General features: G+C 39.5%; 3 protein-coding genes across 5 annotated transcripts; all 3 read left to right on the top strand.

Moving 5' to 3' along the window:
* The first annotated feature begins 53,038 nt into the window (after positions 1 to 53,038).
* neto1l (neuropilin (NRP) and tolloid (TLL)-like 1, like) lies at positions 53,039 to 115,822 on the top strand. 2 transcript variants are annotated; one of them, XM_054623238.1, is made up of 11 exons: positions 53,039 to 53,085; positions 53,966 to 54,022; positions 54,124 to 54,258; positions 54,616 to 54,864; positions 95,077 to 95,118; positions 95,405 to 95,532; positions 102,514 to 102,596; positions 103,625 to 103,770; positions 108,868 to 108,981; positions 112,974 to 113,601; positions 115,576 to 115,822. In XM_054623238.1, exons 1-11 carry the CDS (start codon positions 53,058 to 53,060, stop codon positions 115,661 to 115,663), a joined length of 1,698 nt encoding a protein of 565 aa, XP_054479213.1. In that variant the 5' UTR covers positions 53,039 to 53,057; the 3' UTR covers positions 115,664 to 115,822. The 2 variants fall into 2 exon arrangements, with proteins under 2 accessions (XP_054479213.1, XP_054479214.1); XM_054623239.1 differs by lacking the exon at positions 115,576 to 115,822 and adding an exon at positions 114,524 to 114,584.
* A 3,222-nt stretch (positions 115,823 to 119,044) lies between these two features.
* Positions 119,045 to 122,195, top strand: timm21 (translocase of inner mitochondrial membrane 21). The gene is made up of 6 exons (XM_054623210.1): positions 119,045 to 119,552; positions 120,743 to 120,805; positions 120,907 to 121,004; positions 121,250 to 121,323; positions 121,489 to 121,594; positions 121,801 to 122,195. The coding sequence occupies exons 1-6, from the start codon at positions 119,267 to 119,269 to the stop codon at positions 121,891 to 121,893; spliced, it is 720 nt and encodes a 239-aa protein (XP_054479185.1). The 5' UTR covers positions 119,045 to 119,266; the 3' UTR covers positions 121,894 to 122,195.
* Positions 122,196 to 123,024: 829 nt separating this feature from the next.
* On the top strand, positions 123,025 to 132,448 carry si:dkey-118j18.2 (uncharacterized). 2 transcript variants are annotated; one of them, XM_054622963.1, is made up of 5 exons: positions 123,025 to 123,385; positions 123,618 to 123,720; positions 123,823 to 123,982; positions 127,912 to 128,044; positions 130,261 to 132,448. In XM_054622963.1, the coding sequence occupies exons 2-5, from the start codon at positions 123,701 to 123,703 to the stop codon at positions 130,476 to 130,478; spliced, it is 531 nt and encodes a 176-aa protein (XP_054478938.1). In that variant the 5' UTR covers positions 123,025 to 123,385; positions 123,618 to 123,700; the 3' UTR covers positions 130,479 to 132,448. The 2 variants fall into 2 exon arrangements, with proteins under 2 accessions (XP_054478938.1, XP_054478936.1); XM_054622961.1 differs by having other exon boundaries at positions 123,823 to 124,000.
* Positions 132,449 to 144,179: the final 11,731 nt, after the last annotated feature.

Here is a 144,179-nt window from a genome sequence, read left to right as displayed (position 1 = left end):
ATACTTTGAACATTTAACAGGCCTTGTGCTCTCCAACTCCACCCATGTCAGGGCTGTTGAATCACTCGCTGTATGGATGAAAGCCATATAGCAGAACAAGGAATTGCTTACTTGACCAATCGAAAGCCCTGACATATTACGTGAAATTGGCCATTACTTGGACTGGATGATGTGTACCATGTATGACTGGTTACAATGTGCTTCAACACATTTCCATCACAGTGACCTTCATTGAACTGGTTGCTGTCACATCGGCTATTGCAAACTGCCAATCCTTCATTCTTCATTTTATTAGAAAAACCACGAGAAACCACGAGTCAAGGGTATTGTGGATCAGTTAATGGACTTGCAAGAACATAAAGCCACTTATTCAAAGGTTTGAGTCTGAGTAATGGCTAAATAAAGACTATGGATATGGAGGGGGGGGGGCAAGGACTAGAAACCTTGACTGAAAGTACTTTTCTGTCTATGGTGTGACAGAAAGTATGAACTTAATTCTCTTAAAGTGATTTTTCTATGAAGAATTATTATTGGAAATACAAAAATCTATTCATACAAGCATGCTAATGAAAATGAGTTTGAATAGTTTAATAAAGGCAGTTCTCCAGTAGATGGCTCTCTTTGGTAAACAATGGGAGAATGCTTAAACAGCACATGAGGTTTACATTTTCTCCATGTTTTCAGTCAGTACAAACATAATTGATGAGAAACATGGCAATGTTTTGTTTTTCTTATCAGCACAGCATTACTGTCTTTTCAGTGGATCATTTCTGCACTAGAAAAAGGTTTTATACTCTTTTTTTCTGTTTTTCTTCTTTTTCCTGCTCTTTTGCAAAGTAATTGCAGGCTTGTATGTTGATCACAGATTTAATGACTTTAACAATGATTAAGGAAGAAGCCACAGCCAAAGCACCGAATGGGTAATTTTTGTGACATTAAGCTTCATTAAACTCATCTTTCTTAGTTTCCTCACAGGCTAATCTTGGAAGAAAATTGCTTCCATTTTTAGCCTTTAATTCTCTCCCCAGTGAGTGACCAGCTGCGTCCGCAAATTATTCAGCCTTGGAAGCCAATGACACAGTCCTTATTTCGTCCTCTCATTGGGGGAAAACAGTCAACTAATGAAATTCACCAGGGGGATGCTTGATTATATGTGTGTATGTGGTTTTATGCGAACAATCAAAACGAATGCTTGCTCTTGTTTTCATTTACAATGACCTTCTAAACTTAAAAAAATATTAGAGCTCAATTTACATCTCCCGAAAGACCGGGAGATAATCACAGCCTTGCACCACACTGACGCATGCAAAGCCTTCACAATTCCTTCACAATTCCTAACCCCTAATGTTCCAGATATGTCACCCCATTGGGTGAGTCATTTAGGCCAAGAAGTTAATTATGCTTGTAATGATCTGAAAAACATCAACCGCAATAACCCTAAACACCTATCTCAAAAACCATATTAGAAACTGCATAATTCAGGAAAATGTGTTTTGCTGATGCCACAAAATAACACATGGTCAGGCATTTACATTGCTGTAAGTTAACCCTGCTACAACACCACTGACCAGCAGTAACCCTCCTCTCTCTCATTTACCTTTACTTCCTCCACTTTTTTGGTCCTGGTAGGGAAGTGGAACTGGATAGAGGGGAGAGCTGTGAGGGGTGACAGTATAATAATAGGCTCATGGTGCCCAGTAAGATCCCCGGTTTATTCTCCCCTTTTAATGATGCATCACGGCCAGACGGCCATGGAAAAATCCATTTATATCAAAGCTGCAGCTCGTCCTGCTGCTCCAAGAGCTCAATGAGAAATATATCTGGGGTGCCATTCCTGCTGCATCCAGTTTTGCCTCAGTCTGCCACAACAAATGTAATATTCCTGCATATCACTGAAGTCCACGTAGTTATCATCACCTGTAGTTCTTCTATTATAGATGTTTATTATTACGTGAGCTTTACTTGAGTATTTCACATTTTCTAATAAATATTGTGCATTTTACTAACTGCATTTATCCAACAGCTTTAGTTACTTACATAATCAGATTATATATATATACACAACCTACAATCCACAGCTAAAATATTATACATTTTAAAGATTAGATTACCCAGGAATATATAAAGTAGCTTCACCTCGATTAGCTACAAATGTTGCTGAAATGGTAATGTATCCAGAATATAAATCCAATAATGTCATAGATAATAATAAACTACTCCAGAATGTGTTATTCTGGATTATACACCATTAATTTACTTTAAGAACATAATAATATTTCTCTGCTTAAAGTCACCCTCCACTTAAAAAAGTGTAAATCGTGTATTTCTACACTGTTCTTTTCACACCGTGGTATTACTTACTTTATCTTACAAAAGGGATCTGGCATGTTAAAGAAAATTGGTGGCTAAATTGCTAAACTTAAAGTGAATTGACCCTGTGATATCTGCTCCCACGGGTCCCCATGTCCTTTACTCATCCGTACATTATCTCTAATTTTGGATAACTGGACGGTGAACGTTTTTTGTGTCATAAAAGAAATGAACGCCACTATTTCTTTCTCGCCCCCTAACGCAGGTTACTCTGTGTGTGCGCCAGAGAGCGAGAGGGGTGCAATGAGTCAGCACATTATGCAGTACAATGTAAGAGCGGTTTCCATAATTTCACATGGATCTCTAGTTTGCATTAGCCTTACAGTATCATCCTGTGGCTGTTTGGTCTAAGAGCAGATTTGGAAGGCAGGTACAGTTGAAACTGCTCTCTGATCCTGCTGCAGTTGAATGTGGGTTCAAAAAGGGTTGCCTGGTTATCTAAGCACCAACCTCTATTTTCTGGGCCAAATTTGAAAGGAGCTGTATTTAACATTCTGAACAATAATATAGCAGCAAACAACTATAAAGTTATAGTGGAGTGATGTTTACCTGCCACCATTCAGTTCCCCCTCAGGTAAACACTGGTCCAATATTTACTTTGAAGCTCTGTTTTCACGTTTACGTCTACAATTGTTGTTAATAGACTCAGGACCTGCCGCTAGTCTTCTGAAGGGACAGGGCAGCTGTTTGTGCTAAGCTAAGCTAACCATCCAAAGATGTTGGGAAAAACGGAAGTGTTTAAATGACAAGTTGGGGTTTTAATGGCAGTAATGTGTGTGACTAGGCTGGCTGTAGCCTCTTATTTACTTAACAGACATCAGATTGGTATCCACCCTTCTCATCTAACTCTAGTCCACAAAGTGAGGCTAAGTTTTTCCCAAAAAGTTTGAACTATTTATATTCATCAACGTGTTATTCAACTACCTTGCTGTTATTGCAAACATTATGTATCCATGACATGATTGTGGCATTAAGCAAAAATAAACATGTTGTCTTTCTCACTAAAGCAAATGTCAAATTCAGCTCATTTTGTTGGATGCAAAAATCAGACAGGCTTCACAGAAAACAGCCTGGCTGTGCTTGTATACAGAGTTCCTGGAACAATTGGTTTTCAGGCAAAGGTCTTCGCCTGAGGCTACCTCTATTGATCTGAACCACTATTATGAAGGAAAGATGGAGCGAGAGAGATAGAGAAAGAGAGTGAGAGAGAGAGAGAGAGAGAAAAAAAAAAAAAACAACAAGAAAGAGGAACACAGAGACAGAATTTTGAGATACACAAAGAAAGCCTCCCTCATTATGTGCGAACTGGGCCACTGATGTTGTCATGGGTATTAACACAAAAACACCTTCAGTTGTGTGTTTTGATGGCAAATCTAGTGTTGTGGTGTGTCAGTGCACTGTATATTTCTCCTGTAAACTCTCACTACAAGGCTATGAGTTACTGAAAACCCAGTGGTTAGTTGTGTCTGTCATAGCAGTGTGTTGTTTAGACTTTTAATACTGAGAGACTCCCAGTCATCACTAGAGTCTGACTAGTTACTGTGAAGTGCCACAAGGAGTTCTTCATTGCCGGCTTACAGCTCTGACTGAAATGAAAAATTAAACAGAGACTGTTAATGGTCATAAGAGGTCACTGCTGAAGATCTGTGTGGCTGTAGTGCTGCTTGGGAAACCAGAAATGCAGTGTCTGTCACTTTAAGTGTCACATTGGAAAACTTCATTGAAACAAACATGTAAACACATAAGCTGTATGTCTGTTTTATGTCTACTGTCTACGTGCATGCAACAATTCACATAAGCGGACAATAGATTTGCTTCTCCTGCTTTTGCTGTTACACACACATTTAAAGGAGTCAGCTTTCTAGTAGGATATGATTGCCTTTAATCACATCTCTGTTGTTGGGCCACCTGAGTGTGACATCCATTAAAGATGATGGCAGTCACTGTGGCTGGGATAACATTTCCACATACTTGCACCTGTCGCAAAAGCAAATTAAGACGGATATGTGGGCAGTCTGCCACACTGATACTTGTGCCCCTCCTCGGAAACCTGCCAAATCACCCGAATGTCTCTGACTGATAACATTGGGATTCAGTTTACTGTACCAGGCTTCAGGCCTTCATCACTGCTCATTGTACAGTATAAAAAACTGTATAGCAGGTATATGGTATGCACCATAATATTGCTTTTGGTACTCTATGTATTTTATTTTAATGAGCATCTGTTCTCATGTTTTATGTTGCTGCCAGGATGTGGCTTTATGAAGCATATTAAATTGATGAGATTTACCTCTGCTTACTATGGCAATGACCTTTGGCCCTTGAGTATTTTTCACTGTCCATTTGCTGTTGCCACGAGAACGCTGGGGAAATGTGAACCACACATGCTGTTCTGTTACATAAAAACACCATGGAATAAAATGTTGTACATTATGTTCACCATTTGAGGCCATGCTAGCAGAGGTGTGGAAATGTCTCCGTTATAGGATGCATCGGGATGCAGAGATGAATGATTCTGCATTGATGCAGTAACAGAACAAATAGTGACTTTAGTTTCATTTCAGCTCAGTGCGGGTCTTTACTGCATTTTGCTGTCATGTACTGTCCTTTGTGCTTATTTCTTTCCTCTCCTCTGATCTCTGTGTAACAAAGCAGTCAGTAAACGTGTTGCTCTTGCTACCAATATTAGTTGTTTGCTTCAACGATGTTTGGCAAGACGAAAGGGCATGCAGGCGGATATTCAATTCTGGTGTTGTAAACCGGATCGGGACATTCAGTGACTTAAAGCAAGTACGAGGAGAAGAGCTAATAGTAAGGAAAAGTCCACTAGTCGCTAGGGTAATTCTTGCATCAAGCATGTTAGCATGCAGACATTTGCGTTGAACTCAAAGCAGAGACCAGAAGGATCCAAACCAGTAGTGCAAAATGTGAGGAAGCAAAGTCAGCAGTATTTCAGTGTGTAGTAAGTATCTAACATGGTCACCAGATTAAATCAGTCCTAACACGCACTCCACCAAAGTGGCATGAATGTGAGAGGTCAAGTGTGTTGCACCTCGTTTCATTAAGCTGTCATCTTAATCAAATGCTATGCCTACTCACTCACACCCTCCGTGATTGAATGTGTCAAATCTGCATGGGATTGATGGACGCTATATTCCCGCAGCAACAATTGACGAGGTGCTGTGTGAAATGATGACCAACGCATCTAACTAATGAGCACAGTTAGTAGAAGTTGAGCTGATAGCTTTTTGTTTGTCTCTCTTACTTTGTGCGGTGTGTGGCGAGAGATCTCCATTTCCAGGCATGGTGATGATGATTGATACTATCGGGTCCCAACTTTTCCGCTGGAGTCTCCACACTTCATGATCACTCACCTCTGGTATTAGTAAGATGAATGATCTTCCCTTGTCTAGAGCCAGAGAGGTAATTTTCTCTTGAAAGCAATAGTAGGGGAAAAAAACTATGATACGGAGGAAACACAGCTTAATGGTGATTCCTGGAAATGGTAGGGATCATTTTTCATGTTTGCTTTAAACATCCCCTACTGCTCATGAAGCGGTGTGGAGACTTTGTGATTAAAGATAAAGCCTTATCTGAATGCAGAGTAATTCGTTAGCATTACAGGGGGAAAAAATAGATTGGCCTTAAAGTAATCTATTTTACATAGTATATCTCATGGTCTGTAATTTACATTTGTGGCTACTGAAAGTGATACACTAGTGAGAAAGAGGAAGAAATGGCAAGTGGCCACAAGAAGGCACTGAAGCACCTCGTGACTCACCCTTTTCTATTTTACAGAGAAGACTTTCTTGTAACTTCTGTTCTAGTGCTTCTTTTTTTATTGACAGTGTATCCGCTGTGTATTTTCTGAGTAAAATAATACAAAGAAAAAATTATTCACCTTAATCCAATAATTTATAGTTATTAAAGTAATTTCTGAGGATTGCACAGGTCATACTGTAACACACCTCTCCTCTGGCAGATATGCAGACAATCCATTTTTCTAGGTATATGAAAGTTTGCCTGATAATCGGTTTTATTGTGTTCCCTCAAAGCTTCTTTTGAGCGATCTTCCTGTCACGCTAAATGAAACAACCCTGATATCGAACCAGCGCTTCAGATGAGTGCTCAAACAGAAGTCCATACTTTCGATTTTTGTTATTTGCAAATAAATGTAAACTTGGTGTGTTTTCATTCCATCATCTGGCGAAAGCTTTTTTGTATTTCATATAGCAGACATCAAGTGAAGAGTCAGGCTGTTGCTCTGACATTGCTTGTGTTAAAATGCACATTTGGGGAATAACACTGGTATCACTGGTTGTTTTAATCAGTCAATAACACCTTACACAATGAATTTGTCAAATTCTGCCTGCACAAACTCCAAGAAGGCAGAACAAGGAATTAATTAAGACACCAATAATTCATATGGGAATGCAACCATGCTGTGGAGTATAAGGAGCTTGTCTTATAGTTTTCTGTCTATAGTCAGACCACATCTGTGTACGGAAATTATGCCACATTAAAAACGCAATAGTATACTGTAAACTGTAAACTCTTCTTTTGTTTGCTCATTCAAAACATGTTCAAATGGGTGGAGCTTAAAGTGCAGTAGGGGGGGAACTGTTAAAATAGACCCGCCCAAGGAATAAGAACTGCTCTAGGTGACTGTATTTCATGTCTGTTGTCCAGATGCGATGGCATAAATCGTTTCTATCAGTGCTCTCGTGACTCCTCCCCCCTCCCCCCGTGGCCTTGCTGTACTGGCTCCCACACCCTCACGTCATCACTTTTGTTGCTGTTCTCACAACCTTGTGGGCAAGAGCACACGCTGCATCTCATCAGAGAATATTACCTAACACTCGGAGGACAACATTCATCAACGTCATGGGGCTTTTGCCAACAGTGCATTTCTTTCTGTGGGTGCCCCAAGTCCATTTCAGTGTTTCCAGCAGCACCGCAGGGTACCTTGCTGTGACCTGTGCCACTTCAGCAGTGCACACTCAGTGTCTCTTTCAAGGTTCTTCAGTCTTAGGTTTTGCTGATATGAACTGTATTGTATATCTCAAATTTCATCCGTCCTGCTACCAGTTCTGCCTGGCTAATGTTGTCACCCTGTGTAGCCACATTGTGGGAGTTTAATTAATGCACTTAATTATTATTTCAGATTGGACTGAAATAATGAATGATAATTGTTCATTTTCTTTGCTGTATTTAATGATTGTTAGTGGAAGTTAATCTCAAGCAAGTCTTATAAACCAAGTTCATGTTAAAGGCAAACTATACAGGAATTGTTGCTTACTAAACGCATCAAATGTTTCGCATAGTTTCACTCAACTGTTCCAATGTGTGCCCTCCGAATCTGGCCTAGCCTCTGAGAGACCGGACTAGAAACCATCTTGGACCCGTTCAACTTTAAATTGAGCAAAATTCAATACTTAAATTATGAAATCATCTCAAAAATATACTGTCAGCATTACTGAGCTTTGGGACTGATGTAATAATAATTAGGAAATAGAGTGCCTTTTGTTGTCTTGTTGGCTGTTTCCTGAATGTGGTGCAGCTGTTCAACTGATGGACCGCTAGACCTGCCTATCAGCATATAAATAAAGCAAGATAGTTATGACCACAATCCAAAATCCATAAAAGCCCATAGCCCCAGATCCTAAAATCTATGAAGTGAATTAGTCCCTTAGGACACGTTGTCAACCATTTGCTCAGCAAAATATGTTTGAAACACTCAGAGGTCCTTCTTACAAACAGACTAGGGTGGAGATATCTCCTCCTTCCAGATGGACAATCTGCATCAAACACACCTTGTTTGTGTTTGCAATATACACACTTTAGACTTGCAATAGACACCAAAATTGCCTAAATGCATTTTAGGCATTAAACTCATGAGCAGATGCCCTGTAACATCCCCATCATGTTAAGCAGCAAGTGCATTTACTTTACGCAGATTGCATCACCACAAAATCAGTACATAGGAAGTCTGGCATAAGCACAGCTCTGGGGGCTTTACGTTATTTAGAGCCTCTTAAGAACAGCAGTTGTTCGAAAACACCCTCGGGAATTTACAGTGATTCCACTATCTGACAGAGTCACGCAAGAGCTACAGCCAACACACAAATGCAGGGAAAATCACATTAGCTACTAGAAAGCCTTTTGATTTAAGAAGTAAAAACACGTAAGCCCTATCGAGGAGGACGACATGCATGCGCTAAATCTCGGCATTTGATTTATTGTTTGAAATTTACCGAGTAAGCTTTGTCCTTGGCATTTTGAACACTGTAGGTGTAAATCTTGAATCTAAGTGTTTTTAAACAAAAGGGAAAGAAAGTGTTGGGACTATGATAAAGGGAGGGAGCTTAAGTATGACTAAGATATCCAAGAAAGCCTCACGGCCTATGCAAATGAGTTACATGGGGATCTTTTTGAAAGCACATGAAAGATACAGATGGGAGATTGTAAAATATATCGTCTATTTAAAAAAGGTTGTATGCATTTCCATACAAAAATCACAAGAATAAGCAAAGCAGCTAATAAAATAATTATCATGTGGATTTGAATTTCTTCTGTTCATCTTATTTACGATATTATTTTTACACTTAATTAACATGACATATGACTAAGAGTGCTTTATAGTGAACCACCATGTTGTTTTCCCTCTTCAAGTCATCTCCCCATCTGTCCTTTAGCACTTTGCCCTTTCCTCTGTCTGATCAGTACAAGAGAAGGTTGATGTGGATCCCGGTGTATGCACAAAGGTAGACCAAAGCCAATTTCAGATGTGTCAGTGGAGCTGATGCTACCAGCGGCCTCTGACGGGTTGAGGGAACAGCCTCAGCCCTCATCTCCAAAACCAGCTCTGCTTACTGAGCGGAAACCGTTCGTCATATATGCCTGAGTCGCTCTGTCAAGCCCTGTCAGAATTATTTATTATTATTACTTTGTTTTATTATTATTATGCAATAGCTTACCCATCCTTCTCTGTGATTTAATTAATCATCAACTAAGCACTGACAAAAAGTTAGATTTCATCTATTTTATGATGTCATATCTGACCCGGTCACAGCTTTTTTTCTGTCCTGGCCCCTCAGTGGTGGAATGAACTCCCCACTGACGTCAGGACAGCAGAGTCGCTGCCCATCTTTAGGCTGAAAACTCACCTCTTCAAGAAGTACTACCCTGAGCCTTCCTCGTAGCACTTATTGTATTCGTATTAGTTTGTTGCACTTATTGTATTCGTATTAATTTGCTTCTGCACTATAGTTTTGCTCTGGTTTATGCTTTTAGATGCTTGTTTAAGAAAGGAGATGCACTTATGACTTCTGGTGACTAGTAGTTCTCTTGAATACCTATGTTGAATACACTTATTTTAAGTCGCTTTGGATAAAAGCGTCTGCTAAATGACTGTAATGTAATGTAATGTAATATCTGTATCTTTCAATAGTGTTTTTTTATTTATATTATCTTTATTATGCCACTGCGGCTTGAACAAATTTCTTCAAACTTCGCTCAAAAGTCCATTTGGACTCAAGGATGAACAGATTCGAATTTAGCGGCCATTGTAATCTCATAAAACACATTTCTGTCCATAACTTAAGAATTCATATACTAATTATGAAATTTCACACAAATGACTACAAATCAAATAATAAAAAGATGATATTTTGGACACATATGGATGTAAACTGCAACTTAAGTGTTTGGCAGAGGCATACAAATGCAATGTGAGTAATTATTATTTTTCTGTTAGGTAAATTAAATTCCCAGCCCAATCCATAATTTTTTCGTACTGTCAATAATGTAAATGAGCCAGAGACCGAAAGGCTAGGAGGCGGGATGAAAGGTAATTCTGTTGTGCTTGCTCTATGTGCCAATGGATGCAGACCAATATTTTGGGCTTCATGCCCCACAAAGCAACTGATGAATGAAACGGGCCCCGCCACCAACACTGTATCAGATTCTCTTTATACATCCATGGAGGTATGTGTACATAGTGTCTGCTCCCGGATTTTCAAACTGGACCAACATAGGGACTCATTCGGAAGATTTCTCTTATATTGTGATAAGAGCTCACCAAAAGGTGTTTCTAATACATTAGAGGAGAGAAATAAGCCATGCAGTTTCTGCATATGCCTGCATTTTTAGATTGGCAACGGTTAGTTTAAGTGTTTCTTAAGTTTCCAGAGGCATTGGGTCGCCATTTGCATTGGTTTATGGACTGATTATTTACTTCACTCCTAAAATAATTATGTACTCAGTCTTGAACCTTTTCTCTTTTCCGTTATCCAATTTCAGTTTTTTTCCTCATGAATCATCTTGCAGTAGGTTTCATTTTATATAGCTTTTTGTATTTTGTCCCTTTCTTATATGGATGACAACTGATTCATGAGCTTCAACTCATCTACCAAAGCTTAACACTATTTTGTATCCTGCTTTCCCTCCTTATCTAATTTCTGCAGTCTGGGATCATTAAGATAAAATTTGTCAATGTAATTGGAGCCTGACAGCATCCCCCAAACGCCAGGCTCAGTTTGTACTATCTGTATTGAAGTTGTTCCCCTGGCTTGAAGAAGAGGGTTAGTCAGACAAGCACAAAGTAAACTTTAAAGCGTGCAGTAATGTATGCGGGCCCCTCCGTATTTGATGCTGCTCTGTTGCATTAAGATCCATCCCTCAATGCCCATATTTAATGTGTCGAGTCGGAGCTTTTCTGTGGCAGAGGGTTGCTGTTACGCATGGAGGGTGTCACCAGGGAGCTGCGAATACACAGTCGCACTACAGAAAGCATTCTATGTTGTCCCCCGAGGAGCTCATTCAGCGTATTCCTGAATAATTACCTCAAAGTGATTAAAGAAATCAATGGAGTACTGTCACTGCCGAGGGCACTTCCCAAAGCCTCGGATAATCGCAGTATACATACCTATCCAGCAATCCTGCATAAGATTTTTTCAACACGCAACAACATGCTTAACACCTATGAAACAACATCTACAAATCACCCACTTATTTGTACTCCTTCAACCTCTTGCCCTAAGGACTTATTATTACTGATTATTGGAAGTGTAAGACTGGGAGTGTTTGCAGCTTTCTATGAAACCCTGGAGACGAGTGTCAGGATGCATCCCTCCGATACGCCAAAGGCATTTTTTTTATGAGATTTAGTATTGGAGATAATGACTGAGAGCGGGGAGTCGACTTAATCATCCATCCTGAGGCCCAGTTGGCAAAAACTGCTTGTGTTCCTTCCTGGTGATTTTCTCAGGAGCACATCAGACAGCACAAACCAAATAGAGCTGATGGTTCTTTAATTCTTTATGCTGTTGACTATAATCTGAAGTAAATCAAGGAGCAAAGGGTGAGTTTGATAGAATATGTACAAAATATGACTGGGCCTATACTTTTAGTGGTATCTGCATGCAAAGAAAATGCGTAGTAGGATTCAGACACTCAACAAAAATGTTGTCTTCAAAGCTGTGCTAAGGGCCTGCATGTACCGCGCAGTTAGGGCTGAAAGACAGGCCAGGAGAGTAGGCATTCAGTCGTGTATGTGTGCACAAGCGTGAGTGTGCATCTCTGTGTCTGTCCACGACTAATCTCGCATAATGCTGGACCCATCAGCCTAATATATTTTTTGCTCATTTACTGTATATGCTCAAGTGGTTGCAGAGATTCACACTTTTTGAAACATATTCTGTTGACAACATCATTTATTTACTGTTATACCGTCATTGACTGCTGACTCCTCACTCATCGAAGCTGTGCTCAATCCTGTATACATCTAACCTTGCTGAAAGTACAGTCATTTCATTGTCTAGTTTCATTCACAAATCACATAAGGGTTCCAAGTATGTATGTCACAACCATTCAAAACACTGAAGTTTTTACCAACGTTACAGATCAATCAAAGTGAATTGTGGTTGGAGATGAACAGTAACAGAGGAAAGATCTAAAGAAGAGGCAGGGAGAACATTCAGGATTTCACCTCAGAGCTTGTTGATCCTCACCCTCCCATCCCCCCTTCAACCCAACAGGCTACTAACAATATCATATAAAACTGAAGATGACATAGCCCACTGGTAGCTGAAGCATTTAACAGGGTTTTTTAGTGTGCCATTGCATTGAAATTGAAGCAGTCATTTGTGACATGTAGGCATCATTTGCTAAGGTTTTCCACATTGCTGTCCCATTATTCTGTAACAACCCATCTGAGAAAACCTATTTGTTTTGTAGATATGACTAAATTTGTACCCACGATAATGTGACAGGATAACCATTCATAAATAAAAGGTCTCACCTCGAGCACTGACTCTGTCACTAATGCTGCAATGTGTTTGATATACGATAATGACTCGTTGATTGTCTTGGGCCTGTCAAGGACTCCTCACTTCATGCTTAGAGCAGAGGTCGAAAACCATAATTGGAATTTAGGAAGCTGACAGGCTTGCTGTAATACGCTCACCTTGATCAGAAAAACCTACGACATGCAGGGAAGGAGGTTGGGGGATTACAAAGAAGGTCATTGACTAAAATTCAATACCAATCCGTTATTGTTCATTTCCTTTACGCTGTTACTATTTTATATTTTGAAAGAATAAGATCTAAGATAATATTAGATTTTTTTTTTCTATGCCTTAGTAGTTTTTTATAAAGTGTTATTTCTGTTGCTGTGATTGTTGTTGGAGAGTCCCAGGCCTTTAAAATTGTATATGTTGTGGCAGTAGCCATTATTTGCATTTACATTCAGTAATTACCTGTACATAGTTGTTGCCATGGTAATCTATGGAGTCCGCAATTCCCGGACTGGTTTCAGATTTCCTTTACATGTCCAGGGGATTCACATCAAATGATGCGTTTGCACGTAATCCAATATTGCTCATTGAAATTGTACTAATTATATAATAGATATTGGCCTCACTGTCCATTCTCCTAACAGTTGCTCATATTTAACTGCTAACGTTAACCAAACATTTCTGAGGGCTGTTGCTACACATTAACAGTGTTAAATTAAAAAACATGGGTTGGCATTATTGTGAAGCATACTTAGAAATATAATGTATTTGTCAACAACTGCGATACTTCAAAAATATGGTGATTTTCTCTGTTTGTTTATTTTTTTAACAGGGGATTAGTATCTGAGTCATGGAAGAAGGAGCAGCTACAGAAAGCGTCAGATGAAGAGTTTGATACGATGGACTGCAAACCTCCAACTCCTTAGCAAGGTAACAAACTTTACCGTACCCAGATGTTGTGTGGAAACCTTTTTGCACAGTGTCAGATTGCGATTGCCAAATCAAGCACGACAGAAATCCCAGGAAATCTTTTAAAATGTGTGGCTGCACAAATGGGATCCTGGCACAGAAATAATGGTGACTGAGTTAGCTAAGCAATTGAATTGCAGCTGAGGGTTTTCTGAGTGCAGAAGCCAGGTGTTAGCCTGGATATTATTGAAAACTGAAAGTGACAACGAATGATGCCTCTGATGGCGGCAATGTTGATGACAACAAATGGAAAGCTCCAACCTCCAGAGAAAGCAATCACATCCAAACAGTCTAGTATTGTGCACAGGTGGCTGAAACAAGAGAAACGTAACAGCTGTTTAACTAAATTGATGGCACAATGTCAAGCAGAGATTATCTCAAAACAAAAGAACTTCAAAGTTCATTCTGCAGAACAACAGCACGACTAAACAGGCAACTTTTCAACCTGTTTTGTCTCTAAATGATATCCAATGAGAGAACAGAAGATCTTAGGACTGACACTAGAGTTATATTCTTGTGCTTTGTTGCTGTCCGTTAGTCAAATGCAGTAGTTTATCTCTCTGTTTTTTCATTGAATTACATTTATAGCAAAAAAAAAAAAAATCAGTTTGTAACAGTTGGACCTTATTTAGATGATACATTTGTGCTTAAATCATCTCTTGGTCCCCCACTTTCCTTGTTGATGCTTCATCATTTGTTCTCTTCTGTCATCTTTTGCGTAAATGCACAGGGTAAAAGCCGTCATAGACTTGACAAACAGCCACTGATATTGCGAAAGCTCACTTTGTCATTTTACATGACACCTTACAAATGCTGGTTGTGTTAACCTGCTGCTGCTACTACAAAGGTATATTATTCCAAACTGTTAATTGTATGCATACAAGTATTTCACTTTGAAATGTGGAACACATTGTGCCTCAGCGTTCCTTCAAAGTTAACCTATTAACAAGATATAGTGTTAGTCTATTTCTTCCGTGTTTGGGGAGTATTATGAGTGAGCTTTGCTGAAGGGGAGGCTATTACTATTACTCTCCCTCCATCCTGTGCGGGCCTGCAGAGCAGGATTGCATGATAAAGGGCTTTAACCTTCATAAAGAACATCAGTCAAGTGCATTTGTTTTGCCTCTAATGATTTATGCATGTCATAATAACTCTAATTCTGACAGCAACAGGAAAATGGCCCAAAAAGAGAGAATAGGTAAAATACCACCTTAACTGCATGTATTGCATGGTAAAAAAACATTGTAGCAATTTAAATTTAAACTTTCGTCGAATTTCAGAAAAAAAGACAACTGGTGTGAAACTGGAATTCAGTCAAGAGAGGGTAGGCTTTATCACCTCACACTGGGAAAGAATTCAGAGAAGATAAGCGGCAAAAGACACTGATTAAATATCCTTAATAATGTGAAACAGAAAAAAGCCAATTTAATTAAAATATATGTTAAACACTGTGCAGTGACAGTATTGTCACTCTGAGTACCAGCATGTCAGTCAGGATCATTTCTGCCCCACGAAGCGCTATACTGTAGCACCAAATATCCTTTTGGACATTATTTTTGTTGAAGATCAGGTTTTGCAGCAGTTGCTTTCTGGCAGTGTGTCCTATATCTGTCCTTAATCTCCCTCGAGGAATAGAGAGAAAATGTCCCACCATGGGTAAATAAGAAGCACGAACGTATTCAGATTTTTACAATTCCATTAAACCCCAACAGGGAACAGAAGAGATCACAATTATCTGGGCTTTATTTATCAAGCTACTGGATTAAGAACACAATTTTATTTACTGAAATAATCTTTCTTTGTTTATCTACTTTTTGTATAATCCTCAGACAAGAGCAAACCAAAGGTCTGGTATGAACATGTACCAGTTTCATTTCACTGTTGGTTTGTGATAGTGTAAAGTGGCTATAATCAATATTTTCATAGTAAAGAAGAATGACATGTTAACATGCAAAGGTGTTGCTAGTAGTGACAGTTTTCAGCAACAAGAAAAAGCAAAAAAACAGTTGGTGGAGACCAAAAAAGATCTAAAAAGAGATTGTATATTTCACATACATCCTTCAGATGTCAGAAACACAGCCTCAAGAGAAGGTTTATGTGGCCCCGTTGTGTACAGTGCATGTGGAACAGTACATTTGTTGTAATTGCATTAAATATGACATATTGCTAAATGGAAAGTCTACCTCTTCACCTCTTCATTCAGAGAGGCACTGATTTTGAAAAAGGCTAATAAGTATGTGTTGATTGGAAATAATTGGCATATAAATACTTAATTTGGCATATAAATACACAAAATAAGTGACGAATAATCACAGTTGAGCAGATTACACCTGACTACAGTAATACAAAGTCTCTAGGTGCATACGCTGCTGCAATACTGTGAGCATGTGAAGTAAACTCATGTGACAGCATATCTATGTACTCCGGTATCTGTTTGTTTTTGTGAGACAATAAAAACAAATGTTTTTTAGCAACACCTCTCTGACAGCTGCAGGTTGGCAAAAGTGTGAGAATTACTGAAATGCAAATCACTACAGAGTCTGAATATGTCAGCTTTCTCAGGAGGATGCAGTCTTGCGAGACAGTCAAGATATTCAGAAGGCAGAGATAGAGAAGAAGACTTTAAGTTCAATGCAGCGCATGCTCAGCAAATTCCTGACACTAGAACTGCTGGCAAACTGAACTTACAATTTGCAATGGCCAAATGTAACCTAACCGAGGTTATTTGCATCAAAAGAGGTGTGCTGTTGCTTGACTGACTGATTATCTTTAACGCCTGAGTAAGCTGTATGGCTGCCCACTGCAGGCCTAAACATTTTCCCAGCACCCCGGGGGCTTTCTTTGAACCTTAGATCGCTGACGGTGAAATTGAACTGTTTGAAACATTAACACGATTAGATGTTTTTTCTTCTTCAAAAAGAAAGCAAACATAACCCCCCTGTTTATTCTCCTCTTCTGGTTGCTCAACGATAAAGTAAGATTGATATTGATCGTTTGATTATTTAATAATGTCACCTCGCTGGTTTGACATGGTTAATGCAGACTGTGCAGTTCACATGCCTTGCATCATTGATGAAGCAAGTAGTAAAAAAAAAAGGAGGCTACAAATGTTAAGATATATACTGTACATTTTATTTCAATATAGCCTGTATGCATAGTGATCTAAACAGTTGATGCTTGATACGATAATTGGATATATTTTATATTGATACATTCTGTTCATGACAGTTTGATTTGATTTTGATGTAGATAAGCAGTTTTCCCAAAGATACACACAGTAATTGTAAGATTTGTTATTCATTAATCTGATTTTTATGAATTGTAATTGGTATTACAGGACATGCCTGGACAGGACTAGTTGGTTAGCATGCTCATTTTAGTAGATATCTATGCAACACATGACATAGAATTCTTTGTCATAACGTCAACACTGTTACTTCTTCACATTCTGTTGATAATGTATATTTTTGGAATTTTTGGCCTGAGCCTAAACATTGCAAAATAAATGAATCATACATTTATGAATGGTATAACAAACTGGTAGACATGTCAGATGTAAAAATCAGTCAGTCTTTGTTTAAGTCACATTTACAAACTTGGAGGTCAAACATGAGTTGTTGTTTTCTTTTCTTTTTTAAATATATGCTATTTTTTGGCTTTTAAAAAAGTATGTATAGAAGAGACTGGTGGACCAAATCCAAAAACCCTCCGGCAGGCGATTTGACAAAAGGCCATTAGGGGTCTACTCATGGGCAATGAATGACCAACTGAATAAGACAAGTGTTCATCATTATTTTATAATTAGCTCACACATGGGAACATTTCTTATGAGTTACGTGCTCTACTTGTGTCCCCTAAAGTTAAAACATGTTGTGATACTAATTTGCTTCTGACATTCTCTAAAAGTGTGTATAAAATGTACTACGTACTGTTGTGCTTTCAGAGAGGGCTTTGGTCTAAAATGCCCTTTCTTTCCGATATGACTGGATTCCAGCTAATTTGGTGGCATAACATATGAACTAACTGTTGGTTAGCATTCATTAATTGAAGCTCCGTTGTCGGTTTATTAATTACATAAACTCATAGTGAATTTCCTTAAACAGCAATTCACGATACAATTCATTACCTAATTCATGAGGCATGCAGTAGTTACCCATTAAATAAGGATGTGTTGGTTTTACCAAATGTACTGAAAAATTATACAATGACAGAATACTTTTACTTACTTAGCCTTTTCATGGTTCGATCAAGTTGACTCTCCAGCTGTGAAAATGCTTCTGTGCTAAAAAAAATAATGAACACATACTTTAAAATGAGTTCAACATTTGTTCAGATGCATCATGTTTATTTTATTTCAGACTTTATTTGTCACAGACTAAAGATTTCTGATGAGTCACTGGTGTTTTCTGGCTTTAGTCTCTGGCATCTCTTCTGCTTCTAAAATCTAAACAGGTTTTATTCAGCACTCACTGAAGCAAAGACTGAATAAATCCGGTCACCATTTTAAAAAACCTATTAAATTGTAATTTGTATCACTGTGGCGCAGAGCATAGAATCTTTCCTTTTTATTTTTCTATTAAAGTGTAATGTATAATAGTGTCATTAGGCTAAATGCTTTACATATAGCATATATAGCATTTAGCCTAATGACACTCCTGCATAAACATTTTGATCCGTTGGTAATATTTACTACATTACCATTACAATGCACGTAAAGAGGCTCCACATGCACCCTTCCCTTGACTTTAAATCCACTGATCTCTCTCTCATGACCTCCCCTGTTGCATTTTGTGGATTCAATTTTAACTGACAAGCTCAACTGTTTTGCATGCAGGGTGGAAACATTAAAGACTCAGTTAATCCTCTCTGATTCCCTGCTGCTGTCACTCACACAGTCTGACTAAAAGCCACAAAATGTTCCCTGAATCAAACAACAGAGCATCACACCTTTGATGTGGCGTGTCATTTTAGACTTAAACACGGTAATTCCTAGTCATTTGAAAGGATTTCTTTTGTTTCTGTGGTAATTACCTGAAGAAGAGAGAGAGAAAAAGCCTGATTAATGTACTGTAGAATCTGAGGAGATACTGTCTCAACCTTACTATTCCAGGTTTTGAGGGACTAATTTGCAGTTCATATTTTTACACACTGTACAGCCTATATTTTTATTTACATTTACATTTCCAAGTTCCAATTCATTATTGTGTCGGCCATTAATCTGATGAGTAATCATTTCAAATCACCATTCAGCAAAAACCTCCAAATTAATCCTGCTGGCAGCAGTCTGTTGAAGCTCACGAGCATATCATGTTCCATTCGTTGCCAAATAAAGTTCTCCAATAAAAAGATAACAAGCCTGTGTGCATGTCAATTCCCCGATGTGATTTTGGATGAAGTATGTATGCTCAACAGGAACTCTACACAGCCTACTTCCAGTTATGCTCAAAAAAATTACGTTTAAATTCACAGTTGCAGTAAAATCTACACAATTAGGACGATTAAATGCTTTGCTCCACTTATCATAACTCGATTAAACAAATGGAGATGAAGCTGTGACCATAAAATAGCTTTCTGGCAACATTGTTCATTGTAAAGTGGATCTGATTTACTGTGAGGAAATAAAAATGTTTCACTAAACACTTAATGCAGAGCAATTAAACACCATATTCATGCTTCTTTTTGCCAGTAGTCTGCGTTTTATGTGTCCACGTGCCTGTGCTATGCTGCCTTAGTTAATGCAAACAGAATTCCCACACAAATGGTAGAAACTGAACTTGAACCTGAAATGTAAAATGTTTTAGGAGTTTTACTTGAACCTCCCCCTTAAGATCAGTGAAATCTGTTCAGAATGCAAAATACCACTTTTGAAAATCACTGGAATATAAAAATTCTGCACCAGATACACTACTGTATACACTGGCTGAAGTACTTACGATTTTAGTTATGTCTTCTTTTTTTCATTTTTTTTCTATCTACCAAGTGATGTTATCATTTATTTATTAGTCCATAACCTGACTGCGGTGTACAAATTCATGTCAAAGTCATACATTTAACGATCTGTCAGATGAAAACGCTGAACCAATGCAGCCTTCACTTGTTTACAAATTGCGAGCTTGATGTGCAAATGAATCAAAGAGAGAGACGGCGTCAAAGTCATGTACATTGTGCTGCATCATACAGTATATCTTTTAAACTTGATTATTCAGCATTCGATTAGAAAAGAACAGACGGTAGAAAAGCTAAGCGTCTTTATTTTAGTGTTAAGCATAACAGATGTTTTCAAATCCCACCAGGCTGAATGAACATTTCAGTGACATATTTATTACATTTGTACATGGCATTTACGTTTTTCCAAGAGTTAGAGTAGGGTTAGGGTTAGGGTGACACAACATGTCTGTAGTAATGAACCTGCAGCCCGTTAGCTTAGCTAAACATAAAGACTGGAAACAGTGGAAAACGGTTAGCCAACAACCCTAACACTAAGACCGCCATGGGTGGCCAACTAAAACCAGTTGTAAGAGTGCAATGATTTTCAAGCTACAAGGTTAATTCATTTATTATTCCTCAACACAGGGTTGTATAATGACATGCTCTCATTATGCTACTCACAACAACAGTCACAATCAACCCAGGACACATCACTCAGTCCTGAAACCCCCCCACCATCAGACCCCCAATGCATTAAGCACGTCTAATGTTCCATTTACATTCATTAATCTCTTTTTCTTGTCCATAGTGAAGGTAAGCCTATGACTTACGATGCAGCTCTACATTGCGTAGTAGAGAAAAGGTCATAGCATATCTAAACTAAATTATATTCTTATTCTTATTAGTAGTAGTAGTAGTAGTAGTAGTAGTAGTAGTAGTAGTAGGAGTATTATTATTCACAGTGATCTTTAAAGGGTTAAAAACAGAACAGGTTATATAACTAAAGCATGTCAGTTTACATGTTAGCAGCTCTAGTATGTTGAATTAAGTACTAAATGAAAAAATAACATTAGCTGTAAGCTTTTGTAATAATCTCCCTTGATTATTAACAATTGACATATCTATCAGGGGCAGCTCCTGTCCTTACCTTTAACTCTCTCTCAACACACACACACACACACACACACACACACACACACACACACACACACACACACACACACACACACACACACACACACACACACACACACACACACACACACACACTTAAGCATTACAACCTGTCAAGCTATTCCTTTAAGTCAGTAAAAATAGACCTGTTATGGGTAGTTATTAGTATTTTCCTCATTGTGATGTCCTATACAGTAACCCCTACAAAGTGAGTTTATAGGAACCATTAATCACTGGTTTTAAAACCTTCCTAAAAATGATTTACTAAACCCATTGACTGAAATATGTAAACCTTAAAACCTTAAAGTTTTCCAGAGGTTCTCTCCTCTTTTTGACTCTGTAGCGATTTTACTCTTCCCTTTAGAAGAAAATATATCACATTATTTTCGCCTATATCAGAACTACTGTCGTTGTAGATCACAATCACCTTACATAACCCTCCAGTTGGCCTACCTGTCAAAGACTTGTGCCATCGATATGAATAAAAGGACTAATAAAATATTTCACAACTTCTCAAACCACATCAGTGATGGAAAGCGATGGGTGATTCACAGTGACATCCAAACCATAAGCAATAAAGCGCAGGCTCAGTGATTGCTCCTGGCATTTGTTTTGTTAAGGTCAGATCTGTAATGCTATCACCGTACTTAACTGCAATACCTATTTGGTGAAAGGCCATTCTTTATTAGGCAAATGACGTGTACAGCACTGTGGACAGGAAATATCATTCATTACTCAGGAGATGGACCATCTCTGCTCTCTGTGCTCTATCTCACTTTTGCAAGCAGTCTCAGCCCTGAGGGTATCCTCCTGAACCGGAGTCAAAGCACCTACAAATCTAAGCTTGTGGGATATATTTTATCTTTACTCGTACAGTATTTATTAACAATTTATAACTTGTGTATTTACAGGTAATAATAAATTGTCCACACATAACGTAGTTGTACAAATTGCCTACAAGCGGGTGTAAAACTGTTTATTGAAAGGGTCAAAACACATACAGATATTACAAGTTTTCACTGACTAGAATTCTGCCAAAACTTTCAGCCGCACCTCATGGTCTTCAATCATTTATTATCTATTTGATGCATCACAGCAGGCCTGGAGCTACAGTTGATAACAGACACATACATTACACAAACATTATGACTTACATATATTTTAAAGTCTGTATACCAAGATGTACTATATTTAATGTTGAATATTTATTAGAGAAATCATACCTGAGGAGAAACTGCTCGGAACTAAAAATACAGATGCACTTTCGAATTTCTTCCACACAATATTTAATACATTAAAACCAAACGTCAACCACATCACATAAATCTAATATCCTATTTATATTATTTTGTATTCAATCACTAAGAATATAAAGACTCAATTTCCAATTTATCAAAATATATGTCATTGGGTGTGATGAGCACTTGTCGACTGTGAGCATGGAGGTAAAGCAGGATGTTGTTGGAATAAAGTAAAATAACATGTAGTTGCCATTTCTGTCCATTTCCTATCTCATTATCTCTCCACACTTCTCCATAAAGCCCTTACTTCTTCCAAAATCCTGCAAAGTTTGGAATAACTCTTCTAAATGCCTAAATGTATACTCTACTAAGCATGCATCATCTTCATTGACCTTTAAGGACAAATCCCTCTGCATCTCCAATGCCTAGAAGTGGTTCAATAGTCCCTCTGAGAGTGTGTCTCTTGATGCACAAAATCAATAACCAGGTTCCACACAACATTCGTCTTGGTGTTTACGTTTGCCTAATCAGCAATAGAAAAAATCACTGACGCTGTTCAACTCTCCCAGGTTCCACTCAGTAATAATGCTGTTTTCCAATGCTAATCTGCTATCTCATGTGCTCTGGCATTTTCTACTGCAGAGTGTCTGTTAATTGGCCTTGGTGTCCTGATGTTTGCTTATTAAAGGTATAGCTTTGGTCCTCTGTCTCTTCTTCTTTTCATTAAGTCTCACAGACCCTCTAGTACACTCCATAATAAGCATATTCACACAGCACAAATATGAGCATTTTAGGCAAACATCACATCACGTTTTCTTTATTTATTTAAGGCACGGACACTGGGATCCCTGGAATTTCTTAAGAATAATTACTGGTCTCATATTTATCTTTGTGCAGTCAATTCACATTTTTGTATATTTACACATATGCAGTGTCTGACACTCTTTTCCTTCACACTGTAGTGAACAAGCCATGTATTTGGTAATATATTTGTGTAATGTATGGAATATGTAAGGTTTAGCCATCAAAATCTAATTTGCATAGCACAGGAAAAATAATCATGTTCTCAATTTTCTCCAGCGGCATGCCTCCATGAAAAGTGGCTACACATTGTATTTTAAAGGGGATTGTCAGAGCCTCACAACAGCCGAAATTGAACAAGGAAGAAAACATGATTGGAAGCATCAATGCTGCAGACAGAAAAACGAAAAAAATGAGAATGATAGTGCAGAACTGTCTATGCACCCAAGGATGAAAAAAAAAAAACTGAAAAATAATTTGATCTGACAGACTTGCACTGACACTGACATATCTGCAAATATGACTCACATTTGTACTTGCTTTACCAGCAAAGATTTACTACATTATTGATTCCATGTGCTCATCCCAGGTAGAAAACATCATATCTACAGTATCTCTATCTTCCAATTTTAAGCCTTGGTACCATGTCAGCACAAGTAGCCACTATATTTCAGTTTTCAATCATTTAAGTAACAGCTGGACCAATGAATGACTGCTGTGGTTACGGAGCCACACATGATCGATGCCTCCTGCTCTGTTCCCGTCGCAGAGGCTGAGCAAAGGGAATAACCAGACCGATGCCCTCTCAAAGACGTTTCCCTTTGTCTTGAACACCTCCTAATCCTATAAACATTCAGACCCTTTCAGAAATGACAGCCACACACACACACACACAAACACACACACACTGGAAAGAAAATACAGCACATTCACAAACATATACCCCTGTTCCCCGCCGCATCAGAGCTGTGAGTCAGCTATTGGGAACGTGGCAACTAAGGCAAGCACTTGAAATGCAGGCATCTGCTTTGTGGCTTATCTCCACTGCTCAACTGTGCAGAGCAATTGCTGCTTGGCTGGCCGCCGTAAAAAGCTTTCTCCTTTCTTTTTCCCCTCCTCCTTCTCATTTTGCTTTTTTTTCTGGTTGCCTATGGCTTCACTGCTCTTAATTGCTATTTTGGAAAGCCACTATTAGAATCATTTCCAATTATGTCAATAATTGCAATCAAATGGATGATTTAACCCTAATGTGGAAGATGGTCCAGTGCCATTCCAAATTATGTTAGAGTTGGGACTGAGCTACTGATAGTAAATTGAGGATGGGAGGCATGTAGGGAGGAAAACAAGAAAAACGTCCTTATCTGTAGTACGACAACAGAACCAGCCAATACCGCCATGGAAATAAAAAAACTAGAGCAAATATGCATAAACCTCATTTTGTGATCGTCTCCATGGGATAATATTGAAACAAAATGGGTAAGCTTTTCATGTGTTTACAAATATTAAGTGGAGTTTTAAGTCTTGACCCACTATGTGTTTTCGTACAAACACATTCATATGGTGTTTATGAATTTAACACTTTTTCTCAGGTAGGTTTAAGGGGCACTGACAAGATATTATTATGAAGTTTACACTGTTCTTCTTTTGTAGGCAAGTTAGCTTCTAGTACTGTCTGACATTTGAAATATGCAGAGATTCTGGTTCAACCACAGGTCAGACTGTGTCATCATAAAATATAACATTGCTACAAATCATACAGGATTTTTTTAAAGGGGGTCATGGAGCAGGCATGTTTTTTTATTTATTTTAGAGCCAGAGTTAACTTATTGAACCTTTAAGTCGTAGTCAGTGCTAGCCGTTTCCAGTGGCTGCTCCAAAATAAAAGCTGCCAGTCGAATGCTTTTTGAGGCTGCTATCATTGAGATAAAAGGATGCTTGAATCATAACATCTCCTTTACTGTAAAACCCTTTATACTTAAGTAGGACAATGTTAATCCAGCTTGGTAAGGGCTGACTCCGCCACTGCCAATAAAAACTTTTACTTTGAGAGATTACTGAATGTACATAAATCAAATGGCAATTATAGAAAACATATAATGTAAAAAAAAATGTTTAATGTCGTGAAAATCGAAGGCATTATTCAATGGCCTAGTTAACAGTAAATGTATTATGAAATCCAAATCAGTAAAGCAAACGAAAAGTGAGATTTGGTTTGACACTTAATATTCAGGTTTTTAATATTAAGAATCATTCATAATTGTGAAGGAAGTACTCCACCTGTAGTCTGAATCTGGCTGGCTCTCCACCATAGATTATAACCAATACATCACTAGTTCTTTTATCCCATTATGCATGGAGCAGATCTGAAATGTCACTGGGAGTGTAAGGCATGATCGAGCTCAGGCAGTGGCTCAAAATGAGATTTAAAAATATTAAAGTGAAGACAAAAAGTTGTAGGTTTCCCATCCATGGATGAGAAATGCTAAACTCCCAGCATTTATTAAAATCTTAACCAGTTTTGTATAATGCATTCAATCGGCGTATTATTAAAAGGGCACAAGAATTCAACACATGTGAGGACACTGCAGGGCTTCTGCCATGTATAGTGTTTGATCTATCATATAGTATAGGCTTACATCTATCTTATCAAAACCATTATAAATCAATGTAATCAGGCCGCATTGACTAAGAAATAAAGCACATGAAATCCGGATGGAACCAAAATCCAGTAATTGTTCTGCCTATTACTGCAATTGACAGAATGAAAGGAAACTATAATGTTCATGATCACCCATTGGCATGAGGAACAAAAGGTGATGTAGGGAAACCGCAGGGAAGTGATCAAGAGGTGGAGATATCTGTAAGCTCATAGCAAAGTCACAATTTAGCACGAATTACACAAGTTTTTGGGTTGTTGAATAATCTTTGCTTCAATTATTCACCCTGAAGGTGTGTATGATTTCAAAGTATAATTGAATAATGCAGATTATTATATTTAAATACTTCACTTCAGGATTATTTTGTTGCCACTTTCTCATCTATATTTCCAACCTGCCTACAACTTTTTCCAGTTAACCTCAAAGTGGATTCATTTATTTCTGCCTGTGTAAAGTTTTCTGTATAACCTTTGAATACCTGTCTCTTTTTTTATTCCCAAGCCAGTGTAACAAGGAGAAACCAGCAGACAAATGATAAGGACTATTTCAGTCAGTTATTCCCAGTTCACAGCCACCCTATTACTTTTTACGAGGGCTTCTGACACCTTTTCTGATGCCCACATCTATCACTTAAGTTTTCTTATGCTCTCCAGCAATAATCAGGTTGCTTGCAATGTCTATATTTAGTTCATTCAATGTCGTGTAAGGTCGGGAGGATGTATCCGTAGTGCATTATGTGGAAGGTTTTAAAGCTAGGGGTTGATGTAGCTCTAAAAACACTGTCAAACATGTTGTCAAAAACATTTATAGGTTCATAATACACTTCAAATGGTTCTTCCAGTGCCATCTCTATCAAATGTAATTAAAGCCCTCTTCCTCTACACTGCCTGCTCTCTTTATCTCATTCTGTCTCTCTTGTATGATGTCAGTTATACTTTAAGCAATTTTCCGAGTCGTCTCTGATTGCTCATTCTGGCCTCATTATGTATGTTTAATGAACAAATAGATTAACAGACACCATTAACTTCTCATACAAACCTAAATGTAGCTCTTATAATTGAAATGAGGCCAAATTACGCTATCTGAGGGCAGCAACAAAGCCATCTCCAACATACCCTCCCCTTCGTGCTGCTTCAAGAGCACTAGAACAACAGTGTTTTTACTGACTGTCAGATTTAACAGTTGGTCTGGGAAGAGAAGTAACATTGAGTACCTCTCTGGAGTCGCAGAGTGCCTTGGGTCTAGTTTAGTGGCTGACTGATAAATTGTTTGGTGAGTTGTGGTCAATATAACTGATGCTGTCATACTTAATGGATCACTGACAATGTTTCACATGACATTTCTTTTTTTTTCTTAAATAACAGGTTCTTTTAAATGCAAGATAGCAACCACAGCTATGTACTTTTGGAAGATGAATAAGACAATAAGCTCAGGCTCTTACTGCATATCAATCCACCTGCGTGACATCCATCCAGTTTCGACAATGGGGGCATGATATATGAGTGTGGCCCAACAGCGTGTGTGATTGATAATTGCTGTACTGTGGCTGCCTGCCTTGCCATCTCGTGTGTGGCCTGCCAATTCATCAGGCATCAGAAGCAGATTGGGCCGATGACTAATGTCTGCATCTGTCTGTGACAAACCTCAGCTACACGCTTTCTGCTGCAGCCAGACAGCCCGCCACTTGCAAATCTGGCTTATTAGTGGGGTGCCAGTCCAACTCTTGAACCTGGCATCAAATAATAATATTCAAGAGAAAGAAATTGTTTCAAAAGCAAAAGTCGTCCAGAGTCTGAAAGTTTCGGTTACTCTGTTTGCTATTTTTAGTCATATAGAGCAATTTCAAACAAAAACTGAATTCCTAAACATTTAATGTTTCCATTGCCATAAATGAGCAGGTGCTGCCAGCCTCTCTACACACCATCCCTTGTGTTAATGAGGCAAAGATACGCTCACTCCCTCTGTTCCTTGCTGATTGACTTCCTATTTCCATCCCTCGTTCTCAGATAGGGTCGTTATTAAGCAAATGAGTTGCTGCTCCAGTGGGCTTTACCATCAGATAGCCGTGACTGAAGGTCAATGACAGTATTGTTGAACAGGAAATAGGGGGCCACACCAAGCATGAGGCCCTGCTATGTACATGTGACCTTTGACCTGCCGTCACCTGTCTCCCGCTCTGGGTCCTGACTCCCTTGGGTGCACAATCTGTGAGAGCCGGCTGCACCAGATGCACCAGATTAATCAAGGCAAGTCAAGGTGTCCTTAATTTACTTTTCCATTCCACTGCATACATGGATAGTTTATTACAGTAGACGGGCTGGTTGTCATGCAATACATTAGCCAGCAGTCACGGATAATGCACCCAGGAAGCAAAGGAGAGGAAGACTTGAGGTTGTTTCAAATTGAACATTTTGCCAGACATGTAATTTACTACACAATGTCACACTACACAGCAGGTGAAAACATACCAGGATTTTACTATTTCCTAGTATGATAGCATCAATAGTTTTGTGTATATATGCTTTGCAATATGGTAATCAAGTGGTTGCAAAAGTCTGTAGTGACAGAGCGGCATGACATCAGAGCTGCACTTGAATTATCTTTAATGCAGTTTAAATTAATTACTTTGTCTGATTGATTACAATTACTACTTAACAAGTCCTCTCTGTTATTAAAGCCATTTGAATCTGCTCTATAATAAGGTTTCCTGCCCCACCCCTCCCCCCACACACACAAACACACCTCACGTCAGAGCGAAACCAAGCAGCAGCTAAGGAGCTTCTCTTTTTGACAAATCCAAAATCCGCACCAAAAATCTTTTGCCTTAGGTTAATTGCCACGTTTGAAAAGTCGACCTCCTTTGCCAGTCTTGAATGAATCCTTTCTTTGTCTCCTGTGTGCCAAAAATAAATAGCTAGAATCCTAAGGGCTGGTAGTGCCAACAGACATTGTGCTTGGCTCAGTGCCTGGTTTCAAGAGAGGATTTTTTTCGTTTGCAGCAGGCTTTCCTACCTCAACATGGGGATATAGCTGGATTTTCCTGTATTACACCAGAAAATCACCCTTTTCATTTGAATTCTGGCTATTTTTTGTCTTCAGTTGAGACATATGACAGCTATTCTCAGATGAGCAGCAGGATATACAATATAATCAATTAAGTATCTTAGCAGTTGCAAGGAAATACCATTAAAGAAGGTTACAATGTTGTAACCATAGTTCTATAAGCACAGGCTAAGCCCTCTACTGGACTCTATGGGTAAAACTCTACTTCAATAAGAGTGTTGCCAGCCAGTAAGGATGTGCCTGCACGAATATGTATGAACCCCACACTATGTAAAAGAGCACATGTTGCTGCTCAACATCCTACACCCTCTTCCGCTAGCAAGGTAGGAATCTCTGGGGCCCCCTTGATAGACGGCTCTGCCTGTGTTTATAAAACTAAGGTTACAAAATCATATCCTTCCTTCTAACTCACACAGGATCTCGACTGGACTCTATGGGTACAGTGGATGGAGCGCGATGAATGCACGCCTTGCCGTATCATAACATCGACCGAACCACACTCCTGATCTACCAAAGGTTAGTTGCCGCAGCCCAACAACTTTCCTACAGCCTAGGCCGCCACAGAGTAGAATAGTGGACTGAAAAAACTGTCATGCCAAAATGACAAATGGTAAATTATTAACTACTTTTTTAGCATCTTGGCTACGAGTTTGCAAATATTTTCCTATACAATTGTGCTCTCACTGTGGTCAGCACCTCTCCAATGCTGGTGTGCGTTCCCCCTCTCTCTCATTTTGGGGGAGAGTTTAACCCATAGAGTCCAGTAAAGGCGGAGCCTGTGTGAGTTCAAACAGCAAAAACATATATGAAATAACTACTTCAGGAGATTCACATGACTGCCTAGGTCGCAAACAGACATATAGTCCCCCTTTTATTAATGTGTGAATATGCGAACTACAAGACAATCTTTATATTACAAATACCAATATACTTTTGCTAAAATTACAGAGTTACCATAACAAAAGGAGTCACTATCTAAAGGAGATATACACTATCAACTGAATGAAGTAGAGTTTTCGGGAAGTATTGTTATGTTGTTATATATTCTGATGCAGTAATCATTTTTCCTCACATCATATTGTCAGACAATTATCTTGATAACCCTAGAACACTTTGAATGACATTTGTAGCCAGATCAGCGGCATGGATCTGTGGGAGCGTTGGTCTTTTTAGTGGCAGATAGGACCATATCTCAGCAATTATTCTATGGGTTACCATGAAATTTCATTCAAACATTTCTGGTTCCCGGAGGATGGATTTTAATTACTTTGGTGACCTCTTGACTTTTCATTTAAATACATGGTAAGGTCAAAGATTTAATTTTGTTACTTTTGTTTGTGTTGTGCTAATGTTTACTGATTCGTATTATTTATTTAATGTTAGCATACTCAAATAATAAACTACGGTGAAGAACCTGTTCAAAATGATACTGTTTAACATCAGCATGTTAGCTTTGTCATTATGAACATGTTAGCATGCACAGGTCAGCATTCACATAGTGCCTATGTACAGCTGTCAACTATTTTATTTTTAATTTCAAAGCTGCTCGTAGCAACTGCGGATGGTAATAATAGTGATTTAAGAAAGGCAAACCTTAACGGCAGGACTTTTGACAGGATGAGTGCTACACACCCATCCACCATCCCGACCTCCATAACTCAAATTTCTGCCTTGCTACATGAAGACCACACTTTCTGCTTTGGCACAGGACATAAAACAGGGGATGTGTTCCTTAGGATACTGGGTTCAACATTTTTTCCAAGTTTGAGTTAGCAGAACTTAAACACTTGTACCTGGATTTGAGTTTAACTACAACCAGAACATTTTAGAGATTTTATTGCATAATCAGACTTGAGTGTGAATCTCTCATGATATGAAAGAGTTACAACAAACATAATAGAAACACTTTCTGCCTGAGAAAGAAAAGTAAAAGCAGGTAAACAAACCTCAACATGTGTGTTTAACAAAGAGCGTGATTCTTTGCTCTGCAGGCCAGGGAAGGTCAGTGTGGGAGCGACACTGTCCAGATGCTGACTGTGCCGCTGACACTAAGGCCCCAGAAATGGCATCTATGTCAAACTTGCAGTTATTCAAATAGAAGAGGTCAAAGGAATCTTTTTTTTCTTCCATTTAGCTAGCTCTGACCCTGAGCACAGCTATTACCCAATGAATCCCAGCCATTAAAATAAAATGTTGGGGTTTTTGCCCTGCAGTGGGAGGAGGAAAAAATGGAAGAACATCTTACGATGGGCCTTGAAAGTCGATTGTATTGAGTATTGATACACTGATTGCCAGGAGAAGATGAGCAGAGAGTCCTCATTTCCAAATCCTTAAATATTAGTTTTTCCAGTTCAATGGGAGCTTTTTTCTTATTTTTTACATTTCATTGCTGTTTACTTCTTCAGATCATTGCTTTTATCAGGCCCGGAGAGCAGAGTGTGCTAGCCACATTATTAATTACTTGCTCGCTGGATAATTACAACAGATTAATAGGTAAATAAAAACAATTTACAGTGTGATGAAGTGCCTATTTACATGGCACAACCAATAAAGCAGCTAATAAACAAAATAAGCAAAACATTCATTAATTTATCAGTCAATTAATTATGCATTATTCTGTCACTCTGCACTGAATACATTTCCGTTTTCTGAATGGATTTGTAAAATGCTCAACTGGCAGCTGCTTATTCAAAGATGTCCTTATTTAATAAATTAGAAATGTCCCAAACTGTTCTCTTTAGCATTAGGAGTTTTATAGGAATGACAGAAGATTTGAATGCACTAAAAAGGACTCATCACTTCTACAAACACTTACCAACAGGTTGGTCTCATGACTGAATAATCAAGTCACTTTTCATGAAAGACATCATCCCAATTTTGCTAGGACAGACTTGCAAAAGTCTGAATCGAAAACTGCTAACTACTAACGTAACCGGCCCCTACTGCTTGCATGAGCAGCGTGTGAATGCTAGGGCGCTATCACACATGTAGAGTCCCCAAAGACAGCAATGCATATGCTCTGCTGCTACAATCAGCCGAATTCTTAGAGTTTGCTTTTCATAATGGCCATTTCATTTCATTATGAATGTCATTTATATTGATTTTGGACAGAAAAGAGTTAAAGGAACAGTATGTAACATTTAGGGGGACTAATTTGCAAAAATGGAATATAACATGCGGAACTATGTTTTCATTACTGTATAATGATCTGAAACTAATAATTGTTATGTTTTATTTAGCTTAGAGAAAGCCATTTTTATCTACGTAGAGAGCGAGTCCACCATGGTGCATCACGATTTGTTTCTTCAAAAGCCCAGAACAGACAGTGGCTCCTGCGATTGCGGACTGCGGTTTTGCATTACCTAAAGGTAGTGATGGCTTCTGAAACGTATAAAACAAGCCTCGGTGCTATATCATTAAATATTATGTAATATAGTGTTGATAAGATCCGACGTTACTGGTACTTTTTAGAAGTACTTTGCTCAAGTTAACAACCAAGCCACCCAGTTTTCTTACCGTAGAACAGTTTGCTGGATAAGACAGGAAAACTCCTGGAACAAAAAAAACATTTGTTTTATCCTTTAAACACCAGAGCCCTTTGAAAGTTTTTCCTCAAGCAAAATGTACACGAGTTAAGCCAAGGCAATCCTCTAGCTTCAACCCCCAACAATATGGGTAAGCATAATATAGGTCTGAGTTTGGAACAGTCCCAGCTGTTCAAAGACACTGACAAACGACCAATTTTATCATTAAGTTTTGGGAACTAATTGCCTCATTCATGAATAGAATCATACTGCCAAGTCAGTCTTTGTAAATTAAATAAAAGATGCAGCTGTTAGAGAAATGAATCTATAGACTCTGAAAATGACTGCTTTGATTGAACTTTGCCGATTGATTCTTACACCATAGTACTTTATTTTATTTCACCCGTTTGACTAATTCAATTCCATTCACCTTTACAATTAGAACTTAAATATTTAGGAAGCTACCTCAGTTAACTTCCAAACCTTGCCACTCAGACCTCTTTCATTGCCCATTTGATTAGCGGTCATTTGTTCATGGGCCTGATAAAGTTTAATAGAGAGTGTCGGCAGACAGCTGAGTCTGCGATTCAGAAGTGAGCCTCTTGTGAAAGGATAACCCTGGGGTAATGATCAAGTCACAAAATATAGCTCTCTTCTTCTTTCTTACTTTTTCCCTTTTCCAGCTGAAGGAAGCTCGCCAGCACATCATCAGTTGGCCAAGAGGTTCAACAATTTCATCTCCCAGTAAGGAATAGGAGCGAGCAATTAAACACATAACTAAGAGAGAGAGATGCCCAAAACCAAAAGGGAGCCGACCAGCCTTTTTGTTTTTGTCATCGCACTGGGTTCACAGCAAGGTTGAGTATTAAATATCCAAAACAGCAGAGTTGTTGTGTTGAGGAACAAACGTCCAGCCCATCATCAGGATACAAAACAGCCTGCAAACATCATAATGATTTATGTATAAATTCCCATGACAGTATGTTTATTGCTTTTGGAGTTGACCTATTTATTACGCCCACTGTGGGCAATAAATTATGTATCTTATTATTTACGCTGGCTCCGAAGGACAACTGGCACCTGTTGTAACCCACCATGAGGCATTGTTCCCAATGAATAATTAATGCTTTACAATTAAGTGGGATCAAGCAAACTAGCTTGGCTTCTCCAGATGTCTGTGATATTTGGGTTTGCATGCTTAGTACATATTTATAATCATCAAATATAGTGCTCTGGGATAAGACCTCACATGCAAACGTCCCACTTTGATCCATGACCAGATTTCCAGTTTAAAGTGAACATTTTTCCTGTATCTAATTTGAAACTCTACAACTGAATTTCTTATGTCAAAAACAATTTATTTTACAACTTGCAAGACTAATCAATTAACTTGTCTTTTGTGATTCTTTTACAGGTATTGTGAACCAAATCTGTTTCAGCATTTACAACCCCCATCACCTACACCGACTCAGACCAGTGTGGCAGTCTAAGATAGGATTTTTTAAAGACTTAAGAATAAAGGTGAATTGACAAAGAAAATTGGGCTCAGTGCACACTGAGGACAGGTATAGCTCCAATTCGGCCTACTTCTGCAGACCTTTGTTGTATGTCTCTGTCATGCTTGACTTTGAGCTGCAACAAAGCAAAGACAGTGGCCCTTGGGACACATGTACAGTATCATGAGGGTCACAGCGGACCAAGGGGAATCCAGCATTTCTTTATGGATGGGCAAGGACGGACTGGGAGGTCACTCTCACCACTCCCATCATCACTTTATCTTTTGCTCTATCCATTACCGGTGGCAGTGATGCTGCAATAAATTATGTTTTAGGGAACATTGGAAACAAGCTAACACAACGTTGACATATTTTCAACTAATAAGTTGATATGATTTTTTGTTAACTTGTTAACAGAAAGTTGCCTATTTACATATTCAGCAGATATGGTGCAAAATTACCATTCATTTGGACTTATTTTTTTTTTTTAATTATTTTTGTCCACCTGATGAACGTAAGTCGAATAGTCATTCTCTTTTTTACTCCGTTTTTGGTCTCATCCAACTCCTCAGTGAAATATCTGGCTCTTAAGCTACCAAATGTTATTAACACTGACTGAATGTGTTTTTTTGTTGGGCAGGCACTTTTGCTGAAAACACCAGCCATCACTTTGGATGAAAGAAACCCTATGATACAATGAGAGTGAACTAAATCAGTAAGGTTAGGGACTGGAAAACCAAACCAAATTATTTTCTCTACTCTCCATCTTTCATCTTTTTTTCCCCTATGTATGCATCTGTGGGCAACATACTGTCCAACAATGCCTACAGTACTGCACATTTTAATATTAACATATTACCAGCTCTTGCACGACACCCAAATAGACACAGTCCCTTTACTTTCACACTAAGTTTAACCCAGTAAACTCAGGAAACATATTCAGGAGATTGCAAAAAAAAAGTATGGCAATTTCATGGTTATGTGTTTTATGTGAAGCCATATTTAATTAGAAATCATTTGAGTGTGAACAATATCAACAACAAGCTCATTATAGGCTTGCAAATTACATTTAACAAAACAAAAATACTTATTTGCTTAATGATTCCAGGGTCATTTTTTGATATGGCAAAATTAGAAAAACAATCATCATTAGTTTTTACGCTTTCACACACACATTATTTTTAGCAACCCAAAAACAACACGTGTGCCAGGAGACAAAGGATTAGTAGGAAAGTAAGAGGGGATTCTGAAGTTTGGAGTGTAGTCGTGAGCATATTGTAGCTAGAAGCTGTTAGTGAGTTGAGTGATGAGTTCTATTAGTTAACCAATTACAAGAACATCTGAATGAACAGCATAAAGATATAGAAAGCTATTCATCATTTAGAACTACAACAACTCTGTAGGTAATAATGGAAATACCCATTCATCTTATAACTCACTGAGGAATGGAAATGTGTGTCCAGCCCATTACAGCCTGCAGTCACTGCTCTGCTGTCTATGATGTTAAAGTGGATCTAACAAGGATGGTGGTCACATGCTTGATTGAGTTGGTAAACATTATTATCTTGATAGAGAATAGTGGATTGGGATTCTTTATTAATTATTAGCATCATCCATCTCTCGAGCTTCTGTGAAACCTATTCGTCCTATTGATTTTGCATTAGACATTATATTAAAATGCTTCCACATTGTTTTATTTGATTTATTTTTTGTTCACATTTCATACTTTCTGTAGATGAGTTTATCCTTCAAGGTAAATTGATGACTCACCGGGAAAAGCTTTACATCCACACTCTGATTGAGTTTCACTGCTGGACCTTTTTATTTGTGTGCGTGTGTGTGTGTGTGTGTGTGTGTGTGTTTTGTGTAATGTGGAGAAAGAAGCTGAAAGAGGAATGACAGGTGAAGGGTATATACCCTTTTAGCCCACATTTATGACTTGTGTTTAGCAGCTTAATCATCAGCTATGAGTCAGGCATCATAATGACTTCAGACCTGCAAACCGACATTGCACAGAGGTATTTGTGTTTGTAAGCTCGTTACTAAAAGGGCCGCACTGACTGTCTCAGTTATCCAAGACTGCCAGTCCAAACGGCTCATTGAAAAACACAATCTAAGCAAACAAAAACACATCATATTATTACAACAGTCTGACAAATGCCACTGTCTTACAATACCATTAGCATGTCACTCAATTAGACAGTTGAGACACAGCAAATGAACAGAATCACGTCAGGTTACATGGGTTGCATTTGAAAAGAACAAATTATATGATAGATCAAACTTGAACTTAATTTTTTTTTTTTTTTAATTAGGTGACAGCCCTGAATAATATTTGAAACAAAGTGAAGTGTGTACATTACCTTACTGTAGTTCACTCATTAACTTTACAAGTAATACCGCAATAGTAAATACAGTGCCTTTATAGGCAGGTTATACAAAAGCCAAAGCATTTTGTTAAGGACATACTGTTAAAACGCAAAGACACACATGGACATTATTGTGCAAATGTGTTCTTTATTAATGAATCTTTCCAATTGATATATTAGATCGCTAAAAATAACTTCTCTCTGTATAACCAGTAGGTATGTTTTAACCTTCAAATCACTCTATCTTTATATTAACAAAATATTTGTTTGACATGTATTTCCTGGTCCAGGCAGCCACTGGTTTCCATTCCTTTTAGTTAAGTATGAAAATGAACTAGCTTACACTTGGCACTGAGCTGAGCCATAGCAACACATTACAGTATGCACAGAATATGTATTATCAAGGCAATGTTATCTAATCATTATGTGGTGGCAACATTCATTTGCAAAGTCTACTGATGATTGCTGGTGCATGTATTTGATTGTCAGTTGTCATTGCATCCATTTAGGTTGTAAAATACAACTGGATGACTTAGAATGAGCAAACAAGGACTTGGTGAGGAGGAACATATGTATTTAATCTTTCCTTAAATGGAGCTGTTTGGAAGCCAACTGTCATTAAAATGACATTAAATGATACTTTCTTATTGTACTATTTCCTTGTAAGTTTCCTTGTAACAAATAATTTCTCTATCTCAACAGATAGAACTGCAATTGTGAAATTTGTAAAAAAAAAAAAAAAAAAACCTGATATAGTTATACCTATTATACAATGATCATGTATGCACACAGAGAGATGCCACTGCACAATAAATGAATGCTGTAAAATCCTAAATAACTGTCTTAGCCATTTAGCTGTTGTACTGATTGCCACTACTTGGTGGTGTGTGTCAGTTTATATTTAATAAGTCCAAGTGGCCAGTATGTGTGTGCATGCACGTGTTATATGTGCCGATAGGCTTGTAAATTACAAGTGGCCCCCAATAATTTGAGTTTGATTGTGTGGCTGTTTCACTCAACACAGAGGTCTGCAGAGGCAATAAATATTGGAAAGAAATGTGGATGGGGACTCTCAAACATGAATGCCTGAAAGAGCGAGTACTCAACAGCTCAATTTTAGGCATTACATATGCCTTTTTTTTTATCTGTGGTCTGCTAAAGCCAAGCACCTTTTAAATGGAAGCTGGTATACCACCTTGTTATTTGACACGTGTCAAGTCAAAAGTGGAGCCTCTTCATTTCCTCTCCATTCTGTTGAGTGCAGCGGCAGACAGAAAGACAGCTCAGAGGGACGCACCTCTGTCATTACTTTACACACCGATTGCACTTTGTGATTGCGGTGCAGCTGTCATATCTCTGCTTCATTTACACAGTCCTCTATCTTGCTTTAAATATGAGCTATCATAAAACTTTCCTTACCTTTGTTCTTTTTTTCTTTTAATCCTATTACAGTATAATGAGGTATAACAATAAAAGGTGAAGGGCTAAAGAAAGAGCCTCTGACTTCTGATTTTGGTAGCTACTCAACCCCAGTGCTCTGCTGGTAATATGTGCAACCTTCTGGACATTGACATTGGCTTATTGGCTGCAAGTGACAGCAGAGTGCTGTTTTTTGGGGGGTTTTCAAGGCTGCCGGGTCTGGAGATGCAGGATGCTGTTTAATATGCATAGACTCTCTAATTACAGCCCTCTTACTCTAATGATGTGGCCTTGAGACCGGCATGCAAAGGAATGGGCTCAAATATGCATGCATGCATGCACACACACATTGTACACTTTACACACACATTCTGTCTCTTTCACTCACACGCACGAGTCACTACAACACAAAACACCCTGGCTGGATAAGTTTGAATCAATCTGAGGAACCCCTGGAGCAAATTACCGTGTTAGTTGGATTTGGAGATGTTGGTGTGTGGGTTGCCACAGCACATATGCCATAACAGATAAAATATAACAGTATCCCATAAACAAGAATGAGAGAAATAAGCATTTGATGGCATAAACAGTCTACTTTGTGTGCACCTGTAGAGGCGGCAGCATAACACAATAGATATCCATACGGAGGAGGCATATTTGTGGCCATGAACATGCCCAGAGAAAATTGTAGTTTCAATTGGCCGATCAAATGGTTAATTTGAGTTTTCGGTACATGAGGTTCTCATTCTATTACTCCTCCAAAGCTGGCACCAGGACATGGACCTGGGAGGCTGCCTAGCACACTGTCAGTCACCGATTGTCAGTGAGCAATCTGAAGTCTCCCTTCCTGCCTCCCTAATAAACCATCTATTACACCACTGTCTGCAGCTCTCCAGGAAAACACTGCCATATGTGCATCACTCACTTCCTGCACATACACAATTACTTATCCGTCTCTCTCTCGCCAACGTATTTTCATTCACACACAAGCCTGAGCAAAAAAGGCTACACTACACCCTCCGTACTTTTGTTTCTGTTGCTGTCTCTCACACACACACATGCAGAAATAAACAGACACAGACTCTTTCTAGCACTCAAAAGGCATTGTGGGAGCTTGCTGTGGTGTAGACATTAAACACATGGAAGCAAAGTATCCTGTTTGAGCCAGGGCAAACTGACACAACTCGGCAGCTATACTCTTTGATGAATACCCAGCTCAGAAACTAAAGTTCAGCAAATAAATACTTTATATTCACGGGAGGTGATTGCATTGTGAATCTGTGAAATACAAAGCGAATAAATAATTCACACAAGTCAGAGACATATTCCACAATTTGCACGACGCCTCTGCATTTCCATGAATTGTGCTCGATTAGTACAGTACAGAAAAAAGCTTTCTCATTTATTTATTTTTTAACAGTCTTGTACGAGGTGCATTGGCAATTCACTTGAGAGGGTTCAGGCTGAAATTGGAAGCAAGGCATCCAAATTGTTCCTCAGCCCTCAGCAGGGCTTCTGCTGCTACACGGCAGAAATTCCACAGCTCTGTGTCGCACGGTGGCTAGCAGAGGGGGAGATTACAGCATTGTGTATGCTTTCTGAAGCCGTATCTTCGCCCTGCTCAGCGGGTGGTTTTCACACCCACAAAATGGATCAATTATCCAGTCACAGACACCCATCCACACCACTCTCACACAATTAACTCGGCCTGACACATGACAAGAGGGACTGGATGATTTGGGAACAGCTTCCTCAGTTGTAAAATCGATCTAAACGCATACCCTACCCTCTCAACCTTCTCCAAAAATAACAAATCTGTCTTTTTATTTCTGTTTTACTCCAGCTCCTCTTCAAGCACAACAGAGCCCATCTGGGGTTGCCTTATGTTGTACAAGTAGAGGCAACGCTCCCTTAACTCTGGCATATGTAGGGATGTGACTACCAAACGGTTTGGACTTAATTAGACGAGAGTAAAGCTCCACGACTGAGGTGCACAGTTGTTTGCACAGTCTCCAGCATTCACCCGATCAGCAAAGTCATATTTATAACAAACCGATATGCTCCGAATACGTACGCCCAACGTGGTTCTTCTCATGGGGTTGACCGAGAATACGACGCTGCTTTAATTGCTGTTTTGTGAGGACACAGTGAGGCAAATGGGGAGAGATATTATCATAATGTTTGACTAAACTTGTCCTAGTTGTCCTAAATTAAACTGTAATCACATGAGGTTTACTTCCTTCAACACACAGAGAAAGAAATGCGAGGCACTGCTTTTATCTTAACAAGCAATAAGTTTCAGAGTAACAAGAGTGGTATTCAGTGTGGGTCGAATCATATCAAACTCAAACAGACATCCACATAAACTGATCAATGTTGGGTAATCATTACCTAGTTATATGTTACAGTAATGTGATTACTTACACCAAATAAATGACAGCTCATAGATGCGTACCTTGTCTCGTGGTAAAGTCTGCCCCTGTTTTTTTTTATGTTAACCAGACTGTATTTCACTGGTGTTTCTAACTGTAAATAGCCTAAACTTGGGTGTGTGACAGAACTTTGTCATGGCAGGTGTATTCTCAGGACTCAATGAAGCACTATGTTGAGGCTGAAGTTGTTTGTGTGTATGAGCGGCTCTTGAGAAAGCTTCAAGCGTCAATACCACAGGTCAAGCATTCAGCCAGTTCTGAACAGGCATGTTATTGAACAGACACTGCACTAGTCAACTTCAAAGATGATATGTCAGTGTTGTTTTTCACAACTCTTTTCCTCTGACCCAGAGTTTCCAAAAAGATCAGTTAGTGCAGGTTTATAGCCCAGCCTGGAATAATGCTTCTGACATTTCTTTGGAGTAACCTTACTATTATATGTATTGAATATCAGTAGATCTCCTGGTTTCAAGAAGTCTAAGAGGTTCAAACTTTTAACTCAGTAATTACGTCACAATTAATCACTGTCACACTCTTTACGTTACTTTGACAGTTCGGGGATTAGCTTGTTTGTCTCGTTTTCTATTTACACATGTGTAGAATACAGATTATGTGACACCTTTGATGAGGCTGGGTTTGGTAACAAAAGTAAGACAATATACCTAATTTTGATGTTGAGTAATGTGTAATGAGTATTTGATTCTATCCTTCATGTTACACAAACTAATCGGCGCACACACTCAAAGGTCTGATGAATCATTGTATTTTTCAACCCTGATTTCGCAGGTTAAGTTAAAGAGCATGCAGTCATCAGTCGTGCAGCCCAAAGTGAACTTGTATGTGTTTGTGGTGAAAGAAGCAAGAGGTGTTGGAGGAGAAGGATAGAAAGGATAAAAATAATTTGGTGAAGGACAAAGCTGGCTCAGAACTCTAGCAACCTCAACTAGGTAACCTCGTCACACTTTGTGGTGATCATCATGCCACAGAAAAACGCTTTGCAACATTCAATATGATCCTCACATGAAATCATAAATAACATAGTCATATTGTGGCAATTACTTTGAGAATAACTTTTCCGAACAACTCACATTACCATTAGCATATGCTCAGCCAGACATTTTATTTCCTCCCTGGATTTTTTTTATTGCTCCAGCAGATGTTCTAGTGGCTATCATCAAAGAGATTTATGCAAGCTGATTACAGCCAAAGAGTCTCCAGAACTGAATAAACATATTCAAGCCGGAAATGGACCCAGGCTCCTTCTGTAGCAAGGTCTACTCTCCTTTGGTATGTAGTTTAACCTATAAGCCAAACGTCACTGGCTTGGTCTGGCTTGGGCTGACAGGTAGAAAGTAAAAATCTCAGGAATCAGCCATAAAATCATAAATTCACAAGTGCTACAAAAGTGGCTGCACATGAAGACTTGCTTCCCCACTCATCATGCATTTCCTTTTCTACTCTTTTAGTAGACGTGTTACAGCTCCTCCAGACATGTCTTATTATGTCATCTCCAGTGTGTTATTGTCAAATTGTTAAAAAGATTCTACCAGATCACCCAATTCAGAATTTCTATAATGTGTCAAATAAAATCGACCACAAAAATAATCAACTTTACTGCATTCTGTTAGATTACCAGACTTTACAGGGCTTCTCAAGTAGGCTGCTCAGAGAGTGTTTCCTTTCTGTGTATAACTCACTGCATGCTCCACCAACTAAGATGTCAGAAATCTAGATGTAGCCCTATACCTGCACTGTCAATCTCTAATATAACATCTAAAACTCGTAGTAAAAATTGGTAGTTGTACGATGTCTAGTATTTGCTTACCTTGTGCTTGAGGCTTAATTCCATTTAGGGCCCAAAAAGTTGCTGGACGAATGCTGGCACCATTTATCATCTGCGCTAAGACTTTATTTTTACTTTTGTAAGTAAGAGTATATACTGACCTTCTAATAATCTTTCATGCATACCTCATTATTTTAAATCTAACCATTTATGGACTGGCAAAAAAAAAAGCTTTTGTAAAATCAGCCTTAACAGGGCAACATAGTCAGAATATTCTGTTTGGTCATGGTGGTATATTGTGTGTGCATTCCCCTCTGTTTTTGTGTGTATATGTGTGTGTGTGTGTGTGTGTGTGTGTGTGTGTGTGTGTGTGTGTGTGTGTGTGTGTGTGTGTGTGTGTGTGTGTGTGTGTGTGTGTGTGTGTGTGTGTGTGTGTGTGTGTGTGTGTGTGTGTGTGTGTGTGTGTGGGTGTGTGTGACTATTGTGTCCCGGTGTGCTTGCTGCCGTTGCTGGAGTCAGGGACTGTGAACAACAAGACCAAAGGTGGCAGCTGACAATGTTATGTGCTTGTTTCCCAAACCACACCTCTGAAGGCGATGAATTAACCAGTAAAAATGTTGCTTGTCTATGCCTAAACATTTAATAAAAAAATTCTGACTGCATGCCTCCAAATAATCATACCAGGAGCGCAGAGTCCCCAACAGCCTGCGCGGGCCATGTGGCCTGACCTATCTATCAGCGCTCAACTACTGGAAACATTCAGTCTTTTGTGATATCAATTCGTCAACTGAGGTCCACCAAGGCTGCTGCTGCTGCTGTCTCCTGGGTTCTGAGCTGTCGATATGAAGGACAAACAGCCTTCAGACAGGAGAAACAGCAACAGTCAGCCCAAATCAGCAATTAACAAATAACCTTTTACATTAAGTCGTTGCCACCTCATTGGCACTGGGGCATTGGCCGCCTCTGAAACCAAAAAGTAAATATATTCGAATGTATTGCTCTCATGAGTATGAAATGTACTGTTACTTGAAGCACTCGGGCATTGGGTTAATTAATTCTATTTGGAAAATCGAAGGATAATTAATTTTTTCTCACATCTATAATGTTAAAGCCTTACTATGTTAATTAACTTTCAATGAAATGATTTGAATATAATAGACTTAAGCTTGTTTTTAGGGGAGGAAAGCATTTTTGTTAGTTTATCATAGAGTTTTGCTACCATTTTTAGAATGTGTAATAGTGTGTTATATTTTCCTTCTTGTATTAAAAACATAACTACAAATGTTTTCCACTTAACTGCTCGGATGTTCATTAGTTGTCTGATGTGTGGGTTTTAAACGTTTTGTTCTAACATCAGTGTAGCCCTCTGAGCACTTAATGTCTTCTATTAGCAAGCAAAACTGGTATCTGTTACTGACACAGCACTATCCCCCTCCAGTCCGAGGTGGTCCAGCTGCTTTCATGATGAGCTTTCGTTGAACGCTGAAAAGATTGATTTAAACACAAGAATTATGTGTCTCGCAGCCCAATTAAAATCATTGATTTCCAGAGGGCGGCTCAAAGGGATTTCTTTCCTCATTGATTGTTTGTCCATTCCAATTTGTTGATTATTTCAATTGATTTGGGGCTTTGTTGTGCGATGACACCTAACAAAGGTAGGTGCAATTTTCAACATTAGACTTAATAAATCTTCACAGGAAAAAGCTAAATCTTGGATTTTCCTACGAGACCAAAGTTTATAAGTCAAGCACCTTATCATTAGCTAACAACATTTGAACAAATACTCTCCCCCTCACTCCCCAGACCTGCCATCCTCAAACCATCCACTGGTTTCCCTTTCTTGCCAGTTCTGTCTTACCTGACATAACCCTATCCCACCTTCACACCTGATCTTCCTTTTACTCATCAGACCTGCAGTATATAACAGGCCCTTTTCCACCCACTGCTTGCAGTGGTGCTCACAGTTTGTCAAAGTTGTGATCCTGCCTGTCCTTTCTGGCTGCTGTTATCCATTGCTTGTTACAGGAAACCTGACTTGTGAAATGTGTTGCCTGCCTGTTTGAATCTCTACCAGATCTTTTGACATTTGGAGTCCCTTGCCTGCTTGTCAGATTTGCTTGCATGTTTGGATTGCCAACCGATTTTGACCCTTGCCAACCTCAGGATTCCTTAACCTGCCAGTAAGCCTATTTTTCCCTTTATTAAATCACTGAACCGATGTCTGTCTGCCTGCTTTTTCTGCGTCTGGGTCATATCCTACATTGCCTGAGTCGTGAAAAATGCAGTCTTTGATTTAACATTTCTTTTAACCGTGTTCCTGGGCTAACTAGTGTTGCCCTGCTCTTTTATGTCCATGTCCTATACATGCTTTATCAGCTTGTATTTATCCTGTAGCTTTATCCTCTCTATTTTACCTTGATATGCTGTCAAGTGCACATTTAGTTCTCATTTTAAAACAAGACAGCTGGACAAAGAGTTTTGAAACATCTTATGGAGCTAACCATAATTAGCCAGTTAGCTACAATTAAATATACTAGGGGCAATTGTTATTTCAGTTGTCTTAATTGATGGTTGCTGGCTAGAATTGAGAAACCTGGCTCTGTCTACCTCGTCCTGAAATCATAGACCCTGTGTTTGACAGATTGTCATGGTAAAATGCATATGTATTTATTCCTAACTGCACACACATGCACTAGCTGGACTGAGTATGCGTGTGTGAAGCTCCTACTACTCCCTGTGGACTGCTGTTGACTAAGCCTCTGTTAATTTCACTAACCACCTTGGCCATCTTCTCTACAGTCATCATTAATCATCTCCCTCTTCTCCTTAGTTTTTCGCTTATCTCCTCTAGTCTACCCTTCCCCCACATCCTCTCCTTTATTTTCCTCCTCTACACTGTCTTTTCTCCTCTCTTCTGCTGCCTAGTGCTCCAGCATTTGTGTCAGAGCTGCAGTGATGAGATAACACCAACAGGCCTAATGGCAAGAATGCAATAGAGTTGACAACGAGCCTAGTACATGCAAATTATACAGATAATGTACTGCTACACTACATTCATATTGAACAAACAGATACAGCACAGAAAATGTTAAAAAAAGAATCAGTTAATTCAGATGAGAGATCACAGGGAGATCATTCTTACCAGCCTCTCATCAAGTGTACATTGCCTGAGATTAGGGCAATATGGCAAGAGCTGCCTCTGAGATTAATTATTGAAATGCCATATTGCAACATTTGTGCAGACCGACTCATTCATGAATCCATGTGGTACCGTGTCCTTTTTTCATCTTAATTAGATGAATAAACGCATTTATTCATCTTTGCTGTTCATATTGATATAAGAATAAATAAACACCTCTTCTAAATGCCACATTAATGTTAACATACAAGCAAAATAGCCGTCACAAAAGTACCTTTTGTGATTTCAGATTTGGCTGTCGTTCTTTGGCTCAGTGGGTGTGCTTTGTGTCACTTGGTTAGCCTTTTCCTAATTAACTGCTCACTAAGCAGCGCCTCTAACACGTTCTTCTAGTTCAGATCTTTGATCAAGCAGACAGAGTAGCTAATAGAACACTCAAATAAAATGTTAAAACTGTTAGTTTAAATGTTATGTATTTAACTCTTCTCTCTTTTACTCTCGTGGATGTGTATATTTGATAGATGCATTATTGTGATGTCCATCCTGTGATCTTTGACTGCTGCCACTAGGGACACGGGCTAACTAATTTGACTGTAGGCTTACTTTCATAAATAGCTATACGGTTTCCTTGTTACTGTAGGCCTACTAGGTCATTTTTACAACATATTTGGTCTGACTATTTTCCATCATGGGCCAACTGATGTCTTCATCTTCTTTCACCGAATTTAATCAGGGGAGAAATCACAGTTGCCTCAAAACTCATGTTTGAATGTCATTTTTAAGAGACAAGTTTGGTGTTAGACAAAAGCTAGTTGGACACTTTCTTTAATAATAAAACTGCAGTGCCAAGAATTTTTTGATTCCTCTCATTCTTGTGTCTGTTGTAATTCATGTTGTACGAACGCTTTGGAACCTTAGCTGAGAAATAGCATTTCTGCCAGTATTGGATTATTTTTGAAAGAAAGCTGTTTTTACTAATGCAGGAAACACAAAATATTAACATAACATCAACAACAGTGATAGCTAGATGTTTTTTTTAACTCAGTGCCTTCTACTGTTTGGGTGCAGATAGTCTTCTCTACAAAATAAAACTTGTGAGATCAAACTTCAAAGTGAAACTTTCCTCATTCACTTAGACAAAATCTTTCCTTCCATTATAGACATTAGCTGCTGCCCTGTGCCCTAGAAAACTGAATTTGTCACACACCAATGACTTGACTTCCCATATCAATGAATAGGTTAGGACTTTTTTACATCACACAGCTTCTAACCCAGCAGTGCCTGTAAGGAAGATGGAGAAAGCTCTTGTTGGAAAGTCAAGTTGTGTTACGTAACTGAAAATGTTCAGAGTGTAGTTTGTATGTTACAGTGCTGAAATAAATGAACCCCACTAAATTGTATTCTTCACAACCAAAACCACCTATATAATCCTAACTTACTCCCCCTGAAGTGAATATACTCTTCACTTTGACATTTTCAAGAGCAACATCCTTGACTGCAGTTCAACAGAATGAAATGTACCATGAAAAAAACTGAGGTGCCTGACCCTACATGTGGAAACGGAGCAGGATGTTTAAGGGTGAGAGGATTTTCACAGCCGGGCTGTCTTCAAACAAAGCAGCCAATATAAAAGGTCATTCTCACCACTACACAGAGCCCACCTGGCATTTCAGCAGAAACAATCTCTATCCATGCCAGTGTTCATGGGGCTCCTTGACCACAGGATAAATTACATTTTTACACTTCCACAGAACAGGGAGAGAGTGTGAATTAAAGAAAAAGAAAAAAATCATATTTTTTGAACAGGATGAACAACATTAATTGGGCAAATGTTCCACTAAAAATTACCCAAACATTTTTGAAACAAAAGAACTGATTTCACACAAATGTAAAACAAAGATGATGACCAGATTTTGTCAGCTGAAATGACGATACCTCGTAGATTTGATTAGCTGTGGCTCGCTAAACTAATGCTAATGCTTAAATTCTACTGGCTGGTTAAAAACTCTGTCTCAAAATAAATAATAAAATGATAAAAGACTGAGGCTTAAGCTAATACGTCCCAGGTAAAATCAGCATTCTCACCCGGTAATGATCATTATTACTTGACACTTTGGCAATATTGTCAATGTATTCAATACTGAATGGGATATAATTGAATTGAGTTGAATTGATGACCTTTCCAGAGCTGTACAACACTGTAATGAGGAAATACAAGACAGTAATCGCTGACCAGTTGCTTGTTATTGTAACGCTCTTCAAGTTGGGATTTCTGGTTAAACGTCACACAAATTGGCCATTTAAAAAGAGGGTTTTAGTTTCCGCGAAATTTTTTTGACAAGCAAAGACAAATACTACCACCTAATTTACAAACTACCCAAAACAGACGGATCCAGTATGAATACTTTAGCAATTAACCGAAACAAACAAATATAGTCTAAAGAAGTAAAAAACAAAATCTCATTATAAATCCCAATCCCCCCAGTTGGTACAATCCAAATTGCCACTTCCTGTATTTAAGATCTGTTCTTTAGCAGGCCATCTTTTGCCCTGGCCTGAAAAGATGACCCTCCAGCAGTAGCAACCAGCATCGGCACCCTCAGTACTGGTGACGCAAAGTTAAAGACTTTTGGCAAAGTCATCTCAAGACAATATTATTTGTGACTGTAGAAAACTTACCTTAAAGTGGGCACTCTGAGCATTATTCAGGAAACAAAGATGTGTGTCATTATGTATCTTTTTGCTGATGTTATTCTGTTCGCTAATCTATGTCGAATGTACATTAGTTCAAAAGATCACAAGCTCAATGAGGAAAAGAAAATAACGCTTCAGTTGGTACCATGCTTTATTGGATGCTGTAGACAAACAATCAATGTGGGCTGTGATTCCAGCTTCACTCGCTCAACCTCTACCCAAAAGAATCTGTGTTTTGGTTGCTGTATGACATTGTCGACTCTAACTCCTCCATCAGGGGTGTTATGGCCCACAGAGTGTCACTCCACAGGGTCTGTGGCACCCCAACCAAGTGGCCAATGAGGTCAAATGAAGAATTACACGGTCAGTTTAACCCAGGGGCTTTGGACTACATACCCAGAACAGATTGCAGAGGGTGTGTTAGCTCAAAACCAGGACACCTGTGAAGCAGCAAGTCACTGTTTTCCGTATTATGGACAGGAGGACAAACTGAAAGACATGCAAAGGAAACACAAGGACAAAGGATCTGCTGAACAGTGCTAAACAAATGCCGTCTCATAAAGCTACTTGCCATACTATAACTAGAGCAGAAATTTGCAGACCAGGCGTGGCAATTCAGCAGACGTTTAGGTTCATAGACAGTGCAGCTGCCCCTCTTGGGCTGAGATTAATTGCTGGATGGATAAAGCCGCAGTGATTGACAGATGAGTTACAGCATTGAGGAGACATGAGAGAGATGAATGTGGAGCAGTTCAAAGTGAAATTAGCAGCAAGCACTTTGAATTCCTCAAAGGAGAGTATGCTAGAACCAAAATTTGAGTTTATGTTGCAAAATGTGATTTTAGTCATCAGCATTAGCAACACTTGGCAACTTATAGTTATCACAAATGTCCATGGTTGTACTGACTGTGCATTCAAACCAGAAATCCACACATTAACAAGTATGACATTGACAGTGTATATGTACATTGTATTGTGTGTTGTGTCCTTGGATTTTAAATTCTCTACTGAAGGTGATGTTGCCTGCATCTATAAGCACATTTGACCTTCTGGATGTTCTATAACATATATGGACTGTTGGAACTCGGTGAAGTCAGTGTATCTTAAAGAGAAGAGAGTAATTAAGCAACTATCGCACTTTTGTTCAAATGCACATTACAATAATGTATGATTATTTGCATATGTCTCCTTCATACATCTACAGCTTAGAGCTATTCTTTCTAAATATATATTTTTTAAGCAGAGGGGTCAAAAAAACAATATGTGACTATTTTCTGGGTGTCTTAGTCCTCTGAGATATAAATGTAATATATTTTGTTTATGTAACTGTTTAAGGCATTAACTTGGGCTTTAGGATTTTTTTTATGGGCATTTTTATTTATTTACTAACATTTTAAGAAAATGAATTGATTAGTTGATAAAAAATAATGTTAGCCACAACCCTACTATAATGTTATTCCACTATGTTGGGATTTATTTTCCAACATAAAAGTTGCACAACCGACAAATACATTACTTTTGTTTACTCTGAGAAGTTTTTTTTTTTTTTTAGTATAGCTCCCTTTAACCATGTGTCATTTTGCACAAAAGGAGTCTGGTGCATTTTTGAATTGGAGTGAGAGAGACAGCACAGGCTTATAATGGCATGCTGCATTGCAGACTAACAAAGGCACCACAACAAAAATGAAGCCACAGGTAGTTTATGGGCCATCATCTGATGGAATTATTTTCCCACTAGCTCCAGGTGCAGGGACGGGATAAAGGCCGTCTATCACCAGAGACCCAGACAGCTAATGCAGCATAAAGAGCAGCTCAAAATTTAACCGTGGTCGCTGCAACCTTTTCTTGTAACTGGGTCCTGCTTAATGAACTACAAGGCGCATTGAATGACAAATAAATGGTGTTTTTTTTAGGCCAACAAACTGCTCAATGCATCACTAATAAGGTTAATTTGAGTCCCACCGGGCAGGAGGCATTAGCCTAAGTGTTTATCCGCTTTAACGCTGTCCCCTGTTAGACGGAGGAAAAGAAACAGTATTGGCAGTGTCATTAGAATGACACAAAGTAGGAGGTGAATGCCCAATTTTCTCATCAGGTCTGAGCCAAATGAACAGCATGCAATCACAAAGTACTTGCTGTTTTGAATATGCTACAGGATAATATACTTGTTGTGACTACTTTTTGCACTTTTTAAGTGAAGCTCATGAGGCTTGATGTTTGGGAAAACAAGTCGGGAAATCTGTGGTAATTCAGTGAAGCCTGATAATGAGCAAATAAAACGGCAAACAGATTATTGCATGTGTAACGTTTTGACGTGTTTACCTGTCCATATAGTGGTGTGTGCCTCAAGTCAAATGTATGGTTCTCGGCCTGCATCGATGTCCCATTTCCCCAAACTGATTACAATTACAAATTCAGGTGAGCCCATAACAGCACAATGGATATCTCAAATGGCAGACTTTGAGGCTGCTGTTGAATTAATTATTTCTCTGAGATGCTTCCACTGCCTCGTTGACACTCAGGCAAACAGATGTTAAATTCACCAGGGCTACTGTTGCATACAGTGGGCCCGATAAGCCTCATTTGAATAATTCCCATATAGCTCTGCTGTTTTATCTTAAAGTCTACCCATCAGAAACGTGTGGTGTTGTGCTTATGGAATTGTGGGACACCACAGCACCACTGTTAATCAATAACAAGCTTTGGGCACTGTATTGTATTTTAGCGCAGATAATATTGAGGTCCCCTCAGACAGTGAGATCTATAATATGCTTTGCAGAGAAATTGACATTTTAAATTCTTTTCAGCCCTGTTGTGCTCATAGAATTTTTGAGAAAGCAATGTGAGCCGAGCTACACTGTGGGCTTCAAGCTTCATGGGAGTTGATTGTACAGTAGAAAGAAAGTGACTGGCTAAGCTTCAGTTCTGCTGTTGGGGGGGGGTCTAAATCCCAAGTCGCTTAAATCACTCTGTATAACAGATTAGCAGGAGCCTATTAATTGAAAAGAGTTCTGAGATTTCCCACTCCCACAAGTATTCTGGAAGTCACCATGGCCCCTCTAAAGTCTGCATTACCTGTAAAAACCAAGCAATTTAAGAGTAGTGATAATGGGCCAATCTTTGGGACAGGATGTAATTAAGAGGAGGACTTTAGAGACAATACTACATCTTTATCTAAGAAATCTCAAGAGGGTTTCGGGAAAAAAAACAGAGGAGGAGAGAGACAGAAAAGAGAGAAAGTCGTTGCAGGGGGGTGGTTCATTAACAGCAGCTCATCCAAATTGGTCCAGTGTATGCTAACCAGTACCATCAGCATACACATAGGGGACCGAGTCCAAGATTGCCTCTGCAGCAGGAGTATCTGAAGATGGATATTGTCTGCTGGGTGCCAAGACTATTTTGGGAACCTGAGCCCCTGACTTGTCCCTGGACACCCTCTGATCAGCTTTGTCATCAGGTGTGAGAGCGGCTACACAATACATACATCCTGATGCTCACACCTCAGGAAAGTAATGGGTCTTTGTCTCTTTTTCTTTGCGTTCTTCACTTTACCTCTCCATTTCTTGTAGAAATTGGAAACATGGAGAGGTAAGGAAAAATCCCAGCCGTGATAACCTTGAAGTGGGTGGTACTTTGGCTAATTTTAGGGTACAACCCAAATGCAACAAAGACATCATTTTGGGTTTTATCCAGAAACAAAGCTCTGACTGTCGATGAGCAAACAGCAGGATGAAATACGTGCTTTGAGGCTTCTACTTAAAGCTAACAATGCCGTATTCTTCCCCCACATAACTCTGCAGTCTTTTCCATGTTTGATCACGCTGATGGAACTCGCTCTCTGACATCTATGTGTTTGTGTTTGTTTATTCCTTTTCGTATCTCATGGCCTTTCTCTGCTTACCTCTCCATTTTCCATTGCGCGTCAGATCTCCACGAACTGAACTGAATTCTTCCAGCACACACTCGTACAAACACACGAGCACTCCGTTCTCTACTCTCTCTCTGGTGCTTGTGTGTGTGTGTGTGTGTGTGTGTGTGTGTGTGTGTGTGTGTGTGTGTGTGTGTGTGTGTGTGTGTGTGTGTGTGTGTGTGTGTGTGTGTGTGTGTCTCTGTGTGTGTGTCTGTGTGTGTGTGTGTGTGTGTGTGTGTGTGTGTGTGTGTGTGTGTGTGTGTGTGTGTGTGTGTGTGTGTGTGTGTGTGTGTGTGTGTGTGTGTGTGTGTGTGTGTGTGTGTGTGTGTGTGTGTGTGTGTCTGTGTCTGTGTGTCTGTGTGTGTGTGTGTGTGTGTGTGTGTGTGTGTGTGTGTGTGTGTGTCTCTGTGTCTGTGTGTGTGTGTGTGTGTGTGTGTGTGTGTGTGTCTCTGTGTGTGTGTGTGTGTGTGTGTGTCTGTGTGTGTGTGTGTGTGTGTGTGTGTGTGTGTGTGTGTGTGTGTGTGTGTGTGTGTGTGTGTGTGTGTGTGTGTCTCTCTGTGTGTGTGTGTGTGTGTGTGTGTGTGTGTGTGTGTGTGTGTCTCTCTGTGTGTGTGTGTGTGTGTGTGTGTGTGTGTGTGTGTGTGTGTGTGTGTGTGTGTGTGTGTGTGTGTCTGTGTCTGTGTGTGTGTGTGTGTGTGTGTGTCTGTGTGTGTGTGTGTGTGTGTGTGTGTGTGTGTGTGTGTGTGTGTGTGTGTGTGTGTGTGTGTCTCTGTGTGTGTGTCTGTGTGTGTGTCTGTGTGTGTGTGTGTGTGTGTGTGTGTGTGTCTGTGTGTGTGTGTGTGTGTGTGTGTCTGTCTGTGTGTGTGTGTGTGTGTGTGTGTGTGTGTGTGTGTGTGTGTGTGTGTGTGTGTGTGTGTGTGTGTGTGTGTGTGTGTGTGTCTGTGTGTGTGTCTCTGTGTGTGTGTGTGTGTGTGTGTGTGTGTGTGTGTGTGTGTGTCTGTGTGTGTGTGTGTGTCTCTGTGTGTGTGTGGATGAAGTCGTGTCCTGGAGAAGTTTCTAATGCGTGCTTCAGTCGTCGGTACTGTGGCGCATCGTCCGGCTGTGTGTGAATGAACGGAGGAGGAGATCATACATTAACTCCTGCTGGCTGCGGGGACTCTCCAGTTGACAGGAGCCAGGGCAGGAGGATGCACTCAGAACAACACTGACAGCTTTTGGGAGCAGAAGCCACAAATGAAACTCAAAAGAAAACCGACTTAAATACATATCTTTTCTTGCCTACCCGGTGTTTTCCTGAGGATCTTTACGCACCGCAAAGGAGCGAAGAAAACGCCGCAGAGATGAGTGTTGCGTGGTTTTACATCCTCCTGAAGGAGCCCGTCTCCTGATAAAGGGACCTAAGAGGACAAAACGCTGTCCCTGATATTTCCCCAAAGAAGATTGCAAAGGTGGAGCGTTAGAGAAGGGCTGATGACGGGACTATTAATCCTTTCAGTGCATCAAAAGCACCAAGGGGTATTAGAAACGCTTGGATGGAAATCGGGCGATTGTTTAGAACTGTTTTTGGTTTTATATGAAACTGGTGATTAGTTCATCTGCAAGGATACTTTTTTTTTTTATATCCACTGAAGATTTAATTGCTTTTATTTGTTTCACCGACAGATTGCATGATATGAGTGGTTTCCAGGAGTGAATTTTCAGAAACTCTCATCTCAATCTTTTTTTTTCTCTTCAAGTATTCCTAAATCTAAATGGAATTAGTTGAGTCTGAAGCCGGTTGTGAAAGGAACAGACATGGTACATGGGCACAGCTTCCATCACGGTAAGACATCCTGTTCATCAGCTGAAGCACACTTGGTTCACAGCTCTATTGCATGCTTGTGAACGAAAGAGAAGTGTGATGGTTTAACTCAGAACAGGAGCATGGTGTGAGAACATCAAACATAACTATGATGTAGTCACAGTGCAATCAGCAACCTGTAAACTCAGTGTTGAAGGTCACTCTATAAGTTGTTTGGGGGTTGGGGGGGCATTTTTCGTAAATTGTAAGACATGTTTTGGGTTTTTTAAACATTTTTTTATGTATAGTTATTTCTTTTTAAAATTGTATTCATATCTTTTATGTTTTTTTATGTTTTTCAGTAAATTCTGTTGTTTTTTTTGTTCATTTTTAAAGAACTGTTCTGTTGAGATGGATTATAATGGCTATTATAAATGCATTATAAGAGGTTATTGAAATTACCCTTCATAATTAAAAAATGTTTTTAGGGATAAGGTTTATTGCTTACAAAGACCACACATGAGTCATGCAGATTACCTGTTTAAACACATTTACTGTACAGGCCTATAGAGGTTAAGTTCTGAGCTAATTTGAGTCTATTAGCATTATAAAGGTTTCAACTTGTTTACACTACATGTATAAATCATCATAATTGACAAAATGCCAATAATGACCTGTTATTGCAATTATTTTAGGTATTGTGTGCTGTTTGGGGATGTGTTAAGGTTACAGTCAAGCCCAGGTTTATTTGGCATATTGCTGATATGCAGTACATGTAAACTTAAACCCAAAATGTGGACATTGCTGACTCAACCCTCCCTCAGCGGAAATCAAGCTGTGCACAAAACAAAGGAAATTACAGAGGAAACCCATATGCAAGTGTCACAGTCTTCACAATGTATTTGTCTTTCTGTTTTGACAGTTGTTGCAAGTCTTCTCATACTTGGGTTGTCTGGAGCAACAAGGAAGGATACATCAGGTAATCACCACAGCCGTGTGTTTTGACTCCCTAAAAATCCTCTCTTCAAAGCTTTAATCTTTCACTTTCTTTTCTTTTTTCTCTGCTGCATGTATCTTTAGTGAAGAACAACTCTGGAGTGAAGCCTGCAGGTCAATGTGGAACGTGGGTGAAAGAACCAGAAGGAGGGCTCTTCACTTCTCCAAATTACCCAAACAAATACCCCCCAGACACAGAGTGTGTTTACATCCTTGAAGGTAAATATCGCCTTTAAAAAATCTATTTGTTCTCTTAAGCTAAAGCATTCCTGGTTTTATCCCTAGAGAGTAATGCAATTTGTTGGTTTATTGGACAGGCTGGTATTTTTTTCAAATTAGAAAGGGGTATTTGATTGTTCAGAGCTGATAATCAGGTTAATAAAATCACCAAAGTGAATGTGGACGCCAATAACTATCTGGTGTTTTAGAGATAAATTGACTAACAGAGGGGATTTGAGGTATTGAGTGTGCGGGCGTGCTGGAAATGAAACAACTTGAACCTTCATCAATGAAAGCATGACTAATATTTCACTCCCTCCCGTGTGCTAGGTGGTAATTTTTGAAATTGTCTTCCAGCACCACCAAGGCAGTGTATTGATCTACACTTTGAGGAGAATTATTCCATCGAGTCCTCTTGGGAATGTAAATTTGACAACATCGAGGTTCGGGATGGACCCTTTGGCTTCTCCCCGATACTCGGACGGTACTGCGGTCAGCACAGCCCGCCTGATATCAGGAGTAGCGGCCGATATCTGTGGATAAAATTCGTAACCGATGGTGAACTGGAAGCGGTGGGATTTTCAGCAAGTTACAACTTCACTGCAGGTAAATGTTTTTGTTGCTGTTTTGCCTTACTGCTCTTGTCAACTCACTTCTTTCTTTGTGAGCACGTCCATGCTTTTTTTGGCCCCTAACAGCAAGGCTCCAAATGAATAACAAACATCTTCCAGGAAACTCGTCCTTGTGGGAGCCTCTTGCAGTTGTATTGATTCTCTGTCTGCACACGGTCAGTATTTCCATTGGCAATATACTGTCATTTGCTGGGACACTCGTGCGACTGGCAAGGCTGTTATTTCTTCTCTCTATATATCTGGCCTGATGTGAAGTAGCTCCGATTTGAATTCAGTTCAGCTGCACCACTCTACAGTTCACAGGGCTGGAAGAAGCAGAGAGAGCGTAGCAAGCTAATCAGAATTGTACAACACAATCGTGGCAGTTAAGTTTGTGTGAAAAACCTTTAGTTTTCTTAATTTGCTTCATCTTCGGTTGAGATCCCATTACTGAATAAGAGTGAGGGTAGATGACAAGGAATCAGGGCATATCCACGATTTAATATTCTTTCACCTACACTCGACTGGGATTAATAACACTGTCAACTTTTTAAGTGTGTTTGAGCGTTGAAAGGCACAGTGCCCGGAAGCACCAAAGGTATATGCCAATTTGGCTTCACATCCACTGCACCTTCATTGTAATTTTACCATCGGAGATTTGAGAGTTTGATTGTTTATATGATGAACATTTACGCAGTACGTCAACCTTTCATCTGAAAAACATGCTAGCGACAGGCTATTGAAGAGAAAGCAATGAGATGGAGAGGGACTACAGATTTATCTCTAAAGGCGTTGTGTGTAGGTGTGTGAAGCTCTTCATTGGAAATTTGTGAAGAAGTGCCGTCAATAGGAATGAAATATACTGAGGAATAAAGCAGAAATGCTGCTACTGTAGTAGAAGTTAAATTGCTTATGTAAAAACTACTCTAAGGTACAGCTGCTGTAGCTCCATCTGTTCAGTGTAAAAGCGACACAACGTTAAACTGCCAGTTACAATTTTTCTCATGCATTTCAGTGAGGTGTTGAAAAAAATATAAATCGGCACAAAAATCAAGTGCATGGATATGTTCTGTTTTACAGAGATTGTTGTCTGCTGAGTCATGAATCTTTGAACGTGCAGCTTAGTTCTACACATCAACTTTGATTTTAAGTTTTATTATTAAAGAAATGTATAACTTATTTGTAAGGCTAGTTGAGCAGCTAAACATTTAGCAGACAATAATATAATTGGATGGATAGTGTTTTAGCTCAACTATAGGCTACTTTAAAATAAATAGTTCAACATTTTTGGGAAATACGATTATTCACTCTTTTATCAGGAGTTAAATGAAAAGATTGAGTCACACTATAAGAAGTGGACGTAGTCTTTGCCTGATCACCCACTGGTTTATGGACTGTGGTTCTCAAGCCTCAAGTTCGGCATTTTGGAATTTGGCCGTCGCCATCTTGTGTTTTTGCCAAACCAGTGAACGGAAGTGACCAAATTTTGACTGCAGGCAAGTGACGTAGAGACGCTGTATACAACTCTGGTAGCGGTAGCAACCTTCCACTCACAAGGTAGCCACACCTCAAAGCATACTTTATGGTCGATTTTACTCTGAATGGGACCATACTTTACTAAATGAACATCATGCTGTATTGAAGAAGACTTGAACTAGTGGGACCATAAACTCATTTTCACAATGTGAACAGGTTCTAAATCAAGTGAGAAGTAGGGTCATTTTCTTATAGACTTCTCTATACAATCTGACATCCTTTTGCAACCAGAGGAGTCGCCCCCCGATGGCCAGTAGAGAGAATGCAAGTTTAAGGCACTTCGGTAATGGCTTTACTTTTCAGAACCAGAGATGGTCGCCTGGTCTGTACAGTAAAATTGAAGTTAGCTTAGCACAAAGACTGGAAACAGCTAATCTGCCTACCAGTCAGAAAGCAAACCGAATTTTACTTCACTCACTTTGGACCTCAGACCGTATTGATTCCCCATAAAGAGCCCATTTATTAGATGCACAGATTTTCGCTAAATGTATGCACAGACTTTGTGTATAACGGTGTGTGTGTTATCTGGCTTGCTAACCAGCTGCAGGTGTTGTAGTTTCATATTCACTGTATTAACATCAGTACTTTCATATTACCCTTGGCCAGAAGCAAACAAGCATATTTTCCAAGATGTTGAATTACTTTTTTAATAAATATGAGCAATAAATACAACCTGTAATTTGCGTTGACATATACATTACATAAGGGATAATCTGCAAAACTGGCTTTACTGATGGATGTCTTGAATAAAAATGTAAGTACGGCAGGCCTTTTGTAAAAAAAGTCACTACAAAAAATACTTCAAGCTAAACAGAACAAAGATAATTTGTTATTTCCAGCACTTGATATTCAGAGATAAAGCGTCTGACTACATTTTCTGTAACGTGCAGCTGAAGTATTGTTTCCTCGGCATGCTCCTCTTGGGAGTCTCATTGAAAATTTGCTGAGAGGAAAGAAAAAATCTCCGCCTCTCGACTTGATAGGAAATATCTGTGGCATATGATTTACATAATTAAAGAAGATAAAAGTCCTGAATTCACTTGACTTGATACTCGAGTACTTGAATAGTGCCTCACATCTGCAGCTGCTCTGCAAACCATGCTAATTCACACAGCCCTCCTCTGATGCATGGGAGAGAAAAAAGAAGCAACAAAGGTGACATGAATCAGCTCCTCTTACTCTCTTCCCTCAGTCATTTTAGGAGCAGAGAGATAAAAACTCTCATGGCTCTCCTTCACATCCTGTCCTCACAGAGCCTTGTGCTCCTGATGACTAATGCGGTTAATAGAGAAGCCAGTGGATGAACAAGCAGTGACTAGAATCTCATAATATGTAGAGTCATATATTTAATGTGGAGGTACTTCAGTGAACCACTTAAAGTCTGCAGATGCTATGTATTCAGTTTATTTGTGGCATCAGAGGAAGTAAGAGATGCTGGTGTAACAGTCGATTCACTCGGAACAGTCACTCAATGAACATGTCTGTCCCAGTGATGTGAAGAGCAATTTATTGTCAAACAAATTACACCCAGATGCCTCACGCTTGGTCTTTACTTGCGTCACAGAATGTTTACAGCAGTCTTCTTTTTATTTAGCAAAATATATTGTAGCTTGTTGTTTGTGACTGTTTTTATATATATTTGAAAATCACATGAGATAGTTGAAAATCATTAAACTCTCTCATATTTACTTAGATCAGCTACAAGGACAAACTTTCAATGATGAGTCTATCTACCTGTTGATCAGTACACGAAAGCTCACCAGTCAATGATTCCATCTGGCAGGCTACACGTGTGACTCAGAGAAGAAATGAAACGCACCCACAAAATCTGTGATAACTCTAAAACCACTGTTTGATTGTTTCTGTGCGGCTTAAACAAGCAAGATTTTCAACCCATCTACACCTTGCATTAGTGTGCATTCTGGATATCTGATCAGGATAAGGACAAAAGAATGGTAATGCAAGCTGTAAATGCACACATCTGGATCAGAATGTTATCACCCGGCTCACACCTTAAGGTTAAGCCAGGCATTAATACAATCCATACAGTGTGACCACTATTTTAAGAGAAAAACCCATCCAGCAAGGTAAAAGATCACCTAACTCTGCCTCTTCCAGCCAGCTCGAGCAAGCCTGGCAAAAAGGTACGATAATAGCAGTAGCTAGCAAATTTTCCCTCACAAAAAAAAATGGGACAGTTCTGCATTGCTTCCCTTGACACTGTATTAAAGTCTGCAAGCCCTGCCTGACCAAAACTAGCATATTGAGATCTGATCACAGGAAGAATCAAGATAATGAGAGTGCTCAATAATACAAGTGTAAATGCAAAAGCCTGTGGATTGGATGTCAATATCCAGATACAAATCACATATTAACAGCAGGTGTAAATCAGGCCATAGCCAGGCTTGCTGTTTTTTGTGTCCAGTCTTAGCTTCAAGCTAAGTGGCTGATAATATTTACTAACCACACATGGAAAAGGTATCAACCTTCTTCTCTTGTTCTTGGCACAAAAGTGAATAGGCGGTTAAAAAAAATGTCAACTTGTCCCTTTAAGTGCATATTGAGGTACCATTAGTGAGTCTCTCAAAAATGCCCTGAAGCAGTACGTATAACCTTGACACGTTATCCTAATGCCACTTTGACGCATCAAGCAGAGCCTACTGTAAGTGTATCGCAGGAGTAATCATGCTACTGCTCCATAGTTTTACATATAAAAGGCAGAGCTCAATCAATTAAGTGAGGAAAGCCTGGCATAGAAGGAGCAAACCACCCACAAGAGAAGTGTAGGGAAGGGCTGGAAGCCTGAGGCCAAGAGTTTGTTTGAATTTGCATAATAAACCCTGGGTTGATTCATATTTTTTATTGTTTCATCAAGTCCGCCTGTGTCATCATTCTGCCCCAATATATTCAAATTGGAACATTGATTTAGTTTAGTAGTTGTTTAAATAGTGACAATTTAAGGTTGAAAGTGGGATATTGAGCCACTGTCTATGTGCTAAGAGAACCAAAGCGTCAGTCAAATTCAGCTGTCCATCATTAATAGTATAGTTACAAGCTTTGTAGCACACACGACATTTCCCTCCGTAGATTCACATCATACCTGGAGGTCGGCGACAAAGTCAAGGTGTTACATTGTGACCAGCAGCCCTATGTTCTAACACATGCTATAAAATTGCACGTAGAATAGTTGAATACAGCAAGTGCAGCAAGGGAAATTACAGTGTGAAGTATAATTCTATGTGTGCAATTCTGTTGAGGGATTTGAGCAGCATTCTGCTTTTTAGGTCGTCCTCGGGCGCCGTGACCTTAGAACCCTGTGGACTGGTAGATTAAGTAGTGTTTCAGCACCTTAAGACAAAGCAAGAGCAAATAAAACCTGCAAGCTCTCCCCTTCTTGCTTCTGCCCTCCGATCACTGGCTGTGTGCAGAGCCAAGACCTGGTGGTGAGGCAGATGCTGCTCTTTGGAGACTTGGGCAGTAGATGTACATATCCTTAACCCAAGGACTAGTGATACTAATCCTTCGTTGGGAATATTGTGAAAAGAAAAACAGCATGTTGCATTTAAAGATGAAACATAATGACTTTTCTGCGTTGGATTTGTGTAGTTTGGGGTTTTTACTACTGTTGTGGGCTGCACAGTGGTGTAGTGGTTAGCACTGTCGCCTCACAGCAAGAGGGGCCCGGGTTCAATTCCCGGGCTAGACAACCTTCTGTGTGGAGTTTGCATGTTCTCCCCGTGTCAGTGTGGGTTCTCTCCGGGTTCTCCGGCTTCCTCCCACAGTCCAAAGACATGCAGCTTAGGTGCATTGAAGACTCTAAATTGTCCGTAGGTGTGAATGTGAGCGTGAATGGTTGTTTGTCTCTATGTGTCAGCCCTGCGACAGACTGGCGACCTGTCCAGGGTGTACCCTGCCTTCAACCATTGACAGCTGAGATCGGCTCCAGCACCCCCGCGACCCTTAACTGGATAAGCAGGTTATGGAAGATGGATGGATGGATATACGTGGTTGTCAGGTGTGGACTGTGGAAAATGCTTGATAAAATTCCTTGGACTTTTACTAAACATTTGTAATTTAAATGTGAATATTATGCAAAACACAAACTCATATTCACTGTAGTGAAATAAAAAACAAATCCTATTTTTCCCCTTGTGGAAAGAAATTGTCAAATAATTGCTGGTCAGTATCCCATTCAGCCGCATGTGTTACCTGAGGCACCTTCAGTAGCACTGCCACTGCATGTTTTCTTCTATCAAGAATTCAAGCCATGGCTAATTTATTTCTGATCAAGATGGCACTGATTGATCTAAGCCCCTTATTGCCAAAGCCAAGCTCTGACTGGACTGAGAATCATTTTGAAATGAAATGAGTCAATTGACATTTAAGATTATTGCTGTAATAGGATATATGGGCCCATCATAAAGGAGGCAGGGCCACGAGATTGAACCAAGATGGACTCAAAATTGAAAATTGAACCGTAGAGATCGACTCTTTGCTCTTGGAAGGAACCTACTTCAGCAGCACCATTGCCGGGGCAGAACAGAAAGTTCAGCGACTGCCCAGTTTCACATCTGCCTCCAAAGTCATTTGCCAATGGCAACATCTGACATTTCAATGTTTGAGTCGCTTTTTTGTTCAGTTGCATCCACTAAACTCCCAGGATGAAGTTCCCAAAGACACTGACATTCAACAGATTGGCAGTAGGCATATCATAATTCATGATAGTTAGCAATCACTGTCATTTAAAACGGAATTTAACATACTCGCCAACCTACTTATGATGAGACAAGGAAATGATGAGAGCCAAATTTGGGTAAATGAGAAAAAACAAATAAGTCGACTTATACACTTTTATATTTGACTGATTGGGGGGCAGCGGTAATTGTTGGGCTGTGACTGTTTTTTGCTTCTGATTTTCAAAAAAGAAAACTATGATAATGTCAAATTTCTTCTAACCTATATGATCTCAATATTTCTTAGGTGAGAAACAAACCATGCAGTTGCAGAATCAGAACCATGACTTGTACAGTCGTCCAAATAGAGGTGTCAGTGAAAACAGAGCATGTGATTTGTGGTCCGACTTTCTACTGTGATATCTCTCAACCTAAATCCAATAAAGACTTTGTCCCACACTGCTATAGCACCTAAGGCACTGGGAGTAAAATTTCATTTTCCATGGCCCAACACTGGTACGGATACAGATTCACAAAGGAGCACAGAGGAAAGGTAGATGAAATTCATGAGAGTAATCGCCTGTGGTGCATTTTCTCCTGTTCTCCCAAGAGCTAAGGGAAGAGTGTGTTTGCCTGAATGAGCTGCTCGCATGAAGTCACCCCTGATAAATCAACACAAAAAAACCAATATTAAATAAATATTTTTGCCCTAATGCTTATTTTCATCAGCGCTCCCTGCAGTTCAAATCACATTCTCTGATAGTAATCTCCTGCGCTGCCAACTGTTTCTCTGATTGTTATGGGTATCTTTTCTCTACTGGGGAAATGTGTAGAGGTACATTACTCACAGCGTAAATATACTCCTCATGTGTAAAGCAATAAGCTGAAGAAATGATGTGGGTCTCTGTGTTTAATCTTCAAATGACTCATTTCATTCATAAAAACAAAAAAAGGTGATGGTGGTGTAAAATGACCTGTGTTTTGAGAACTGCCGTGGAGCTGCAACATCAATCTCATTTCCTAAAGAATCTCCTGTGCTCCAATGTGATTGAGGAAGAATGACGGTTGCTACATTTGAGCTCAGCTGAAGACACCCATCCCTCGACACTGCCCCTGTTTTAGCAAAAGGAGATGGATGGAGTCAGTTAGCATTGCAGGCACACCTCTTGCAGCTGTGGAAGAGGACGGTCTCACCCTCGCTCTACGAACTCACCTCTTTGTCTCTCTTTTTTCAGCTAACACTACCTCTTTTCTTCTCCCCTTGCCTGTCTCCCTGATATGCATGGCTCATGCGCTCAATGTGTTATGCACCAGATCCATTTGAAACAACGTATCCCATTCACTCACCTTGGCATACATGTTTAACATGCTTTCCGTGGTGCTCCAGGAAATTCAACCATGCAACCGGTAACCGGCTTATTTTTCATAGTTTTGGCCATCATTTCTATCTGCAATAATAAAATTGAACTTAAAAATGTTCTGTAATAAAGTTCCATTATAAAGATGGATCAGACTTCCCACCTTCAGCACCTTCAGATTTCTTTGTATTTTAAAGTGTGCTATATAAATAAAATCCATTATTATTATTATTATTCCCATTTCAACTTTGACAATACAAATCACTTAATTTGTAAGAAACTGGAATTATCCTTTAAGCATGAACAAGCCTTTAAGCCTTATTCACTAAATGGCTTTTGAATGAAAATCCTTTGGAAACTTTGTTGAACTTTGGCACACAAAGCTATTGTACCTCATGTGTTGTATCATTCATTTTTAAGAATTTTGAATTAGTGTGGTTTGTTAACAATTAAGAAGCAGGAGCCAATGATACAGATAATCTATGTGTTTTGAATATATGTCTCAAGGTCTTGCTTGAGATTAAAACCATATGTCTCATTAAGATTACCCTTATAAAGAAAAGTTAATTCAATTAGTTAAAAAAAAGAAATTTGGCTACAAGCTTGATGCAAACTGACAACTTAATGTAACGACTGAAAACAAAGCTTAGCAGGCTAACATTAGCTACCGTCGAGAGCTATGTGACTGTCGAGCAATAGTCTGTTCCCAGCTGGCTATTCTGTTCGCAATTCAATAGCCAGCGACACCGACTACACCTGCAACTTGTGAGTGCATTAAAAGTTTCTAAAACCACACACTTGACAAAGACGCCTGGGTGAATTTCGCTGTACTACTTTCTGGTGTGCCTGCAGCTTCTATTATCTTTCTGCCTTATGTGTCTCCTCTCCTATTCTTCCTCTGACATCACACCTTGCTCCACTCTGCTCAGCAGAGAAGTCCCGGCACAAAATGTTCACCAGCTTATCAGACTACCAGACTTCACTCAGGGGAAAACTAGTCAGTGTTTTTTTGCCCCGTGGAACTTAACTCACTATCCAGCAGGACGGCTGATATTTACGTCCTTTGGCTGTTTCAGCCGCTCCCAGCCAATTACCCTGCAGATCAATCAGCGGCTCAGCCTGCCTCCTGCTTCCATCCTCCGTGGCAGTTTGTTACCCAGGCCTGCTGTTCAGTTACAGATGCTGTGGGGGTCAGGCCGCCACTCTGTTGTAGCTTGAAGACTGCAGTAATGTAAACCATGCTGGGTGTGGGGGGGTATTTGTTTGTGGCCTGGTTTGGGGATTGTGCGTGTATCGACTGACTGCACACACCATACGTATCAATACCCTAGTGTACCGACAGTATGCTGCAACATGTGTGTGTGTGTGTGTGTGTGGGTGTGTGTGTGTGTGTGTGTGTGTGGGTGTGTTTGTCTACACTATGCATCGCTCCAATCTGGAACACAATCTTGGCTGCCTTCCTATTCAAACCCCTGTGTCCTTCCTGTGCTACATCCACAATAGAGCGACCTATTGTGTATTCACACCATGTTTGCTACATTGTACACATGATCCATAAGGTCTTTGCTCTCAGAACTGCATTGGAAATTAGCTGGATTGTTCTAAGTGTTTTTTCCTCCCCGCTCTGTAGGCGTAACAGCTCGCCTAGGGCTCTTTGTTTCATTAGCCTATCACCGTGCTGGATCCTTGGCTGTCAAGCTGAGAGCCTGACTCTCTCCATTATGCTGTATTAGGCAGCAGTGAGATTTAGCTGTTTGTTTTATCTCTGCACACATTAAGTCCTCAAACGTCTTGGAGAATTATTCTCTTAAGAGTTGATTGAAAAGGTCTTTTCATTTTTGGAAGGTGAATGTTTTGTTTGCTCATCGCTCCTGATTTGTACCTCTGATCTTCCAAGGATGTCGCAGGGCAGATTGCTTTACACGCTTGGCCGGTTTGGCGTTTGTTTTCCTCTTCATCTTATCAGGTTCCTCCCTTAAGGAGTTCCTTAACACACAAGGAGAAAAAGTCTAATAACTGCCTCTAAAGGAGTTTGAATGATGGTCTGTTTCCTTAACCTACATGTTTCTCCACCATTTTCTTACATCCTTTTTGGCAGCGGATTGGATTTTGCATTCCCAGCTTATCATCTTAGAGCAAATGTCTGATTCCGATGGGAGCTAAATCACATTTGGCATCAGGGTAATCTAATAGGTAATGGCAAGCTTTTGTTTGGCTGCCATGAGAATTATGTCAACGTTCAACAACTAAGGAGGGTAAAACCATGATGGGATTATGAAATGCGGAATTTGAGTAATCCTTAAAACATTTCAGAATAATAAAGCATTTGTAGATTCAAGCAGACGGCCACAACAATAAATAATACTCCCATATAGGAAATGACAAACAATGAGTGAATGGTACATTTCATGAAATGAAAGTGCAGCTTGGGTCATATACTGTTGGGACTGTGTTGGAGGATTAATGCATATCATAACCATTTGATAGGCTTATAGAAAAACCATGACAAGTAGTTTATGGTTTAAAACCGTAAGACTGTAATTCTCCAGCTCCTCTCAGTCCATCATATTTCATTTATTCTAGGGTTCCCTAGGTTCAACCAAGGAAAAAACATTCACTGTAATAATATTGGAACAAAAAATGTGTACAGGGCAGACCAGGTGTGGAGAGGTGTTTAAAGTGATGCCTGCTTATTCATACCAATAATGGCAGAATGCTGAAGCAGGACAAGGCAAAATCTTCCACGGAAAAATCTACTTGGTTCTCCTGCTTCCCCCCAGCTTTCCACCTGTCTGTTTGAAGGATTGATATTGCACCCAGAGGATCCGTTATGTGAGCTTGTGGGCTGCTAAACAGCCCCTACAGGAAAGACGAGGTTAAATTTGAATGTTTACTGTTTGTGGTCCTGAACGTCCATGTTACATTTGGTTTCCTGGGGGTTTGAAACAGATTGTGCGATATTCTTTGCAGGTGTTTTCACTTCACTTTGCTGAAGGTGTCAAGAATTTGCTTGGCTCCAAAACCTTGAGTCACGAGAACTGAAAGAACTCTCAAGACGACGGCGTCACAAACATACTCACGTTCTTAGCGAGGTGTTGGTTTCCATCACCTTCTCTCGCACATTTTGTTTTCTTTCACCCTTCTCAAAGCTCAAATTGCTCATCCATCTGTGATAATTGAGGTGCAGGAGGGTGTGAGAGAACATTTTTATTTCCTCCTCAGACCACTGACTGTACACCAATGGAGCCCAGCAAGTCAATTAAGACCATCGTCTTCCATTGGTCGTCTGAAGTCGTTCTGGCAGATTGCCGAGTGCAAGGACCTGGAAAAGTCAGGAAGTCGATCATATGTGTTCATCTCTCTCTTCTCTCCCAAACAAACACTAACAGCCTGCTGAACAGCATGGCCTTGCTGGCATTTCATTTTCCATTTGGCAAGCTCAATTAATCACAAGACCCCTATACAATGCGACGCACATGGCCACCCACCGTTGCTGGCTTTCATTATTCCCCTACGCTGGAAAATGTACAGCTCGAGGAAGCTGATGTGGGGAAAGAGTATACTGCTGCATGAACGTACTCTATATACAGTATATGAGCCATGCAAAGAGACAAAAAGAGGAGAAGGGAGAAAAGATTTGGATTGCTGTGAATGGGTTATGTCCACGCTGTGAGGAAGTCTGATAAAAGATTGGGACCGCTCCATGTCCCCTCAAGGCTCTGCTTCTATCTGAATATTCATTGAGCTGACACTGGCTTTTCTCGCCACCGTCTATAAAAGGATTCCAATTGGCTTTTACCTTGTGGCCACTAATAAGCCTCTGTGCCTAACATGCATACAAATGACTCCTCATGATACACAGACACACATTTCTGCACTTACTTATAAACAGCCTTGAAACTGCTCTTTGCCATAACAGTTTGCTCTCCGTATGGTTAGATTGTTGCTACTGAAAAACACAATACTAGAAAACAGTTTTTCTGTGACGGATGCTTCATATCTGCAGGATTTAAATGTTAATCACATACTGACTTTATCTTTCATGCCTGCACTAATCATTCTATATAATGAAATATCAGATCTGCAGGAGGGGGATCAAATTTTTTCAGGAAATCCTTCGGTTTGTCGAAAATGTATCTTATTCATCCGTTCAGCACATTTATGTAATTATTATTCAGTCATAATTTTGGATAGTCAGGTTTATAGTAGCTCAACTTGTAGATTGTTAATGCAAAGGACATAAGTATCCTTAGCTGACACTCAACAATAGCTGAGTCTGAATCTGTTTTCTGTCAAATCTGCAAATTCAACATCTTGCAAGGATCACCCATGCAAAGTCTGTTTGTGCAATTAAGAATTTGTGGAAAAAGTCATTTTTTGACAACTGCTAACTTGTCACATAAATGGAGTCATGCACATGCAAAATGAAATGCTGCTCTATATTTGTGTCCTTATTTGCAAAGAATACATTTCAAGTCAAGCTGGATTCTAACAGTGGGAAACTACTCAAATCTGTATGCTCCTCCTAATCTACAAACACACAAACTGGACCTCCACTGAGCTGCTACATCGGAGCCCTTAGATCAAAAAATCCTTTTCATTTGGTACTCTGGTTTGTTTGTAGAGGTGAAGTTGGTTCTTGGTTGGTATTCTGCCTGTAAAAATGGTCATGTTTTTAAGGAAGAGAAAATAATGTCAGTTTTCCTCCAAATACTTATTCATAACCACCCTCGCCATGTACAGCAATCTTAAATATTCAGACATCTTCTGGCAAAATGTAGAATTCAAGTGAGATTGAAATCACCATCCCTTCCCTAGATAGCTGTGTGCCACAAGGACATAATTTTCTTTTTCTTAAATTAGAAAAGATTAGGTTGAATCTGTGGGATTAAGAATTCTGCCGCCCTCTGGGCAACAATTTATTTCCTAGTATTTCAAAAGTCTGCCAACTTTACCTTTTGATATTTCCCTCTGTCTCATTTTGATATGAGGTGAAAATATGTGTGCTGGCTGTACTGGTTATTAACACAAGAGGAAAATAATTTGTCTTTGTGCCAAATGATCTTCACTTATCATTTCAAGGACCTTTTGACTTGCTCGGCTTGGGTGTTTGCTGTGGAGCAAAATGCTGTACAAATAATTCAATCTAAAACCACAAAAAGGCCGTTCTACCAAAAAGCATGGAGCATTTGTTTTTAATCACACATCCGTGAACTAATCTCCAATGCTACAGCATTTATTTCAACACTGCAAAGAGCAAGGTAAGAGGGCCTTTAACTGAATCCCAGGGTCACTCATCAGACAGAGAAATAAAGAAAAGTGGGGGATAGGAGATGGTGGTGGGACTAGGTTTAAATCCTGATAAAAAAATCCTCATTGTGTGTTTGTAGTTTATAGGAGAGATTGACTGATCAGGAGGGAAGTCAGAGTCATTGATTTTTATCGTGCTCTGACTCTGAAGAGGCGAGGCTTGTGGAAACTTAGATTGTGCTAGAAAGTGCTCAGTGAACATGCTTAAATTGAGTGTGTGGAGAGCAGGGCTTTGGCATGGCTTGAATATTCATTTGCTGGTGCCACTAGCTCTGGAGTGACGTTTTAGCTCCGAGCGATGGATCTCTTGACACGCTGCTTGTCAAACATCTGTTGTTTCGCCCTCCCGGTGATTTTAAGAAATCTGGCATTTTAGTGCTGAGTTTCAAAGCATTTACTGTTTTCCTGTTAAGGAGAGCCTCCCTCTTGCCTCTCAAAAGCCTGAAGCTGGCGGGTGTGTTAGTTGTAGTTGGGAATATATAGTCAGCTCTGATTGGTTGCACTGAAGTAGTAAATTTCCTGTGTTTACAGAAATTATAGCTTGGTGGAGCTTTTTCATATTGAAGGGGGAAGCAGAAACCAAAGGATTTTTCTACTAGGGTTTACAATGCTTTTACAGAGTTAAGTTGGGGTCAAAAGCAGCTGTGCTTCCATGTACCAAGAATACCAAATCAAGCATAATTGGTTGTCAGTCCCACACTTTTGAGTCTATGGCTGTTGTTACACTTGCGACTATTGGGAATGGATCCTCCAGATCTCGAGTCAGCTGTGTCCGCATATGTTTGTCCACACTTTACACTTCAATGTGCAGTAAAAGTAGACTTGTTTTATTGAGGAAAAGCAACTTACAAAGCTCTGCTTATTTGGACATAAATACATGTTACAATATATATATATTCACAATAAAAGTACCCTGTTGTTTTGTAACTTAAAAGCTTTTATTTTGAAAGAGCAACATCAGGAAGTGTGTTTTTATCAACAGTTTCTTAACACGACTCAGGCAACATCTCATCTATGCTCCAACCCCAGTTTTCTTCCTCTCATCCCTTTGCTCTCCCTCGGGAGAGGAACTCCTGTGTGGGGGGAAGATGATGCGAAACCTGCGTTTCATATGTTGTCTGGATTTTGTTCCAAAACTTTCCACACCTCACTGAGGCGGAAACTCAATGCGAGCGATGCCTCCTCGCAATGTGGTCTAACTGCTCAGATCCCAATGTGAGCTAGAGCCGATGAGAAAGTGAACAGACTTGACAGTAAATGCTCCCTGGCCCTATCGGTTGTGCTTCTAGTGCTTGAGGCCGTGTGTACAGTAGAATGTTGACATTAACCATCAAGATACCACCCCTTCCTACAAGGAGGCACCTCAATCACCCTGCAGGAGTCATTATAGTGGATTGCCAAGTATATGGCTCCTTGCCGGCTTCCAACAGCAAGATCACAGTCAGTTGTGTTTGTTGAAATGTGCAGCCAAGCCTAAGATACCCTGCCAAGAACTGTATCTTCCATGTGCCCCCTATAAAGTTTTATTTGAAGGGTAAATCCATAAGTTTCCAAACATTGTTGCCCTGTTCAGCAGGAAGCACAGTTGCAATGATGATATGATATGAGCTACAGCAACGAAGGCTATTGTTGAGTTGGCAGTTTAGTTGTTAGAGTGCTGAAATGAAATAAGCCTCTGCTGCTTTTCTCTGGTAAAAACACATTGACAGTGAACATAGTGTTAATTTTTTTGGCATCGCTTGTGTTGTGTCAACACAACTATGAAATCTCTTTTGGGGGTTCTCGGTGCAATCCTTTGTGTGATTGGGGATTTTCATTTCATTAAATGTGAGAGGGATTTCATCAGCTAGAGGGAAGTTAGCCTGGGGTTCAGATGTGTGAAGCAACAGAAATTATAGTATTTCTGTCCTATAAACTAACAGATGGGATTATAAGCGAGGCATTAGATACCTAGTGAGTGAAAAGAGGTTACATGAGGGCAGGGTAAGTCCACCAATGAGCCTGTCTTTTGTGCCAAAGGTTTCATTACATGTTTAGTAACAGAGGGACAGTGCAAACTCCATCTTAATCACTTTCCCACCTCTGTCATTGCTTTGAGCAATCTGTGCTGCAACTTCGCCGGAAATGTGATTAGCCAGCTCACATAGAGCAGCGTTTCATTACATTGGAGTGAGATCTTTATTTGATCCTACTCTTTTAGCACATTTCTCCATTAATACCCCTTCTGATGTCTGATTAAAACTCTCACAGTAATGTGCCTTCGACCCCCACCCACACCCACGCATACTCACACACTTCCTCGATCAGACACAAAAAGCCAATTTGAGAAAATTAAAAATCTTTTAAAAGGATGTAGTTATCTCACCCGTTTCCAACGGACATTTTTATGTAACTCAATTGATGCATGACTGCTCCCATTAACTTCTGATCCCTAAGTTGGTATAAATACTCTTTTCAATTTAGATAGTGGCGAGTGGTGAATGGGGCGTTGCGTTGCCGTGCATGTAGAGTACGACCTCCGCCACACTTCTTGACAAATCATTCATTCTTTTATCAACCAGCTCATGTTCACCCACTGCAACTCTGCTGGCACATTCAAAGAACCAGCTGTCTCCAGTGATGTGGAGATACACATCTGTCAATCTTTTATGATGACTAAAGCCTGAAATTGCATATGTAAATCTTTGATAACAAAACCCTGTGCCACCATCTGATTTTTTTTATTCATTCTGAGTTATCTCAATCAATTTGCCTCTCCTTTCTGTTAGCAAATGCCGGTTATTTATCTTTTTCATCATCCACTTCTTCACTCTCCTACTCAGGTTTTTATGCAGTGCCGGAGCAACCTTGTATTTCTGCCCCCACACCCATTCCTCTGAGGCTCATAGCTTGCATATGTGTGCGAGAAAAAGAGTGAGTGAGAGAGGGAGAGGTAGCGACACACTAATGGGGTTTATCAAAGTCAACCTGAATACTCTAACAGTCTGGGCCTGAACATCAAAGCGTAGTCTCCACTCCACTGCCAACTACTCTGGACATCCATCAAACACCCAGGCAGGGGAAAGCCTAAATTGACTAAATTGGGTGTAGGAAATGTTTGCATTGTAAGGACAAATACTCTGATGAAGGTCTCATCCCAGCGTGTCAATTTGACTGTGATAAAACCTGAAAATGTCAGGGAGTTAGCTCAAAAGTGTCGCAAGAAGCTCATCTCTGCTTGAAACTGTGCGAAAGAATAAAGAAGCAGTCATCCTTGTCGGTAAATTATGCCAGAATGCTGCGAGGCCTGCTCCAACATACTTTATGACATGCTATCGATTCAAGAGAAGATGAAAGGAAATGCTGTGTGATTTGATTTCTCATTCAGGGGTCTTAATTCCCCCTGACACACATTGAGAAACAGACAGTCCTTTTGATTGCAGTGAATCTGACCAACAGGGTTATTCTCTCTGGGAGATCAGAGTGTTTCTCCCCATTTTATATTAGACTTCAAAGGTTACATAAAGAAATAAATGCAGTATATATACAGTATATATATTCATTTTTCCGATAGTAGTGGACACACTTTAATCCATCATGAATCTGTGTGTGTTGTGCGTGTGAGAGTGTGTCCATTTGGAAGCAGAGCAATGTTTGCATACTCTCCTGGCAGTGATAAAATGAAAGTATATTTTTATAATTAAAAGAAATATATTGACACTCTGCACAGTAAGCCCATGTAAAGGGATGAAAATCCATTATGTGAATTGCACTTTGCTTTCTCCACTGGTGGAAGAAACAGATATTTGCATGCTTCACTTTGAATTGCAGAGTTACGTATCATCTTAGGCCAAATGCTGGCACTCTTAAATGGAGCTTTTGTTGTTAGGTCTGGGCACCATATAGAGAGGGATTTTGGTATAATGCTGCTGTGCTGTGAGATTACAGCCCCCCGCCCTTCTTCTTCTTCGTGTTTATGGCTGAAATACTGTGAAAGGAGAGGCTGCAGATGAGATAAAGGGGGCCACGTGCTTCAGTTTATAGCCGAGTCGAGCAGGAAACTGCCCAGTCTTGATGAGAATCAATGTAAAATGTCCTAATCAATTAAAATGATTTCCTAAAAGTGTTTACAAATCAACATAGTCAAAGAATAGACATGTCAATGATGCCTCATAATGAAGGAAATACAGTTAATTTATCTCTGTGCGAGAGTCCACAGCCATTGTTGCAGATCTGGCATAATGTTTACCATGTTCACTATCTTAGTTTAGCATGTTAGTCTGCTAACATTTACAGTACACCAGGCAGATGTTGAGATATTTTACAGTCCATAAAACACTACATAAAATATCAGAGAATCACCAGAGTCATTTGGATTCATCCTCTGGGCACCATGAAAATCTGCACCAAATATCACAGCGATGCATCCAATAGTTGTCTAGATATTCTACTAAGAGCCAAAGATGTCAACCTGCTGGTGGAGCCAGGAAAAGTCAAGGGAGCGCAAAAATCAATAGGATTCATATTCTGGGGTCCGTGAAAGTCTGTGCAAAATTGCATGGCAATCCATCCAGTAGTTGCATTTCAGTCTAGAGCTATCAATAAATCGACTGTTGTTTGCGTATTGTATATATATTGTCGGATAAATTATAGAAATGCCATTTTGAAAGAGTGTCACCAATACATAGTTTGTCTACCAGAGAACGCTGAGTTTAATGTTCAACTCTAAAATGTCCCACTAGTATGTATCTTGGTCACATTTAAAAAAACATCAAGATTGCTTTATGTTATAGAATATAGAATTACGAGAAATACTATTGGCAGATATATATTTGTTTGTTTAAAAATAAAATAGACATTAGTATTAACCCCAGAAACCCCAGTAGTGGTTGGGACAAACATGCTCATGCACTCATATCATTCTTGAACCATGTATTTCTATCAAATTACAGCAGTAGATGCAGTGTAAGCACATTCGAAAGCCCAATGCGCCAGTGACACACATACACATGCACACACACTTTAACTGTATAGTTATTGATTTCTCCTCTCTATGTTGCTGAGACAGATGCTGTTTCTCCCAGGATGGTACTAGACCGCTTGGCTGGTGGCCTTTCTCTCTCCCTTTGCCTTTCTCTCTTTCTTGCTAGATAGCTATCCTTCATCAGCAATCACATGAGCGCACACACACAGACACACACACGCTCAACTCAAGTCATCACATTACTACTAATCACCTGCCTCTCTTACTTCGAACGGCTTGCAGTTTGCAGTCGTTCGATTTGTCTTTTTTCCCTCTCCTCATCTCTCTGCCTCTATCAGCGTCTTTTTTGCCAATTCCCCATCACTTGCTATTCTCATTTCTCGATACTGTTTTATGGCGTGTATTCTCTTAATTCCTTCCTTCTCTCCAGCCCCTGCCATATCTCCACCATCTGCTGTTTCCTTATTCTCTTTCTACTCCAAAAAAAAAACCTCTGTGTCGCTGTCTCTCTCCTTGTTTCACTTTCTCTACAGCCGAGACCAATTTTTCTCGCCCGGTTCTTTGTGTGTCAGCCTGTTATTCCTGCCATTTTGCAGTGGACAGGTTGTACCCTGCCCTCGCCTCTTAGCAGCAAGCGGGGCGTCTCACCCTTGGTTGATGCTGTCTGTTTCTTCTACTGGATGATTTACAAAACTGCTGCACTTTGTCTTCCTTTTTGCTGCTTCATTACTAAAGTTTATCATAGTTCCGGGCACTGAGAAAAAAGATTTCCTATGAATCATGACTGTTTTCTGTTGATTATTCCCTAAGTATGAAATGCAATTCACGATTATTCTCACCATTGATTATTCTGGTTATATTTTATTTATTAAGCAAATACATGTTAACTCTATAAAGCAGCAGAAAAACTTGAAACATGTCTGAAAAATGTTTTACATTACATTACAGTCATTTAGCAGACGCTTTTATCCAAAGCGACTTACAATAAGTGTATTCAACATAGGTATTCAAGAGAACTACTAGTCACCAGAAGTCATAAGTGCATCTCCTTTCTTAAACAAGCATCTAAAAGCATAAACCAGAGCAAAAGTATAGTGCAGAAGCAAATTACTAATACAATAAGTGCTACAAACTAATACGAATAGGATAAGTGCTACGAGGAAGGCTCAGGGTAGTACTTCATGAAGAGGTGAGTTTTCAGCCTGCGCTGAAAGATGGGCAGCGACTCTGCTGTCCTGACGTCAGTGGGGAGTTCATTCCACCACTGAGGGGCCAGGACAGAAAATGAGAGATGACCAGAGCCTGGATGAGCAGGAGGAGGGGGTGGGGGTTGGAGGAGTGAAGAGAAACTTTCAAAGAGTTTTTTAGGACCTTAAGGAGACATCTTCAATTCCCTTGTTTACCGACCAACTGTCTAAAATCTAAATATATTCAGTTTTGAGTCGTCTGAAGAAAATGTTTGACATTTAATTAATGGACTTAACAACCAATGACCATAGTTAATAATCTCCTCACTTTATTTTAAATCTTAAGCTTTCATTTCATTACTCCATTTCATGTTATTATAAAATAATTGGTGCATATTGAAGGATACAAGTTGTACTGAGAAGCTCCACACATACTGTACTGTGTGTCTCAGTAGTCCTGGAAGATATCCCACAAGGGTGTGATTTGCGGATTGTTCGACATGTTTTTGAGAAGCACACACAGATTCAGGTGTAGCTTGGTTCAGCAAGGTGTTACTGAGCACTACTGTGAGCATTTTGTGTTATGCTCAACTAAAGCAGCCACATGATCTATGACAAACATATGGAAAGTGTAGATTTCTGTTCGGTTATTATATAGATGGAACACAGGCATGTTTCCTGCTCAGGAGATGATTGGGCTGCAGGAGCTGCAGTGAATACACCACCAGTTTTTTTGACATTAGACTGCCTTTGGAGAAATAAGGAGGAAATAGAGCTTCGTAATGAATTCAAATGAATATTGAACACAGTACTTTACAAATTGCTGTTAATGCAAGAAAGCTCCCTAATGCAGCGTAAGTGAGATTTTAATGAAGTCACAAACACAATGCACACAGCAAAATTATGTGACTCCTGAACTATTCCACATGGATAAAACTCCTTGTTAAAAAGTCTGTTAAACTTGACCATTGGTGGTGCAGTTTTTTTTGTTTTTTTTAGCCGTCCTCCTTCTCCCCAGAAGGCTCCCTTGTTTTTTTAACAAGTGAACTGTGACCTGTTGAGTAGTTTGGTTGTGGGAACCACAGTCAGAACAGCTTAACAAGCAGTAATCTCCTCATCTGGCACTATGTGCTGTGTCAAGCACAAGTGGGCTTTATTTCACTTATTCCTTGGAACCTATCAAAAATGGATAGAACTATTTTTAACTTGGCACCTGTGAAATAATGCATGTGAGGAAAGGATAATGAATGATCATAGCAGGTGTCAGAAGTATTCTGGTTTAAAGCCCCAGGACTGAGGGAAAATTGGACAGATCTTGCTGTGTTTATTTATTCATGCTCAAATCTGGCAGGCATGTAGCAAAAGCTATGTTGCGGTACAGCTTTCCTGCTGCTTAGACCCCTACAGCTACTGCTGAGAGCTAGTGCTTGGCTAGCTTCCTGTTGCCTTCTTGTTGTGCTGGTGGCAGGCGAGTGTCCCACTGCCAAGTAGGCCTTATCTTTCCTTAAAGCTTCGAGTACAGTTAGGAAAAAGAGCACCATCACTGCTTATAAATGAGGTTGGAGAGCATTTTAACTCCTTCAAACTTGAATTTTAGCTTACTGTAACTTTGAAAAAAGTCAGACTTTCTTCTTACAAATTTTTTTGCAATGAAATTCTTTTTACAAATGATGAACTTGGTAAAGCTAAGGTTAGTAATGTTGAGAAATTAGTGGAAGACTTGTGGAAGACTATGAGTGCACGAGCAGGAGACAAGCAGGTAGACTGGCAGGAAGGTAGACAGGCAGGTAGCCTGATTAGTTTCAGGGCCAAATTAAAAGATGAATCAGGTTACCTGATTGGACAGGCTTACGGCCCTACGACAGCTAGAGATACCAAATGTTTTCTCTTTTATTTTGTCAGAGCATTATATTTATTTATTCAAAAGATAACTTGTATCTTGTTACAAATGTAACAAAAATGTTTTTTAAAGAAAATTACCAAACCTAGCTTTAAGTATACTCGTGTGTGTTTTCCAAGCTCTGATTAACTCTTTCTTTAAACATTGAATGCTTCCAGTTCCAATGACAAAGAGGAAAATTTGCCTAACTTGAAGCTTTAAATGTTAGGCTAGCAAATGTTCAAGACAGCCTTAGGAGGAAAAACACTGCCTAGCATGCATTGATGCACAAACACACACACACACACACACACACACACACACACACACACACACACACACACACACACACACACACACACACACACACACACAGACAGACACATCTGCAGTAAAACACACACAAGCGGGAAAGCGAGTCTGTCACAGAACCTCTATCAGAATCTGCACTGACAGAAGGCAAATACTGGCCGATCTTGTGTTAGTAATGATAAAATAAGTCTACCTCTCAGTGGAGGAGGCTATAAACGATTTAAACTTCAAATAGTTTCCTGCGGGATCTTTCCAGTGGAGGTCCAGCGATGTGAACAACGTGTTAGTTTGTGCTTTCAGCAGGCTCAGAGCAGAAACCTTAAACTCCTGCTGATCTCCCCTGCGGAGGCAAGAGGAGCTGGGGATGCATTTAATACTAGTAGGACACTAGTAGAGCAAATGTATGTACTAAACTTCTTAAAGCCACAGTGTATGCATACTGTATGTACTGTAAAATGCACACAGATGTTTCACTCATGTAATGCAAATGTGCTTTTAAATGAGCCCTCATAACGCTCACGATGCAAACATAAAGGTTGTTTATTTACATTCTGCGATGAAAACTGTATTTAGTGAAAGAGTACTCAAATTTTTGTCATATCGATACGTCATGGTGGATTTCATTGTATTGTGATACACATATGGAGCGATAATTCACATCTTTTTAGTCTAAAAGATGGGTAGTACTTACCACAGCAGGAAACCTGAGGCACTTCTGGCAGATTATCATGAATTTATTTTGAAAGTTCATAATGTTTTAGATCATATTAAGCTGCCATCAGGTTTTGACAAAAGCATGTGATGCATGTGCTACACTGTAGTTTGCAATAAAATACATGATCGGTCTACTCTCACTGTGATATGAGGACATACAGACATGAAGGCGGTAGGGGAGTCTAAGTGGTTTTGGAGGTCATTTAAAAACCTTGTTGCTATAATCTACTCACCAGCTTTGCTGCAATTTTATTGATCGTTATTTTAGTGATTTAAATAAAAAAGATTTAAATCATTGCAAACATTAAAAAAAGAAACTGGCATTGCATTTGTTAACCACTGGATGAGAATTGCAGACTAAATGATCTGTAATAGCTCTGTTATATTTGAGTTGAAATATATTCTTACACAGATCCATGTAGAGAGCATGTTCAATGTGTGGAGAATATGGAAAATGGATATATCAAATGTGAATAGATAAACCACATGCCTTAATTTGAATGTGAATGCACAAATTTTTATTTCTGGGCTTTGGAATTCTTTTGTGTGTACAGCATTTCTTTCTATGGAAAATGTATTTTATAGTACCACATTTTCTGTGCATATAGGCATAAGGCCAAGTGCATAAACATAAGATGTTTAAGTAAAAGTGTGAATGTATGCATGACTAAACTTTAAAAATAAATCAACCTTTTATATCACGCTGACATTGTTGCCAATCAAGTTGGATCTCTTGACCCAGAAGTCACATTACAACCAAGGCAACACTCAACATCCCTTATTCAAAGTGATGCCAGGCATGTGTGAGACATGTCAAAATAATACAAATCTCAGGGTCTTAGTTCGGAGTCTTTGTTTCTGGCATTCTCATGAGTCCGAGGCTAGTGACCGTAGACCCTCACAATGACAGCAGAGCACGGAGACCACAGATCCAGATAACACACGCTGAAACTCTTTATGTCATACACATGAACTCCAGGATACAGGGCTTGGATGTTAAACAGTCACCAAGACGATGCTGGTGTCAGACACTCGATGTGATGGGTGGAAATGTTGACAGTACGTCATACAACGGTTCAGTGACGCCTGTTTGGCGTTTCCGACTCAAGAATGACGGTCAGAGGCTAGAAGATAGAGGAGAGGGAGGGGAAGAGAAGCTTTCCTAACCCCTTTCTGTTCTGCACCATGAGATAGAAAGCACACTTAGGGAGAGTTTGACAGGACAGGAGAAAGAGGGGCTGGCAGGTTGACAGCTTCTCCCTGTCTCTCTCCACACACACGCACAAACACACACACAAACATATAAGCATATACATAAAGAGAAGACGGACTTATTTTAATACAAAATGCTGCACTGTCTAACTCCTGTCAGAGATCAGGTATGACTCTTTTCATCATAATTTATTGAAGAAAATGTAGGTGCCCTGTCAACACCATCACCTTTAACAAGTTAGGTTTTAGGATACAAAGTGTGCCAGGAGCTCCGTGAAGAGCATTGTTAAAATACTGTAGCAGTGTGCATTAAAAGTTTACTGCAGGAGCAAATAGAGGGTAAAACCATCAAAAACTAAAGTATGCAGAGCCTGTAGAAAGGATCTGGCAAGGATTTGTACTTTTTTACTCCATTGTTTTCCCAATTAAAATCAACCAAACCTTTACTGCTTAGTATGGGTGATAAATAAGTAGTTTGTATTGTTTGTGGCTGATAGTGACTTTAAAGAAATCGAAAATGTGTACAACAAAATAGTCTTGAGACCAACATTTTATTTCTTCTGTTTTATACACAGTATAGGCTTTAGTAAAAGCTCTGCAATCTTAAAACATATGTACAAACAGATTACTCTATTGATTGCCACTGCAACAGTTTTTCTCCTTTCATCCATGACAGAGGCAGATATTTCAGTGAGGTGGCGGGAGTTGATTATGGTGGCTTATAGTAGAATTGAAAATAGAGGGATGCTGAAGAAAGGGTGGATAAAAAAGGAAAGAAATAGGATATGAATAAGGTCCAAAAGAGACAGAGAGCAACAAATCAGTTATTAGACCTTTCCCCCTTGCTCTCACGCCTCTGAGTCCTCCAAGGTTCCAGGCTTGGAATCGCTACATTTCATGGCCATCCTAAGCACTAGGGACACATATAGATTAGCCCTCAACGGCAGTCTCCCAGTGAGCCCATTCTGTACTGACTGATTATAGATTCAGCCTGACTGCTCAGCTCCTGCATCGACTGAGGATATAAGTGGAAGGGGACAATGCCACTGGATACTTCCTAAAGTCACAGTCTAGATTATAATGCATATTTGACCAAATGCTATCACTGCGGGGCCAAAGAAACTGCTGGCTTTTTATCCAAGTTTTCAGTACCACATGCTTTACATTCATATGTGGTCAGAAAGTTTAATGCTGATGTTTAGTAGGTTATGTTTACCATGTTCACCATCTTATTTTAGCGAGTTAGCATGCTAGAATTTGCATGCAAACAAAGCTAAGGCTAAAAGTAATGTCATTAGTTTTGCAGATATTTATTGATACAAACATTTGAGAAGTTTAACAGATGATTGCATTGGATGTAAAGTAAAGGAATCACAAAAGTAGTTACAATTTATCTTGAGGGGGCCATAAATGTGCGTACTGAATTTCATGCCCATCCATATAAGATAAGATAAGATAATCCTTTATTAGTCCCGCAGCGGGGAAATTTGCAATTATAAAATATAATATTAGATATTGTATGAATTATAGAGAAGACTCTAGACTTTGGTGATTGTCTGACTTAACCTCATAATGGACACTAGAGGTTAAGTCAGACAATCACCAAAGTCATTAGGTTTCATCCTCTGGGAACCATAGATATCTGAATCGAATTTCATGGCAAGCCAGCTAACAGTTGTTGAGATTTTTCAATTTTGAGTGTTGTAGGGTACCGATCACTAGCCTGGCTTAAAATGTTATCTTCAAACGGTAACACAACAACACTATAGCGATACAAATCCATTGCTTTTGGTAAAATACCTACTCTTGCATGTCGTTGAGGATGTATAATCTATTTTAATGAATTGCTTACTTACTTATTCCAATAAGGTTTTATTATTTTTCCTCCTCTACATTGAGGTCAGAGTGTTGGGTCAGCCACAGCACAGTGCATCTTAAGAAGCATGAATCAACGGCTTGACCAGTATTTATGCAGACACAGCGGTTTAAACCCTTGCAATGTAGCTGTAGCTAACACCAGCAATATACTGACTTCTTAAGAAATGAAAGGTAACAATGCTTGATTTTTTTGTTTCTTTGTATGAGTGCTTATCCGATTGTCAGACTGGCAACACTGAACGGATCCGGATGTGATTGTCCATCAGCAGTTACACTGATGACTCTGGCAGCGGTCCAGTCTCATTAGAAGGCATTTCAGTGGCCTTCGCTGACTGAAATGATGAGCCTGTCACCAAAGAAGTGTCCATATGGGAACATGTCTGAACAGTCATAAAAGCAATGACACCAAGCGATACGACAAAATGGAACATCTGGGCACTCAAAGCCGAGCATGCTTGCAAATGTTATGCACATGTGGTGTGGGTACTAATGTATGCCCACATACTTTCATACAGACATCACACAGATAAGTAAGGTTCCTGCATGACCCCTGCCTCTGGGAGATTTTAGACACAAGATGATTGACCACAACACCATAACAACATCATACGTCACCGTCCTCTCAATGAAATCAGTCCGTCAGTGCTGGCAGCGATCAGTCATGTGCTGGGATAAGGTTGTACTGACATTTATTGTGTGACACTGAAGCAGCTTTCTCTAATAGCATGATGGTGATGAGATTGCAAGAGACGCGCACAGCGGAGTGGGTGGATTTCACTTGATAGTTCATCACTTGCTCTATGTGCATGCTGGTATTTCTTGCTTTGCCAACAGGGACTTAATCAGGTGTCACTGCAGTGAGTGGAGGTATATTTATGTGTCGAAGCCTATTTGTGTGTCTGTGAGAAAGAGGATGGATTTAACATCTTGTTTCGTTGTAGTGAATAAATCTTAAGTCTATTCTCTTGTGAGGGTGATGATTTAAAGGAACAGTTGGACATTTTGGGAAATAGGCTTTCTTGTCTGTACAGTGAATATAAAGCTACCGCCAGAAGATGTTAAGCTTAGCTTATAGCATAAAGTCTGGAAACAGCGTGCCTGGCTCTGTCTAAATGTAACAAAATTCCCCTACCAGCAAAACACTGCAACGTGCTGTTTGTAGTTTTTGGACTGATTAACTAAATTAGATGTAAGGATTTAAATGAGTTTTAGAGGTTCTGCTTGGGGGATTTCATTACCTTCAGACAGCCATGATAGCGGTTTCCTCCTGTTTTCATGCTGTCTTTAGGCTAGCTATAAGCTAACAGGCTGCTTGCTGTAGTTTCTTATTTAACGGACATTTATGAGAGTGGTATCGATATTCTCATCCAACTTTCGGCAAGAAAATGTAAATGTTTCCCAAAAGGTCAAAGAATTCCTTTGAGACACTAAATGTTTTTGTCAATGTAAGCTAGATGTGCTATCTACCTCTCCAACTTGTGGTACAAATTCCTTTACATGTATGTATTCTCTGGCTTGCTAACCTTTAAAACAAATTAAACACACATTCACTCCTTGCATAAAACCCCAGATATTTGTATTTGGCATGACACAGTATGTGTATATGCATGTCTGCACACACTGGCTTTGAAGTGCTGATATTTCAGTACTTTATTATTGATTATTGACTCCCAGCGCCATCAATAAGTGAGATTGCAGTCTTAGATAAAAGCAGAGTAACCCAACAGTGTAAAAGTACAGAATTGCTGAGCTTTTAGACCTGAATCAATGTGAAAGATGGATTGATACTCAAACATTCTGACCTGCTCTGCTGTGAGTCCAGGTAGGAAAAGCTTTATTCAGCTTTTTCATACACTGTAGCAGCTGTCGTTGAAGACTTTTCCTTCTGTGTTCAATTTTTTCCTTGAGAATCACCTGCAGGATGTTTAAGGTCCTCTTCAGGGTGAAGCCACAGTTTGTGAAAGCATGTGAAATGTGGGACCTCTGCATTTGCTTCTACATTTTATATATTTTATATCTGTGTCTTGTAGAATTGGCTCTCGTGGCTTTCGATTGAGCACATACAGTATTTATCTCAAGTGAATCTATGATATGATGAATCGGTGCTGGTGCCTACAGGGGCATAGGCTGTGTAAAGTAAGGTGAGACAAGAAAGTTCCTTATATATTTTTGCACAAAAACTTTGATGATCAAGTATTTTTGTCAAACTGTCAAACTAGTATTACCCATTAAAATGTATTTAATACAAGGTTAACAAAAATACTTAAGGGTGGGGATTTCGAAAGCCACTCATTTCAATTCAGTGTTTCAGCTGTTTCCTTTATCCCAAAGTGTTGGCACTGCGGTCACCCCACATTACCCTCCAGTCTGCTCTGCTGGGAGTTTTTTTGGAACAGTAAGACCTGAGGTTACCAGTCTAAATGCAGTTTTCAGTGTGCAGAAAGAAATGTAATTTCTATTAGTATGTGACTACAGTACCACCCTGCCCTTCTCCAGCACTCCTCCCTCTCTCTTTCGCTGTTGATTGCATTTACTTATTTGGATATAATGGCCATGACTTGAAAATAACCTATGCTGCAAGGAAAGCACTCAGCCTGGGTATTTGCCGTAATTATGTTTAACCACTCCGGGGGATTACTTACCTGGCAATGTCATGCGATTTCTTATTTTTATTGTGGCATTTTGGGAGAATTGACACAATCTTTGATGACAAAATTAATTTTCATTTTTCTCCAAATAACACCCAATGGAATGAGCGTTCCAGTTGGTGCGGAGCCAGATTTGGCAGTACGCTGCCAGTCACTCTGTCGAACAGTCTCTCCAAGAATAATTTGCTGACTGGCGTAAATATGTTCTGCCTGTTATTGCCTTAATGCACAATCAGGAATGGTTGGCTAAATTTAGCAGGAAAAGTGTTTTGGGAAATTGACTGCATAGAGAGAGTCGCCAAGGGTGAGAGCAGGACTGAGTTTGAGAAAGACAATGGCCCATAGAACAATGAGTACAGTATATTACTTTTAGAATGAGCTTAGTATTTGGAAGGGAGGAAATGAATCAAACAAATCCAATTCAAACTGATCAAACCTACTTTTATTATCATGAATAAAAAAATATGTAAATAACACTGCAGATACAGTAAAAGAGAAAATCAATCCAGTCTAGTTTGATCAAATGTGGAATGATTTAACAAGAGGGTCAAACATGGCCTTATGTGTCCCCATACAGCTGCTGTTTCCAATACTGGTTGAAGAGACACCAGCCCTGCATGGATTATCCTCTGGGCTCAGTGGAGAGAGACTCACAGGTAGTCCATCACACTAAATATTTCCATTCTGATTCAGTCAATTTACCAGCTGTTGTATCCCAACAGACAGTGGTCAAAGTAAAGCAGACAGGAGATCGAAGCTTGTGGGTTTGTGCACCCTCACTTGTCCTGGTTACCCGCAGTGTTTGTGTGGTCAGAGAGGCCAGTGTCGGGGCGTTAGAAGAAGCTGCATCTCCTTGGTGACAACTGAAAGCAGCGGCTTGCTGACGTGTGTGAAGAATGTGTGGCTGTTATTTGTTGTGAACCATCATAGGAGTTTCTGAGGAAAAAAATCTTGTGGCAGCTTAACTTCTAATCAGGTGGGAAGAAGCCAAAGGGAGACTGATAGTATATCATGTGGGACTTTTTAACTAACCTATAAACCGTTTACAGCAGGATGCAAGCTGCAGACAAGATGTCAGCCACCTTTTTTTGTAGTGTGATATACAGCAATAGGTGTTGGATTTAGTACTTATATTTGCTATAATAAATATTTTGCATCGATTGCAACTAAGTGTATGCAGTTCCCCTCAGTTCACAAAGCCTTCTATCATCTTTCACCTCTCGTTTTGGCTGGTCTATAAAACGTAAATGCATTAGAGGCCAAGATATCCTGCATTTTAGTCAGTTAGGGAAGGTAAAGCTCCAAAATCACTGGATCCTACATTTCTGGTAGGCGATCTTTGCAATAGACCTTTCCTGGCTGGTCAACATCCTTGTCTTTCTGGTGACATAACAAGGGTTATTTACTCAGGCTAGACAAAGCTTATTTTAGAGCCACAGAAGACATGAACTGTTTTCACAAGCTGAGGAGTACTCCCTATGACTAGAAAACTGACTTTGAATCAGTGAAGTTCCTGTTTAAATGTTCTAATTGAATGTAACAAAAAATAGTATGTGTATTAAAATTAAATCTGCTGCTGCTGCTGCTGGATGTATGATTACTTCAGAATATGCATCAATTTATTCACCACTGGTGCAAAATACTCATAAAAACACATAATTATCATTAAAAGTAAAACAAAATTGCAACTGTTCGACATAGCCACTGTCTAAAATCTCTCAAAGATTACTCTTCAATGTGTTACTCTATAAATGCCCTGCTTGTGCACTACAGTAGTAAACTGCACTCTATACTGCCAGCCTTGTTACCAGAAACAGATCTTAGAAGTAGCTGTTGTAGTAGCTGATGTGTTGTAGGGATTATGTTTTTTAAATGGAACATGAATGTTGGAAATATATCCAGCAAGGATGACAGTTGTGATTATTACAATAACTGTTGGTTTTATAGCTTGCTCTGCCTCTGGTCTAATGACCAGTTTCCTTTAGAGCTCTTGTTGTGCTACACAGCTGCACTGATGGTGTAATATTCTTAATGCAGCTGTAAATCCTTTTACAGTTCTTTTCAATAATTTGCCAGTCACTTTGGTGATGGGAAAGTGAAAGAAACCGTGGAGTTTCGAGGCCAAAGTCTCAATCGGCATCTGCTTTCTCCCTGTTTCTTAATCTCCCTCTCATAATCTCTCTCTGCCAGTCGTTCCTTCTCTCTCCAACCACAGATTCAAATGCCTCTACCCACACTCTCCTTTATTTTGGCTCTGCTCACTGATTCAGCCTTTTTAAAGGCTAATGTTCCACACACAAATTCACCTTTAAATCACATTATTTCTAATCTTAAACAACGTTACCATAACTGTTACTGCACTAACGTAGCATGCAATTCCTCCCTTAAATTAATTTGTGTTTGTATTGGCCACTAGCTAAAGTGCGTTTGGCTGTAGTTTATCACCCCACTGGGTCAAATTGTAGCCAGTTGTTGGCATAGAAAAGTCCGTGAGCCATTGATGCCCCCCTGGGCCCTCTGGAACAGATGCAGAGCGGCAGTGAAAATTGAAACAGGAGTCTGCTACCTCTCATAATTCCATGACAGCGAAATGAAACACTATCTCAAGAAAGCAATCAGACTCTCAAATTACCTTTCTTGGGGGTGCATTGTTTGCAGATCAGCAGAACTGTCTTGGCTCTATCCCTTTATGTCATTGTATCTTTATCTCTCCCTCTCTCTGTGCCTTTCAGACTCTCTGTGCGCAGTAATGAGTGGCAGAGTGGTGATGTTGTGTTGATTTATTGCATGGTTGCCCAAATGGAACCTGGATGGAATGTGTCTGTCATTGGGGCGTCACTTAGATAGAAACACCTGTGATGCCTAGGGACAGCTAAATGCTCCATCAGGAATGGGTTCTCGTCTACGCACACACACACACACACACACACACACACACACACACACACACACACACACACACACACACCTACACACCTACACACACACACACACACACACACACACACACACACACACGAGTAATGCAGATACACAATCGAAATTTGTGAGCACTCAAAACAAAACGTGCACTCTGCATTGACAAAGCTGCACAGTCATTCGCACAAATTGGCTTGCAATCAGATGCTGACGCATATACAGTATCCCAGAGGTGGCATTAAAACAGTCTTTCTTCACACATTGTTCTTCTTTGTCAAAATCTGGTGGCCCCATTACCCATAATGCAATTCAGCTGCTGGACATTTGAGTGTGTCATACTTGTAGCGGCTAATGTTGCATTGAGCCTCTAGCATGGATCAGAGATTAGGAGCGGGCGGCAGACGTCTGGTAATCTCACTTCATTCTAACTCCACACCCCGAGGTTTTTTTTTTCATTTGTAAACTTGAAGTCTTTAGATGTAACCGATGAGTGACATCACTGGAGGAAATTTCTCAGATTTTGCCCGTAGGCATTTATTTTCAACTTTTTGTCATCATGTAGCAGTACTACCTTAAGACCTGTAAACAGTCTTGTATGTGTAAAATCAGAGTTCCTCATTAAAAGGTAAAGCTATTGAGTGAAGGCTGGGACATGATCTTGAGCTATAAGGCACATGTGCAGTGTTACTGGAGCTATGATTTTTGGATGGTTACAACACACGGCACTAGAAATAAAGGGATAGTGACATACAATTTTGGTTACACTCGAACGGATGGTGGCCAATATACAATAGAACATTTTTTAAATAAAAAGCATTTGTTTAAGGTATTTTAGTGAACATATTTTCAATAGTTGAATAATGTGTAATTATCACCCATATAGACTACTATGACACCCTCCATGTGGACGCCTCAGTGAAACAAATCAATCATCCTCATGTTCAATGATCGTGTGCCAGCTAGTGAATCTTTTGGCATGTGCAGACCAGATTTTACTGCTCATGTGTTGTACCCCAAAGATATGAAGTGCGACATCTCCTCTATAACTCTCCTTTTTTTAAAGCAGCATAGATTTCGGCTCCCTAAGTTTTACCTTTTAAGGCAGAGCTTTCTTTCAGGTAATGGTTGTATCACCCTTGGTTCAGTAAAGCGCTTTCTCTCAGTTAACCACAAGGTATAAAAGTCCCTTCCATTGTTGTTGTTTCATAACCTGCAAGCTTTGTGGAGGGATATGAAACACTAGCACTAGTAGCTAGTAAATCCTGCAGATGTACGGCTACAAATATGAAGCCAAAGCAGCAGAGCACATTATTAAACTTCATCAAAATGAAAGCTTGTCACACCATAATGGTGACAAGCTTGAGGAAAAATCATCCCCAGATGGAACATTAGCAAATAATGCTATACCAGCATCCGCTGAACCACAGGGTTTTCACAAGTGTTCAATGCCATTCATAACTGTATCTCCATAACTGTTGCCTGAACATCTGCTGAGATTTTAAGATCACTTAACAAGCAAGCTGGTCGTTCTTCTATGTGTTGTTCTATTAAAACTCCAGTTATGGAGAATTAGGCTACTACACACAAAACATATTATGATTGTCTTGTTGATGCGCTGTCTCAAATAAAACTACCCAACCCAAAAAAGTCCTGCAGCATACCCACCTGCTGAGACACAACTACACCACTGCAGTATAACTATGCTCAACCACACATACACACACATTCAGATAGGGTACATTGCTTGCAAGGTGCAGGTGTAGTTTTGCTATGTGCCCTTGTCATTGTTTCCCAGAGGCATTCTGGGAGGAAGGAATGAGAGAAGGAGAGCAGTTTACAGTTTGACCGATTGGGAAAATGGAAGAGCACACACTCACAAAACATTAGACAAACAGACACACAGCCATAAACAGCTTTCTCAAATCCATCACTGTGGTTAAAGGTGCAAGATGAAGTAAAACTCCATCCCAGCGACCAAATTCCCTGCTGTCCTCTTCAAGCCAAAATCTTGATGGACACTTATATTCAATATGGCATGTACACTGTGAGTGTATTGGTAACTGCAGTATGTACCAAGCTCCAGCAGTAAATGTTACAGGAACTAAAAAGAGGGGGATGTGAGGACAGAGAGATGGATTAATGGGCAAATGAGCAGATTAATTAACAAACAAGAGGTTTTATCCTACAACGCCAATATGCTCAATGGGCTGGAGACAAAAGTGACATTTTAGTCAATGAAATCAAATCTAATTAAGGGAGTTAATGAACAAAACACCCAATTAAAGAGATTACACCGCATAGTTTTGTTCGAATGCAATATATTGTACACATACAGAAATCTATTACTGCATATGTGCATCTATGGAAATGTAAAAACTGTTATTAACGTACATGTAGTTGAAATTCCAATGAGAGAGATATAGATGGATGGATAGATGGATAGATAGATGGATAGATAGATGGATAGATATATGGATTATATAGAATAAATATACCCTTTTATGTTACATACATGTTTTTATACATGGACATGAATGTAATAATATCCACATATGTAATATATAAAACATATGGTATCAACATATGCAAAATGAAATGTCTGGTTGCATAAACAAAACATATAGTTGATCAAGGTGTCTCATACATATTTATAAATGTTTGCCATGTCACTTACATGTACAATATATTATACACATGTTAATACATGTGCAGACATAATTTACAACTATACTCCCCAAAAATGTTGTCTTTCTAAATGTCATACTTATGTTTGTTAAATATCAATACCAATTTTAAAACCCTAAATATCAGTGAAATATTTCTCAATTTCCTTATATATTTATATATATTACAACCAGGTGGAAAACATCTCTTCATGCAGTGAAGGGATATCCTATAAATCTCTGTGTGTCAGTTAGCTCTGAAAATATTTTTCTTCCAACATTCAATTCATTGTGTGGTAATTCTCATTATCCAACCCTGGTCAAATATATATTCGTTAGGTTATAGTGAATGGATGTTTCAGCTCTATATCCGGCTTGTGACTCAGTAACCATAGGAACACCTATGGCAGACGGACAGGCAGACTGACGCTTGCAGTGACCAGGAGAAAAAAACACCTAAGATTGACTCCAGTGTTGCCTGTCAAATTTGCCCGTCCATCACGTTATGATTATCTGTTAACACTGTTTTTACTTTGATGTTAACAGGTCAGAAATTCTAAAGAAACTAATGAACTAATCCATGCTCTTACATGAGGAATGAGAGGTATTTTCAGACCAAACATTATATTCAAGGCAGCAACTCTGTTCTTCCATTTGGTATTAACATCCATTCTCAAGACCAAACACTCATCAGCAGTCAAAATGAGCCAGTGTAATATTTTCAATAATACGTCAAGAATAAAATCTGTTACCTACTACTCAAATTGTTCAAACAGGTATTGAGCTTTAGAATTTAAATTTAGACAACTTTCATGACTTGACTGTGCCATCCACACTGGAAAAAAAACAACTATCACCAAGTTATGGCTGATCAAATTTATGATATATGGATGAATAGTTAAACAATTAAAAAGTTAAATTAAATACTTCTAGCTATAGTCACTCTAAGTGGTATTAAACGCTGACAGTTCAATTGTATGAAAGAATGGTGTAACTGTATTCTCTTTAATATAATAAATACTTTTGGTGTTGATAAAAGATTACTTTGGTTCATCTGACCGGGCCATATGGATAGATCAGACTAAAACAGTTTGGCAGCCGCTGGTTTAAAGGTTAGAGATAAACCAGATGAGCCTGAGTGTCACATGTTTGCCCGGCCTTGACCAAGACACTCTAGCCCTATCTACTTCAAGAACTGTCCTATAGCTGCTTCCCTTATGGAGATCAATAATGTATCACATGACTCATTAGTTCACACACAAGGGCAGAGATCGCACAGTTCTTGTAATCTATCTGAAATGCTGTGACAGTTCGTCCTTAAAGCTCCGACAGATGATCTCTTATTTTTTAGACTGATACCTTCTGGACACTGACACTGGGACATACAGTATCGGGGTTAAGTGCCTTGCTCAAGGACAATTGAGCCATTGATGGCTGAGATAAGGGATGGGGTCACTCAGCAGCTTTTTCAACACTGAGATTTCCCAGCTTCAAGCTCCTCTCACTGACTCACACATCCTAATTTGCGTTCAGTGTTAGATTGAGTTTAGTAGGCTGCTGTAATAAAAACAGGTCAAGAGCAGGCTGTATTTATGCCTGTTTGGATGTGAAGCAGAGTTAAACTTGCCTGAATAAACAACAGGAAAATTGTAATTCATGTCATTTTTTTGCAACATAAGCACGAGACAACCTCCTTTTCTTTTTTTACTCCGCAGACTAGTTCAGTACAGTTCTTTGCGGGATCGTTGGTGTGTAGCTGGTGTTGCACGTGGCGTTGGGCTACACATCGCTGCTAATCACTGTTCGGGGCACGGACCCAGCTCACTGGCCATGACACCGAGGGTGTGCTGAATCATATCAGTCCCTGACAGATCCTGTGGCCTCCTATTTTCACAGCTACTGTTCTGTGTAGTTTGGTCGTCATCCTCAGGGTCAACAAAGCCCCCTCGAGTGGGTATTAGCTATATAGCTAATCTTTACAGCACCATTTGATCAAAATGGGTTTTTCACAATAGCCTTTTGTGTGCTCAGGCAGTGTTTTTGAATAGTCCAATATGTAACATGTGTGTTTGCTTTGGGAGTTGAAAGCTGGGTGACTTGCTAGATTGAAAAACTGCAGTCACGCACTCGATATAGGGAACTGTGGAAAGACGACAGAGACAATCACCTCTGCCGAAATTGTTCTTTAGCTGTGATTGAAAGGGATGGAAGTAATCAAACTGTTGAAAACCTTTCCTTTTCCTTCCACATCTCTCTACCTCTTCATCTCTATGTCTCTCCAACTCTATCCACAGCTGTGTCTGGTGTGATTAATGGCAGCCATTCAATAGCTTGATCAACCACTTTAGCAGAGATTATTAATCAGATGCTTATTTAAATGTCATTGCTGAGCAGCTGAGAGGAAATTAGGCCAGTGGGAAATTGAGTTTTTGTGTGTGGGCTGGTTATGTGTGTGCACTCCACATGTTTGTGTCCTTTGGTTCCTAGAATATTGCCACACATTGATAATCACGAGTCTCCTTCATATGCTGTTTAACACACATTGGGCTTAGCAGCTAATACTGAAGGGATGCAGGGGAGCCTAATGTTCAATTCCAAATGAACAGTAGTGTGTCTCATTAATAAAACATTGTGCCTGTATTATGAAGAGCAACACTTCTGGGATTGTACAGTTACTAGACATTTACATCTCCTGACAGTTCTGCAATGCTCTGTTTCATTTGTGTGTGTGTGTGCCTGTACTTTCTCAATAAAGGACTACTCAGCCAAACAGAGCCAATCTGGGTTTACTCATCATTTGTTTCAGATTTTTTTTACTATAACAAATTCCTAATGATTATTTGAATGTCTGGCTGCCAAACTGAATTACCGTCTCCCCACAGCAAACATTATAAACATGTTTTTGAAGCAATATGATAAGCAGATTTAAGCTGGCATTCGCAAGCTGATCGTGTTTGCTTGTGGGCGCATTTGCACATAACTTCTGTAGTTTCTACTCTGTCTCTGTGCATTTATCTGGCTTAGCTGGCAAGGCTTTCTTACACTGGTGTATACCTGCTGTACATTGGTGTGAACATTTTTGACAGCATTTTGCTCTTAGAGGAGCTCAATATGTGCATGAACGGTGCTGTGGGGCAACTTAAAGTCTCTGGCTTTAAAGTGAGCATTTTCTGTGTTGCAAAGGGTAAATACAGTAAGCCCCAGAAGATTACACTCTTAGTCGAGCTTTATGAAGAGAAGAGAGGGTGTGGCCTTGTGTGGATGTGCTCTGAATTCAGCTCGGTCAGGCAAAGCCATTTATACAATGCAGTGGAAAGAGCGACTGCTATAGAGAAGCTGCAGCGTGTGAATACAATGGAAGCTCATATTCCACATGTCAGCACATACAGTATGCTGTGGGGAAATTTCTGTCTGTGCTCGCATGGTGGGTTATTATAGTATTTATTATTCATCGTGGCAACATACGGCAATGCTTTAGAAGTTTCATGTTGACACTATAATCAAATATTACATAGTGACTGAGCTTATAGTCTAAGGCAAGGTTAAATCGTGGTCTGTGGAAATAGTACACATAATTTATTTAGTACATCAATCATTTTATCAATCCATGTAATTGATTGAATCGATTAATCAAGGAGGGCAGTGAAGGAAAGGGGGTGATTGATGACGGAGGGGATGGAACTCACCTGATTGAAATTCAGGAGCCCGAGTCTAAAAAGGTCAAGGGCTGCATGGGAGGCATTTATAGGCACAGTAGCCTCTTAGTGGGACCTCTGTTGCCATGTTAAGAATAGCCTTTATCAAAAGTGGATGTGTGTGTTCGTGTGTGTGTGCCTTCATACATCCTGCATCTATCCCTCTGAGGTTGCTTGGCCTTGTGATCGTGGTGGGTTAAGTGATGCCAAAGCCCAATAATAAATCTCTGGTGCAACCAGCACAGATGACCTGAAGGTCACTGTTTCATTAACTGTCTTCCACTTTGATTTTCTCATCCCTCGTTCCCTGGAAGCATCCCGTTGACGGCAACATGAAAAGACATAAGAAGGAGGCTGTAGTTATGCTTCAAAAAATAGAAGGGATTGTTTGATATTTTTGTGAAATACACTTATTCACTTCCTTGCTGAAAGATTGATGCCACTCTCATATCTTTATGTTAAATATGAAGCCATAGCCAGGATACAGTTAGCTTAGCTTAGCTAAGCTTAGCAAAAAGACTAGTAGCTAGCCTGGCTCTACCCTAGAAGGTAAATTGGCCTACCAGCAAACTCACAAAATAACACATTCTAAATGGAGAATTGCCACGTGGGTGGATTTGTTTGATCTGTACAAGCAAACACTGCTTTTCCCAAAGACAAATCAAATAGATATTCAGCTTTTATAGTTTGGATCATTTGAGCCTGAGTTGAAAGCAACAATTAATCGGGAGTTAATTGTTGTGTAAGCCTCAGGAAAAACTCCAAGTACCTCCTCTGACCGCCTTTGTGTTCACATGAATGTTTTACTCGTCCCAGTTGGTACTGAAATTGCAAAGAGAGAGGGTTTTATGCAGCCTTGCTAGATTTGTTACAGGCATTCCAGGGGCTCTTCTTCTTTTCACCATAAGTGAAGGTTCGCCTCTTCTGAATCCCGAATAAAGCACCGCTGATATCGGGCCAAGAATCTCTCTCCTTTGATTATAGGTTTTAGGCAGCAAGTGCCATTTCATTGAAAATTTCTGTCACCAGGACGTCCAGCATTGCCAGGTATACGGGTCTTGCCCCTTGTGTCCTGCGTAAACAGTGAAGCTCTGACTCATGTCTAGACAGAAAAATTAGGGCATACATACAGACAAAAAAAAAGTGACATTTAGGCAAGATGCTCACGCTGTGCAATCAGACCTCATTTTCCACACTGAGCTCAGTCAGTGGTAGCCATGTCTGGATTTGGCAAGGAACAATCAGATTTAATGTGAAGCCTTTTTTGTGTTCCCTATTTCTGCAGGCCCTGTCCTCAAATGAATGCAGCCCAGAGCTCACCGCTAACAGCATATCTTTGAAAGCACAACTGCTCTATCACTAGGCTGGAATTAAATTGAATCAGCAGGAAGGTGTTGAATGCTGAGGGTTGTTATGTGAAAGACAATGCTGTATGTCATAGCATGGGGACAAGGTGGCATGCCTCGCCATTGTAGTGGAATACTAGCTCAGAAATTCGTTGAAGAACAATTATCCTTCTACTTTAATTATTTTCATTGTTATTTCCTTTCATCATGTTGAAAACTGAAACAGAACTATTAGTAATACGTTTTAAATAAGTGACAGGAAGACTCATACCGATAGAATGATTTGTTATGTCTATGTAAAAGTGAATTCTGAGAACAGTTCACCTTAATTTCATAGGAGTTTATGCTGTAAAAGCTGATATATGTCATTCTGCTAGAGCATGGTTGATAAAAATACACAAACGTCCCTGCACAGCACACACAGAACTGATGACGTGAAAGAACAGTAGAGATTGTTCAAGAGTCAATTTCTGTCTTGTGTGAAGTCATCTGAGGAGCAATATTGGATCTATGGGGATAAGAGACGAGACTATGATGTTTCTCTAGCAAGACGAGGTAACACACCTCAGAGAGGCCGAGCCTGTTGATGTAATTTATAGCAACATTATATAGAAAAAAAAACGTTTCAAACCTTTTCGCTTCAAGCTGACTTTCAAAACTTTAGCAGAGGCTTCCCTTATCTTGTTTAGCTGACAAAACGTATGGCCTCAGCTTTGTTAAAGTTTATTTTTTATACTGTGTTAAAGTTTGGTTAAGGCTTAGATTCGTAGTCCCCAATGGTCTGCTAGAATTTTCTGAAACCTTTCTTGAGGATATTTCTGATATTTTTTGCTCTTCCATTTATCTCTGTTAAGCTTCAGTCCTGTTTTGTTCTGACAGTGCAAAAGGGAACAAAGATAAATCTTAAACTTATATGGTGAGCTCAGTGGAGTTTTTACTCATATTTAGTGTGTCAGTCCCGAAAAATATTATCCCTGTGTATTCTTATCAAGACTGCACAGTAATCGGTCCTTTAAGTCAACAGTGACTTGACAGTGACCTTACTGTCATGCGCATTTAGTTGGACTGGCATTTATTCCCACCAAAAGAACCCATGGTTTGCAAAGCTACTTTGTCTAAGAAAATGTATCTGGTCCTATTATACTAGACCTAAATAAGACAAATTACCGTGAAAGTGGCTGTAAAATACAGCTGCACATTCTAGTGATTAGCATGTTGAATGAAACCCCAAGAGGACATCTTCTGCACAAGAGTTTGACCTTGATCCTTGAAATTTGCTGGCAAATCCTCTAATGCCACTAAATTTGATTGATTCCAGATTTGAACTAATAGCTCTAATGAGGGTATTTTACATAATTCTAGGGGAGGGGGGGATACTGTGGGGAGCTCATTCTCTTCATTTGGTTGGCATAAGAGTAATTTAGAGTAGGTTTTTCTTTGGTCACAAAACTTCCACAGACTTCACATGTGCCTGGAGTATACTTTTTCACACATATACCTCAATGACTGTAATCAAACCAGGAAGTATAGGATTTAATTACTCAATTAAATGCAGAGTGTTCACATGCAACATGTAACATTTTGGTAACATTTTAGCCACACTAGCGCCAGACTGAAATATCTCAACAAAACTGATTGGCGTTCAATTTGGTACGGCCCTCATGATTCTTGACTTTTCATCTAGCAGCACTGCAGAGTAAAATTTGACAAGCAGCATCTTTCTTTAAGGCTACTGCAAACTAGAGAGTGTAGCAAAGCAATAATAATTTAGGAGTGAGGGCAGCATTTTGTAGTTTTCTCTGGAAGTTCCTCTGTACATTGTTACACCTGGTTGTAGTTCCTCTGTGAGGATCCTGACTTTTTAATCTTGTATTAATAATGAATGTCCCCACCTTTTCTCTGCTCTCTCCTCAGATCCAGACTTTGCAGACCAAGGAGTCCCCCCACCTCTGCCCTGTAGGTATACTCCCTCTCTGTCTCTCTTTCTGCCTCTGTTTCTTCCTCTCTATTCTGTCTTTGTCTCACTTGTTATCACATTCACTCCTTTTATCATGATAAGTCTATTTATGCTGTTGTTCCTCCAGTTATTTGTATTATTTGCGTTCAAATGGCTTTAAGTAGGTACATGTGTGTACCTTTGTGGTATTTGTGAGTCCATGTGTGTTAGCTTGAACTGCACATGTGTATATATGAATGCATGTGTGTGTTTTTGTGTGTGTTTATTCATTTGCGTGTGTTTCAGCCTGTCAGTATGACATGGTTGGTCCAGAAGGTATCGTTGAGTCCCATCAGATCACCAGAGACGGGAAGGCTGACGCCACCGAGGCCGTCGACTGTAAATGGTACATCCGTGCTCCGCCGCGCTCCAAGGTAAGTGACGCTAAGCTACGCTCCCATCCAACTGTGAATTAGATCTACTGCCAAATATTGAAATGTCACAAAGAATTAAGTGGAAATTAAATCAGCCGGGTTTATGACAGCAGAACGCAGTTACATCAGAAAACAAATTGCCGCAAGACTTGTGTTCATTTGGCAAATACTGCATGTCTTCATTCATTCATTCCAAACTTTCAGCTTCAACTTCAAGACTTTGAAGAGTATTTTTTTCTATTAATCTGTTTCCATTCAGCATTCCTTCACACATGGAGTAAGATCAGGGGTTGCATCAGGAAGCTTTGATATTGCATGTAGGTTAGTGTGCAGCTGTCAGCAGTATCCCAACATGAGTGTTTGTGGCTGCGGGGGGACTTGTTCCTCTGCTAGGGTCAGACAGATAGGCAGAAGGGTTTACTTGGGGTCTGGCGCATTTTTTTAATCAGCAAGCTGTTGCCAAGAGGAATAGAGGGATAGAAAGAGAAAGAGATAAAGGAGGGAGGGGTTCGAGACTGGACAGCTAGTCAGAGAGAGGGAAGGAAGGTTAGTGCTGATGAAATAGTGTTGCCATGCAGTTTGACCCTGAGGCCTCCGACAATCTGCATTTGTTTCCTCTGCCAGTATTTTCCATGCGCCCCCGCATGCATATACAAATACTGACATACAAACTCACACGCATACACACCTTGACTACACCCCTTACACACAGACATGCTGCCTTATCTACCAGAGATACCTGTCCTGCATTAATGCTATGGGATTAAAAGTTGCCCAAGGGCGGAGCAGCAGCATTGCGGGAAAAAGCCACATTTTACAAACACTATTACTTCTCATATGAGTCCATATGGCTCGATCATATATACGCACACACACGATTCAGTCCACGACTGCAGTTTATCTTTTGCTGAAATAGTGTTGGACCTCTTCTGGGTGTATTTTCAGGGCTAATAGAATAAGTCCACATTTTTAATTTGGACTTTTATTGAAAAATTCAGTCAAGGCAAAAAGTGTTATGAGGCCTGCATTTTGATGATTTTAAGGGGCTTGGTCTCATTTTTATAATACTATCATTTTAAATGGTGAGGTAAAATATACCTCATGGTGAATTGGCTTAACGTTACAATCTAGGAGATCTGCGTTCTGTTCTCTTTGGCGGCAGCCATGGGGATAAGCAGTAATTGCATCTTACTAATTGGGATCTTACTTCCCAGAGAGCGAATGAGAGCGGAATGTTGCCACAGACACCCAGTTTGTAATACTGCAAAAGCAAGGACTTTTATCAGTAAACCATAGGCTCATCACTATTGTGTTACCTCATTCTGTGATAGATAGTGACTTTACAGACGTTTATTTAAATTAAAATATTCAAGATTTATGGATATTCACAAAGCTTGAAGGTCGAGGTGCTCAGGCATCTATCTATTGCCTCCACACGGCTCTCAACATGGCGACAGCTGAGCCGTTCAGGGTGGCGTCATCAGAGAACCTTTAACATTTTATTTCAGACATTGGAGCATAAGGGAACGTAAACAGAAACTTAATTGAACAATATTAAGGGTTACTGCAAGAAATTAAATCAATACATACATATAAGTGACTAACTATATAGGATTGTATTAGTGGGGTTCAGTTCTCAGAGTGTGTGTATTCTCCTGTTACTCACAGGAGGGAGATAAGGCAGCTGCCATGTCAGCTTAACCGTCACTACTTGTTTCACTAATTCAGGACTTGTTAATGTTAAAAGATGTTATCATTGGCCACCGTAGAGTTCTTTTAAAGACATACAGTCCACATTAGGGACGCTATTAAAGTTTGTTCCATCCCTGTTGTAAACTACGACTTTTTCATGCAGGTTTTTCATTCGGTGCTGCAGGCTCTTACTATACACACACCTCTATGTATGATATGCCTGGCTGATAATACCGGTGTGACTGTGATTCATGGGCACAGCAGTTGCTTAACTATTATCTGACACATTCTTCGGGTCGCATATTTCCAGCTAAAGCCTTGTTTCCCTTTAGAATGTCCTTCGGATTAATTTTCTTTAGGGCCCAAAGACTGCGTCATCCATCTCTATAGATATTTTCATCATCAGCACCCGTAGAGCCAAGCAATACTGTAACTTTGAAAACAGGTATTAGGAGGGACCCTGGCAATGGTTAAATGTTACAATCAATGCAAAAAAAGCAGCAATAATTTGTCCGTCCCTCTAAGTGAAGTGCATATTCAGCCAGTACATTGCGGCTACAGCACCAAACTGGATCAAAAGTAAATGGCTAAGGCCGTGTTTGTGCATGAAAGAGCAACAGAGGGATCGAGCCTGGCAAGATGATGTTTTTTCCTTGGTCTGAATCATTGTCATATTTCGCCCTGCAGGCGTGTCTCACAAGGCAAGTCATGGGCCAAAGGCTGACAGTCACTGGCACTGATGGACAAGGTGGCAAATAACTTTTTCTGCACAAATCTGTCTTCAGTCACACACAGTCCTGAAGCTCCCACATCAACTGTTTAAAGCACAAATACGCAGGAAATATGTAAAACTTACCGTACTTTGTTTCTAAAACACACACACGCTGACATGTTACTGCAGTGAAGGATGCAGAGGACGCCACCCACTACATCAGTGTATGTGCTGCATGCTTTTATTTCCCTATGCTGATACAGTACTGCACTGTACCCAGTGTGCCAGAAAAACAGCACAGAGATAATGACATCCTATACCGGAGGCTCTAATTAGACTGCACCGGAGCGCTCCAGAGAGAAGGGAGGAGAGGGGGACAGGGGGGAGGAAAAATGGGAAAGGAGGGGATAAGGGTAAGATATACTTAAAAATGCATTTTATCAAAAATCTAAATGTACAGTGAGGAAGTTCAGTGGCGAGATGGCAGATGGGATTGCATGAAAAGTAAGGGGAGACTGGCTGAAAGAGAAACCAGCAAGTAAGCAATAATGACCATGTGTTGTTGCCAGAAGTGACAGCACTGCGCCAATTTTAATGCCATAATGTGATTGCTTTAAACCAACGTGTGTCATTTTCATTTCATCCTATAAATAGATTTCACAGAAACTACCTTGAAAAAAGTAACTAATTACCTTTTACTAGCATTCAAAGTAACTTAAAGGAAAACCCAGCATGCAGTTAGTGTTTTTCTAGTATCATTTCTTCTTCCTGGGGACTCTGTTTAGGCAGCTGTCCGAATTAAGCTGTAAGTTGTAGAGGAATATTTTCAGTTGCCTTGTTTTGACTCATAACTGTTACTGCATTTTCCCAACCATTATTTGTGTCTTGTCTATTTTACACTGTCTAGATTTTTCCACCATGCCTGCATGCACTGTCTGACATCTTCTGTGTCTTTTCATGACAATAATGGCCAAAATACGGGCATTCATTCTGACTGTAATGAACAGCACGTACACTGTTACAGGCGTCTTTAAGCAACAGTGAGAACATATTCTTCCCCAGTCAGTGATGGATTCTGCGTCATTATTGGGCTCTGCAGAATCAATGAGGAGGCAGCCTATTTTCCTGCTGGAGCCAATCTCTCGCCTTACAAATTGGTGATTGTATCTATCTGATCCATTGCCGTCATTTGGCTTTGTGATGCTATCTGCAGTCAGATTTTTCTTCATCTTCGGCCAGTTGGAAGAGCGCAGCAACAAAAGCTGTAGAAAAACAGCTTTTAAAGTATTTATGTACCTGTTAGTTGTGCATGTCTCCCTCACATAATGAGGCCTTTCTTGATAGTTTTTTCAGTCAAATCTAGCTAGCATTGACCAGACATTATTTCACAGGCATGACAAACTGCAGTTATTGTTTTTCCATGCTAAAATATGAGCGAAATGTGAACGATTGCATTCTCTGGTACCATTTACGTTTCATGTCATAAAAATAATACGTTCCTGACCGAAGACCATAAGGCTGTCCTCTTTTACAACATAAAAGGGTGTATGTGGCAGTAAGGTGTAAAAGCTTATTTCTCTTTTATCACTGTGTTGGCCCCCTTACGCCAAAAAAACAATAATTGAAAACACTTTTGTTTCTTGGTTCTTTCAAGTTTAGCCTGAAACTCCCAGCACTAACAAAGGTAGCCATGTCCTGAAGCTGCATCCTGCACAAGCGTTTTAGGTTTGAAGTTCACACTGTCAGCAGGACAACATTGTCATAGTTTTAGAGCCGGAATGGTTTACTTTACATTAAAACATAAAAAACGATCTCTCGTACTGTTGCTAGTGCACCACAACCCCTATTAGACAAGACCTGTAGATGACACAGCCATTAGCTGTAACATGAGAGATCAAGCAAGTATCATCAAGCAAATCATCATTGATGTTAACGCAGAGCTCTTATAAGCAGGGAAAATACTTCATGGTTGGTCAGATAGATCATGATAGACTCAGCTCACATAGCAAGTGATACACTGGTGCATTATTGCAGCTCTGAACTAAAAGCCACACTAGCAGCGCTTATCATGCTGATCACAGTAACAGAGCATGCTGATTATAAGCAGGTTTAATGTTTATCATGTTGCCCATCTTAGCTCAGTGTGTTAGCATGCTATCATTAGCTAATTAGAACTAAACACAAATTACATCTGAGGCTGATGAGGATGTCATCGGCATTTTAGTATTAAGTCACAAACCGAAGTATTGGAACAAATTAAATTGTTACCAAATGATAACGCTAGATGAGGAATGAGGGAATCCCTTAAGTGACAATTCCAGAGGGGGAAATTAATTTATATAGAAACTTTCATGGTTCAGTTCATCCAGAGATTGTACCCCCTCTTACGCACAGCTTCATGATGATAAACTGAAGTCCAGTCAGAGCTCTGGGGAAATGCCAGTTGAAAAACAAACACTCAGAAGAGCACACAATTTATATATTTTAGTATTTACTCCTCTAGCCTTAATTATGGAAGTGCTATTGGCTTACTCTTGGAACTGAAGTTTTTTTTTTAGCAGTTTTTGTTAAAGTAATAAAACTGTCCCTGTCCAGCCAGTAGGATACAGTGTCTGCACTATGACTGTCTGTACAAAACCTTTTACTTATCCAACCAGTAGATGTTGTGATATTTCACAGGATAGATTAAAATGTTGACCTGCTGGTGCCAGTGGATTACAATCCAAGGGTCCGAAAGTAAGTAGGATGCATCCCCTGGGGACAATGAATTTGTGTGCAAATAAAATACCAGGCACCACATTCCAAAACACCACCACCAGCCTTATAATTCAGACTAGTAACAGTAACTGTATCATGGTCAAGCTGGGAGATTATGCTCTTTAACAATTGTAGGTTCATCGCTTTAATCAGCCATTAACACCAGATGAAGCCTACTGAAAAAGTTGAGTGTACACTTGATCAACAAGTTTTATATTTGTAATTAGTCTCCCCTGATGGAATTGGCTTTTATTAGTTACAGACTATTGCATTAACTGCTTTCTCTGTGCTGTGGGTGGAAATCTTCATGCCTCATTTGGCTGCTACTAGCTGGCAATAGAATGATTGGGCCAAACGACCTAATTAATATGCTTATCGGCACTTTTTTACCAATTACTGGCCTCTTGAACCTTAACCTTGACTATAACCTTAAGGATGACACATAAAATCAGACTTCTTTGGCAATATGCCACATGGAATTGAGCCATATTTAAACCTCATCCACCCATAACAACTACTTTGTCCTTAACTCGTTTGTATTTAAAGTATTGCTGACAGTTCTCTTCAGATTGTAAATTCTTCTTATATCTGGAAAAAAAATTGTAAAAAATGTATCTTCCTACAATGTTCTGAGTTCATCCATCCTGTTGCGAAACCAAATTTGATATCCACCATCTCAATATTTCCATCACATTTAAAAAGGCACTGTGCTGACATTCATGTACTATTGGATAGACTACAACAGCACTCTACAGTGTTAGAGCTAGGAAATTGTGTTAGAGCTAAGAAATTGTCTTCAGAGCATCTTCCGTCTTCCAGTCCTTCCTGCAAAGGTTAATACATAGATTTTAGGAAAGGCACCTCTCTATTTTATTCCACTATCAAAGCATTGAAGACCCATATACTGTCTTTATTCTTGTGACAAAAGGCTCAAGAGTGGCTGAATATGACAAATCTGTATTAGATGAAGGATTATTGAATATTGAATCCCGGGGGAACTCCATAGCTTGTTTCCCCCACTCCAATCCATTTCACTTGTCATGTTGTTGAAGCCGAGTTGACATTCCAAGGTCCATTATCCTGCTCTATCTGCAGCTTTCGTCTTTGGGCATTTGAAGCGTCACATTTCCCTGTCACAATTCGGGAGCGATCCGCTCATTAACCGTAATGATGGTGAGTGCTGTGCTCGGCCGCCCGGAACCATAGCTAGGATTGGGCGATCTCAGCCTGATGAATGAGTGACAGACGATGCAGAGGCAATAAGGAAGCATTACCTACACCTAGAGTAGACGTTGTGAAGAGTCAAGGTGGATACCAAGGTGGAAATTTCACTCAATAAGGGATCGTTAAGGTAATAAAATAGTCCATATAGCTGTAATGGTTTAAAAATCCACCTTATATACTGTATATGTTTGGTATCCATGACATTTTAAGTAAGGGTCTAAAATGAACTGTAAATGGATGATATTTTCTCTCTTGAACATCTAAAGCATGTGGCAAAATGTCCAAAGCATCCTAAAAGTTTAACAATGTTGTAGGTTTTGTGTAATGCGTTATCCCAACAGATAATAAGTCTAAAGCCAATAGACTCTGAGTCATCTTTTCATATGCGTACCTAATGACTTTGAACCAGCTGCAGTGTGTCAGTCTTATTTCATTACAGAGCCTCTATATCAGGCACTGGGATATTGATTAACAGGCAATAATAGAAATGAGCTGAAATATTTTCAGTTTTCTTTCCACATCTTTAAATTCCTTCATTTGATCTCTGCCATTTCTCTTTGTTTTTTCCCTCCTACCTCCCTCCTTGCATTGGACAGATCTACCTGCGTTTTCTCGACTATGAGATGGCCAATTCCAACGAATGCAAGCGCAACTTCGTGGCAGTGTATGATGGTGGCAGGTGTGACATTTATAACCTTTCATTTTGATAAATTATACAGAGGCTCAAAGTGGCCATGGTTACTCATTCATTTCAGGCCCTTTATCTTGTGATCATGATTTAATCATCACCTTATCTTGAGATAACAACTCAACATTGTTCTTTTTCTTTTGATGACTTTTATATTGAATTATGTCGTGACAATAAATTAATGGTTTTGACAAGATACAGTTTCTTTGTCCTAGTCTGTCCATGTCATGTTAACCTCTCATGACTTAATGGGTAGCACCATGAGAATTTAAGACTAAAATAATATCACTTTATGTGAACCAACACAAGGAGTAAAATATCATTATACATTTATATTCAAGACAAATTTCAGACAAATGTTTGTCCGTTATCATCAAGGTAGCAAGGAATAGTCCAACATTTTCAGAAATATGCTTGTTTGTTCTCTTGTGGAGAAGTGCAACCAGTGTAAACCCCAGAAAGTCACTGCACCCAGCCAAGAAATCCCACATAAAACCACAACCGTCGTTTTTGCACTTTTTTGTACGGCTTAAACAAACAAGATTTAAAGGTGCTGATAGGGGGATTGTGGCACCCTTGGACAGAGTCTGGCTAGCTTTTTTTCGTCCTGTTTTTGTGTTTATGCTAAGCAAAGCTAGACAGTCTGATGGCAGTAGTACTTTGACATTAATAGAGCAAGTGTGTTTTCTAAAATATCAAACCATTCCCAACTTGACTTGCAAAACCTCAACTTCTTTTTTTCTCAAGATCATGAGATATTAACACCATGATCAAAGACAACAATATTCAATATCTTGAGATAAAGGAATTAATGAGCTCCCCAACAATCTAATTTGCCATCTTGAGATTGCCTGAATATAAAGTTGTGATCACATGATAATGGGCCTTAAATAATAAGAGCAACAATGGCTGCTGTTAAATAATGGAGATAATTGAGTTTCACATTGAGATTCAGAGCGAATGTCCATGTTACCTGATAATAAACTACAGATTTGTTATCTCACCCTGACTCGTCTCAGTTCGGTGGAAGACCTGAAGAGCAAGTTCTGCTCCACGGTGGCCAACGACATCATGCTGGTTTCCACGCTGGGCGTCATCCGCATGTGGGCGGACGAGGCCAGCCGCAAAAGCCGCTTCCGCATCCTTTTCACGACCTACCAAGAGCGTAAGATATCTACACTAACACGCATGCTGTTTATCATTAAGATGTTTACTGCAGCATAACCCACATATTGAGGGATACTGATTAGCTTTATTAATCAGACTGCTACTCCCTGACAGCGACATTGATGCAAAAATAAAACTGGTCTGGTCTTTAGTGGTGGACATTAAAGGAAGATGGAGGCACAGTGACCATGTTTATGGCAACTTCTATTGGATGCAGCTAATAGAAAAGGTGCTGTCAGAGGTTTCCATTAAGTTTACTGACCATTTAAACAGCAGGAAGCAGGAAACCAAGAAATGGGATTTCCATTATAGGACATATTGCCTGTGGGACATTGCAAATACGACAGCACCGTTTTTAATAGATGGATACAGAAAGGGATAGAGATAGAAAGAGAGAGAAACTGAGACAAAGGAATATGTGGGTGAGCAGCACTATGTTCACATCTACCCATTTTCTTTTAGCCAGCACCACAAAACTCTTCCTCTTTCTCATTCAGTAGCTCTTCATTGATGGAGCTTGTAGTTTGACAGGGGTTGCAGAGGGCATTCTTTGTGCTAGTGAGGTGAATGAAGAGGGTCTCCGGCCTGTGAGTATACAGTATGTCAATGCCATTCAGCGCCTTTTTCTGCCACACACACACACACACACACACACACACACACACACACACACACACACACACACACACACACACACACACACACACACACACACACACTGCACTACTGAAAATTGCATCTTTTCATTTTTGGAACTTGAAGAGGCATCTCTCACAGCGAACTGGATAAGGTTTAAAAACCGCTGCTCGAAAAAAGTATTTTAACATGATTCAAATACAAGAATTATGTTAAATCAATCCAATTAGTTCTTAAAACATAATTTGCGGGTCCACTGAAGTTTTACAGGTGCTATGCTCTTTCATTTTTATGATGGCAAAAGGAAATACCATGCTTCCTTTCAGATTACTCTATTATTGCCACAGTGCGTCATATTGAGATAATGGCTATTGAAGAGAAGAAATAATGCATCATGGATTAAGGCATATATTAAAAAATCAGTGATTATTTAAAAGTGAGCTGAATTTGCTTTTTCATCCTGCTGCATGGTTGATTGCATTTATTGAATGTCACAAACTAGACCCGCACACTTTACAAATCATCAGACTCAGATCAGTTGTCACTCCTCACATATCTACAACATGTCTATATTGGTTGTATGTGTATGTTGATTAGTTTAGTGTCTTGCTTCTACAGAATAAACAAACAGCGTTAGGATGAGTTGTTTGTGTTGTGAAGTCAGTGTCCCCTTTTGTAAGGCCTTTTCTCCAAGCAGAGCTAGGATGTGCTGTTGCCGAGGCAACACTTCTGCTTAAGTCACTCAGGCGATCCCCGGCCAGACCCCAGCCTTTAGAGCAGCAGCCACCACAGCTCAGCAGCACTGCACCAACCCTGTCAACAGTATATGAACAGGTGTACTAGAGAGGTAATACAGTGTACTGATGCTGTCTGAACTTGCTGCTAGTGCACATCAACTTTTTTTTTTTCAAACAGTAAAACCTACTACAGTACATTGGAAATAGTGGAGTAAGGCTGCTTATTTCAACATGCACCATAATTTTGTCACAGGGTAAGATTTGTTTACAAGATGACAAGACATTTAAATAATATGTATATGCATGGTTTTGGAAGATTTTTAACTATATGCACTTTTTAACTTCCTTGTTGATTTCATAATGACTAAAGTCAACACATTGAGGCACAAATAGTATAAACAAAAAATTAGACGATCATTCTGAATAACAGCTCCTTGAGAAACTGAAAGGCGAGGAAAATATTTGAATGACTCAACTAAGTGAACAAGATGCAACCTGACATTTGCATGAATAAGCTTTTAAAGGAAATTCCACCTTAAACAAACCCATGCTACCCAAAAACTACCAACATCTGTTCAGTATACCAGTTTATCCCCTTGCACCAGAGCAAATTTGGATAACTTGAAAAAGTCACCATTTTATGATAATACAAAGAGTATGTAGTGCAGACATTGTTCAAAGAAAAGTTTAATTAATATGTGAATGACAAGAAAAATTACATTTTTAAAATCATTAATTAGAAAAGATGGAGAGTGGGTGAGTGCAGTTGACAGAAGGGACAATGTAGAGTGAGGTACAATGTACACCATGTACTAAAGAAGTACAGTAAGAAGTTAATTAATTCTCCTCCTCAGGTGAAAGGAAGACAATGTGTAACTACTACGAGTGAGCGAGTGTACTCTTTAACAGCTGAACTCTCTATGCAGAGCAGTTTTTACAATAAGCGCTCCCTTGGTACAGTAGGTCCCAAGCCTTTTGTATGTTTTTTCCCAGTGGGACCAGCATTTTTAGGAGAACCATTCACAGCTGCTGACTCCCAGCAAGATGCTCCGATGGGGACAACAACATTCCCAAACGCAAAGATCCACATTTATTATCTGTGCTGTGTTCACACCTGTGGATACTACTGATCTTGCTCTGTTTCCACACACACACACACACACACACACACACACACACACACACACACACACACACACACACACACACACACACACACACACACACACACACACACACACACTCAGGCTATGCAGAACTACAGTGTGAGATTACCAATGTAAAGTAAAAGAAAGTGAAGCCTATCTTTACCAAAGAAGCAATTATGTCTTAGGTGATATATGTCCTCGTGTGACATCTCGTCTGTCAGCATTGTTACGCCTCATCAACAGTTACCCATCTCTGGGGCTGCAGATGGAATTTTGCTCTGGCTTCACTACACACATCACTTCTCGTTTCTTGCTAAGCTTCTTTGCTGAACGCATGAAAGAGTTTGAGAACAACACAGTATGCTAATGTCTGTTAACATACGGATCTTTGGGTCTTAAGATTGTATCATCTTTACGCACTTGTTATCTTGGTTACTTTTGGGTTAATAAAGAGTAGTGTGGGAATAAGATTAGATCGTAGAATTGTACAGTAGGATAAGAAGCAGTGATGGATGGATGGAGATTGATGGATGGGCTTTTTGGAAAATCCACGGTTTGGAGAAATTCCATGTAGTGGGATTTAGTTGCATAATAACAAAAGTAGTAAATGTAATCCACTTAATCAGCAGATAAAGTCCACTGTTTTTGCTCAGTAAGAAATGGAAAGAGGAAGGACATTGAAAAATATATGAAGGTACCAGTCCAGGCCATGCTTTAAAAAACAAGAAGATACTTCCTACAGTATATTTCACTGGTAACCAGTCAAGGGAGGCCAGTGTCGGGTAGATTTGGTCTCACTTATTGGTGGTACCAATGAGGAGCATGTGGTAATCAATAAAGGCAGGTAAATATAAATACACTGTCAACATTATGGGTTAAAAAAAGAATCAGTAGCGCATACCTAGTAACTGACAGTAATGTCCCAAATTTGAGCAAGTCAGAGAAGATCATTATTGCAAAAGGAAAACAGCATTCAACCAAATAAAGAGAAAACATCCTCAACTCCTAGAAATAGCCTAACTACATTTGAATGGAACAAAAACTCAGCTCTATAATGGTTATTTGATAAGAATCATTCATGATAACCATTTGTTGCTTCTAGCGCTTCACTATAGAAACCTCTTTGCTCTTGGCGCCCACCTCTGCAGAGATACCCAGACTTTTTCATCATCCACTCATTTAGGAGTTAATTTATGCTTCCAGGAGTGACTTGGGATGTTTCTGTGTGGGCCAGGGGGGACCCTTTTATTACAGAATGTCTTGAAATTAATTTATCGAGAGATTGGTGTGGATCTCGCTCTTCATATCGCCTCGTCTCATCCTGTGGTGTGTGGAGGAGACACGAGGCAAATAAAGAAGGAGTGGGCTCCCTCTGCTGGTTACTAACAAAAAAAGGTTACATCTTTGGCATATGATGCATGAAAGAAAAAGAAAATGATGAGAAAGAGGGAATCAGAGGTAGGGAGAGAAAATGAGAAGAGGGGTATCAGAACACACACAGAGAGCCTCCATGACTCAGGAAATGCTGGCAAAGGCCCAGATAGGATGGGATACAGAGAGAGACAGAGATAAGTCACTCTAATTTGGTGTGTTATTATTCACTTGGGATGAGTGCTGGGATGAAAACAGCCATATATCACTGTGGTAACACTGTCAAATAGGCCCCAGCTCTGCCATACCACTGGCAAGCTGCTTTAGTACCCAGTGCCAGTGTTGTGTTTGAGGGGAGAGAGAGTGAGAGATAAAGGGAGAGAATGAGAGACATACAGAGAGAGAGAGAGAGAGAGAGAGAGAGAGAGAGAGAGAGAGCACTACACTACAATTATCTATCAGGTGACAGTAAAACTGCTCTCTACACTGTGTATGTAATAGGACACTATTAGCATGTTGTTAGCTTGCCGTGGCACTCTTCCTCACTGTTATTGACAGTAGGACACTGATTTTATGATCATGTCTTACTGATGGGTGGCTCTACCAGACAGGGAGGGCAGGTGCCACGATAGATCATGTGTCTGAGAATATGCTCGTGTTTATAGCCAGGTTTAAATTTGTGTTGACATGGGCTGTGCACCGAGGAGAAATATTCACCGTCTTGCAATAATAGAAATAATTTGTTTGGGGGTTTGTTCTGTGCGCAGATGATAATTGTGAAATGTCATGGCTATCTTTCTGGTAACCACACACACAAGCACACATACAGTAGTCTCACATTTCAAGAAATTCATATCCATAAGTTGTCTCTGAAAACAGGAGGATGAGGATGAAAATTCATGAAGAACAGATGGGTTGGGGGGGAACAGGTCTGATTTGAGTAATGCCCATCCAAATTTATTTCCTCAAAATCTGGCACACCGGAACATCTCTTCAGCTGTAAATACTGATTTGTGCTGCAGCATATCTAAAGTGTCCTACACATCTGCTGTTGATAATGAGCAGAAAATCCCAAACAAGTATTTTAACTTTTCACTCAACTGTTGATGTGGCTTCTGATTAGATTACAAGTGAGTAAGTAGAGGATTAAGAACTACAGTATAATTCTGTAACTGTTGTTTTAATTTGTTTTGTCCTATCCAGCTCCATGTGATGCAGATGCCTTCTTCTGTCACAGCAACATGTGCATAAACAACACGCTGGTGTGTAACGGCATGCAGAACTGCGTCTACCCCTGGGATGAGAACCAATGTAAAGGTGAGATGTTACCTCTTAACTTCACGAAGAAAAACACATAGATAGATCTCTTTGAGTTTTTCAGCACCACGGAGAGCGGTGACAGGGAAACAGAACGGGTTTGAAAAAACTGTACTTTTGGTGTGAGCCTGATACACTCCTACAAGTACTTGAGTGCTATTTGTAGGAATAGATAACTGTAGGTATGTAGTGCTATGACACAGAGGTACTTTTAGTACTTCCTGTGTCACTAATGGCTATACTAATAATACTACTAGCATTATTATCATAATTCATTTTTATAACATGAAATAAAGTCCACCTAAACTTTTATTAGGCATTACACACACTTATTTGTTTTACATAGCATTTTGTTATACCTAGTTGCTTTAATTGTTTTTCCTTTTTTCTTCCAATATTATATTTTTTTCCCAATAAGATCGTTACTATGAGTGATGGGATCCTACATGAACCCACTATTTCCTTTATAGATTGTTTCTGTTAAACTTTGTGTATATATATATATATATATATATATATAAATATATTTTTTCCCTGTGATTGTTGATGATTTTGTCATACAATGTTAAAGAGAACTGAAATTTACAGCCAAGCTTTCAAGGGCTTCAACAGTGTGTTCGTACTTTGATTTGAATTTAGAGTACCAGATTTAATGTGACAGGTCACAATTTAAATTCATCCTCAACTGATCCTGTTCTTAGCCCAGGTCTTGTTTTCGTTCTTTAAAGGTACCCTTTTATTATACCTTTTTTCCCATGTCTTATGGCAAGCAAGGTCATCTGTATTCTCTGCCTTTGCAATACTGTCAATTTCTTAATTTCCTCTGTACTTTGATTCCTCATGCACTATGAATTTTAAAGACACTGCATCTATACATTGATCCCCAGTGTCTCGCCACTGGCAGCTCTATAATTTATAAGAGATTTTCTTATTGCAGCATCTTCGTATGCTACATGATACAATTCCAATAAATAGCTGAGATGTGTGAAGACAACTGCATTATACTTCCAATTAATTAGTCTTCTGTTCCTCAGCTTTTCATGATCCATCACTGTATTCCAAGTATATTAGATGAGATCTATACTGTAGCTCCCCTGAGCCCTTTAGCATTGAAACTCCCACATCAATAAATACAATGTCTTTTTGATGGTCGTTCCGCTGTGGTGCTTCACTTGCAGTAAAGTTGTGTTCTTGTTGGTTTTTGCTTAAAACATATACAATGTACACGTTCACACTCTCTCACCTGGGAATCTAGAACCTAGAAAAGCACAGAGATGCTAAGGTACTGTTACTCTTAAGCATGGCAAATGACAAATTGCCTCAGTTAATTTAATCCTACACAGGCTATTCCTCACTCAGACTAAGATACCCTTCCACCCTACGCTCTGAGTTTGATATTGTGCAGAACTCAGCATGAATGTTTCTCACCCTGTTACCCTGTCTTCCACCTTCTCTACGCACTAGTAGTAACGCAGAGTGGTACTGCAGTGCCCACATTTGTCCTCATTAGCGGTAAATGTCAGGTTTTATTCCTTTCTCCTTTACATTCTGAATGTAACCATTTGCCATCATTGAAGCTGAGTGTGCTGTGCTACATGATCATCCAACATTTAAATGCCAGATCTCTCCACAGATTGCCTCTCCACACACTGTTAGTCAGTCTTTGTGGTTTCCCTCATGATAAATTGACTATAGCTTTGACCCAATGTCACCTTTTTTGCATCTTCTTGAGAGCTAATGGCAGTCATGGCCTTAATCTCGTACACGATGAGGTCCATTTGTTAGAGACCTTTTTACATGTGAGCTATGGTATCTCTCTCTTTGAGTTGTTGCTAAGGAAATCTTTATGACCATTCGCTAGCTTTTAACTACTGTTGCTATACCTTCTAGTTTTCCATTCTCACATCACATAATTATCCATCTATTTGCTTTGCTTATCCGGGGCCGGGTCATCGGGTCAACAGGCTCAGATGTTCCAGAAGTCCCTGTCCCCAGCAACGCTTTCCAGCTCCTCCTGGGGAACCCCGAGGCATTCCCAGACAAGATATCTAATCTCTCCAGCGTGTTCTGGGTCTACCCTGGGGCCTCTTACCAGTCGGACGTGCCTTGAAACCTCTAAAGGGAGGCATCCAGGAGGCATTTTGATAAGATGCTACCTTAGCTGGTCCCTTTTGATGGAAGGAGCAGCAGCTCTACTCCGAGCTCCCTCCAGATATCTGAGCTCCTCACCATATCGCTAAGGCTGAGCCCAGCCACCATACAAAGGAAGCTAATTTGAACAGCTTGTATCCGCGATCTGATTCTTTTGGTCACTACCCAAAGCTATTCATTTATTCATAAATTAGGGTTGGAACGTAGATGGACTGGTATATCGAGATCCCTCTTCACCACAACGGTCCGGTACAACGCCTGCAGCACTGCTGACGTCGCATCCAATCGCGTGTCCACCTTGCGCTCAATTTTACCCTCACTCGTGAACAAGACCCCAAGATACTTAAACTCCCTCGCTTGGGGCAGTGACGCCCTCCTAACCCAGAGGGTGCAATCCACCGTGTCCGGCAGAAAACCATGGCCTCAGAATTGTAGGTACTGACTATCATCCCTACCGCTTAACACTCTACTGCAAACGGCCCCAGTGCGCGCTGAAGGTCATGTTCTAAGGGATCCAACAGAACCACATCATCTGCAAAAAGCAGGTTGCAATTCTGAAGTCCCCAGACTGGACACTTTTCTCTAACGGCTGCGCCTTGAAATCCTGTCCATGAATATCAAAAACAGGATTTGTGACAAGCGACAACCCTGGAGGAGGCCAACCTGCCCTTGGAACGTGCTTGACTTTGTGCCGAGTATCCAGACACAGCTCTCACTCTGGTAATACAAAAAACGTATGGCTTGTAGCAACGACCCAGGTACCCCATATTCCTGCAGTACCCCCCACAGGACTACCCCAGTGACATGGTCGTAGGCCTTCTCCAAGTCCGTAAAACTCATGTAGACTGGATAGGCAAACTCCCAAGACCCCTCAGCACGTCCAGGTCCCTGCCCTTGCCTGCCGTCCAGCTTACATTGCATAATTATGCTGTTTACAATGATAACTCAATGTAAGCATGATATTATGCCAAAATAAATTAAAACCTAGATGCAATAAACTAGTGCAATAAATAAACATTGGACAAAACTAAAACAATCACAATGTTTAAGGTTGATACAACAATAGAGATATATGTGTTCCAGAGAAGCAAATTCAAAAGCAGGTACAGTGATCAGAAACTATTGCTTGTGATGAGTTATTGAAGGAGGAAAACATAATGAAGAAGTGAAGTTTTAACATCTTTTGCAACTCATTCCAGTAGATAGGAGCAGCAAACTGAGTGACGGAATGGGTGATGGCAAAAGGAATTTGCTTGAATGTAAATTGAGGTTATTGTTGGAGATATTGAGGAGTGAGCAGAGATATGGTGTGGTTTTTACTAGTTTTTGTGTGTGTGATCATGCTCAGCTGAGCGGGGAGTGGTTGACAGTGTGTCGACACATTAAGGATTTCAATGATCACACATCCTCTGTGAAGGTGTCAATAAATAGATGAAAAATAATCAATAAGTGGTAAGCTAGTTAGCCAGACCATTCTCAACCTACATCGGAGCAGATAAACGCACTTTTGATCAAGTTTGTGAAAATGTAAAAAAAAAAGGAAACCAAACAAACTCTTTACATAAATACCCTTTATATACATATCATTTCTCTTAAAACAGCCCCTGAGACATCAAAAGCTTGAAAGGCTTTTCATGCCCAGTTACGGTTGCTAAGCGATGTTTGACAATCACTGTTTGTGCCAGGGGTTCAGCCAATGGACTAGAGTTGTTGATCAAAGTTCTGTTTTTTTATTGTGATAGTTATCTTCACACGTTTTGCCAAGCATTTTACAGGGACGTGTAGTTAATATTTTCATTAAAATTCCCTTTCTGTTGTGATGTCTTTTTACCAATGCACAGAGAAGAGGAAAGCCAATATCTTGGACAACCTGAACAACACAAACGGGACCATAATTGGTGTCACTTGCTGCATCGTCCTCATCCTCCTCATCGTCTCTGTCATTGTCCAGATCAAGCAGCCACGTAAAAAGTACATCCTGCGGCGGGAGGACTTTGACCCCACCATGTTCCAGGAGGTCTTTGAGCCGCCCCACTATGAGCTGTGTACTTTACGGAGTGCCACCGCAGCTGCAGCGGCCTCAGCAGACTTAGTGGACCTGGCAGAAGACTTTGAGAACTACCACGCCCTTAGGCGTGCCTCCTCTCGCTGCATCCATGATCACCACTGTGGCTCCTCTCCCAACCCAGGCTCCGCACACATATCCCAGCTGTCACTCAGTGGACGCGGAAGTCGTGGGAACCTGTGTGCTCGGGAGGCAGCGGCTGCCACTCTGCTCGCAGACCTCCCACAGCCGCCCATGGCAGTGCGGCCCTTGCTGCCGTCCTCTGGAAATCGCAGGAGCATCTTGGTCATGAAGCACAGCTACTCGCAAGAGGCAGCGGACAATGGATGCGACCTGGACGACGACCTGGAAGAAGTTCCCACCACCAGCCACCGGCTTTCACGCCACGAAAAGGCAGTACAGCGGTCAGTATCCATAGATTTCTGATGAGGAAAGAACAGCAACCGTAGAGTTAACTATTGGGATGTTTGAAATGTGTGTGGGATACTTAGGCCTACATAAATGTATGTTTTCCACTTATTTTAGCTTTGTTCTTCCTCTTCCTCTCATTATTTTTTCCTTATATTATGATAAGAATCTTTTTTTGCATTGATCCTTGTTCTTTCCCCCTTTTCTATCATTAAAAAGTTATTTTTTTCACAAAGGGCTAAATTATGATAAAATATGTGCCCCCTTCCACCTTGCATGCTCAGCCTTGAACATGTCAAATGCTCCCTGCTAGTTTTTCCCCAAACTGTGATTTTTTTAAATTACAATTATTTTGCTCTACTATATTTTGAGGTTTGTTACAGCTCTTAAAGCAAATAAAAAACCTAATTTTAGAAGATATTAATTCTGTAATCAGTCCAGTTTTGACTGTTACCCCAAGGGCTTGAATCTGTGCCTCTTAAAGACAACTAACCTTATTGACATGAATGCAAATGATTATAAAATATGCATTTATATTCTGTGATACTGAAATAATATGACTTATATTATATTGACTTATAATATATATATATAGCTTGATATATATTGGCATGAACAAGATTTTCTATCTAAAAAAATACTATTATTGTGTACTTGCACCTTGACTGCTTGAAAAGTAACTAATGTGAAGGTATCAAAGTACACTTTTGGAGAAACTACTTTCCTGCATGCACTTTCTATGTGCTCTTTCCAGAGTGGTCCTCACTGTTTATTCATTTTCTACAAGTCTGCATGCGAGGCTCCCAGGGACTAGCAAAGCACTAATGACGTTTTTTGCTGTTATGTAGCACATTATGCATTCTGACCTCTCTATGCAAAAGGAATTTGATATTAAATGAAAGAGCCATGACATTTCAGGTTCTGCCTCATTGGCTCTTTGAGCAAACATGAATCAGAGTACAACACAACTAGGGTCTAAGAGACAATCTCAAGGTAAGCAACCTTATCCAACAATCAAAATCTCTATATGTTTTTGTGTAGTCACCATTTGCCCAGTCAGTTTATACTTTAATGTAAGTTATTTTTCATTTTCTGTGATTTTTGCCCGGGTTTATATTTTGTTTTTTAAATGTTTTTTTATTTGTTCATTTTCACCAAGATGGTTTTCTTGCTTGCAGCCATCTTGTCCTCCGAGTGAGTTTGTTTGAAGTATTTGTGATGCTCAACTTAACTGTATGTCCTAACGAGGACATACATTGTGTCCTCATTGTAGTGGTTATTCATTAGCATGGACTTTTTCAATCATCTTTAGCTGAAAATGTTATCAAATAATATGTCTAACCTCTGTACTTTTCTCCCAGTAGGCCCTCAGGAAATAATTCAGATCACTTATGTGAAGTCCCTTGTTAAGTCCACAGAAAAGCACAAATTGGAAATCAGATGCAATCCCACATTTTCATGAAATGATTAATGATTGTTTGCACACACTAAAGAAAGCACATAATCTCTTTGTAATTTACAACTCTTTACTGCTCACACATTTATACTGAATTCCTCTGTAGTTCTGCATGGTTTATGTCACTTGAAGTATTTGATTTTATGTTTGGTTAATTGTGAAGCATAGTATTTATGCCTGTGTGTAACAGTTCATGTGTATGCTCCAAGGCTGTGCTTTCATGAGGTTGCAATAAGCATAATACGATAAAGTAATATGAACATTTTGATTAATAAATTTGAGATGTAAATAACTGATGAAAGGAACTTGTTCATTATAAAGTTACATTTCATTGCAGAATTATAGATGTTCATGCTTGCAGCTTTATGCTTGCATAAAATGGAGCAGTCACATAAAGTGCTACCTATTGTTTTGTCTTTTAATGTGTAAAGTTTGCTGTCATGCTGTGTGTGTGTGTGTGTGTCTGTATGTCTGCTTATGTTCTCCATTATGTTGCATTGTCTCCATCATGTAGACTTCTTGAGAATAGTGCAATCCTGGATCAGTACGAACGGGCGTCACTCACATATGAAAAAGCGGAGCGGAGATTTACACCAGCATGATGATGATGATGCTGATGATGATGATGATGATGAAGGGACACTTTGACGAAAGGATATTGAATATGTATTCATGTGCAAAGATGAACACAAAGGACTAGATGAAATGCTGTGAAGCGCATCAGCTCTGTACGTACTGTAGGCAACCTAGATTTTATGTCTCACTAGAAAGAGATGGACCTTTAGAATGATCATGATTACAGATTAATCATTATTAAACTTTAAATATGGGATTTTAGTCAGAAACATATCTGTCATTGTCATTGATTCCTCACTGATAACTAAATTAATGTAATCGAACATCTTCATGTTTATTTCTAAGCATGTCTTTATCAAATAAGTAGCACACACATTATGATTTTTATAGCAAACTATAGATGCTTGAAGTTTTTCAGATCAAGGAAGATTTTTCTTATTTGTGAAAATTTGAATTAATCACTAACCTTAATAACTTTATAGCTGTTTGAATAACCAAAAGCAGTTTTATTTGGATAACAGTTCAAGGCCGAAATGTGTGGCTTGTGCATGCGTCTTTTGTATCCATCAAACACTAACTTACTAACATTAAAATATGAAAAGCCCCCATCTACTAATAAGTCGTAGGACAAAAAGAGTAGTAAAAAAAAAAGGCATCTTAAAAATTAATTAATTGCACTGCATGCTGTTGCTAATCCAAATCATTGGGGGAAGATAATTCCGCGAATGAATTACACCATTTTAATTTTCACACTTTAAAACTTCCTTATATATATGTTGGCTAACTTTTTGACATTTTTTATTTGACAAAAAGAATACTTTTTGGCAAAAATATTTACTTCAAGTCTGTTTGTCTTCTAACTCTCTTCTACTGTAGGAGCTTAATATCTTTGTATTAAAACAGACTTTTATACTAAGACAAATTTAAAGGATGATTTTTACAGTTACTCAAATTATCTTTCAGGGCTGGTTTTAATGATGCTTTGTAAAATAAATGACAATAAAGCTTCTTCTTTTTTCTTTGTTTTATTGGCTTTTGGTCAACAGTTCCTGTCACTTTAGTGTGTCCTCAAACTGTCAACACACGCTATCCATGTCTAAACTTCATAAATAGATGGATGTTCGTTTATTTGCTGTGGCTGATTTGATTTAGAAGAAGACCCAAACCAAAAGGATTTGTTTTACCAAGCTGAACAATAAAATGAGTCCTAGACGGTTCAAATAATCACAGGTAGACAAGAAAAGTGAATTGACTTTTTGTGTTTGTCCTTATGAGATTAACCCTATATAAACTGCAGAAGGGACAGATCAGCCTCACACTCTAATAATGCTCACTGTGGGCAGGCTGCTTTTGTAAGAAAAACAACCGTTAATATATGGAAGGAGAGAATAGTATATCAGCTGTGAGCACAATGAGAAACAAGTCACACTCACTCGCATATGACTTTGTTTTTCTCACACTGTCATTGTCTGAGTTCCAATTTTCTTCTTACTGTCTCGGTTTTTATGGTAAATACCATCTATGTGTACATTATTTTCTGTAATCAATGTCATGTATGTATTATTTACATCCATGCTCTCCTTTTCCTCCATATACACACAATCACACACAGATCCGTATTTCTGCACATACTGAATAAAATGTTTCTTTTCTATACACGCATTGCTCTCATGTCTGTGTGTTGTCTCTCTGTTTTTATTATTTTGCCAACACTTCTGCCATAGATATTTAAAAAGTGGTCAAAACAGCTCACACAAATACTCATCTCTTCTTTAATCTCTCCTGAACACACACACACACCTGAACACACCACACACACACACACACACACACACACACACACACACAAAGTCACAAACTCATCTTCCGGTATATAGATGGAGGCAGACAGCTCAGTAATTAAGTAAGTCTGAACCAATTTGATCACAAGCAGCCCAAGCAGCAGATGAGAAAAGTGTAGGGCCCAGAACAGACTTAAAGTAATAGTGTTTTCATTTCTCTGCAGATACATCAGACAGATGCAGCATCATTCCTCTGCATCTTGCCAAGTTTGACAGCATTCGGGGCAAAGGTTTTTCTCCCTTGCATCTTGAGTGAACTGTTGCCCTGGGCAACTTTACCAATGTAGAGTTTTGTGACGAGAAAAAAAAAAGGTTTGTGGTGTACCAAGTTATTCTTCTTTGCTTTGGGACCGCAGAAGTGCATTTCCCCCGTTCCTGTGCTCCACAAGTTTCTGGGATTGACGAGCCGTGGAACACTGATGATTTCAGATACGGGACCGAAACTTTGTTTTTTTTAAATTAGAGTACCTTTAATGTAAAGTTGTTCTTGGAGAAAAAAAAAAACAGAATCAGGTTTTTTTTAAATAATTTTCATGTTACCATCAAAATATGAAATTGCATATTTAAGCTGCTGATTTCCCATTTTATTTCTTATTTTTATGTACTTTCTTTACAGTAGAGTATCAGGTTGTTTTTATATCCAGACAAGTAAAGAAAGCCTTGTTGAGAAGACAAGAAAACTGAATGTTTGAAATAAAGTGATGTTAAAGTTAATTAATTGGTGCAGAGCCCAATACATGATTCTACTGACCTACTAACGTTTATTTATTCCCATTTAACAGATGTCTGAACATTAAATACTTACTTTATCTTTGTCATACATTCATTTCGTTGTGGTGTTTTTTTTTACCCGTTTGCATATTTATTTGATAACAGAAAATGCTGGACAGAATTGTTTTCAATAAACTAATGTTTACTGATTTTATTGTGATGCTTTATTTAGTCAGTAACATGTTTTGTGTTCAGGAGCATTGAGGATACTTAGGCCGTGAACTCAGTTTTTCTTCTGGGAATTTGTGGGTTTTACAACAAAGTTTATACTAAACATTTTCAAAAATTCAGAACATATATATATATATATATATATATATATATATAATGTATATTTTATATGCTGATCCCCCCTTAGATTAGATTAGATTAAGTATACTTTATACCTAAATGTGACTAGTTTAAGGCCAGTAAAACAAATAAAAGGGTTTAGTATTACATACTTATATCAAACTAAAATCACAATCTTTTCCTAAGCGTTTGTTGTTCTGTTGTTAAAACTTAATAAAAGTGTTTGAACATACTTATTTCAACCCAAACCACAATCTTTACCATAAAACACCATACGTTGTTTGTTTTCTACACAATATTTCTTTAAAGAAGTCCATTTTTATACCTTTCATTAATTGTATGCTACAAAAACAATTCATAACACCACGAATGTGTTCTCACCTCTCTGTGATAGTGTGTAGATTCTTTAACACAAAGAAAACAATGCTATATTTGGTGCCACATCAAAAACTCAATCTCCCATGAACCCCTAGGTGCGTGACGACATAACTGTGCGCACAACGCGTCACAAATAACGCGACTGATCTTTGACACAGAGCAGCACAGCAACGTTATGTCCGAGTAGTTTAGTTAGTGCTTTAAGTTATGCATGTATGACGCTTAATAAGTCACTATATATTATTTTAGCCTGCAGTTGTTGCATGTTAGTTTTTTACAGCTTTGTCTAGCTGCTGAACTAAGTACACACACTTGCTGGCTGGCTGTGCAGCCTCACAGAGGACACACATGGCTTACACACACATATTGAGAGCGCTGCTGCACCGGAATCTGCAGCAGACGTGTAAACTCACACAGGTCAGCCTGCTCATCCACACCCACAGTGTGTCGACCTTCCTCAGGAGAGTCGAGGCTCCTTCGTGGGGCTTGCCAGTGCTGAGTTGCTTCATTCAAGCACAGTCGCGTCGGGGTTTTTCGCTCGATTCTCAGGCAAGAAATCAAAGCAGCCCCGAAGAGAGAAAGTCTGTCTCCAGGTACCAGAGAGGGGCCCCGCAGCCTTCAGCTGCTCAGAAAGGTAGGCAATGCACTGACATACAGGCTGGTGTGTCCTCTTTTTGTTTTGTGCACAGCCAAAAAGTTCAAAAGCAGTTTTTTTTTCCAAATGCACAGTTTTTTTTTTTTTTTTTTTATTATTGGACTGATATATTATGTTTTTTTAATATTTTATTGATGGACTAGACACATATTTATTTATTTAATCCATAAATAGCATCTGAATTGTGGCAAAAACATCATCACAAGTGACAAATGCAATGTGTAAAAAAAAAGAAAATTTATAGAATGGCTTATCTAGTTAAAGAGACTATTAATTTATAGAATAATATTTTATATATATATATATAATTATTGCTTGTTTAAGAAAGGAGATGCACTTATGACTTCTGGTGACTAGTAGTTCTCTTGAATACCTATGTTGAATACACTTACTGTAAGTCGCTTTGGATAAAAGCATCTGCTAAATGACTGTAATGTAATGTAATGTAATGTAGAAAGCACCTGTTTGCATTTGTGAAACTATAACCATTTAATGTACAGTACCAGTCAAAAGTTTGGACACACATTCTCATTAAACTACTTTGAAGAATCTAAAATATAAAACATATTCTGGTTTGTTGAGCATTTGTTTGTTTACCACATAATTCCATATGTGTTCCTTCATAGTTTGGATATTATGTTTTTTTAATATTTTATTGATGGACTAGACACATATTTATTTATTTAATCCATAAATAGCATCTGAATTGTGGCAAAAACATCATCACAAGTGACAAATGCAATGTGTAAAAAAAAAAAAATGGCTTATCTAGTTAAAGAGACTATTAATTTATAGAATAATTTATAGAAAGCACCTGTTTGCATTTGTGAAACTATAACCATTTAATGTACAGTACCAGTCAAAAGTTTGGACACACTTCTCATTCAACTACTTTGAAGAATCTAAAATATAAAACATATTCTGGTTTGTTGAGCATTTGTTTGTTTACCACATAATTCCATATGTGTTCCTTCATAGTTTGGATGTCTTCAATATTAATCTACAATGTAGAAAAAAATAAAAATAAAGAAAAACCATTGAATGAGAAGGTGTGTCCAAACTTTTGACTGGTACTGTATTTTACTTTGTCAAGTACCAAACTGTTATTTACAGTTGACACCAAACTGTTGACTGATTGTCTAATAACTCCCACCCTCAATATCCTCCAGTGAAAGAAGCCGGCAGAGACTTTACCTACTTGATAGTTGTACTCATCGGGCTTGGAGTGACAGGTGAGTACAACCAAAAGATCTTAAGCAGCATTATCATCTCATTTTAAGTCAAATAATGCCAAATGGGCACTAATGTGTGTTGTTCTGTGCACGTGTTTCAGGTGGGCTGTTATATGTGGTGTTCCAAGAGCTGTTTTCCTCCTCAAGTCCAAATAAAGTCTATGGGAAAGCCTTCAACAAAGTCAAGTTAGACCCAGAGGTAAGAGATACTATGTTTCTGCCTACCAGTTCAGTATTATAACAGTAACATCTCCTCCAATAGTACATGACTATACTGTCAATTTTGCAGCATTGCACTTTATGTGTGAATTAATGGTGACACTTATTGTATTGTGTGTTGTATTGTATGTTTCCTATTCTATATTCAATTCAGTGCACATCTTAAAGCCTTCTCCTGTTGAAAAGTAAAGTTTAAAAAAACATCTTGGTTTATTGAAAATGTAGGTGATTGGTGCATTTGGGGAGCCAATAAAGTGTTATGGGGAGACTACCCGTCGAGGAAGGAGGCAGCAAGTCAGGTGGTTATTTTGTTACTATGTATACGCTGTTTATTATTATTATTATAAGTTGCACATTTCAGTTTTTAAATATTTGAATTATACATAAGTTAGCATCTAGGTATCCTGTTGGCTTATCCTGTTTTTTTCTTTGTTTGTTTGTGTGTGCGTGTGTTCCCATATAAGTCATCAAGAGTACCTGAAAGACGGACTGAAGCATATGAGACTTAAGTTTTACATCGAGGGCTCCGAGCCAGGCCGCAAAGGAACTGTACACTCAGAGTCAAAAGAGGTTAGTATTGGTTTTTGTGAAAATGCAGTTTATGAAATGGATGGGACAAACCAACGCAGTACAGTTCATTTTTAGCTATACCATTATTTAAGAATTGTTATTCCACACTAAATGTACAGAGGTGATAAATAGACTGTTATTTTGAAATGTTTTTCACAGAAATCCATCAAATTGAGATTCTGTTTTGACTTTTTTTGATTTCCCAGAATCCTGAAACTGGAAAATATGAGTTTCGTTACATATTTGTGGAAGTAGATACCTACCCAAGACGAACCATCATTGTGGAAGATAACCGATAAGCAAGATAATGGAAAGTGTCTCTTCACTGAAAAAGCATTGTGAGAATGTGAATAATTTGTTTGTGTTATTGGACACATAGCTGAAGATTTACTGTAAATATACCTTTAATATACTTTGCCACAACAATGGAGCATTTGGTGACGAGCTTTGGACAGGAAATGATCATCATCTTGTTTGTGTTATTGTTTAATAAATAATACACATGTGCTACAAATCGATTTTTGACTAAAAGACTACAAGATTACATGAATGTGTAATAACCTGCAATCAAAGATGGTTTTAAAGTTTAATAAAAAAGTTGTCCGTTAAATGCTTGAATATCTATATTTTTTTCTCAGTGTTTGATGAAACTACTGATTTCACTGTGATCGATCTTTCCGATTTATTGCATTAAGTACTATGTGAGGTCTCTGTCATTTTAGATATCTTGAAAATATTGCAAATTTCTTGTGTTCTGCTTAGAAATAACCCCAGTCCCTTACACACCCTGAAAAGTCTGATAAGCTTATGTATTTGGTAGTCGTTTTGAAATGGTAAATTGCGTTATAAAACATTGACCACTAGATGGAGGCAAAGGGTCGCAAGATAGGAACAACCTCGTATGACCTTTTACATGCATTTAAATGGATATTTTAAATAGTTTTTCACTACATATTTAAAGGGATCATAGGCACACACTTAACATCTGATTTTAAACAATTATTATTGTTATTATTATTATTATGATTTAGCCTCTGACTGATTATTTTTTGCTGAATAGATATCTATGTATAATATAAACCATGTTTATTCTAAATATTTAAGATATTTAGTCTTAATTGTATCCCTTTTTTCAGACGAATTCATGCTACCTTCATGATCCTCGGAATATTGTAATTTATGATGGACGTCAATAAAACGCCTCAGTTACAGCCCAACAAGAATCCCTTTTTTAATCTCTCTTTGTGACGCTTCCTGCTGAGACCATATACTGTAAATATAAGAAGGTTGAGACGCAATATTTGGGGAGGCATAATATTTTATAATTACAACAACCATACTATAACGGTCACAAACCTAGAAATACCGTTTTTTTTCAACAGCACTTGAATAGTGGGAGCAGTTTACGGGAAGCACTGAGGCCACGCCCCCTGTGAGCACCGCCCACTGTTAAGCCAATGCACAGGCGGTGCTAACAGTCAGTCACCGATACTGCGAGCTCAAACGCTGTAGGACTAGTTCAGCTGTTCCTTTGAGGTGCTAGTAACCTTCTATGTGATACCAAGAGGACATATGTTCATAAGGTTGTTGTTTTGTTCGTTATCGTAAGCTAGAGGATCACGTTAGCCCCTGTTGTTGTTGTTGTGGCCTGCTATGCTACACGTTAGCCTAGCTAGCTCAACTAGCTGTAGCATTGATCCTGGAGCTCTGCTAGCATCACATCTCTGATACAACAAGGGGGCATGGCATACCTTTCAAGCTAATTCCACAAGGCTGAGTTGTCATTATAAGGTAAGTTGAAAAATATTGTTTTCTGTGTTTGAATTTTGAAGTTAACGGAGGAGCCGTAGTGCTAAACCTACCATCTGTTTTAAGTTACAGAAAGTGCTTTCACATTTAAACTATCTATTTCCATATGTTGTGAGCTTCTAGTTTTTATAAAAGGGAGCTGGTGTTGATTACAACTAATGTATTCATTGATTAAATGAAGGAAAGAGTTACTTTAAATTCTTATTGGTTTCAGGGCAAGTTGTGGTGTTGGCCAGGGATCAGCAAGTTGTCCCCCAGCTATGAGAGCCTCTACTCACTGACTGACATCTCACAAACATGGAGCTGTACTGGTACATGTGAGTATAACATTATTACATCGCTTAAAGATGAAGTATAAAACTGATGTGTGAAGTTGCCAATTCCTAACTCATCCCCCCCATCTCGTCCATTCTTTTCAGAGTTGTTATTATATTCATCATTATCAAGATCTTCTTCTATGTGTGCTGGTACCGATCAAGACAAAGGCAACTGGCAGCGTACTTGAGCAACCCACGCAATGCTCAGATAGTCATTGTTGGAGGAAGGGCCTACCTTCATCAGATGTGTGAGAGACAGAGTGTGAGTGCAGACCTCCAGGTACACACACGTACACACATGTCCTACATTGGAAACGTATAATCTATTCGTCAACTACTGAATTGGTTATGTGCCACCAGGTTTTCCTTTTATTGTGGCTTAGCCTAAATTTAAAGTTTTGGTATTAACAAGCATCTCTACGTTGGCTATCAGACTTGAGTACGGTACACTCGGCAAACAGAGTGAGTAACACAGCAGCAAAATCGATTCCTTTTTTCAAAACTTGAAGCGACAAATATGGCACCCTCATGATTTGTGTAGCTCAAAGGAGTTGTTGTTTTTTATTCTGCTGGGGTGTTTCACAGTCTGCCTGGGCAGACCCATTGCATTTAAAGCATGACCCTGCTTGATTTCATGTTTGAAATGAAGGAGTTTTCAGTTGCTGTTTCTTAAAGTATTACTATTCAACTGAGCTTCAATAAGTGCATTTTTTCAAAGTGAACTTTAAGGGTAACTACATCCTCAAACTTTGTCTGATCTTTCTCTCGCAGCATTTTTGCCAGCAATGAGAAACTACTGTTGGAGTTTCTGTTTCTCTGCTAGAAAGACTTGAAGTCTGGTGGAGCTTTGACATTCACTGGAAGCACATTTATGGTCCTTTGACAGAGTCACTGTTTGTGCTATCTGGGCTTAAAGCTCCTCTACAAGAGGCTCTCTGGTGTGGGATTTTGGTGGCAAGTGTCAGTACATAGCCACAGCCGTGCTGTCTATCACAGTAAACTTTACAGATGGTATACACTAAATATGTTTCTATTTCTTAAAATATGCAGTACCCCTAGGAGTCTTTCCTATTTTGTCCAATTTCTCCCAGATTCAACTTTCAAATCCAAGCAGCAGCATACAAGCTAACCCATTTTTCACAGACAGTATGAATGTTGTCAGGAAAATCATATTAACAACATATGCCATTAAGAATCTGTTTGCCTATCTGTACAGCTTGTAGTTCCTCTTTAGCTTTATTGGCCCAGTGGCAGACATACTGGAAGTTGTGCATCACAAAGCGAAGGCCAGCCTTATTCTCAGAACTGTCGCTGTTTACATCCAACCGGAGTTTGCTGTAGTAAGAGAAAGTGAAATAAGGTCACACTTGTGTTACATTTTTGCAGAGGAGTTGTTTGCTCTCTCGAGTGGGCATGTGGTTATCAGTCAGTTGCTTTATAGGACAGGCTAGATTTTACTTTGTGACATACTAAGCGGTTGTGTTGATGATTTAATCAGGTGCAAGCGTCTGGTTTACATGTACTTGTATGGTTACATTTTCCTGTTACGTTTATTTGACCTAGTTGACAACAGAGGTCGGGCTGAGCAGGTCACAGCCTTGACAGTGACCTGCTCAGGCAGACAGTCATTCAGTTAGAAAGTGTAACTGGACCTTTTTTGTGTGTGTAAAACTTTCAACCATGCCTGTGAGATGTTTTTTGTGCAAATATGATCAGTAAAGCCACAGACAGCCAGGCAGGACTAGACCGATTTAACAGACCACAATGTGTGCCTCTTCGAAGGTCTATTTGGATATTTTCCCTACATCTGAAAATATCCAGTTATTAGTATCGGATGTTCTTTTTTAAGATATATGTGAGAAAAAGGATAGTCTCCTCTAATGTTTAATTTGCTTGAGGTTCTGATTTGTGGATGTGATAAGTTTTGCAGCGCTTTAAGAATCATCCGATCACTGGGATGACCTTCATAACAGTCTTTCTGTTTGGTTTGTAACTTCTTCCATTTTGCTGACACGCATTCCTTTTAGACATATTTTGACATTTGGCTACAAAGTGCAGGCTTATCTTTTATTGTTCCCTGCGAGTGATAGTTGAATGTAGTTTTATTTGTGTTGATGTTTTCAATGATGCGTCTAGAATAGTAATGCTTTTCCTCAACATCAGTTTGTATCAAGTCTTTTTTGTGGGCTATGCTACAGGTTCAGGCAGCCATCATGATCATGCTTCCCCCTGGGCCTTCCTGCTTTACTGCCTCTCTAAAACACCTGGAAGCAATATCCGTAATTCAGAACGTTCCCATAATATGCTCCGTGAATCATATAAAACAGGTTTCTCTCACATTTTTGGTTGTTGCGAAAGATGTTGCAGGAATGGAAAATGTTTTACCACATATCTTTAAGAAATGATTCATTTAAATGGAAGTCTCCATAAAAAGTCATTTTTGGTCATTTCTTGTGAAACTTGACACTGCCCCAGCAATTGAGATATTTATCATTGCAGTAGTTCCATCTAAGAGGCACTAACTGTGATATTTTTAGAGTTGTTTGGAATATTTGTGGAACAGGAAATGCCCCACTTGTAAAAACAAATATATAAGTGAAGCACTTAAGACTCAGAAATGCCTGGATGTTTGGCCTTGGTTTCCCCAGACCAGAAAAAATATCCTGTGGTCTATCGGAAACATTTGTCCGATTTTTAGAGGAAGTTCAATCCAGTTTAAGAATCTGTTTCATTTCAGATGAAGGCAGTTGAGGCCATAAAGCTTGTGGAATGTCACCCTAAGGATGATTCAAGTTAACTAATTTAAAAAACTGTCCCCAGATACACACAGAGTGTATTTAAACACTTGACCTACAAAAAACCAGTTCTAGTAAATACAAGTGGAAAAACATTAATTGTTTGCCTTTTTTGTTTTTAAATGATCTCTCATGGACACATTCTTTTTAACTTACCGCAAAAAAATAATGGTAACATGAAATATCTAAAATTGTGGAAAGAAATGCATTTAAATGTCTTTAGTCTAGGGATATTTAAATATATGACCTCAGCTGTGTGTAAACTGGCTAATTACATGTCCAGTCACCAGCCCTGAAGCATCCTTCCTCCTCCCTGCACACACCCTTTCTCCTTTTTGCTTCTTTTACCTCCTACTCCCCTTTAGACTACTCTTGTTCCTAACCCTTCTGCTTGCTCCCTATATCCTCTCCTGCATCCTTTCTTCCTTTCCCTGTTGTACCCTCTGCGGTCTCTGGTGTATAAATGTCCGTGTTTAGATTTTAATGGAATGTGCAGCAGGGAGGCCCCACGGTCATCCATAACCTGGCACCCTGAACATTTCGAGGACTACTCGAGTGAGGTCCTGGGCTTAAATTAATCATACATAGTGGGGGGGGGGTCTTGATGTAGTATCGCTCACTAAGCCTCTTGGACAGTCTTATTCACGGTTGCCTAAAAAGACTAAGTGAACCCAGAAGAGCCATTGGGAGAAACCTCTGATGCACAAAGGGCCCCAGAGAGTGATGGGCGATTAATTGTTCATAGATTATTGAACTTCATCTTATTAATAAATTCCGTAGGCCTACAGAAAAAGTAGTAACTATTATAATTATCTTGAACTCGGCGTGTTCTGGTTGTGCTGCATCTTTTGTCATCACTCTCTGTCACTCCCACAACAACAGATTGGCAATTTTGAACTAAGTATTACCTCAGTCAAAGGCATCAATCATTATTAATAAAAAAAAAAAACACTTCCTCACAGCTGATGTGTGTTCTCATGCTCGAACCTTGGAGATATTTACTAACCCCACCAGCTGATCAGTTAATAAAACGGACCATGCTGTGACTACTTGCTGCACTTATCGTCTTTTTTAGCGCCGTCATGCAAAGACAATAACCAACCTTGTTTCAATTTATCTGATTTTAGTTCATTTTAGTTTTTCTTTATTTAAAGGGACTGAATTTAATATAGATATATAAAAAATGGAGGAAAGAGAATATAATCAGAATATAATCATGACCATCAGCAATTACTTAGAGATGTGTACAGTAAAACCTGCCTAGTTAGTATCCTGAAAGTGTTACCGGTGTTGATATTTGTCTTGTTGGCTTTAGCCTTTATGTTCACTGGTGTATTTATATATGCTTCTGCTTTTTGTGTGTGTGTCATAACTCTCTGTTTCCTTCCCTCTGCAGCAAACATCTGTCTGGCCCAGTTGGTACGGTGTTCAGGACGACCTGTCCATAGAAGAGCCCTCCGCAGCTCCGCCACCAGCTGCATCCTTCTCCCACTTGGACATGCCACCACCATATGAGGCAGTCTCAGGAGGTAGCACACACACACACACACACACACACACACACACACACACACACACACACACACACACACACACACACACACACACACACACACACACACACACACACTATAACACAGTACCATGAGTCTCTTGCTTGAGTTGAGGGCAGGAAGACAGGTTTATTCATATTTTTTATCCCCTTCTATTTCTTCATTCATAGTTTCCCCTAAGCAGCAGTGACAGTTATGGGGAAGTCCAACTTGTTTCTTGAGTGAATAGTTCCTGCAATCGCTGTATCTGCATAGTTTCACTTTCTGTGACAGCGAGCCGAGATCACTGTGGGAAGGTTTCAGTGGAGATGGCTTTGCTAGATGTGTTCTACTGAAAAGGAGAAGATAACTGAGCCTTTGTTACAACATGCTTCATATCTACTCGCATTAGAAACGGGCTGCCCCTTATGACTTCTTTTCTATCAAATTTGTATTTGACGTTTTCCCTGCAACAAATATAATTGATCATTAATTTAAGTTAATTTAGACAAACTGTCTTTCATTGTGTAATTCAGCACAAAAAAAATGTAATCATAGGTTTACTGAGCAAAACTGTAGGTTGTTTGAGATGTGCTGTTTGGGATTCTGAAAAAATATGTTCCCATATTCTCACAAGCGGTTGCTTAGGCAACATGATGCCTGACTGTTACATACAGGGTGACCGCCCTGACTTTGCCGGTGTGTTGTGACAAAGGGGAGCAACATTTCCCCTCACACACTTATTCAATGGAATTTATAAGGTAGCTAAATATTGATAAAGAAATATTGATGTTGACGCGTTTTCAGCGTGTTTACAGGTTGCCACCTTGGGTAAAGCATAACCCCTTAACACAGAAGTACAAGTGTAGTTTAAGCCTAAACATTTTACTCCTTTACACTAACCCACATCAAACGCAATCACTGATCAGAGACCGTGTACTTAACCAGTTACCTGCACCTGTTGTGCACAGGTTGGAACCACACATGAGGACAAACTGGCCACTACCTTCCTTAAAACCACCAGCATTATGACTCCATCACAATCGGTGCATTGATTGCCAGATCAACCAGCATAATACAACTAGTTGCAGTCTGAAGTGCTATTCAAGAGAGCTTGATGCGTAAACTTGTCTCTTCTGATTCTAAATTAACTCCCACATCTATGAACACACAGAGTACTTTGTTTGCTTTTTAAAGGACAAAGAACAATGTACAATTTTTACATTTGTTGACTTCCTTTATTCCGTGTTCCCCTATTTATGTTTCTCAACATGTCATTGTGAGCTCATGAATGATCACACTAGCTAACCAGGTCAGTTGTTGAATCTTTTTATCAAGATTCAGTCTCCTTTTTTGCAAACGGCATCAAATTTGATCTGAATTCCCTGTTCCGTCAGCAGGATGTGGTTAGAGAGGGGGAAAGTTGTGACATTTCCTTTGTAATTCTTGTACATGATCTCTTATTCGCCCACACATATGATATTTCTATCATGGATACCAGAGGGTGTCTCAGAGCATGCTTTAATATCAATATTTGAACTGTGTTTAACATAGCTTCTTACACTTTCCAAGTCAAAATGTAATTCTGTGACCTTTTGAGATATCAGATATAAAAAGAATGGGTATGCAACTTGCACTTAGGCGAGTGAAAAAGCAGCGAATTTCACAATGAGAGTACGTCAAACAAGGGAAATGTTTGAGCGGACATTAGAAACTAAGATAACAACTTGGTGACGAAGAAATTCAAAATAACTATTTTTTTTTGATGAGAGCGACGAAGAAGATTCAGGATACCACTGATCTGGGGTCAGTGTTCTCCGACAAAGTCTGTCCGTCCTTCCTCACCATCACTGGGTTTCGGAGATTCTGACACGTGTTTCTTATTCCTAAAAATCACCGCATTTTGCTCCCGTGTCTATCACACTCGGAAACGAGCCCCTTCCTGTGCTTAGTTGGTCACTTAGAGTAAACCACACTGGTCATTTGGTGACGCAGCTCAGGGCGGAATCGGGACGGTTGTTTGATGCAATGACATCATTGCAAACATGGCAGAATTGTTGTTACGTAAAAAATGAATGGCAGGCATGAATGGAGAACCTGATCTTATTTTGATTAATCATTTAGCCCTCATGTTAAAGGTTATTTGATTGTATTCCTGTTTGTGTTTAGACCGCTGATCAACTGGTTGACCTGTTTTCTCCTTTTCCTTTCAGAGGACGATCTGAAGCCGCCTCCTTACAGCGAGTGTGCTCACGGCGATGAGCCCGACGCTGCTCGTCCCTCCAATTCAGCTCCTTTCATTTCTGAGGGGGACACCATTAGCATAAACGAAGCCCCGCCCCCCTACACACTGTCTCCCCCTACAGAAATCAGTCAACCACACGTCCCAGTAAGCCACAGTGAGTCCCAGTCAGAGGGCAGGTCCACCTAATCGATCCCTGATACCAGTTTGCCTTTTCCATGCACTGCCTTCCTACGTTCAACCTCAGTGATTGTTGCCAGCCTAGCTCTCATCACATGAGAGCAGATGTGGATTTGGTGTGTGTGAATGAATGAATGAATGAATGAATGAATGAATGAATGAATGAATGAATGTGCGTTTGTGTTTGGTGGTTTAAAGATCCAAGTTGTTTTTCTACTATGTATTGTGTTAAAGAAAAAAAAAAAGGGTCATCTGATGAGTTTGGCAATAACAGATGCCATCACCAAGCCTGTGTGCCTCAGTCAGGAATGCGGAACCTGCCCCCACCCCCCCACACCTAGGATGAAGATGCTAACCTTGGCCTCTAACCTTATAGGGGAGATGTGAGCTACAGCTAAGAAGAAGTTTGTTCTGTTTTATAAAGCTGTTCCCTGCCGTCCAAGGCCACTTCCTTTCACATATCCAACCAGTTGACTCATTCTGAAAGCATGTTTGGGGAAATGAGTTGCTTTTGGTTCCTTCTACCGGGATACATCTTAATAACGGTGCATTATAGACAATCCAAAGTGTAGACAAGCGTAGATGTGCATATTAAATACGTTTCTAAGTGTTTCAACTTCAGCAAACCGATATTACTTTCAATGCTTCATTAATACTGCACGGGCGTTATTTGAAGACAATGTATGTTGACGGAGAACTATTTGATAGGGAATGCACTAATTGTCTTAAATAATTACCTCATTAGCATAACTGGTTATGTTTAATATATCATGGTGATTATAATGGGACATTGGGCAATTCAAGTGCCTATTACATCTGTGAATGGAAGTGAGCGAGGACAAGCGGAACAAGGTTTGTTCTCTGTTGATCATCACCTCTACTTCTGGGTTCTGTCTGTTGCTGCTTTATATTAGCACCTATATGCCAGACATCAAGAATCTGCGCAGACAAAATAAACATGAATTTTTGTTATATCTGTGTCTTCTAAAAAGTTGGAAAAAGGTTTTCAGAAATCAGAGGAAAAATTGTTGCTCCGTCCCTCAATACATATGAAAACACATCGTCTGTAGTCGTAGATCCAGCTGTAAGATAATAGGATCGGTTATGAATTCTAATGTTGAGCTTCAGGCTTGAATTGAGAAACAATATCATCAAATGAAAAAGGAAAAACAATCCTTTTAAAAATGCTCACAGGGCTGTGAACTCAGGCCTCAAAACAGCCTTGGAGCCGAAGGGTTAGTTGCCTACAAAACTCAGTTATTCCCAATTTTTTTTCATAATTGTTGCAAAATGCAGACTAACCAAAAAAAGCGTCTATATCTTGTACTCTCCATGTTAATCTACCACAGGCTGGTAGAGGTCAGCCAGCTTTCCTGTGTTTATATTCTCTAGTATAGCCTTGCTTTGGGAGAGGTTGTTACTGTGCTTTTTGTATCACTGCATTTCAAAAAAATCCGGTAATAACACTGTAAGACGATGCACCCAAATGATCCACTTCCTATGTTTGTATCAGCAACAATATAATATGTGCACACTTTCCGAACATTAGAAAAACCGCGAGAAAGAAAATCAATATGAATGCTGTATTAATGTATTTGGGGCCTTTGGGGATCTTCGTGGAGAATCGGAATTACATCTGAAATGTGTTGTAATGATAATCCTTTGTATTGTGATGACACATCGTGGAGCAGCGATCACTGATGCCTTTCCTGTGGTTCTAAAATCTGTCCGCAACAGATCAGCTGCAAAGTACAAATCCGAATGTAGCTGTGAACATCACTAACATAGCAGCAGCAGCATGATGCCGATCCACGACCCAAACCATAGTGCTACAGGATCCCACTGATGTACGTCCTGTCTGATTACTTCATGTTCATTCCCATGGTGGTTGACTTATCAGATCTCTCCACTTGGTAGCTTTGTGAGTTTTGTGTTGTGATCGGGGGGGTAAGTGTTCTGTATTAAACTGTTGTTCATAATTGTGCTAGTGCTGTGTTTTTTTTTTTTGCTTTACTTTTGTGTGAAGTCACTTACAATTTCCCTGCGCTGTAGAGGAACAATTGCTACACATTAATTTCACACTCATAATAGAAGGTCAAATCACTTTTTAGGGTATACCACTTCTACTTTTAGCAGATTTGATAAAGCTACATTTCTGTTGGAAGTTTCAAGTCCAAACAGGTTTGCACAAACTTCAAAAAGCTTTATATAGCTGTGTTCCAGGGCCCAGTAGCACTCCCTGTGAGGAGTAAACAGAACTGCATGTGTAGAATCGCATGGAGTGTCTTTTTTTAAAATGCTTGTCAAAAAACACAACTTATTTATAGAATAAGTTTCTTTGAAATCCTTTGTAATTCAAAAAATCCCCTCTTTGTTTTCCACCACTGGCAGATTTTTCTTGCTGAGCTGCAGTGAAAGGATACACAGGAGGGAAGTTTATTCTGAAAAGACTAACTTTGAAGTGTACTTTATTGATTTGTCTTATTCTGGAAAACTGTACTTTAGATGTAGTCAGACTTCTGTTAATTTTGATCTCTTAACAGCAAGTTAAAAGGGATGATTACAGTGACCAAAAACCGTAGAAATGCTTATATAGATTTATGAGTATTGTTTTAAGACCAAATAGCGATCCTATGATGTGCCACTAGAGAGCAGTGTTGCACCAGTGATGCTTTTCCATCACGTTTCTGTGTCGCCTGCACCTGTTGCTGAGCCTGTGTTCTTAGTACCACACCAGCAGTGTTTCTTGTTGCTATCACTTCATTATTGATTGATGCATTTTATTACATGTTTTTGCAACAGAAAACGCCATTGAGATTTTTTTTTCTCCCAAAGTTTTATATTTTAGATGGAGAAAAAAAAACAACTGGGCTCGATCAAGATCAATAGCACAGCCCTCTTGTGGAATATGTAGCGGGGTGGATACTCAAGGTCATTAATTTTTCATATCTTAGCCTCTCAGCCGCCGCATCACTAAGCTGCATACAAATCAGCTGAGCTCCAACAATTCACAATGTGTGTACACGTGATTATGAACCTTTTTGGTAAACGAAATATTGTGTATGAGCCAAATCAGATACATTTGACAGCCCACTGCAAAAAAACAAGCCACTGAAGAGAAATTAAAATATGTACCTCTTTAGATTATGGTAAAAGATTCTGTCATTCTCATTCCTGTAATGGTAAACATATATATTATTATTTGGAATTAACATGTACTTGCATGCTTTATTGATTCTATTCATTGATCACTTTAAACATTGAAATAAAGGTAATCCGTCAAGCATGCAGCTTTCATTCATTCATTCATGTATTCATGTGTGACAATATTCCTCGCGTCACTGTTGAGTATAGTTAGCTAAGCACTCTGTGTTTGTCACTCCTGTATGCAATGCACTGGTTTGACTTTGAGTAATTGATGCTTTCAGGGGAAATATTTGCATTTTGGGAAACCGGACACAATCCATCATTCAAACCGCTTTACTAATCATTACATCTCAGTACAAACAGCTGTATAATGAATGCAACACACAACACTCTCCTCAAGGATATTCACCGAAGCCCTTCTAAGATTATTGAGGTCTTCGAGGCCATTTGAGAAACGGAATAGACGGCTCAATTACCCTCTTTTTTCCCGTCAAAGACTTATTGCACTTCCAAGCCTTGCACATGTAGGAGCACTGCCTATGAAATGACTAGTACTTAGAGGGGCAGTACGCACGCAGTGGTTGTGGAAAAAAGGCAACACCTTTATAATTCAGCAAGAAAGGCACATTCCAGGCATGGGTGAGGCTGGATAAGATGTCAAAAATATGGCTGTTATTGATTTCCCCCCCTCAAAGTCATTTCAGGAGGGGATACCCGTCAGTAACCTGACCAAAGGTGTTATTTTACCCCGTTAAAATTTTTATTTGCCCCAAATTCATATGGCATCTTTGTGCAAGGACTGTAAAACATCACAACAGAGGGGACGTTAATGGGTTTTGCAGGCCATTTAACTGCTAACAGATTTCTTCCTTTCTTTGTCTGAACACCATTACTTTTTCTTCTTGCTTTCTACCTCTTAGTTTGGTTACGTGTGATAGCCAAAAATTCAGTTAACTATGGTCTGTAATATGCATTTAAAGTAAATAAAACTACTGTTACTATAATATTATCAAAGAACAGAAACAATCAGCGTTAAAACACTGAACATGTCAGTTTCAGTGTAAACTGGCCACTAAACTGTGAAGCTGAACAGTTTCTCTGACATTTCAGGGGGCACACAATCAATTTTACCAAGATGTCTGTTTTCTTTGCATAGGAGGAATATAAATAAGGAAAAACAGTAGTGGAAAGGGACAAAGTATTTGCTCAAGTGCTGCTTTTGGGTACAATGTTAAATTGCTCACACTTTACCCACTGTCTCAGTTTTATGCTACTTTGTAAGTCTATTCAAATCAGAGCGAAATGTTGTGCTTTTTTACTGCACTCCATTTATTTGATATATAAAGTTATTTTATAGATACAAATTTAAACTAAACATGATTATTGAAGATTAAACCAATGGTTCCCAACTTGTACGCATGTGAGCCTTTACAAAAATCCTGTCTGTTGTATGTTGTGTGTCATGGCTCAGATGTTATTTGCTCCTCTAAACTTTATTTATATTACTATATATGTTTAATTCATAAAACTGTTTGTGGCCCAAAGAAATACAACTCTCAAATAGTTCACAAAAAGAAAAGATAAGAGAATATACCCCAAAAATAAATAAATGCAAATTTTTGTAGCAGAACTTTCTTTCCCATGAATCATCTCACGACCGATCCGATTTATCTTGTTGCCCTTAGGTTGGGAAGTACCAGACAAAACTACCTAACTAGTTTAAAGAATATACAACTAGCTCCACTTCAACCAAAAGCAGGAAAATGCAACTATATTTTTTGATACTTTAAGTAAACTTTGCTGATTAGTACTGTACATTTACTTAAGAAGGATTAAAAGCTAGGCCCTTTTACACGTAAAGTAGTTTATTTCTTTCTGGTTTTCTTTTTTATTGGTAGTTTTTGCTTAAGTTAAGGATCTGAGTACCTTTTCCACCACTGATGAACTGTTGTATGATCCATTCTAAGTTTCCTTGATGCCATCATCATCCAGTGGTGGACATGCATGACTTATTATTAGTGAATGTCATTTAAAAAGCATTGATTAATAATGAGGCACAGAATTCCATGATTGGTCAAGGGACAACTCAGAAAGAGTCATATTATATGCGAGTCAGGAAGATTTTAAGAAGGTGGAGGCAGATTTTCACTTCAGTAGTAAGACTAAGTGTGTGGTTTGCTTCACATAGTGTTTTGTAAAATACTGCCGTCCATCACAGCTTCTATCGACATCAAGTCTCAACAGCATGATAAGCAGGTTCACCATGTCTCCTTGGCCGCTAGTACAGATGTAATCTAGAGGGCAGGGACATGCCTGCTCCTGTGCCTGTGTGATGACAGGATAAGTGAGGGTGTCTGGATGTCAGAAGGGGTAAAGGATGAGCACCTGGTGCAGACAGGTACCTGTGTGAGCATAATGAGGTGGCAGGTTGTTGAATTTTAAGAATTTGTTATAACCTGCTGGATATAATCATTCTTAAAGGCTCCAGTACGCATTGTAGTTCCATCAAATGGCAAGAAAGCTGTGTCATTTTTTGGTCTCGGGAATCGGCATGTTTTGCATTTTTAATCTCAGAAATTTTCTCCAAATCGAAAGCTGTCATCCAGGCCAGTGAGTTTGTGACTTATATCCACCACTGGCTTAATCTGAATGATGAAAAGTGAAAATTAGAAATTCCCTCCTCAGCTGAGAGTTGGTGCAGATCCAGTTTGGAAATATTTATCTGACTTGCAGAAGTGTTCTCATCTGGAGTTAGTGTTCCAAAGCGTTGCATTTGCCCTTCAGCGTATTGGGTTTGACGTGATGTGCATTTGCTGACTTTTTGGAAAAAAAGGTAGCACGAGCCGAAGAAGCGTGTCAGCTCCTTTCAAACAATGTCTCTCCGCTTGTGCAGTTTGTAGAAAAACTTCAAAGGTGCAGGTGCAGACCAGATTGAGTTTTTCTGGGAGCTGTCAATACGCCAGACAAAGACCTGCAATACACAGAGGATAGGTGTGTGTGCAGGAAGCGAGAGAAGCGGTGAGGGAAACGGCAGAGACAAGACTGGTCTGCAAATCCCTCTGAATGGCCTGAAATCCTGCCGAACTCTGACCTTGTGTTAATTTTGCATTTTCCCTGCCGGGCCTTATTGCTCACCTGCTGTCCAACACAACAACTTCCAAGTCGCTTTGTAAAAAAGAACACCTCCTGTCTGGTGCCTGAGAAACTGAGAGGACTGTTGTGTCCCGTTTATCAGCTTAGCAAGAATTTACATTTTAATTGAATCCTGATGTTTGGGCCAAACTCTGCTTGCTGAGTAACTGGAACTCCCTCACAGAAACGACTTACAGGCTTGAAGTGTGAGTCCAGAGAAGATGACAGGCAGTCAGACCCATTCACATTGACTATGCAGAATTCAACTTCATGTGCCAATTGATTGCTCATGCTGCCATCACCAGGAATATTCTTGGAGAGAGAGAGTGTGTGTGTGTGTGTGTGTGTGTGTGTGTGTGTGTGTGTGTGTGTGTGTGTGTGTGTGTGTGTGTGTGTGTGTGTGTGTGTGTGTGTGTGTGTGTATGTGTGTGTGTGTGTGTATATATAGGAATGTCACAAAACTACAGATTGGCTTTGTGTGCGTATTTACACATCAGCTTCTATGTTTTTTAATGAGTTTGAATGTGCCAACATTTTTAATGCCTCCATTGCCAGGGACATAGTTGGAACGTGTGTGTACAGACAGCAGGGAATCAGAGATGGGCTCAGGTGAGTGTGTATGTGCCTTGACATCTATCTTTGTGGGGACCAAATTGAGTTGTAGACCTTCAGAGTGAAGACATTTTTATAAGGTGAGGACAGTCCTCACTTCTTCAAAGGCCGGTTTGAGAGTCCAGACTTGATTTTTAAGGTTCAGGTTAGAATAAGGTTAGGGCTAGTGTAAGGGTTATGGTTAGGCTTATAGTTGTGATAGTTAAGGTTAGAGTAAGGGGCTAGAGGAAGTCATTATGTCGCTGAGTGTCCTCACAGAAATAGTACAGGGGATTTGTGTGTGTGTGTGTGTGTGTGTGTGCGTGTGTGAGAGAGAGAGTGCTCTATCATCACTAATTAGGATGGACGCGTCCACTCCTACACTGTCTTTGATGTGGCATGTTGGCCAACTCTGCTGATGTTGGAGATTCTGACTAATAAGATATTAGATAAAAGATATGATTCGTCAGCACCTGTGTGTGTCTGGTCGACCTTTAACATCTTTTTAGAATATTATATTAGATGCATGCTATGGGGCCCTGGTTGATTTTGCAAAGCCTGGTGGATGATTACATTATTACACTAGTTGTATGTTAACAGATATCTGGTGAGGTACTGAGATTGACTTGCAAAATGTTTAATGGTTAGATTCTCGATTAATTAAATAATAATTTATTTTAGAAAATGTCTCAAGTTCTCAGAGCATATAGGTCAAATCTTGTTTCATCTATGGTGTGTGTGCGAAAAGTCAGGGGATCAGCAAAGTCACTTTTCATCTTCTGGGCACCATTAGTGTCGGTTTTAACCGACCAACAGATCAACATCTACACAGCCATGATGCTTTGAAAAATATTTAAAATACACAAATTTTTGCCAATTTTCTGATCCACTTATTGATTTATCATCTAGCTGTACTGAGGGGAGTACCTTTCATCACAGTTTTCGTTCTATCCTTTCTCTGCTTACTCCTCTGTCTCTTAACGTCCTCTGGTCTTGGGGTGTCTACCCACTGATTTCACAGTCCTGAAACAAGTTAAAAAGTTGGAGTAAAGCTGCTGGAAACACAGTTTACCCTCATTCTTGCAAGACTGAAATAAGACGTCTGCTCTTCCTACTTTCTTATTAGACTAGCACCAGTGCTATTTCAAAGGCATTGTTCTGTGTTCTTGCAACACAAAGAACCAGGTAAAGGACCACACTTACTCTATGTCTCATTTGCAACGGTATGGACGGAAGCCCAACCCATTACAATGCAATTCAAATTCATTAAAATGCTAATTTCAATTGTTATTATTACATTATTTCTAGACTGGCACCTGCAGCTTCCATCCCAGTGCTGTTCATTGCATCGAGATGGTGATTAACTTCTGCATTATCGCACTGATAAAGAGCAACGGAAAAGTCAAGAGCGTAAATTGAACGACAGGCTGCCAGCGCCAGTTTCCAAAAGAAGTCATTAGGATTCCGACTAATTACATCTAGTCTGACCTTCCAGTCTCATTGCTTCAACCTAATAAATAGATCTACAGTTTCTCTCTCTCTGCTTGAACCTCATGCATATGGAAGTAAAAATAAAGTTGTGTTAATAAACGGCGACATTGTAACTTGTGCTTCGGCGGAACACAGGAAACCATTAGTGTTGTAACAGTAAAGCAGATAAGAGTTAATTAACTGATAATGGGACTCTATTCACTGAGATGAAAGTCAGTGAATAGAAATGAAACGGTGGGAGTCAAAGAGAAAAATGGACTTTCTCTAGATCTCAAAGAAAAGCAGATAATTCTATTCCTCTTGATTAAGTTTCACATTGGGGTGGAATGAAAGCCAAGAGTGCTGAGTAATCTTCATCACAGCTGCCACAAACAATGTGCTAAACCAACGAGTATGAATTTCATCATGTCTATTTCTATACAAATTGCACGACAGGCTTCTTGGAGGAAAACACAACACCTGTTAATTCAGAGCCTTTTATCTTCTGATGATGACCTATTTTACTCACTCCTACCCTTCTTCTATAAACCGGCATAAGACAGCAGAATAAATCGATAATGGAGCACCGAGAAAACCAAAAGACTTACAGTTTTGTGGGAAGTTAACTTAACTGGAGGGCAAGAAAAACACAATTCTTCCCTTCTGTATGCGCAGCTTTTGATCAACAAGTCTGGGGGTTTTATCGGCTCTATCCTCCTCTCTCACAGAAGAGAAACAATGTGCTTTATTCCATTACACTGTAAATCCAATCTCATGCTTCACGCTCTGTAGAAGAATAGCAGAAAGAGGGAATAAATGAGAAGGCATGGGGAAATGTTGACACAATCCCACAATCCCTACGGCGACACCCGGCGGTCATCGGGGTACAGTTGAGGGATACTGAGCAATTAGCCAATCAATCAGGAGGCTGATGGGGCCCCATGTAGCTATTATGGTAATACATGTTTCACTGAAGTGAGAAGTGCTTACTTGTTTCGACAAAGTCAGGCTGTTTAGTCATTTTGCTGCCTGTTCCAACCAAGAAGTCACGCTTAGAAATCTGCGCCTTTCCTGAGGGAAATCATGCAAGTGTACAATCAAGCAATAATGAGCATTTTGCTTCTTAAAATGTAGACTTGCACAGATAAAGTCTGCTTTGTTATCACCATATATTGCAATAGAGCACATCCTGGTCTTCTAAAAGCAAATTAGAATTTCTGTACATGATGGGCTTCAGAATGAATGTCTCCGTTTCCGCTGTTGACTCTCCCAGATATCCAATGAACACCATAATTAATAATGGATTGGGAGGAAATAAATATTTAATCCTTCAAATCTGTTGCAAACAGCTTGTAATATTCGTTGATCTGTCTCCTGCGTTATTAACACGGCAATATATCTTTAAAAAGCCCACAAGCTATTTGTCTCCACCACTCAGGAAGACCAGAGCAGCATTCATCTCCCGGCACCAGTTAACAAAACGGCTCACACATGGAGCAGTCTCAGTTAGATGTTGCGTGCTGAGAAGGTGATTATTACTAATGCTGTCGAAGCTGTTATCGCCGGATTAAAAGCTTGAGATCTAATACTGAATATTGCAACATAAGCGAGCTGCAAATATCATCTAACATAATGGACATCTTCACTGGTTACTTTTTTATATATTGTAGAGTGTGGGCTGAAATGTCTCTTCAGTTGCAGTAATACATACATGTGATGACTTTGATGCTCAACTGACCTCTCCTCTAGCGCCACCATGAGGTTGACAGCCATGGCATTAGAGTACAGACAGTGCTGTTAAAAATAGCTTTCTGGAAAGTCGGAGAGGAGTAACGGATCAATGCTATTAGGTTCATCAGACACCAAAAAACAGCTTAAACCGGTTACATTTTCTTCCTGCATTGACACCCATGTTTCACCGCCGTACAAGTTTTGTTCAAATGAATGAGAGGAATTTGTGTTATTCAGGCCGGGCAGTGCCGCTAGCATGGCTGTAGACTTGTTAGTTTTTGAGCAAGGTGTTCAAAATTAGATTGAAATCGAACCAAATTCCCCTTGTTCTAAAAAAAGGTCAGGATTTTTGACAGACACGGCACCTCACATGGGCAGAATAGTTGTTTAAGTACCAGTGACAACACTTTTGAGTCAATTACCAATTACCAGAATTGATTAGTTACGTGCCTTCATTATCAAGCAGTGCATCATGAACCACTTAACACAGTCAAAACCCTCTGCTCAACAGAGTGTGCTACTTTTAAAAATATTCGACCATGTGATGATGCTTTTTCAATTCAATGCAAATCGCATGCAGTCTGGCCAATACCATTAAACCATTAGAAACTGTCGGAAGTCTCCTGTTCTCCTTTGAATTCTTGCTCTTAAAGGCACTTTACTTCGCATGAGCTGTCTCCATATAGTTTGTCTAGCGTATCCTGATTGAAGTTTTCAGACATTTGCTTTCATCTTGTGCAAAGGCATGCCTCAAAGATGGGTAAAGGTGAAAGTGATTCCGGGAGGTGGAAGTGGGGGGAAGGTTTTTTCAAAGCCGAAGCAAAAGAGTTTCTTCAAGAAAAATAGTTTCTACCTTTTTGCAGAGTGGCCTAAATTTCCTGAAAACAAGCAGGTGCTTCCATCCTATAATGCCATTATGACGGTTCCCGTTCCACCGTGTGGAGACAGCTAGCCTCTCATGATCTCACTCTCTCATATCAGCAGGCAGAGCAGCTCTTAAGGCAACTGCAGAGAGCTGTGTGTCTAAATACACTCACGGGTAAGTCGTCGCTCAAACATACAGGTATTATTTTCTGATAAATGGAAAAATAAATAACAGACTCTACCTCTTCCACACAGCCTGGTCAAGCATTGACTTCTAACCCCCAACTGGAGAGCTTACGGTAATTGAAATTAATTAACTTGTCCAAAGTGAGGCAAAAACAATTACCCAAGCACGAGCATGAGAAGAATGGGCAGCTTATTACAGGTCCTTGCAGTTGGCCCTTACAGGAGACGTACAGAGATGATGGATGTCTGTATTTCCAGTGGTGCCTTCTTTCTAATGAGTTCCTCTCCCATGTTGCAGCTTCATTATGAAAAAAAAAGCATTCTGCATTACTGAGAATTATAAGAAATGATAATATCCCAGTAATGAGTGTGATTTTAATCAGTTAGTGCAAGATTTGGTTGCTGTTGTCGGTGGTGTTACTTATTTTCCTTCCTTTTTAATGGGCCGGCTTATGAAAGTCAATGTTATGAAATGAAATATGAAGATTAGCACTGTAATATACAAAACCAGCGATGTGCTACATTTACTAAGGGAATACATATTTTAATGTAAGTTAAACATTTCTTCCAAAGCGTTTCAATTTCTTCACTCTGTATCCATTAGACTAGCAAACTGTGAAAGCCCCTCAGGTTTTTGACATTTTTTTCGTTTTCCTCTGCAGACCTAAGAAGCACACGTAAATCAAGGTTTCCAAAACTCCGGAGAAAGAAACGCAGCGTAGCGAGAAGACCAATCTCGATTTTCCTGCGCACACCTGCTTGGAGTGCATCACGGTTCACGCCAATACAAACTCCCTCTAAAGCGGTCGGTCTGAAGGTGAGGCTCTGTTTTTTTGTTTGCATGTGAGAGTGAGAAAGACGGAGACATAGGTACAAAGTATTTCATGCACATTTCTTTAATCTACTCTTTGTGGATGTAATATCGGAGTGTATGATGTCTGTGCCTTCAGTTATCGAGGATACAATTGTGTATCGAGAGAACAGACAGCACCATGTGGAGGGAGGCCAGTGAAGTCACCCCGAAACACAAAATAGTTGAAAGAAAAAGCTTCTGCTGAGTTTGACATTGAAGGATTTAATACTGTTTTCTGAGACGGTTGGGCTGCTGCTGGTAAACAATCACTTCGGCCCCCTGCGGCCATGAAGAACAGTGAACAGTTTATTTCTCTGCTTAATCTGGGATGTAAATCTCCCCTGACTATGAAGTGGAAATGGGAAAGTGGATGAGACTGTAGGATGACTTTCTGCAGATGTTATATTTTTAGCTGATAGAATTGCCATAGTAATACAAGACCTTTTTCTGAAAATAACACACAATATGGTGATTCATATGTTGTAACTGGACATTTCAAACTATGTAAATGAAATATGAATTCTTTAATTGAGTGGTAGTCCCCTTTTAACTCTGGGTCTGCCTTCAGAAGATTACAATGCACAGGAGATGATGGTAGTTTTCCCCACTGTGGCTTCTCTGGATTATACACGCCTTGAGTACTTACATAAGTGGCTTTATTTTTCTATCCATTTAGCCATGGGTAGCTTTTGCCTACTTTATCTTCACTTAAATTGCTTTTGGCTTCTCAAAATTACTGACTGGGAATAAAATATCTTCTTAACACAGAGGAAAATCAGCAGACGGCACTCTTTACTGTGAATGGCGAACACCATGCCCAGCAGTCACATACATAATTGTCCTCTATAGCCTCACCCTCTCCATTTTGACATTAATTAATCTCAGGCAATCTCCAAACTGCCCATGGGGCCAAGACCTCACGCGTCCAAACCTTCAATTCCCATGATTGAATTTCACAGAGTTCATCTCTCCAGCCCTTAACTTTGCCACTTTGCTAATGGTGATCGAAAAAAAGAGAAGACACTAAAAAAAGACGAACAGAAAACTCTCACCATCAGCCATATTCTTTTTGCTATCCATCATGGGCCATAGAGGGGAGGACAAAGACAAATACAGCCAGCCAGAATCTGGGCAGAAAGCGAGAAAGATGACCCCGCTGGACTCTGGTGCTGCATTTCATTATCTCACGCAGTCCATTCATTCACTACCTTTGGACGGACCGGGTCCTAAAACACTCGATCACACCTCTGCACTGCATTGTAGCGGGCTGATGTGAACTGTGAACCACAAGAATAAGATGAAGATGGTGTAAACTTCCATAATGATGTTATAAGTGAGAACAGGGAGTATAAACTTCACTCTGTGAAGTATTCTATTTTACAACAGACTCTGAACTGGTTTTAAAGACAAAGAGTCTAGAGCCACGCTAGCGGCTCTGTGAGGCACAGATGAACAAATGAATGCTACAATGCAAGCTAACATGAGATTCTGAGATGTTTAGCAGGTATAATGTTTGTTCATCCTTTTAGTTGTGGCTTGAATGCATGAAACACAAAGTAGAGCTGAGTGTAAGTTTTGCAGATATTTGGTCATAAACCAAAGTATTGGAGAAATAAAAGGTTTTGACCTGATGGTGGTGCTGGATGAAAAGTTAATAAAGAGGTGTTTGAACTAATCCTGAAAGGAACCAGAATGTCAGATATAATGTTAAGCCATCCAATAGTATTTGCAGCCCA

This window comes from Anoplopoma fimbria, chromosome 21 (assembly GCF_027596085.1).
Source record: "Anoplopoma fimbria isolate UVic2021 breed Golden Eagle Sablefish chromosome 21, Afim_UVic_2022, whole genome shotgun sequence".
NCBI lineage: Eukaryota > Metazoa > Chordata > Actinopteri > Perciformes > Anoplopomatidae > Anoplopoma > Anoplopoma fimbria.
This window is presented reverse-complemented; position numbering and strand designations above follow the sequence as displayed.

What these genes read in the sequence shown, in the direction of transcription:
- si:dkey-118j18.2 (XM_054622961.1), top strand. Translation starts at nt 123,701, where the DNA reads ATGGAGCTGTACTGGTACAT. An exon ending in ATGGAGCTGTACTGGTACAT is followed by an intron (nt 123,721 to 123,822) that starts GTGAGTATAACA and finishes CATTCTTTTCAG; the next exon opens with AGTTGTTATTATATTCATCA. An exon ending in GTGTGAGTGCAGACCTCCAG is followed by an intron (nt 124,001 to 127,911) that starts GTACACACACGT and finishes TTCCCTCTGCAG; the next exon opens with CAAACATCTGTCTGGCCCAG.
- neto1l (XM_054623238.1), top strand. Translation starts at nt 53,058, where the DNA reads ATGGTACATGGGCACAGCTTCCATCACG. An exon ending in GTGCTCCGCCGCGCTCCAAG is followed by an intron (nt 95,533 to 102,513) that starts GTAAGTGACGCT and finishes TGCATTGGACAG; the next exon opens with ATCTACCTGCGTTTTCTCGA. An exon ending in TTTCACGACCTACCAAGAGC is followed by an intron (nt 103,771 to 108,867) that starts GTAAGATATCTA and finishes TGTCCTATCCAG; the next exon opens with CTCCATGTGATGCAGATGCC.
- timm21 (XM_054623210.1), top strand. Translation starts at nt 119,267, where the DNA reads ATGGCTTACACACACATATTGAGAGCGCTGCTGCACCGGAATCTGCAG. An exon ending in CATCGGGCTTGGAGTGACAG is followed by an intron (nt 120,806 to 120,906) that starts GTGAGTACAACC and finishes CACGTGTTTCAG; the next exon opens with GTGGGCTGTTATATGTGGTG. An exon ending in TACACTCAGAGTCAAAAGAG is followed by an intron (nt 121,595 to 121,800) that starts GTTAGTATTGGT and finishes TTGATTTCCCAG; the next exon opens with AATCCTGAAACTGGAAAATA.